Source organism: Zootoca vivipara, chromosome 6 (assembly GCF_963506605.1).
Source record: "Zootoca vivipara chromosome 6, rZooViv1.1, whole genome shotgun sequence".
NCBI classification, from domain to species: Eukaryota; Metazoa; Chordata; class Lepidosauria; order Squamata; family Lacertidae; genus Zootoca; species Zootoca vivipara.
In genome coordinates, this window is record NC_083281.1 from 65,859,370 (window position 1) to 66,003,548 (window position 144,179).

The 144,179-nt window shown below is 41.6% G+C and overlaps 1 protein-coding gene across 1 annotated transcript; it reads right to left on the minus strand.

The window, feature by feature from the left end:
* Positions 1–10,220: 10,220 nt before the first annotated feature.
* Positions 10,221–112,123, minus strand: TOX3 (TOX high mobility group box family member 3). The gene is made up of 7 exons (XM_035120017.2): positions 111,418–112,123; positions 41,231–41,296; positions 34,022–34,279; positions 18,880–19,149; positions 16,733–16,960; positions 15,446–15,526; positions 10,221–12,733 (listed from the first exon to the last, which is right to left on the minus strand). Exons 1-7 carry the CDS (start codon positions 111,517–111,519, stop codon positions 11,987–11,989), a joined length of 1,752 nt encoding a protein of 583 aa, XP_034975908.2. The 5' UTR covers positions 111,520–112,123; the 3' UTR covers positions 10,221–11,986.
* Positions 112,124–144,179: the final 32,056 nt, after the last annotated feature.

Consider the following 144,179-nt stretch of genomic DNA (forward strand, 5'->3'; position numbering starts at 1 on the left):
AATGGTGCTGAGTTGTTTGGAGACCCCTATTTCCATCCCAGCGCTACTATTTCCCCAAATTCCCTGAGACTGATTCTCTGAGATTGGCAATTGCAGCTCCATGAGGGGAATAGGGGTTTCCTAACAACTCTCAGCACCCATAACAAACCACAGCTCCCAGAATTCCTCAAGGGAAGCCATGGCTGTTTAAAGTGCTATCACTGTGCTTTAAATATTTGCCGTGAAAGAGGCCAGGTTCCTCCAAGAGAGGAGAAAGATTTGATTTTAAACGTGCACATCCACTTCAATGTTTGCTACTTTAAAAGGGCAATCCTATGTATGTTTACTCAGATGTGACTCCCACCATGTTCTATGCGCTGAACTGTGTTTAGGATCACAGCCTATGTTCAGCTGCTTTGGTGATTGCTATTTCCCCTGTCTCAGAACTGATCAACAGATCTTCAGCCCTTCATCACGTGTGATAAAACCCAGGATTTATTAAATCCTTTAATGAGTAGACTTGCACCTGCTTCTTCCTCCAAACTGTAGAAACAGACTTCTGTTGGCATTAACCCTTATCACTTGTGACATTTTCCCAAAGATGCATCCTGGCTCTTCAAGAACACAATTACAGGCCATATACACAATTCCTGTCACTTGCGGTTTAGCTTTTCTTTGTTGAAGAGGTTGGTTAAGAGATTTCAGAAGCTCCAAGAAGGGCACTGATTGCTACATTAAGTTAGTTGAAACTGACACATGGGTTAAAAACTAAATTGGACACAATCCCATGGGGAGTTCTCCCATCCAGGCTCCATTAAAATAAATGGGAACTTCAGAACGCCAGTGCTTCTGCACCACCCTCATTCATTTCAATGGCTCTTGGCGTGCTTAACTTGATTGTTTTTCTTGTTTCAATTAAATATTATAGCATGGTAAAATGAGCACTGCTCAGGTGTTGGGTTTATAGCTACATGCCGTCACTGACGAACGGCTATGAGCATCACCTGCCGACCACATCCCAATACCTCCATTCCTAGCATTCCTCTTCTGACATTTAAACCTGCCGCGTGAAGGTTGGAAGAGGGATTCTAAGCATGTTCACCTGACTGTGCTTAGAATCTTCCCTGCAATCACCATATTTTTCAGTGTATAAGACGCCCCCGTGTATAAGACGCCCCCTATTTTGGGGGACTCAAAATTAAGAAAATGCACTATGGACTATCTGTGCATAAGATAACCCCTTATTTTAAACTTCAAAAATTTAGAAAAAAATATAGTGTTAAACACAGAAAAATATGGTATATATTGCTCCAGGTTCTAGATTGTGGGGAGGATTCTAAGAGCATCCTACCTGAAAGTGAGATGAGCGCTGCAACCCCATAGTTCCCTTTGACTGGACTTAACCATCCAGGGGTCCTTTACCTTTTACCCTTTACTGAATGCTCTTTTAAAAAAAAAATCTCACTTCAAAGCTTTGTGCTTTGGGAGTAGAGAGGACAGGGAGACTTTGGTGCGTGACCCTACTACTTTTTTCCCATGTTCTCTGATTGTGAGTACACCCAACACTTGAATAGGGCTGCTATTACAAACATTGGCTTTTGTGAAATACTGTCTATTTGATCTTGGAATCCTTATATAACTTAGGACCAGTATACCTCAACCACCACTTCCTTCTATATGGGGCCTTCCTGAATACTGCGCCAGAAAAGTAACTTTGGTTCACACCCCCATCAGAGGTCAAGTGGGTGATGACTGAAATTAGGACCTATTCAGTGGTGGTGCCCTATCTTTACAAATTCAACCCGGTCTGCATTGAAAAACAAACTTGCCTAATTCGTACTCCCCCCAAACAATATGCAAATTGAAACACAGACATTCTTTGAAATTTACAGTTCTCTGAATTTTGTAACTCAGTTCCCCAGCTAAGTACTGTGTAAAGAGAAATGAATAAACTTAGTGGAAAAGTGTGTATATACTGTAATAGTGAAACTAGTATACAAAAATGCGTTATATTTAAAGAAATTTGTTGTGCAAACATGTATATCGTTCCAAATTTCATACACAAATGTGTATATTAGGAAAAAATTCACACTAAAATGCTGGTAAATTTGTGTGGGAACATTTAAAAAAAAATCACAAATGGATGTGGAAATGTAGGAAATTAAATGTAAAATTGGTGGTAAATGAGAAACCGAGAGGAGCCAAAATGGATTCATCCAGCTGTCCCAACCATCTACCAAGCACTCCCTCAAGTTCCATGGAAGCAAAAAGGGGGACGGGAATGGACTTTTATCTCTTTCAGGGGATTGCAGCTTTGAATGGAAAACCGAGTGGATTTGTATTTCTCTTCCCCCCCCCCATCCCCACCCCCCAGTTTGTGTGTCTCATGAACAGTAGCCATGGACACCACCTCTGCTCAGCCTCATTCTTTTTCAGATTAGGATTCGACTCAGGCTCCTCGCTTGCTGTTTTTAATTTTCATTTTATCATAAGCAGTTTTAAGATTGTTGCCAGTGGTAATTTGCAATTTTTATCAAGACCTCTTCATTATAGCTTCTGACAGGACAGATGCTGTAATTAATCATGCAAGACAACTGGGGATAGTGGTCAAACTGCTCTCCTAGTGCAGGGGGGAGGGAGGGAGGGAGGGAGAAATGTGAATACAACAGAATCCTCGAGATCCTTTGGAACATGAATGCATAATGCATGCTGGCGCGTTGGCAGCAAAGGCACAGACCCTGAAGCAGTAGAGTGGGAAATATTTGTTCTCCCTCCATGATTTGTTAAAATAAGTACAACAAGTGAAAATATGTCAGCATGCTAGTGCTAACAACCACCACCACCACCATCAGTGGTTACAAGGCAGGATGGCTACATTCTACCTCCATTGTTGGAGGCGGTAAGCCTCGGAAGAACAGTTCTTGGGAATCGCAAGAGGGGAGAGCAGTGCCTCAGTCAGATGCTGCCCGAGGGTTTCTGGTGATTATCATGCCTTTACAAGACATATTCACGGGGCTGTTAATGGCTACTAGCAGCCATGGCTACGCTCTGCCTCCACCAGAAACTTACCTTGGGACCCTTGCGCCCTTGGCAAGGAACTGTATCGGCACCCATGCACCCACTCCCCCCAAAATCACTTCACGGCATGCCTGTGTGCCATGGTGCGAGAAGGAAGCTTCTCCCGCGTTTGTTTTTGCTGCAACAGTGGCGTTGTGTTGCCGCACGGATATACGTCATACACTCCATAGTCTGAGAGGTGATATTGTGCCCCCCAACCCAGGCCTGCGCCTCTGGCAGGGGATGCTTTTCCCAACCCCTAGGCCTGCCTCTGGCTTTCCCTGTCATGCCTCTGAATTGCAAGCGGGGAGAGTGCTGTTGTGAGAACAGGATGCTGGACTAGGTGGGTTTTTGACCTCATACAATAGGGTTCCTCTTGTGTTAAAATAATAACAGCATCAGAATCATATTAAGGCTGCAACCTCATGCAAACTAAATTGGGATTGGTAGCAGCTGTTCTGGTGGGGTTGAGTTCTGGGACCATTTTTCCAACACCATCATTGCTGTAGTGTCCCTAGATGGAGCTGGGTTGGGGCAATGTGGTAGCAAGATCAGGACTACATGGCTTCTCCAGTAAAGTCAATCTAGTGCTCCTACCAGTGGTTCCACACAGTCCTGAAATTACTAACTTTCCACCCCAGCCCAGCTGTAGTGATGGTGGCATTGAAAGGGCAGCTATGTGGCTTTTCCCCACCGCACCAAACACTACTGTTTGGGAGGAAGCTATCTTGAACTCAATGGAATATGGAGCCAGGGTGATATTGACCATTGGGTCAATCCAGGTTCTTGTACCCGCACAGCCATGGAAATTGTTTACTGACCTTGGGTTTGTCACCATCTCATAGCCCATATCTACCTCAAAAGGTTGTCAGGCGGATAAACTGCAAATATACTGGTGGATGAGCATCGTCTGGGGATGGGGAGTAGTCATCTGACACACCACTGGCAACTGCCAGGATATTAGGATTGAAACCTGATTCATGACAGACAATGGAATTAGTTCTTCACAAAGCACATAATTTATGGGATGTGCTGTTGCAAGATGTGGGTGACAGCTAATGGTTTCGGTGCTTTTAAAAGAAAGAAAAGACTGTTAGGATGCAATCCTATGCACACTTACCTGGGAGTAGAGATGGATGGAAGGATCTGCTCATTTCAGCTCTCTCCATTTCTCATTTTCCCAGTCTTACAATTCAGTTCTCCACACGTTGCAAAAATTGCAGATGGTTTCTTTTAAAATCCTTATGAAAATCCACCATCGTTTTAGTGCAAAAATGCTCGTGAAAGTTCATCATTTTGGCGCCAATTTCCCCGAACACATTTTTACATACCGTTTTGACTAACGTACACATTTTTGCAAGCAACTTTTTCTAATATAATGCATTTTTGTATGTTGTTTTCACTAATGCCTTCATTTTTTATGCACACTTCTGTAAACATTAGTCCATCTAGCTCATTATTGCCTACATTGACTAGTAGCAAGTCAAAGTTTGAGATGGAGAATCTTTCTCAGACCTACCAGGAGAACCTGGGTCCTTTTGCATGTGATCTGCCTCTGCCACTGAACTATGGCCCTTCGCCTTGTTTGGGAAGTACTTCCCAAAGCCACAGCCACTCTGCATTTTCCCCACTGACAGCAAAATATTATTGAGTCCCTCCAGGTGCAAATCTGGCCTCAAAATTACCCCGTACCCCCAGCTGAGACATTAAGAAAGACTACAAACTCAAAATTGTTACTGAAATAAATTAAATGGTTTATTGAAACAATTAAAATGGCAATCATGATGGATATATGTCACTGAGTACCAGCATGCCTGCTGTGAAACAATGGGAGATGGTTACTACCGTGTTTCCCCTTTTTTAAGACACCGTCTTATAACTTTTTTCCCTCAAAAAAACACACAGTGGCTTATTTTCAGGGGGTGTCTTTTTTTAAAAAAAAAGTGCTGGTACAACTGGGACCCACTGGCTCAGGACGCTCAGTGCTCTCTTCTGCACATTGCTGGGCGCGTTGTTGGCGCTGCCAGTTCCGAGCGCCTGCAGGGTGGGGTGGGGGTGGCAGTGCTTTAAACCCCCAACCCTGTAGAAAGCAATGGAAGTTATGGACCGTAACAATCCTTAAGAGGCGCAGGTCTTTAAAAACCCCTGGTATCACCCTTGAAGCACAGCCTTCCAAAGTCAGGGGGGAAGAGGTCTGTTTAGACAAAGGAAAGGATCGGGGGTGATTCTGCGCCCTGGGACCCACAGAACTACTTTAAAAATCCCAACCTGGGGGGGGGGGTCAAATAGTGAAGCCCCATAGCCCTGTAGCAACAGAAGGCACATTCTGAAGCACCCGAGCTGTTCGGTTCCATAAAAAAATCCAGGAATTGTAAAATTAACAACAATAATGGGGGGGCACTCTATCCAAAGAGTTAAGAAGGAATGGGAAAGTGTTGAGTTATATATGGAAAAATATGGAAAGTTAGTTAAAGATAAAAAATAAATAATTATCGCAAGGGAAAAAATAACATCATAAAGGGTAATAATATTAAATATAAAATAGACAACACAACAGAAAAAGCAAGTATATGACTAAATGAGATCGCACAGGAGTGAGGGAAGTGGGGAGAGAGGGAGGGGGGTAAGGAATGGAAGGAGGCAATGGTTGGAGGAGGGTATAGGGGGATGAATTAAAGGAAAATTAAGACTGAGAAGCGCATGGTTTTTGTTTTTTAAAGATGCAAAGGCTTGCAATCAGCCAAAGTATAGAGCCCAACTTCCAGGAGACTGCGATCTACTTGTGGATTTATAAACTGGAGGTGATCTACCCCCGTTTTATTGGTGTTCAGGTCAGAGTTGTTTTTAGAGAGAGGAAATATCCCATTTTTGAGGTTAAAGTAAAAGTTCCTGACCTTTTTTTTATAATGAGGAAATGCTGCTAAAACTCCGTTCTTCATTCCACGAAGGGGAGAGGGGGCGGGGCCTCGCATTCATGCAGCCGTCGGGAGAGGCAGGGGCTGCAGCCGAGTGCTGCTTCACAAACAAACGGGGGAAAGTGCTTAGAACCCAGAGAATCCAGCTGAAAAACACGAAGCAGCAACAGCAATTGCACACACACCATCCCAAGCCAGCACAGTAACCAAGTCCCAAAAGCAAGAAAGGACTCAGCAAACACTGCTGCGGCCGGCGTTGCTGCTGCTGACTCGGGGAGCTCAGTGATCTCTTCCGCACAGCACCTATCACTATGGCTTATTTTCGGGGTACGGTTTATATTTCTCAAATGCTTAGAAATGCTGCTATGGCTTATTTTATGACTACGCCTTAAAAAGGGGGAAACACGGTAGCTCCATGCCAGTTTATGGACATCACTGAGGCTTTTGATTGGACACTACAGTTCTGGACTAGATAAATCAGGCATCCCCAAACTGCGGCCCTCCAGATGTTTTGGCCTACAACTCCCATGATCCCTGGCTAACAGGACCAGTGGTCAGGGATGATGGGAATTGTAGTCCAAAACATCTGGAGGGCCGAAGTTTGGGGATGCCTGAGATAAATGCAGGAGGGAGGGTTGATCACCATTTAGGCCCCTTCCAACTCTGCAGTTCTATGACTCTAGGGATGTTTGAATGCATCCAGTGGAGGTCTTCTTACATGCTTATGCTGTTAGAGAAGAAGAAGAAGAAGAAGAAGAAGAAGAAGAAGAAGAAGAAGAAGAAGAAGAAGAAGAAGAAGAAGAAGAAGAAGAAGAAGAGGAGGAGGAGGAGGAGGAGGAGGAGGAGGAGGAGGAGGAGGAGGAGGAGGAGGAGGAGGAGGAGGAGGAGGAGGAGGAGGAGGAGGAGGAAGAGAAGAAGAAGAAGAAGAAGAAGAAGAAGAAGAAGAAGAAGAAGAAGAAGAAGAAGAAGGAGGAGGAGGAGGAGGAGGAGGAGGAGGAGGAGGAGGAGGAGGAGGAGGAGGAGGAGGAGGAGGAGGAGGAGGAGGAGGAGGAGGAGGAAAGAAGAAGAAAGAAGTGTCCAAGCTGGTAATCAAAAACTCTTTCCACTAAGCATGCATAGGAGGGTTTTTCGTTCTTGTTTTTAAAGGAATTAATTAATTAACTAACTAACTGAATGTTTCATCCCTGCAATTCGGCCAAAGAATTCATATGCCAGACCAATTTTTTCATGTATGAAAGTGTATTAAGCAACCCCAGCAGGGATAGCCTGTTAGTGTGAGCTGCTGTGAGGCACCATCCCATCTTATTTGTGCATTTTTCTATTCAAGAGCATTTATAAATCGCTTAATATTTCAAAAACCTCTCCCTGGCTTTAGCCACCATGCCTAAGGCAAATATGCCAATTCATGTGCACCTTTGGAGGCTAGGAGAGGCTGGCACTTTAAATGTCCCCCATTGCGTTAACATTTAAGGGTAGCAGAGATCAATAGCATCCCGGCTTACCCCCACCTCCTTCATGGGAAACCTCTTTTCTCAGAGGCTTGAAGCCATTTTGCAATGGGAAACTATATAACTATATAACTATATAACTACAGGGGTTAGAAGCAGGCGAGAGATTTTACATTGGAGCAAGAAAAAGAGGGCAAAGTTGCTGCCACCCTGGACCTCCATTTATTGCTTCATCTTAAGATGATATGGGTGATGAAGGGCACAAGCTTGAGCCCTATGCAAAATCAAGAGACAGACAGGGAGCATTGGGAATTTGCTACAAGTTTCTAGCGTCTTTCAGCAGATGCTGTCGAGGGGGTCAAGAGTGCTTCAGTAAAATTCCATTTCACTTGCAAGGTTAACCCTAAAGGGCAGATCAGCTGGAGATTCCTTCCTTGGAGAAGCATCTCCAGTGCAAAACTTCCCAGAGAGACCAACATATTTTCTTTAAGCTCTTTTTTCTGACTGTAATATGCCTTGACAGTCATTTCTTATATATAAGACAAGTGTTCAACGTGCTAGTGGCCATGAAAAAATATTTAAACCATATCTCCTTCCCTGCACCTCCAAAACAAATTATGAACACAGCGGCATCCTGAATAGATAATTTATCAGGTGCCAAAGAAGCTCTGACACAGGCAGTTATAAGATCATACAAAGAGCCTGCTGAGTCAGGCCAATGGCCCAGCTAGGGCATTATCCTGTGCTCACAGTGGCCAACCAGTGGGAAACCAGTAAGCAGGATGCAAGCACACGAGCATGCTCTCCTTCCGTGGTTTCCAGCAACTGGTATTCAGAAGCATTGCTGCCTCCAATATTAAGGCTGCAGCCGTAATAGTTATTGATAGCCTTGTCTTCCATGCATTTGTCCAGTCCTCTTTGGATGCCATCAAGGTTGGTGGCTATCTCTGCCTCCTGTGGGAACGAGCTCCATAGTTTTACTACGCACTGCAGGAAGGGCTTTCTTTTATCCGTCCCAAATCTTCCAACATGCAGGTTCATTGGATGTCCACAAATTCTAGTGTTATGAGAGTGTCATGATTGATGATTGAAACTTCTATCATGTCACCTCTTACTTTCCTTTTTTCTTAAAAGTTCTGAATGCTGCAACCTTTCAAGGGAAGTTGCTCCACCCCCTAGGTCATTTTGGTTGCCCTCTTCTCAACCTTTCCCAACTCTACAATACCCTTTTTGATATGAGGCAAGCAGAATAGCCACCCAGCGAAGACTGCGGTTCCCGTCTTGATACTCTGCCCCTCTGGAACACATTCCCCAGCTCATGATTTGCGATTGCTGCTCACTCAGTCATCCTCCTGCACCCCCAATTGCCCTTTTTCCTACCTAGCTGTAAGGACCCTGCATTGAAGTGACAGGAGTTGGGACTTCCCTTTTGCTGGTGGCCAAAGGGCTTAATACAGACCATCGCTCCCCAGTGTTTTTGGATTACACCTTCCATTGTCCCCGACCATTGGTCATGTGCTGGCTGATGCTAATAACATTAGAACCCAATAACATCCACAGGACAACCAACTTGAGAAAGGCTGGTGCAGACCATGTTAAATAGACTCTAGTTTTCAATAGCACATCCAACTTCTGGCATATTCAGGTGCTTCTGGCTTCATCCAGATCTTTCCAGATTCCAGGCAAAGCCTGCACTGCTGCAGGGGTGGTTCATTTGAGCTCAGAGAAAGACTGTGGCCGCCATATGATATCAAGTTTGTGTATATCTTAAACTTAAGCTGAACCTGCCATGGTGGAGGTGCACTAACTGAGCTATTCTAGCTAGGACACTGGCAGAACTTACACCCACTCAGCATAAACTGGCATATGCCAAACTCCATTCAGGAGCAGGGCACACACCCTCCAACTCCTGGACTGAAAAATCCGGGATCAGCAGCGGCGAGGCACCTTCATGCGTAGAAGTGACTTCCGGCGCTGCCCGATTTCCAGTGCCCAGACATGGGCAGAGCGACACCGGAAGTCGTTCCAGACATGCGTAGAAGCAACTTCCGGTGCCGCTCTGCCCAATTTTTGAAAATCCGGAGGAATTACGGGATATTTCGCCATTCGGGACAACAGCAGGAAACAGCTTTAAAAACGGGGGTTTCCCGCAAAAAAACGGGAGACTTGGCAGGTATGGCAGGGCAGCTGCTGGCTAAGACAACCCAAAGCTGTTTGAGGGAAAACAAGCCTTTGAAGTAAAGTTTGAACTTTCACCATCCTTTTTGCCAGTGTCAGGTTCTGCTGAGTCGACAGGGATTTTGAACAGATGCAAGTCTGCCCCTGCTGCACACACACACACCCCGAATGCCCCTTTGCAAGATTACCCTACTCTTGGTTCTGCTGGTTTTGGCAGAACCCTGGCTAAGAGACTTACCCCAGTGAATCTCCAGCTGGGCTGCAATGAGGGCCTTCATGGCCCAGGCTCACTCAGCAATCCACCTATTCTAAACTCACTCATCCCAGTGGATCTTGGGATTGGATGACACTGTATTAGCATAGCTGCCAAGTCTCCCGTTTTCCCCAGGAAATCCCCATTTTTCCAGCTGTTCCTAGCTGAAAAAATGGATTTTTTTTCGTTTTTCCCCGGTTTATTCCGGCACGACGGCCATTTTGGAAGTGGGCGGAGCATGCACAGAAGCGACTTTTGATGCTGCTCTGCCCAGTTCCAAAACGACTGCAGTGCGACTTCTGGCGCGGCGGCCATTTTGGAACTGGGCAAAGCAGCATCAAAAGTCACTTCTGAGCATGCTCCGCCCACTTCCAAAATGGCGGCAGCGCTACTTCCAGTCTGCTATTCCTGGCCCGATCCCTTATTTCTCTGACAGCAACTTGGCAGGTATGTATTAGTGAGAGCAGCCTTGGATGCCAGTGTAAATGTTAGGGCTGTGATCCAGTTCTCGACAAATCCCAACTTGAATCAGGCCAATTGTTCTGGGTTAAATCAGGTGCACCCTGAGCAATCTTGAGAGTAGTGGTGGTTTGGCAACCACATTTAATTAGGGTTTTAAACCATAATTAAACATGGGGGGGTGGCAAGGTGAAGGGGGTGGGTGGGAGATGTAGATAGAAACTCTCACCTGGCCTACTTTTAACCCCTTTGCCACCACAAACATTAGGATTTAAAATACTAATTAAACTTAGGGCTAGTTCAGGTCATACTAGGTCAAACCAGGCACCAAACCAGATTTGAGGTGGGCACGTACAGCCCTGCTTAATGTTATGGTATGAGGAGGAGGTGTAGCAGGCAAGCTGGTATTTTGTTCAAAGGGTTAAGGATTAGCTGATTTCAGTTTTGCAAAACACTGGGGGTATGTGGTTGGATTTTTTTCTTCTTTCTTTACTGAAATGTGTTTATTCTATAGCAAGATAAAAGCATTTGTTTTAGATAAGCAAAATACAAACAACTCAATCGCTGCTATTATAACTCATAAAAAAGTATAAAAACAGCATAAAAACACAGTAAGCAATATTGCAGTTAAATCATTCATGTTACCAGTGTTTACATTAAAGCCTCATTTATGAAAACTTTACAACACATGATATGAAAAACTTACAATTTTTAAAGGAAATATTTACACTGATTATTCAGATGTAGCAATTCTTTTAAATAGTCTACTGGTATTACAGCATATATTTTTTAAAAACTCACATTTTTTCCTTCTTACCTATTTTTTTGTAATAACAGTGCATTTAAGTGCATTTCCTTTTCTTAAAAAATACAGTGTATTAAATCTGAAAGTTGTCACCCAAACACAGGATAGAATATTCACATCTTTTTTAAAAAAAACAACAACAACTTGGAATGAACAGAACAGGGTAAGAATATATTTTGTAACAAAGCACTGTAAGTGTTTAGAGAAATTATAGCTTTGATGGTAAAGATGGGCTCTGATATTTAAGAACTTTCACTTGCAGTTCCCCACCCCCTTCCTGGAGACATATTAAAAAGAGAAAAAGGAGCTTTGGCAAAAGTCTATGATTTTTACATTAATCTTTATATATATTTTTATATTTTTATATATATGACAGAGAAAAACACCGTCAACTACTCATGTCATACGAGTGTGATTGCATGGAATCCAATCAACATTTTACAGGTAGTTACAACTGTGCTTTTTAGGACTTCATGAACAAAAAAAAAACCCCCAAAAAACCCAAACTGGTTTGAAGTGCATTCACTAATCAGTTTTAATCTGGAACTGTGAAAAAGGCCAAAACTTTTTCGTTTCACTGCCCAGGCATATCCAAGACTATGTAGTTCACATATTATGGGTAAAGCTGAAAATAAATAAAGAAAACAAGAGAGCACAGCATTTTCTTTAAAAAGATCGGAAAGAGAGGGGGGGAAACAAATATTTATAGTCAGCTAAATGAATATACACAGCTACATTGTAGTTCTTTATTGCCTATCTAATAGACAGCTTAGAGACTCACTCATCTGTTATGCATCCCTGCATAACTACCACCAGCAATGTACAGTTTCCAGCCGTAAACAGTCCCCCTTTGCTTAATTCACAATGCAAAGCAGCTTTGCAACATGTGTCTTCAGAAAATACTGGCCTGTGATAACAGCTGAGTCTGTGTCTGGGTTTGTATTTGGGACTGGTGTTGCTGGGGGGCTGGCGGGGGGCTCCCAATGCTGGGGATCGGGGAGGTGATCTGTGAGGCCACTGGGGAATGTTGCTGAGGTGAAGGCTGAGACTGCTGCTGCTGCTGCAGGTGCTGCATCTGCTGCTGCTGCTGCTGCATCTGCTGGAGCTGGTGCTGCAAGTGATGCTGAATTTGCTGCTGGCTCAGCTGCTGCTGCAGGTGCTGCTGCTGCTGCAGGTGCTGCTGCATGTGGTGCTGGAAATGCTGCTGCTGCATCTGCTGCTGGATCTGCTGATGCATGTGCTGCTGGTGGAGCTGCTGCTGCTGCATCTGCTGCTGCTGCAGCTGCTGTAGCTGCTGCAACTGGTGCTGCTGGCTCTGCAAGGAAGGGCTGAGCTGGGAGGGCGCCGACGCTGACGTGCCCACCATGCTGCTTCCCATGGAGCTGATCAGCGAGGAGGAAACGTTTGTGGGCATGTTGGGCGCAATGGTGACCGAGGCAACTATCTGATTCATAGGCAACCGCATTGCTAGAGGCTTGGGGGCGATCGCCCTGGGGAGCGACTGCTGGAGAGTCTGCGGAGAAGTGGCCGCATGCTGGGAGAGAGGAGCGTTCAGAAGGAGGGACGAGGACAGGTTTGTAGACGCCAGCGTTTGCTGAACAGAACGGATTGTTTGGGCTTCAGCTGACTCCGCAGCAGCCTGCATTTAAGAAAGAGAAGTTCATGACTATTAATACATGGGCCACCTCTTATGTTTTTATATTCATACGTTTATATTTATATTTCTCACATTTGCATTTCTTTCGCACCCAAGGGGCTTGTAATAGCATCCTTGGCGTCTTCCCCTTTTTCTTCCTTTCTCTTTATTAATAATTTTTTTTAAAAAAACTAACACAATTTTAATAACACATCTTAGAGAGGACACAAGGGGTGCCTAAACTAAAACAAAAGGCAAACAAAAAAAACATTAATCCATCAGTAAAACCCAACAGGAAGTAACAAGATTCAAGTCCATTGTGTTCATAGCAGCCAGAAAGTTTTCTATACTGTGGGAAGGTATCTTTTTACTTCAGCTTTGCTTTCCTAAACAGTGCCAGTCTGTCCAAAAAAAAAGCATTTTGTTCCTTTAGCCAGTCACAGATTATTTGTTAATTTTTCCTTCAAAGCAACTCACCAAACCACCTTATAAGGCAACATGGTGCCTTTTAAGTCCTTTCAATAACTGGTCAGGCAGCTCCCCATTTTAGGAACATCAGAAGAGCTCCACTGCATTAGGCCAAAGGTACATCTAGCCCTGGGTTCTGTTCTTACAATGGCCAACCAGAAGCCAACAGGAAGCAGGACATGAGTGCGATAGCACTGTTCCCCCCTCATGTTTTCCAGAAAATAGCATTTGGAGGCATGCTGATGCCAGAGGTATTGCATAGCCATCATGACTAGTAGGAGTATATAGTCTTATCGTCCAAAAAATTGTATAATCCACCTTTTAAAGCCCTCCAAGCTGGAGGCCATCACTACATATTAGGGAACTGCATAATTTAATTATGCACTGTGTGAAGAAGAACATCTTTATTTTCTATTCTGAATCTCTAACCCTTCCAGGTTCCATTTTTATGAGGGAAGGAGATAAAACTTCTATCTACCTTCATGCACCCATATAAACTTACCCAGACCTTGTGAACATGATCAGAGGCCCTTCTTTGTGTAACTCCTCCACAAGAGGTCCAAAAGGTGGTAACACGAGAATGCGCCTTTTCTGCAGTGGCTCCCCATTTGTGGAACGCTCTCTCCAGGGTTGGTTGCCTGGCGCCATCTTTAGATATCTTTAGTACCTCAGAGAAAACTTTCTCTCTGGAACCAGGCCTTTGGCCTTTAACTATCTGTGGCCTTTTAGAAGTGGGTGGGATGTCTTAAATGTAAAACACACACCATTTTAATGCACCTATGTAGGTTTTGTAAGTTGCTTTGGATTACCATGGGCAAGATAAAGAGACTAACCTTGCCGACAAAGGTCCATATAGTTAAAGCTATGGTTTTCCTGGTAGTGATGTATGGAAGTGAGAGCTGGACCATAAAGAAGGCTGATCGCCGAAGAATTGATGCTTTTGAATTATGGTGCTGGAGGAGACTCTTGAGAGTCCCATGGACTACAAGAAGATCAAACCTATCAATTCTGAAGGAAATCAGCCCTGTGTGCTCACTGGAAGGACAGATCGTGAAGCTGAGGCTCCAATACTTTGGCTACCTCATGAGAAGAGAAGACTCCCTGGAAAAGACCCTGATGTTGGGAAAGATTGAGGGCACTAGGAGAAGGGGACGATAGAGGACGAGATGGTTGGACAGTGTTCTCGAAGCTACCAACATGAGTTTGACCAAACTGCAGGAGGCAGTGCAAGACAGGAGTGCCTGGCGTGCTCTGGTCCATGGGGTCACGAAGAGTCGGACACGACTAAACGACTAAACAACAACAACAAAGTAAACAAATAATGCATCATTTAATACACCTTTATCATGCACACCCTTTATCCATATAACCACTGCTAGAGCCTTTTGGGGACATTTGGAGGGGGAGGACTGGATGTTTTTAAGGCATCAAGGAGGAGCCTGTTGCCAAGATTCAACTTCCTTTCAAGTATTAATTGGTTGAGTGGAGGAGCGCTCAAATATCTGAAGACAGCTTAGCTTATCAGGGATATGAAACCCACAAGCAAAACCTCACAGACTCACTCTGCATTGGGTTCTGATTTCTGCAGATACCAAATCACTTCTGCAAAAGAATAAATTGCCAACAGTCTCATACTGCTGTTTATTATAAGAGCTTTCACCAGAGCTTTATTCAATAAATAATGCAGCGTATACAGTACCTTGATATTACACTGCCTCGTAATGGATAGTGCCCAGTTATATATATAGTACTGGAATTTTGCTATTTTCTGGTACGTTGTTATATTTGTTATTATGTTGTTGTTGTTTTGTTATGAAGCTGTTATTTGCAATGGTTGATTTTGAGACCTGTTCCTGTCTTCTTTGATGTAAGTCACTTTGAACATGATTCTTTTTGTGGAAAAGTGGCATACAAATAAAATTATGAATGAATGAATCTGTAAGGTGTCCTGGTTGCACAGAGACCAAAGCAACCTGATTTTTGTAAGTGGAATAATGCAATTGTAGAGTTGGAAGGGCTGTCATCTAATCCAAACCTCTACAACACAGGAATAAAAGATGGATATACCAGGGACTTAGTCTCAGTCCTTCTGCATGCAAAGCAAGTGCCTCTAGATTACTGTCCCTCTCCAAAGATAAGGTTGGTTAAAAAAAAGAACTCTCTGCTTATTTATTTATAAGGTGAAAAGAATCCACACTGAAGACACGGCACTACTGGAAGCATAACTGAAGTCAGAATCGAGCTTACCTTGGAAACCAAACTTGCTCTGTAGGCAGCAAGTGCCTTAAGGTATTCTTTCTTGGCAGCTTCTGTTTTCCTTTTATATACCTGTTAAAAGACATTGCAATTAACACCACCTTCAGTGTTTAAATTTCACACCATAAAGTAGTTGTTGCCCAAAGAGGGATGTTATGGTCTTGTAAAACGAAGAAAGTCAAAAGGGACAATGCCAACTCTGCAACAAAAAGGTTCACAAAAGTATGTGACTCCCATCCCTCCTCTCCTTTAAAACAATGAGCCAAAAATGCTACTGTGTACATTTTCAGCATTAAAATGGGAAGGCGTTGGAGCTGAGATTATTTTTTAAAAAATCTCCTGAACTCATCCTCCTCCCTCCAAAGGTTACCTCTTCCACTTTTGTTTGCATTCACATCACCCATCAGTTACTTCTTTGACTCCATTTATTTGAAGCAGTTTCATAGGCAATTAGAAACGACTATGTGATGATGTCACAGAGCATAAATTAAGCCAACACAGAGTAAGGGAACAGGCCTTGCGCTGAATGGGTTTTGTTTGCTCCCAGTGATGTCATCACAATTACATTTCACAAGCAAGTTCACCTTATTTTCATTGATGTTCTGAACTTGCTTGTGAAATGTTCTCTCTTTTTGAGTTCCATTCAGCCCTCACTGAGATTTTAAGAACATGGACATATGAAGTTCCCTTATACCAGACCACTGGTCCATCTAAGTTCAGTACTGTCTTCACTGACTTGCAGCAGGTCTCCAGGGTTTTAGACAGAAGTCCTAACTGGAGACAGCCAGGATTTAACCTGGGACCATCCACATGCAAGGTTTGTGCTCTGCCTCTGAGCCTTGTCATTAAAGGGGTAAACCCATTACTAAACGCTCTTCCATGCATTAGGGAACAGTGAATGCCTCTTAAGATGGTCCTCGCCTTTTTATGTAAGTACTTACATTCAAGGCAATATTTTGCAGTGCAATGCTCCACCATCCAATAAATCGGGAACTGTTTAGCCGGTCAAAAGTGTTTTTCATTGATTAATTGATCGATCAAGTCAATTAAAATATTGCAACATTACTACTACCACTGCAATCAGAGAATGACAAGGGGCCGATATGAAGCCAGATCCTTAGCTGGGATGATAGGAAGCATAACTGCTCCGACCCGCGATGTTGCATTTCTAATTAATGAAGTCAAAAGGATCAGCCCACTAGTGTTTAATTAGGACTTTGGCATCTTTCAGTGCCTCACCCCTTTCTCCCCCCAAACTCCAAAGGGTCCCTTGGTTACCTGCTTTTGCTCTTCTCCTAGGCTATCCCACATAGACGCTACAATTTTTGAAACCTCTCCAAAGGTAGCATTGGGGTTCTGCCCTTTAATTGCTGCTTGTGTATCCCTGAAGAACAGGGCATAAGCTGACACTGGCTTCTGTGGCTCATTGGGGTCTTTCTTTTTCTTCTTCTTTGGAGTCTTGGGCTTCTTGCCAGAATCTGGGGCAGCTCTCTTTTCTCCTGCAGCCTTGATAAAGAGCAACAAAACCAAAATCAGTGTCCAGCATGGGATATTAATTATAAAAATCAGCTATGCATACACAAAGCTATTTATGCTCTACTTGAAAAAGAAGTATGCCAAAAGACCACAACATAGGGGAAATAAAAGGAAGACCTTTGTGGTAGGCATTTTTTAAAAAACCAGTTCAAAATCATAAGACATAGAATATATTTCTGATCATGAGGGCTAGAAACTTACATTTCTAGTTTATTTTTAAAGTATCCATCAGAGGCATCACATTCACCATATCAGGTGCACGAAGGAGCTCATGCACAATTGGAAATGCAGAAACAGTCTTGTCTATGGACAGCATTATACAAAGTATTTGAGGCCATATTCTAAAGGTTGTTTCTGACAATCATGACACAATGCAACACCAGCTCCCACTTAAACCATATACCAAGCTAGTAGCCCTCGAGCCACTCACTTAGAATGCTCTCAAAGAAGAACCATAGGTCACTGGTTTCCATTTTAAACAAGAGGTGTTTGTTTGTTTGTTTGTTTGTTTGTTGAAGCCTATCAAATGAGCTTCACATTTGTTCATAGCCCACCTACTGGTCCTGCCAAATGAGCCTATTTCCTCCACTAGCTCCTTCACCCTGTGTTGTCCCACAAGCAAGAGTAGCCACCATTAGAGGTTTGCATAGTTCCATATGGAAGCCAATGACCTATCAGATGAGTTACAGAAATAAGATACTCAGTATGAAAGGAGGAGGAAACCACTCGTCATTCTTCTTTCAGCCTTTTTGTTAAGGCTGCTTACTATGGCTTTTGTTCCTTTTTCCGGGTCACAGAACAATTAATAGAGTCATTATTCAATCACGACTGAGCTCCAATGAGTCCCTCTGCAGCTGCCCTGCATAGCCTGTAGGCAGAGTTCTGGTGGAAATGGCATTTGATGGATCCATGCGATTAATTTCAGGCCTTCCACATGCTCAACTCCCATGGTCTTCATCAAGAATTCTGCATACATAACCTGCACAACCAATCTCTTTATTTAGCTTTCTATAACCTGCTCTCTATCCCTCAGGCTCAAGGCTAATAACTGCAAAGTAACAAAACAAATAAATGCAAAACTGCGCTATGTTAGACATAGATATTCCAGCCATCGGGCATCTGCTCTTTGTTTACATCCCAAAATAGGCTGTCATTGTTCAGAGATATTTCTCAGTTGGCTGTCTATCCTTTGCAAACCTATTTAATCTGATATGAAAAGGAATTTGAGAGCACACTCAAGGCTTTCCCAAAGAGGTAAAGGTATTTTTATTGATTTTTTTACTGAAGAATGCTTAGGTTTTTGGTTTTGTAAAATGAAAATTAATTTGCAAGCAGGTATGTCAGTCAGAATTGCTGCATCTAGAAAATGAGGAAGTTGCTATAAAGAACCTTATACCAGCAACTTTTGCTTTTATTTATTTCTCGCTTTTTTCTTCAAGGAGCTCCAGATGCCATATACAATATACATGGTTTTCTCCCCTCCTCATTTAATCTGCACAAGAACCCTGTGAGGCTGGTGAGGCTGAGAGGCAGTGGCTGGCCCAAGCTCACCCAGTGAGCTTCATGGCTGAGCGGGGATTTGAACCCTGCTCTCCCAGTTCCTACAGTGAAGTCCCACAGTCGAACCATTACACCACATTAACACACACCAAAAGCCACAGAATAGCAGCAAGGCAGCATTATGATAAGCCACTAAATAAAGCTACTGGGTGATACTCAACTAAGTTTTATTCAGAGCAGACTCACTGAAATGATTCAACTCTGAATAGAACTACTCTGAACTTAGCTGAATCCCACTCACTCCTTTTTGCCCTTACTGAACTCATCTTAAAAACAAAAACAAAGTTCGGGAGAGAGGGTATCTTTTTACAACACATGATAGAACTTACCCTGTTTGAGTCCTCTGCATCTTCCTCATTTATAGAACTGGATGGAGAAGGCGTTGCCGATTTGCTCGCAGGAGGGGATGGGGAAGTGTGTGGCACATTGGTCCCGCCCAAGTTCAACCCCAGTTGAGCACTGAGCTGGGATTGGTTAATAGTGGTCAGCTGGTTAGGTGACATAATTCCTGAACGAGCAGCATCTGTCATGTGGACAATGGATCTCATAATCAAAGAGTGGTCCTGGCGATACTGAGGCACATCTGTATGACTATGATCCTAGAAAGAAAGAAAAAGGTGGGGAAATGTCATATTAAGCTGCTAGAAATATCAAGTCAATTCCTGTGCATTACTCCAACTCAGCCTGTAACTCAGCCTAAGCATGTACAACGAAATCACTAGGTGTTGTTTTCCTGTTTACTGCTCCACCCACTTCCCTCTCCATCACGTACTGTTTCTCATATCTCCAATCCTAGATTGCATGCCCCTCAGGGAAGGGATCTGTTCTAACTGCACTCTGTAAAACACCATTCACACTCATGGTGTTATATAAATTCAAAATAATAATCAGGATTGGCAGCAAGCGTAGGCATACTAAGGCATCTGCCAGGGGCCCACAGCCCAGCAGAGGGCCCACCAGCATGAGCCCCCTGAAGCTGCTCTTGCTCTTCACAACCACCTCCCAAATTTATGTATTTATAAAAATTTCTACCCCATCCTTCCTCCCCAACGAGCCCAGGGTGGCAAACTATTAGTGGGGAAATAATGAAAACCTCGTAAAAACAATTCCAATGCAAAAGCAGACCAGGGAAGATCAGAACGCAAAAGGCTTGCTGAAGAAGAGGGCATTTAATAGGTGCCATAAAGATGCTGCCTGTCTAATATTCAAGAGGAGGGAATTCCAAAAGGAAAGTGCCACAACACTAAAAGGCTGATTCCTACATTATGGAGACGGACTTCCTGATAAGATGGTGTTTTCTGGAGGCCCTCACCTGCAGAGCAGAGTGATCAGTTGGGTATATAAAAGTTCAGGCAATCTTTCAGGCATCCCGTCCATCAAAACTAGCCCATGGAACTTCCTGTGTCCCAATGTTATAATGCAATAATTCTGATACATGATTACAGTAATCCTTGCTTGCCTTGAGCTCTATTTATATTCCAAGAATGTTTTGCTTCTTGTTTCCCAGTGTTCGATTCACAAACTAAATAAACAAATAAAGCTTGTAATACAAATGTATCTGAACCACACAGGAGTTGAAGTTGCCTAATTCCTTCTGGGTAACTTTCCCTGTGAATTCTTACTGCTGCTTATAATAAAGGAACTCTCACCTAGGATTATTATTGTTGCTATTGTTAAATTGTGTATACTGCCCTTCATCCGAAGACACCCAGGATGGTTCACAACAGAAAAATACAAAATGAGAATACAAGACATGTAATGAAACAAAGACAAGCCAATAACTCCCAGAAACACCTTTAAAAAGCCATAGACTGTTAATCAGCTGAACACCTGGTTGAAGAGAAATGTTTTTGCCTGGCACCTAAAGATGCCTAATGAAGGAGCCAGGTGAGCCTCCCTGGGAGAGCATTCCACAAATAGGAAGCCACTGCAGAAAAGGCCCATTCTCATGTTGCCACCCTCCAATGATTATTGTAGGGTTTGGATTAGTTCATATGGGGAAAGGTGGTACTTGAGGTATTGCAGTCCCCAGCTATTTGGGGGTTCAATAGGTCAAATCCAGCACCCTGACTTTGACTCAGAAACTAATTGGAAGTCAGTGCAGTTGGGCCAGGATTGGTGTAATATGATCAAACCATCTTGCCCCAATGCCAAAACTGGACCTAAACCCTGATTGAAATGGATCTAGAAAATCAGTTTCCTCAAAGAGCATCTGGATTTGGTCTGTGACCATCCACTCAAGAACCTTTCCCAGGAAGGGGAGACTGGCTGGTCTCAGGTTTTCTGAATCCAGGGAGGGTTTCTTGAGGAGCATGCTTCAAGCAGGCAGATACCACCCCTTCTCACAAGGAGGCATTAATCACCTCCCTGGCCCAGCCAGCTGTCCCCTCCCTGCTAGTTTTTGCCAGCCAAGAGGTGCAAGGGTCCAGTCACTCTGACTGATCCAAGCACCTTGTCCACATCCTTGAGCCTTACTAACTGAAATTCATCCAACACAACAGGACCAGACAATGCTCCGGACACCCCTTGAGATTCATCTGCTGTAATAGCAGATTATATTGGGAGGGGTATCTGGAAGTCATTCAGAATCTTTTTAAGGATATCACTTTCCACAAATTAAATCACCCCACCCAAATCCCACAATGCCACCAGTGCCAGTTCTGCACAGTGTCTTACTGCCTTAAGGAAGCGTTTTTTAATGTTAGAAAATAAAAAGACTTGAAGAGAATAATAATTTACTGGGGGGGGGGGTAGGGTGTCATGGCATACAGAGCTATTTCCTGGTGGTTTCTCACCTATAAAAAGCTTCTCTTTTCTCTGCCACAAAAAGAGGTTTCCTTTAGTCCTTATTCAAATAAATCATAATATAAAGACATGGTTTAACAAATGCTTTACTCTAAATCTTGTCATTTTGGTTCAGTCTGAGGCTTTTATTGAAGCTAAGTTCTGCTGACTTAAACAGGCCCAGAAACCAATTTCATAGGCAAGTCTATGAATTCTTAACCATTTCATCTAAGATGAAATGCATGGTACTGCTTTTACCTCCTGTTCATACTTCCCTTCTCTACTTTTTTCTTGCAGTGGGAAGCTTAAGAATGTCCTGAATTCATTACGTTAGAGGTGGGGGGCTTGTGGCCCTCCAGATGTTGTTAGACTCTAAATCCCATCATCTTTAACCACTGGCTCTGCTGGCTGAGACTAATGTAGGTTCCCCATCACTGCATTACACCAAACTTCAGTGCTTGTACACCTGCAGCAATGCATTTGCCCATGGCAACGTGCAAACAAAACCCCAGTACCCTAATAAATAATTACAATAGAGAAAAGTTACAGAGGGCTGCAAAAAGGAGGTTTTTACAGAGGTGGAAATATGAGAACACATAATACAGTATCTTAAATCAGTATTTTGATATAATAATATTTGATATAAAATCTGAACATGATTAACATAATTAGCATAATGCTAGCCCATTCACACATATACAGATAAGGCTTTAACTTACACATTGTTATTCCAAAATTTAATGAACAAACTGTTTTTCATTAAATCTATTCATTTTCTTGAATAAGGTCTAGAAAAATAAATCAATTTAATTACAGTGCCATATCCCTTTTTTTCTTTTTAGCTACTTTGCAGTGCACATCCTGACAGCAACAAATAAGTTAAGTGATAGTTTTAGATCACTGTTTCTACCTCTCTTTTCAGATATTCAAAAGTCATTTTGTTTAGGTCAAGTGGGGTCTTGTATTATGGCACTTCATTGATTTTATCTAAACCTATCATATGTTAAAGTTGTATTTAAGTATTTATTAAATTTGTTGCATTTGCTCCCCAAAGCGTTCAGAGAGGTTTTACACTTGAGTTTGCCACCCTAAGAAAACAAAAACAAAAAATCCTCTCAACATTCCTGTGAGGCAAAATTGGCATGAGGCCACACTGAGGGAGGAACTAGAAGTTTCCGTAAATCATGTCCTCCCTCAAAGAGGGCACGTGTTGCGGTGCGACCTGGCAACCGAACCGTGTGTTGTGGGTGGGTACGATTGGATAGCCACAACACCCTATTGGTAGGTCCCTTGATGCTGGGTTGAATCAGACCAATGGGACACTAGCTAAACGGATCAAGGGACCTATGCACGTGACTCAGAGCTTCCTCTTTTGGTAAGTGCATCGGAACACCCACTCACCTCTCCCTACTTTTAGGGCTTGCGCGCTTGACCTCGCTATGCCGTTGTCATTGGGACAGGGGCACAGCAGGAATTTCCCCCACTTGGCTGATTGGCTGGTGCCAGTTGTGTTTTGCCTGCCAAGTAGCAAATCGTCACAACTTGTAAGGTTGCGGATAGGCTCTGGTTCAGGTGATAGGGATGGGGGAACGCTCTAGCCACCCCTATGTGAAGAGTATTCCATTAAAGGAATCCAGGGACTCAATGGTTTGGTCAACCCTGAGAGGGGTTATGCCCATGCCTGAGTCCAGGGAGACATCTGGGTGGTGGACATGGCATGTCCCTGGCTTTCTGCCATTCCAGGTGTTCACCCTAGGCTGACCTATGATGGTGCCCTGGGTCAGCGCTACCTGCAGTGGTGCAGGGAGCTAGTCGAACCAGAGCCTATGCAACCACTCACCTTCTGTAATCAATAAAGTTGTGGCCTAAATTCTGCCAAAAACCAAACCAAAATTTGAGTCTTTCCTGAATTTAATTATAGGGTGAGGTTTAAAGGTCTAAACAAGCAAAGGCGCCTTCTCATCCTCTTGCAAACCAAGAGAACAAAATGCATAGGATCACAGGACACAGCTTTATACCAAGCCAGACCAACTTGGGTCCCTTCTAACTCAGGAGCTGAATCTCCATACATTCAGCAGATGTGCTACCACTGAGCTACAGCTCTTCACCACGCATGATTCCATACACCTCTAACATGTCTCCTCACCTCACTCGCTTCATACCATCCAACTTTTTCTAGTTATGTGACCTGCACTGTGCTCTTGCTCCCCCAAAAGTGGGAGGGGGTTGCGCGGCCTGTTTGGGGGCACTACATGAGATCATGGTCCCCCTAAAAGCATTTTTTTCGGGGAGAGAGCACAGCAGCCAAAATAGCTGCCACAATATCATGAGAAAAAATGGAATGTCCCATTTTTTACGGGGCACTTGGCAAGTAAGTCACTATCCTTTGGTAAACTAAAAAGCCCAAGTCTTTCCACACACTCCCCTATTTTTTACTTATTAATGGGCTTGGGCTTGGATCTCATGCCTTATGCAACTACACTGCGCCAGCCTTTAGGTGGCAACATAGCAAGTTGTGATTTTACAGCAGATCTAACCCTGCACATTTGGATACAAGCAACCTGGTGTAAATATCTAACATGACGCCAAGAAAAGTAATATAAAATATTTACAAATCATTTATTTGTCTTGTTAAATGTGCAGAGATTTAGTCTCCTGAAAAAGCCTGAAGCCACTGGAAGATTGGTTGTTAACTGCCTAAAACTTATAGTTCTGGAAGTATGGGGGTCATGGGACCCCGTTGCCATAAGTAATTGGAGAATTATGATTCAGGGCTATCATGAAACAATTCTCCATGTTGACACTGAAAAGGCTCCTGAAGCCATTGACTGATTTTGAAACTGGAGAGGTGGAAAAGGACAGGGTGGCAGACTGCCCAGGATCCGGAATATATGAAACTGTCTTATAATGAATCATGATGATTAATTCATCTGTATAGTAGTGTGTGTAGCAATGACTTTCCCCAGTAGCAGATTTCCAGGATTTCAAGCAGATATTTTTTCCCCAGGTGTACCACCTGATATCCTTTTAAGTAGAGATGTATGCATGCAGAGTGTGTCTCTGCCACACAACCACAGATACTGACATTGCACCCAGATTTTTTTTTAAAGAAACATCAGCTCACTTTGTGCCAGAATCTAGTGCACAAACAGTTTGATGCTAGCTAAAATGTATCTACAATTTTGCTTTAGAAACCCACTTTAAACTTTGTCTTCTTACAATCCTGCAAGCATTGATATAAGAAAATCCTGCTCGATCAGGCCAATGGCCCATCTAGTCTGGCATTCTGTTTTTACAGTGCCCAATCATATGCTCGAATGGGAAATCTAAAGGCAGGACAATCCCCCATGTTTAGACTAAAAAACCATGGCTGCAGAAATTATTTGGGACCAGAATAAAATGCAGTTTCTTTGAAACCTGACTTTTTGAACCAGTGTGGGTTGTCTTTAAACAAACTGTTTTGGGGGCCTGGATTAGCAGATTTCTGAGGGTTTTTTTTTACTCTAAAACAGCTGGCAAAATCAAATCAATCAATTTAAAAGTATTGCTTAAGATGATAGGTAAATCACAGTATAAAATAAAAAAAACAAGAGAGGCCTATATACTACAACAAATGTGGCAAGAAATGAAACATTAAGAATTAAGCATAAATCAATAAAATGCACCTTAATTAAAACTTGGTAATTGATCTTTCAAATGGAGTAAATCACCAAGTTCAGCACAGACCATTATTTACCTAGATTTAAATTCCTTTCATACCATTTTCTAATTTTATTTTGGCCACGAAACATGCAGAAGTAAAACAGATACAATTGACAGAAGCAAGTTTCCCCAGTAGTATATTTTATATTTGCCTTCTAAAATTTGGTTTGTGCCTTGACTGCTTCAATTAAAAAAAGATGGCTACTTAGTTTTGTCATATACTTGTTAAAAAGCAAGAATTCTATGTTCTGGCAAAATCTAATAATAGAACACTGCTCTGTTCAATTGGACTATCACCAAAAGAAACAACAATCCCCAAATAAAAGGAAAAAAACCATTGCCATAAAGACACATGTGAATCGATAGCCAAGAAAAGAAATGCCTCTCTAGGCACAATACATGCATCTTAGTGTTCTGAGAACGTTTCAACTCTCATGTGGTTCTGCAGAAGGAAACCAGCAATTGCTTTCCTTTGACCCTTTCAAGTGCACCTCTGAGTGGGGCAAACCAATATTTGGCCCTGAATAAAATTGCCTACAAGGTTCTGACCTCTCCAAATGTCAGAAAGATATTTTGGGAATGGGCTCACTGTGTGTGCAAATCTATGGGTCAATGCTTCCCCGCCCCCCATTTTTTCATGTTCTACAATACTGAAGATTCGAATTACTGCATAATACACAGGTGACAGAAATGAGAGTAACCTAAAGGAACAGGAACTGTTGGAAAGGCTTCCTGATTTCACAATGATTATTCCACAGCTTTCATTTTTTTTGCTAACCTTTTACCTGGTTAAACTTCCACTTGCCGTTCTGCAAGAAGAACAGCACCCTGCTGCCAGTGACAACTAACTTAGAAGCACAGGGAGGTTCGCCTGGTGCCATTTTTGTAGTCTTTTTGGTGCCAGGTGAAGGCTTTGTTATTCACTCGCCTTTTAACGTGGGGCATCTGATCTTTAAATCTGTTTTTAATGGGGGCGAGGGGTGTACAGAAAGTTCTGTTTTGCCACCTTTATATAGGTCTCCCACTTTTAAATAGGTTTGTGCTTCAGTTTTTATTTCAGTTGGGTTTATTTACTTATTGCAAACTGCTCAGAGAACTTTTACATTATGGGGCAGCACAGAAGTGCCATAAATCAAATCAAATGAATAACAGGCTGCTATTTTTATTATTAAGAACCAGAGCAATTGAGCAAGGACAGTATGCACACTGTCCAGAAAATCCCTGCAGCAAGGCCAACTGAAAGCATCTTGGCAGACACGCTTCTTTTGTATCCACCGGTGCACTCAAAAGAGGCAAGTCTAATTATCCTATCAATGTGATGGCATCCAGAGTTAACTCTGATAGGACACCACCCTTATCTTCAGTCTAGAGATATGCCAAATATCAATTTTGCTCTGATGGCATTGGTTACCAAAGACTGATGGTTACCAAATACATGGTATGCAAAATAGAGAGAAAATATGTAGGTGTTGCTACTATAGATATATGGTTTTATGATGTATTGTTGAATTCATCTGTCAAAAATGGTGGCAGAGATGTATATTCCTTTTGTGGCATGTTGTATGTCCAATAAAAGTATTCCTGGACAACCAGCTTGATAAGTTCCACAAAAGTATGTGGCTCACTGTTCTCAGAAGAACTGTGCACATGACATTTTCTGAAGCTTTTCTTAAGATCATTCTAATCCAGTGACTAAAAACTACATCTCATTTTTGTTTGTTGGCTGTGGGTAAGGGTGGGAAAGAAAAGTGTGACAGTTGACAGTGGCACCAGGTGAGAATTGAGTATTTTGTTAGAACAAAAATAATCACCAATAGATTTCATATGTGCAATGTTTAAAAAACTTTTGTTGTAAAAAAAATGATACTGACTTTTTTTTTAAAAAAAATGCATTATTTATGTTATCACATTTTTATTATGACTTTCCCTGAAGTACCTCAGGACAATGCGCATAGCTCTCACACTTTCATTCTCATAGCCATTCTCCATAATCTATTGAACTTCATAGCTAAGTGAGGATTTTAATTAGAATCTCTCTGTTCACCTGTAATTCCCAGCAACTGGTATTCAGAGATGTACTACCTCCAACAAAGGAAGTTGAACTCAGCCTTCATGGTCAGTAGATGTTGATAGTCTTTTCCTTCATCTAGGTTGGAGGCCATCACCACTGCCTCCTTTAGAAGTGAGTTCCATAGTTTTAAGTATGTACCATGTGAGAAAGTACTCTTATTTTATCTGCCCTAAACCTTCCATCATACAGCTTCACTGTATGTTCATGAGAAAGGGAGAACTTATCTCTACCCACTTTCTCCATGCCATGCATTAGTTTTAAAAACAAAAACAAAAACAAAATCCTTCCAGTAGCACCTTAGAGACCAACTAAGTTTGTCATAGGTATGAGCTATCGTGTGCATGCACACTTCTTCAGATACCTTCTTTCTATACTTTTGTGTGTACATGCACACGAAAGCTCATACCTATGACAAACTTAGTTGGTCTCTAAGGTCCATATAGTTAAAGCTATGGTTTTCCCAGTAGTGAAGTATGGAAGTGAGAGCTGGACCATGAAGAAGGCTGATCGCCGAAGAATTGATGCTTTTGAATTATGGTGCTGGAGGAGACTCTTGAGAGTCCCATGGACAGCAAGAAGATCAAACCTATCCATTGAAGGAAATCAGCCCTGAGTACTCACTGGAAGGACAGATCGTGAAGCTGAGGTTCCAATACTTTGGCAAGCTCATGAGAAGAGAAGACTCCCTGGAAAATACCCTGATGTTGGGAAAGATTGAGGGCACTAGGAGAAGGGGACGACAGAGGACGAGATGGTTGGACAGTGTTCTCGAAGCTACGAACATGAGTTTGACCAAACTGTGGGAGGCAGTGGAAGACAGGAGTGCCTATCGTGGGGTCACGAAGAGTCGGACACGACTAAACGACTAAACAACAACAACGACAACACAGGTGCTACTGGAAGGACTTTTTTAAATTTTTGTTTTGACTACGTCAGACCAACACGGCTACCTACCTGTAATTAGTTTTTAAAACATCTATTGTGTCACTTCTTTCTCTAAACAACAAAACTAAACTGATTGGTGTCTGATGATAAAATGCCACACTGAGTTGTTAAGTGCCTCCTCAGGTGAGAAACCACCATCCTTATAAATGAACAAATGATTGAATTCAGTAATTAGTTGGGTTTCCCCCCCCCCTTAATGATGACAATAAACATGTTCTTAACAACAAGAAAGGCTGCTTTTAATAAAGAGTTGGGAGGGCGGGGTATAAATAAAAATTTATTATTATTATTATTATTATTAATGAACCATGAAATAACTGTTTTATTTGTAATATAGTAAACAATACTGCTGTAACTCTGTTGTAATCACAGCCCCTCGCTTTTCCCCTATTCATATCAAGATCGTAATGTGGATATTAAAAATAAACTGTGGGAAGTTTCCTTGTAAATAAAATTAGAATGAATAAAAATGCACATTTTATGAAGGAAAATAACATGAAACCATGCCTATCTGCCAGATTTGACATAACATATTGGTAATTTTCAATTCATTGCTTTACTGAAAGGCTAAATCAAGAATCTAGATTATAAATGTCTACATTTAAATTGCCTTTCAAATAAAATTAAAAATATTTCCTTCATATGTTCATATCTATGTGAAATAATAAAGGTTCTTTACAGCAGCGTAATCCTATGCATTCCTACTCAGCGGCAACTCCTACTGGATTTAATGGGACTTACTCCAAGGTAAGAGTGTACAGTGATATGGGGTGTAAATATTCCAATACAGTGGTACCTTGAGTTACAAAGTCATCAGGTTACAAACGCTTCAGGTTACCAACTCCACTAACCTGGAAGAGTTACCTTGAGTTGAGAACTTTGCCCCAGAATGAGAATGGAAATCGTGTGCTGGCGGCGCAGCGGCAACAGGAGGCCCCATTAGTGAAAGTACGCCTCTAGTTAAGAACAGTTTCAGGTTAAGAACGGACCTCCGGAAAGAATTAAGTTCGTAACTAGAGGTACCACTGTACGTCATTTCATCATGTAATAGATTCCATTTCATAAGTTATATTAGACAAGTTTTGCAGTTTCAAAGTTTTATGTTTGTTGGCTGAATACAAATAAAAATTGCATACAAAATTCAATGCGTCTCTAGAGCATCAAAATTTTCCCAATGCAAACTGAAAATTTCCCAGTGCAAACTGCCATTTGCTAATTAGCCTAATTTGCATGAGAACGTTTGCAGAAAATGTTCCAAATGTTGTTATTCTTTCCTGAAAAACCCACATCATTGCATGTATATAAGATTTCAGTTGCTGAAATCCTATCCACATCTGCATGAGAATAAGCCTCGTTGAACTCAGTGGGACTGATGCCTGGGCATGGACTGCATTGTAAGTGACTGCTGCTAGCAATCCTTTAATCTTATATACTATTTATGTTAGCAATTTTTGTCCCATGGCACTGTGGTAAATATGTCAACCAGGATCCAGAAAATCAAAAAACAATGAGCTCCAGGGAGCATCAGATTTGTTTTCTTCAGTCGCTCAATGCACATGGCCAAGAATAGAGTAAACCCATTGGAATGAATGGTCTTATTAGTCATGCCCATTAATTTCAGTGGAAATGCATTAGATGCAACCCATCATTAGGAATTTTATTTAAGAATCTTTATGCATTCAGCATTGATTCCAGGGAGGTTTGCATGTTAAAACAATACAAATTAGTAAGCTGTACCATTAAGGATGGAAACTGCAGAGTTCCCAAATTTGTTTAAGATACGGTACCAAAGAGTCTGGGAGAATTTAGAACAAAATCAAAACATTTACTGGAAACTTTCACTGAAGGGTCAACAACAACAACAACAACAACAACAAAGACAGACAGACAGACAGACAGACAGACAGACAGACAGACAGACAGACAGACAGAAATGTAGGCACTAGGTAAGCTTTTGTGGGGGTAGAAGGTCAACATTGTGCCACAGGTGAAAAAGTCCTCTACTGGGTCACCATCCATCTCATCTCTGATGAAGGAGAACATCAATAGATGACAGCAGTGTCCTAGCAGGTACTTTGTGATAGGATGTAAGAGAGAGTTGTTCAAAGTAGTGGGAACAGGAACTAAAAATTCCCAGTGCACAATTACAGTCATGTGTTCAAGAATTAAAAAAAAAGGTGTGGGTGGAATCAAATCTAATCTAAACATTTTGAACACAAAGTGAAGTTCTGCTATACATTTTTGTGGCAGAATAATGATTATCACACTTTCATATAGGAACTTCTTTACACAGAGATATACCCAAAAAAATGATGCACTTACAGTTAACTCTATTTTTGTAGAGTTAACCAGAGGAATTTTTTTAAGGCGGTGAAAAATAAATGCAGGCTGAAAAGAGACAATTATTTTACCGTCTGTTTCTTAGATATCAGAAAGGGAATTTCGAAATTCATCAAAGCTAACCTTCTGTTATGTACAACAGGCTAAGCTGAAAAGAATGTTAACAAGTTCAATTTTCATTCAATCAGCACCACTGCTCTCTGAAATGTTTCATTGCAGGAAAGAAATAAAAAATAATCTATATGGTAATTATTAGGATGAATCCCCCAGTAACTTTCAGCAACATGAAAGGTCAGTTCTATTCAAGATATTTTATCAGTCCCTTGCACATACTCCTGTCCTGTCATTTTAAATCTGAACAGCATTTTATTTTCCCATTTACAGCTACCTGCAGAATTAAGTACTTAAGCCAAATAAGGAAGAAAAAAAAGGAGGAGAAAATGTTGAATGCTGGCAAAGGCTATAATAGCATGGAGATAAATCGTTCAGCTGCTCTCTCTCAAGCCTCTAGGGCTACAGATTTTTCTTCTCCTGATGCACTGTGGGTATTCAAAACTTGTTCAACATGATTTCATTTCATTTCAGGCAGTGCCTGAGAAAACTAAATTACAGAATCAATCATACAGAAGGTCAGAGTGAGACTTCATTACAAGTATTGCATGCTTGCATGAATATCTTTCATTTATGACTGACCCAATATGTCACAATAGCTGTCTAGTAAAAATAATCCACTTTCTGAAATTGATGTACTACTGATGTCAGTGCTACTCAGCAGGCTGGGTAGATTATAGAGAGATGTTTAAAGGGGAGAGGGGGGAAAAGAGAAAAGAATAAAAAGGAACCCTATAGAGCACAGGCAACAGCGCTCTGGAATTGCCACCCTTTGTAGATTAAAATAATTTCTCAGGTGATCATCTAAACAGTCAACTGTGCTTTAGTCTGTAATGACTTTTGATAGCATATAGCAATTGATTTCCATCTATTTATGTGTAGGTCTATATATTCTCCCACATCTTGTTAAGTCCCAGTTGTTTTTCTGAACTCAAGCAAGAACTCGTTCATTCCCTGCCAGTAATTCATTTATGAAAGTTGATTTTGTTGGTATTAGCATATTATTAAAATGCAAATGCTAATCACGGTGCATTTCTTTTATCTTTCGTTTTCTGTTGTGCTTCCTCATTTGGGGGGAGGGGGAGCGGGGGAAATCCCAATGTAATAGCATACATTTAAACTAAGATAAATGTCCCTTTGTATCCTGTCAATAATAATGAAGCTAATCAGCAACATGACAAATTGTCACTTTTTCTATAAACAAAAGCCATAACAGGCTGGGTAGGAAATGCAGGACAATACATCAGGAGGTCTTTTTTTGTTTTACTGGTAGGAAGAATTGTTAATCCATCAATACATTCATTTTTAATAACCGCTGGGCTACATATACTTTGGTAATAAAACAGCTTGCTTGCACTTAAAATGGATTGCTGGATATAGCAATCCTAAGTCAGAAATGGAATGGAAAGTATTATTTTATTATTCCAGCAGTCTTCCTGCAGCAAATCTAAGAGAAGACTGCGAAAGTACTGTTATGTAGCTGGCCAACTCCGCACCCTGAGGGAAACATCGGAGAACCTTGACATAACCTATTTCTACCCATGCCTCTGGCGATTTTGCATTCAAGTTTATAGGTGAACATGTCAGGTACTGCTCAGAACAAAGCCAGAGACACACTGTATTAATCATAGCTCTGCCCAAGTACATTTCATTTCTTCTGTTTGTGCTTGAAAATTTCATGACATTTTCTTCAAGGTGAAATTCTACTGGACATTTCAACAGGGTCAATCTATAAATCCAATTAAAATAGCTATCATTTGCAGTGAAGCTGTCTAACACAGTAATGTTTCCAAAAGTGGCTGGGATTTCATTTGGCATCTTAAAAAGGGGGGGGGAGGGCTATGCTATTCTAATGGTTTCAGTTTGGAAAAAGTATTACTTGCCTCTATAGACATCTAGGTCTTGTCTATCATTACCGATTAGCAACTTCTCAACAATGCAGTTAAGATTTGACAAGCTGAATGCTGCTTCATGCAGGCATTGTTCAAGAGTGTAGATGAATATCATAATTATTTTATGGCTCCATATTTAGTTCTTTTAGATACAGTAAGCCCAATTGACCATGAAATGAAATTTCATAGTTAAAATGCCTCTTTTACGTTTTTTTTATTGTGGTAATAAAAAAAAAGTTATGGCTCTAAAGAAAGGTAATTCACGAAATATACAATCTAAAGATGGATTCTATTATTAATAAATATTTATCAGTTTAATAAAGTGCACATATTCAATAAATGATGAGAGACATTTACCACCACATCTATGGAATTTAGATTAGATGTTCAGAATGGAGCAGACTGAAAGAGGGAACAGAATGAAATGGGGGAGAATTTAGAAGGGCTTTTCAAGTCACCACCCACCCACCACAACACCTCAAGCTTTTGCTGCCTCAAAATATGTAGGACTACATTCAATGCTAGTCCTACTCAGAGTAGACCCATTGAAGTTAATGGTCAAAAGTAACTTAGGCCCAATAATTACTGAGTAAAACTGACACAGCCCTTAAGCTTCACATAGCTCTTTACATTTACGGTATGTATGTATGTATGTATGTATGTATGGTATTTCTATTACAGTTGTTACTAGGGACACAATAAGTATTTAGCACGGAGTGTTTACAAAGCCTTCCGCTCCATAGAAAAAAGCTATGAGGATAAGAAATTAACTATCAGGGTGTACCTTACAGTAATGCTATTACACCTATTAAGATGTGAAGCAGGTGTAATCTCTGCAAATGAAGATTACATCATAAAACTAAATATACACATTACTGTGCCTTGCAAATGGGTTGAACACAAATTCAGCTGCATTGCTAAAACAGTCCTGGTTTGCACATTACACTAAGTAAAGCTAAACCGTGGCTTACTATGAATGTGCAGGCTCCCAGAGAGGAGACTGTGGCCACCAATCCCCTCCCCAATTCCTCCTGTTGCTGCACTACTCAGGACTAAACTATTGTTTGGCTTCATGTGTCATCTGAATTTGGGCTCACTGTTTTCCTTGCTCCAGATTCATGCTCTGCCACCAGCTCATGACCCTGAATCTGCAGTCTGCAACTTTCTCCTTTCCTCTACCGCCAGGAGCTTTCCGAGCAATAAAATGAGTCGGAGATGGGGAACTTGTGACCCTCCAGATGTTGTTGAACTCCCAACCCCCAATATCCCTGACCACTGGCCCTGCTGGCTGGAATAGGTGAGGGCTGGAGTCCAACAAGATCTGAAGGGCCAAAGGATCTCACCATCCCTGAAATAAACAAATGCACATTATGGCGCCCACTGAATAATTTATGGAAATATCCTGCCACAAGACACTAGTGATATCGACTGTGCGTCACTACAACAAAAGACAACAAATAAGGATGCAGTATTGAGTGCAAGGAGTACTGTCTTTTAGCAGCTGGATGTTGTTTTCATGTGCTTGCCAGATAAGTTACTGTTCGGCTCAGTACACAACACTGCAATACTATGCAGCAGTAAGAGAAGTTATGCAGTCAAATGGAAAGGAAAGGAAAAAATCCGTACCATATGTAACCCATTGCTTTGGATGATACCATCTTGTTCCACAAGATTTCGAGATATTGTAATGGAAGGAAGATCCAAGCTCTGCGGTGGAAACTGTGGCGTGAACTCATTCCCTTGTGCAGCCAACTGATCACTTAGACCTTGAAATGGCAACAGTATATCTGCCATCCCTAAGTTGGTGGGATCCAGTTCAGGTGGTGGAGTAATTGGTGGGATCTCAAACTCTTCATCTCCAAGACTTGGAGTGTGGAATGTTTGCTAAACGAAGAAAAAGAAGAAAGAACAGCAACTTCACTGCAATGAAACACTGCTAAATAAATGACTGCAGCGTGTGTAATAAAAGGAAGTTGTTTACACCCTGTAAGATTTAGCTCATGAGCAAACATTTTTATTTTACTTTATTTTGTAAATCACAAGTGTAGCAATATTCACATATGCCCAGCTTTTATTGATCCTTCAGATTAAAGATTTAAGTCTCATTATCATATGGCTTTAATGGTGTATCAGTATTAACTGTTTTTTAATGCACCCTTAATTAGCAACATCTGTCTTTGTTGTTGGTGTGAGCATCAGCTACATTGGGTTGTGGTTTTGGGGTTGCTTATTTTTTGGCTGTATAACAAATTGCCAGTTTATTGATATGTTAGTAAAACAGCACAAACAGCCTAACCATTATTCTGATACATCAAATAAAACGCTGGCAACTTTGGTAGTACACACACAACATTAATCTGGTAGTGAATACTTCAAAATTCTTTTATAACCCATAAATGTGAAATATTAGAATCCTGCTTTTAAGCTCCCTCCATAAGAGGAATAGGAGTATGACAGAGCCTTTGATATGAAGGTGGTTGTGAGAGACTTGGACTTTTGGGGGAAATGGCTTATAAATGGAGGAATTTTGGTTTGAATCAGAGCAAAGACTTGGGGGGGGGGTTAGGTTTCTTCTGAAAAACTTTATGAAACTTTTATTTCTAATTTTCTTCAAGGTATCTACACATACTTTTAACCCCTTTAGGGAAAAAAATCAAGGTCATTTGATTCTAAAATGCTGCTTGTATCTGGCACAGAAATGCACACTTTTTGCTATCGCTTCCCTGGGAAACAATGACTAAATTATTCTGGGATACAGCCCTTTCTAGATTAAAAGTGAGGGCATGTTTACATTCAAAAGTGTGTCTATTCATGGGTGCTTATAATACCTTCACCCCTTTAATGGAGAAGGGTAGCAGGATCATGCCCACTAGGCATGTCTCCCTCTACATCAATACACGGCTATGCCCCTGGTGGCATGTAGCTGTATAAGGGTCTTCCACTTTAATGAGACCCCTGGCCAATCAAGCTGTCTGTGTGCAGTCGTAGCAGTCCTGTGCATGTGTGCAGACCCATTCACCCTAATGCCAAATGTGCAGTGACATGGGGTGCGTAAGCATGGAGGCACTCGCTAGTGGGTGCAATTTTGTTACTCCATCACACATTCATTGAGCATGTGTGGATCTTCTGAACATGCCTTGTATTTCCATCATATTCCTGACTTTCTCCCTAATGCATCCTCCTTGCAACTGTTCTCTCCACCTTCCAGCTTCTTACATTCCCTTTGCCCAGTTAGCTGGGGTTTGTGAACAGACCTGCGCTCTCTGAGAAATTGTAATGGTTCTGGATGTGTGCTTGTTTCAGAGGCTGAAGACTAAATTCACTTGTGTGTCTGTCTGAAATTCTAAGGGTTTGCTTGTGTGTGTGTGTGTGTGTGGAGGGGGGTACTTTTAAATATATTTTGGCTTAAGGACAGTGGCGGAGCTTCATGCTCCAGCACTGGGGGGCAGAGAGCAGGTGGGGATGGGGCTGGCATGCATCCCGGGGGCAGGGCACATTGCCCTGAGGGGCGTGGCATGCGTCCTGGGGGCGCGGCGCACCACGATGGCACCCTGCCGGGATTGCACTGCCGGGGGTGGTGCGCTCTCCCCGCATTCTCCTTCCTCCACCAGTGCTTAAGGGTTTTCATTTTACTTCAAATAAAATTTAAAAGATCCTTGGCACCATGTCAGACACTGGCTTGGGTGCTCCTGGGACCATCAACCACCTTGTATTTATATGTAACTTGAACCCGGATAACCTGGGAATTTCACTGCCACCATCCCAATGTTTGTGGGGGACAATCTGTGGTGAGCTGATGTATACTGGGAAGCTCTTACTTCCTCACTTGGGGTGAATTCACTGCAGAGAGACCAGGAAACCAATGGTACATGTGCCTCTCTCGCTCAAAGAGACAGTCAGTGATAGAAATGTCCAAAATGGTGGCTTAGTTTTTTAAGATACCCTGTTCACCTCCAAATGTTGCTGGACTAGAACTCCCAGCACCTCTAGCCATGGGCCACGTTGTTTGGGTCTGATGGGAAATAAAGTCCAACAACAACCCACAGTTTCCCCACTCTTGTTTTAACCCCTTTGGTGGCACAATAGCCTGGGAATTGCTAATCTGGTCACATGTTCATAAGCAATTACCAGCTGCTCGGGATCAACAGCAGGAGAAAGGTATCGCCTTCATGCTTGTACATTTGTCAGAAATATCTGGTTGGCCACTGGGAGATGCAGAACACCAGAGTATATGGCTCTCATCTATAAGGGTTCTTCTCATGATATTCTTAAGACATAATTAACCTATGGAACAATAACCTCAATTTAAAGACCACTTGATCATCTCCATGTGTTCTGTGGGTTTTCAGTACATGCCATGGCTACTGAGGCAGTCTGCAAGGTGCAGCTGCTGTATGGCAACAGAGAGGGGAGAGGAATTCCTACTATTCCAGTGCTGGGAGACATGCCACAGTCAAAGCTACAGTAGTGCATGGTTGCTGAGTGGATAGTTGCCTCTAGTGGCATCAGCAGCCTGTGATCATGCCAATGCAACTGTCAAGTGGAACTATGTGATTTCACAGAGTGGCCTGTGACACTGCTCACTCCACTACTGCAGAAAGGTAAAGCTGGGAATTCTGTCCCCACAGCCATAGTGGCCACTCCTGGCTTGGGGGAAGAGTAATAGCTTTGCAAATAGAAGGTCTCAGGTTCAATCCCTGGCATCTTCTGCTAGGGCTTGGAAAGACCCCCTCCCTGTCTGAAACCCTAGCAGTACTTAATAATATGAGCTAATGGTCTGATTCCTTCATGCAGTTGGTATAGTCCTGTGTCCCTGTGCCTATGAACCACCTTGCCAGCTTCCACTGCTTCTGCCCACTGTCCTATCTCATAAACACTAACAAGCTACTGGGGAAATAAGCAGAAGACTCCAAACTTCAAAAAAGTAATTTGTATGGCAGACAGTGTGTTGCTTTCAAGCACACAGGGGTGGGTGGATCTGTCAATTTAAGGTTTTCTCCATTTCTCATATATCCAATCTTACATTCAGTTCTCCACATTTCCATATCCAGTTTGTATTAAAAAAAGTTACCATGAACATCCACCAGCATTTTAAGTGCACATTTCTTCCAACATACAGATTTTTTTCAAAGCCATTTCCCCTAATATAATGCATTTTTGTGTGTTATTTTCATATTCTCAGCCCTGTACAGTGAGGTTTTTAATGTTTGAGGTTTTTTGTGTGTTTTAATACTTTGTTGGAAGCTACCCAAAGTGGCTGGGGTAACCCAGTCAGATGAGTGGCATATTATTATTATTATTATTATTAATTATTATTATTATTATTATTATTATTATTATTATTATTATTACTACTACTACTACTATATGTGCATTACTTGGGCATTGCAAAATTCAGAGAAATCCACATTTTGAAGGATGGCTGTGTATCGGTTTGCATATCGCTTCCGAATTAGGTCGGTTTGCCTTTAAAAGTGAACCAAATCAGATTTCTTCCCCAACCCTGCAAGTGTGCAATACTACTTTGAGATTTGTCAGCCTACACTGGCTTAATTCTTTACTGCAAAAGTGGAGGCTTGGGGTGCAGGAGAAGGGACCCTTCCTTTAATGCATTATTTACATTGTCTGAAAGAATGACTTAATGCCAGTTAATTTAAAAATGATATGTTCAGTGAAAGATCTCATTAAGTGCTGGAAATTGTCATCCTTCAAACTGTTAATGATGATATAAATTAATAACCGCTTGAGAGAAAATGGAAACTGAAACACACACACACACACACACAGACAAAGAAAGGGGGGTGGAACCTTCGCTTGCATATAAAACCTGTCAGCTGTCATTATTGGTCTCACACCAGAAATGATGAGGCAACACAGAGCTACAGTCTGCAGGAGTAATACTGACAGAGTCTTAAGAGACTTAAGCAGTCTTTCCTCAGTGCACAGTGAGCAACATGTACAAAGATTGCAACTTAATTCTGGTTCTGAAAGCTTTCTCTTACATTAGGGATGCATTTACTGATGCCTCGTAGGAAGAGGGGGCATCTTCATAGTGGGGAGGTGTGAAGTTCACCAACACAAAAGGATGGATTGGCCATGGAAGGCGGATGGCTAATGAACATAACCCTATGGCTACATTTGCCGTTACGTTTGGCACTAATGTGGTCTAGTAACAGATGCAATGGTAATTTGCGAGTCATTTGCTACCCCATTACTGCTTAATGAAATCTAACATATCACATTAACAATATGGATAAACACTCATTCCTGATATGTGGCATTTGGCTGTTTTCATTACTGCAGTAATTAACACTTGAAATATTATTTCAATAAATATTTAAGGTGCTTCAGGAATTAATGGTGGGGGGGAAGCCTGGGTCACTGCCATCACGACACAGAAGCAAGTTGCAACAAAAAAGGTGACATGTCAATTTCTCATCTTAGAGATGGTCTTGTAATGCTAATTCCACAATGACTGCTGCATGCATGGCATTATATTAAAAGAAGCAGCACCAGCACGGATTTTCAGATTTGAGATGTCCACACTCAAAATACTGATGTTCACTTAAAAGTAAAAGCTGCGTAATTGAATTTGCTTATAGGGCAGTAATTGCAGAGTTATCCTCATGCTGCAGTGCAAATATTAACACTCAATCTTATTCCACTCCTTCAGTGTAATTAAACCAATAGTATAAGCTTTAAGCATGACATGGAGGAGGCAGCTGGATTAATTTCGAGAAGGGAACATTCCATGTTAAAAAAGAGAGAGAAATAAATCCATAATGCTTCCAGACATGTACAACCAAACTATACAATATTACAGCATTTTCTCAAAAAAGATATTTATCACGTTAGTAATATCTTCTTACAAGCATGTGGGGTGGGGAGCAGTATCTTGTAAACTAGTAATGATTTATTTAGGTTTTTTAAAAAAATAAGAATTCAAAACATCAAACTGTATCTCATGCCATGATTGCTGAAGTAATGTATGGATAAGTGGGTCAAATGAATGCAATCTAAATGGGGGGAAACCTCATAGTGAAGTAGTCTTATTCCAAATCACAGGGACTATTCACATTGTAAGAAGTGCCTGAATGGCATGTAATTTGATGGTGAAGAAAGGTACCATTATGTCCAGAACAGTATAATGTTTTTAAGGGGTCATGTTACCAATCACAATTTTAAGAGCTATTAACTTTTCATACATTTCTCTCTTAGATTTCTTTAGGAGAGCTAGGGCTTGGGTGGGGGGGATAACTCCACCAACCCTCAACAAAAACTGTGTGTGTGGTTAAATGCCATCTGCACTGAAATGTTCAAAACATTTGTTCCTTTTGATAAAAATGCAAATCTGGAGAGCTGTTGTATCAACATATAACAGCCAATGTCTGACACGGTGAATTATCACAGCTGGAATTAAATTGTCTTTGAACAGCTGCTGGCAGTAGAGCTTTCATCAATGTTTGATTCAAATGGAGGAATGAAATTCTACAGAATGAAACATCATGTTGTCATTACAGATGGGGGTTTGTGTTCATTATCACAACTAACGCTGGAGCTGGTGCCAAGCAATCCTCTCTTATCTAGGCAGTCTTGTTGGAAGGAGAAAGAGAGAGAAAGAGGCAGAAGGCAGCCATTGTTTTAAAAAGCTGCTCATAAAAATACTATTTGGAATATAACCACAGCTACTGTAGAATTGCCCCCACCAATATTTTTTTCTCCTTATACCCTCACTCCCCACTGGGGAGAATGCTGTTTTGGACTCAAAATGGTCAACCCACTCCACATTTTATTAATCTCAAGACTTTTTTTGCCCACGGTGTTGACCTCAAGCAGGATTCAGTTGCTGCCTACTACTTGCTGTCACCTTCATTCTCTACCATGTGCAATCTCTATATTTCTGTAACTAAGAAAAGGAGAAGGAGGGGCAGGCACACCCATGGGGGTAATGGCTGCATATGATTTTGTCCTGATTGCAAAGGCATTTGCTTTGGCCAAAAACAGTACAGGATGGAACTGATCTCACTACCACTGCACTGACATCCTTTAACTGGCTGTCAGGGGGGAGAGGAGAGAGAGAGAGAGAGAGAGAGAGAGAGAGAGAGAGAGAGAGAGAGAGAGAGAGAGAGAGAGAGGAGAGAAGAACTACAAGAACAAAGTGGTTGGCATCCCTTTCTGCTTACTACCCCACTCCCACCTCTCGCCCTCCCAGGCTAGAGGCCAAATTCATCACCTCTATGACCTAGTCAGGCCCCATCAATTCAGATCTATGGTTTCTTCTTAAGCCTGCTGTTGAACACTTTCCACTGAAAGACTCTTCCTCATTTCCCCAGGAAACAAATGATGCCACCAACTGTGCTGCTTTCCTTTTGTTTTCGTAATAGTGTTAAGAACCCAAATTAAAAATAAAATGTTTGTATCCATGACCATAATTAGCGCATTAGCTTCTAATGACTGCTACTCTGTTTGCTTTAAAGATGTACACCTACTGTGCCTTTCATTTGTTTCCTTCTGGTTACATTTTTAGGGGGAGGGAGGCGTTGTTTTCCCACGTATGTATGTGTATATATATAGAGAGAGAGAGAGCAGATTTGCTTCTATTGACATGCTATGTAAGTAACAGTCTAACAGACAAGTAAATTGACTGGTAATGGAGAGCTGTCAGGTTATTTTCTCTCTCATTAAAGTCTGTATTTTGCGCTCCATAAAACAGAAAACCCAAAAATCAGCACTTTGCCCGTCATCCACTGAAAAGTCTGTAAAAATTATCAAAGCAAATGTCAGGGTTTGAGCATTAGGTGGGAAACGGGGGAGAGAGAGAAATTCAACGCCTACCTCGTTTGCAGTGAGAAATGCATTGTTGGCCTCGGCCATGTTCATGTAGTTATTGTTGTTGCCGAACTGAAAAAAAGAGAAAGAGACGCCTACATTTTAACAACATATACCACAACGAAAACAGTCAAGTTCTGAATAAATAGAAGACTTTAAACACAAAGGACATTATGACTTAATTTGCAATACCCTAACAATATCAGACAACCCCCATTCACTCCAAAAAACAAATGTTACAAGGACAATTGAAAATGTAAGCTGGGTGATTTATAAAATTACATTGCCATACTCTGGGCCCTTCTTATGTTTCCAAGCAAGTACCATGTGCCATTGAGGTTCACTGGAGCTCCATGTAGAAAACTGGTTCTTAGAATGACTGGCACACAAACATAGAGTTCATTGGACCTCCACAGGAGTTATGGTAGCCACATATGCATCACCAAAAGAGAGGAAAGGAAATTATGTGGATATTGATAAATTTTGCACGTGCTGATAATGAGTATGAGTATATATGCCAATTTAAAAATAATCCCTACAATTTAAAGAGAAATACAGTGCATCCCACTATAATGCCAATCTGCCCAGATGCTAACTGTTGATGGTCCACTTCAGGGCCCCTCCTGCTCTCCCTTTGTGGTGGTTATCTTTAAATCAGACTTTGAATAGGCATCTCTTCAAATAGAGGACACCTCCAAATAGAGGGCTGTCTTCTGTGAAATAGGGCTTATGGTTACCCTACAGAGAGGGAATACAGAGACATGGGAACTTGTATCAATCCAGAGCAGATCATTGAGTCAATACAAAATTGGTTGACACTGGCTCAACAGAGTTTCAGATGGGAATATTTGCCACCACAGATGCATGGTGACTGCGGCCAGTGCAGGGAAGACTGAGGAAATCTGCACAGGAGATTGTTTTTGGGCTGAATCAGGCCACAATTTTATTGATTACCGGTAAGAGTAGGCATTGAACATATACCCAGCATCAGGCAGCCTGCATGCTGGCTGACAGGAACCCAGTGGGTTGACCCTGTGTTGGGGAGTCGCACCCAACATGGATCAGGTGCCACAATCCCCCACAGGCCTGCCATTGGGAGAAGTGCTTTGGCCCATTGGTCCCCCCCCCCATATGGACTCCTGGACAGAGTCACCCATTCCTAGACCCCTTTAATGGGATACCCACATGACTAAACATCCAGCCCAATGCCTTATCCACTAAAGTTGTGACAGTTGCTAAGAGGTAGGTGAAAACCTGCAAGCCAGCCAATCTGCTTGCAGGAGAAAATTCCTCTCTGGCCCCAAATATGGTGACCGATTAACCACAGCAAGGTCCTTACACCAACTTGCCCGCTCCCCCACTGAGCGGGCCCCAACAGTATGGATGGGTGGGAGGTAAATCCCACATTGAATAGCCAAGAGGGTGGGCTGCTCCACATTGCCCTCCTAAATACACAGGGATGGACAGATCACAGCCCTCCATGCCCATGCCTGGCCATGAAGAACAAAGGCAATCATTCCTGGATCCAGTTCAACCGTTCAGCCAACGCTGCCCCCCACCAAGCCCAAGTGAGTGGATATTCTCAACCCTATTGGAAGAAGAGGCAGACTGAAAACTTGGGACTTCCAGCAGAACTCTGCCTCTGAGCTACAACCCCGAGTCCTTGGGGAGAGCCTAGGCTAATTATTGTGCAAGCTATTCATATGGCCAGGCCACAAATACTGTGGTCTGTCTTTCTTTTGAAATGAAATCTGTAAAGTTGTGCTGGCAGTACATAAGAACTGCCTTGCAAGATCTTGCCAAAGTTAATCTAGTCCATTGTGCAGCCTAATAATAATAATAATAATGGTGGCTGAGATATTTTCATTCCCTACTTCTGCAGTCACATTCGGAGTGGGGTACAAAAACAGAGCTAAATATCTATATCCCATAATACAAAATGTCTATACATACAATAAAACAATAATGTAAGTTAAAATAAACAATCCCACTCCATATATAATAAAACAGCTTTGAAAAAGAGGCAGCAATATGATCAATCAACCTTGCTGAAACAAATGGGGTTTCAATTTCTGTCTTAAGCTACATGAAACTCACTTGGAAAGGCATTCCAGAACCACTGTGCCACTACTGAAAAGACCCTGGTCTCTTGTTCTGTCAAATCCCACAAAATGGCAGAAAGGACCTCTGAAGCTGATTTTAGGACATGGGCAGGTAGTTATGGGAGTGCGGTGGTAACTGCAACTGACAGACCCACATACTACCCTTTCTGGCTGTTTGCTTATTGATAGAGACGGTAGAAGAGATGTTTGTTATGTCATTTGTTAGCTGGGATAAGCCAGTTTGGCATAGTGGTCAAAGTGCCTAAGCATGGACCTCCCCCAACCCTAGTCAATACCCTAACGATGACCACTTCCATCTTTTGGAAGACTTACCAGCTAAGAAACAGCAACATATTAACATGCAATCTCCACTCAGCCATGCCACTCACAGACTTTTGGAAGATAGTGTGGTAGTAAAGTGGTTAGAGTATCAGAGTAGGGTTTGGGAGAGCTAGGCTCAATATGCTACTAAGCCATGAAGCTCACTGGGTAATCATGGACCTATCACTTTCTTTCTTTCTTTCTTTCTTTCTTTCTTTCTCTCTCTCTCTCTCTCTCTCTCTCTCTCAACCTGACCCACCTCATATGGATGTGGGGATAACATAGTTGGAGAGAAAACCATATATGCTACCCTGAGTTCCTTATGCTACCCTGAGTTCCTTCAATGAACAGCAGGATAAAAATGTACTAAACTATCAGACAAAACTCCTTAGAAAAACTTCTGTATCACTTGAAACCATGTAACACATTCGTGTACTTCACCATGTGATTATTCAACAGATATGAATTCACTGAAAGGCGGTGTTTGGAACGATACACAAATTCTGCCTCCAAGTTTCTCGGGTGCTAAGATCAGCAGAGGGGTGCTTCTTGATAGTTCCTCCCCCATCAGAGGTTCGGGGAGTGGTGGCCCACGAGAAGGCATTCTCTGAGGTGGTCCCTAAGTTGTGGTACTCCCTCCTCACAGATGTGTGCCTCTCACCTTCATTACACAGCTTCTAGTAAATGCTGAAGAAGCACATTTTTACCCTTGCTTTTGACACTGGATGTGAATTATTTTTAGGACACACATTATTTTTGTACAGTGGTACCTCGGTTTATGAACACAATTGGTTCCAGAAGTCTGTTCATAAACTGAAGCATTCATAAACTGAAGCAAACTTTCCCATTGAAAGTAATGGAAAGTGAATTAATCCATTCCAGACGGTCCGCGGAGTAAGCGTTCATAAACTGAAGCAAACTTTCCCATTGAAAGTAATGGAAAGTGGATTAATCCGTTCCAGACGGGTCCGCGGAGTACTTAAACTGAAGCGTTCATAAACTGAAGCATGGGTGTAATTGGTTCCAGAAGTCTGTTCATAAACTGAAGCGTTCATAAACTGAAGCAAACTTTCCCATTGAAAGTAATGGAAAATGAATTAATCCGTTCCAGATGGGTCCGTGGCGTTCATAAACCGAAAATTCATAAACCGAGGTGTTCATAAACCGAGGTTCCACTGTACTTGCAAGCTATTTTAAACAGTTCTTAATATTATGCTTTAATGTTTTAACCTGCCCAGGGACCTTAGGGTGAAGGGTGAGTAATTAATTATAATTATAATTTGGACATGCAAGCCATTCCTTGATTCTGTAACCAGTGACAAAGTGACAAAAATGCAGACTGGTCCTTTGAAAACTAGGGATCAAGTGCCCTGGGATTATCACTTTCCTTTCTGTGGAGGGGCTATACCTCTCTTAGAGGTAGCTACAGGCAGTTGCCTCTATACTCTAGAAGTGCCTCTTCTTCTACTCCTGCCCTCTCTCTATCCTGACAAATGTAATCACTGCAAATCACGAAAAGTCTCCCTTCCGTAGCTCATAGGACTGAATGATAGGAGAGGAGAAACACACTCTGCCTCATTTGAGAAATGCATTGTGCAGGAAAGCTCAAGTTTCCAGTTCGGAGCCAAATTGCAAAGTATAAAAATCTTGGACATATATGGATGTATCTTTATATTTGTTCCGAAAGCCATATTGGCATTTCACAAGCTTTGGTTTTCAGGAATAGAACCCACTAGCAGGTGATTCTCTCGCCAGCTAGAACAATAAGCCAGGAAGATTCAAGCAAAGCCAAATAAACTATCATTCCAATTTCAGAAGAAGACGGGATAAGCTTTACTTGGCATTAATTGTTGACGGAGGCTTAAAAAAAATAGGAGTTTAATATTAATATTTTAGGAATCATTAAAATAACTTGTTGATTGTTATCACTAGATGAAGAACTGCTCCTTTATACCAACTGAGATCAGTGGTCCATCTTGCTAAGTGTGGTTTACAAAGATGGGTGTCAGCAATTCAGAGGTTCAGCCAGTCTTCCACGGCCCTGCCTGGAGATGCTGGGGATGGAACCCAGGGCCTTGTGCAGGCAAGCTTTCATCACCAAGTAGTCAAAAGACTATGTCAGGAGTCCATCCTCTCTTGGTTGTGTGACTCAAACATATGCTTTGCTTTGGTGAATCTTGTTTAACAAATTTAGCCAGAGGGCAACCATGTTAAGATGTTTTTCAAACACTTTTTTTTTTTGCAACAACAACAACCACAAAATCTCCCAAAGGAATTTGCAAGCAGCTGCTTACTCCTTCACAGACTTTACTAAGTTGTGAACAGCGAAGATGATTCACAGCACTACAAAGTGCTGTGCATGTTAGCTCATTATCACTGCCCTACAACCACCACCATATACTGGAGGATAGTGCACGCTGCAGCAGGGTACCTTTTTCAGACCCAGGGCCGCATTTCCTTCTGTGCCACCTTCTAAGTGATGGGTGGAGAAACAAATGCAAATTTGACCTCTGTAGAGTGTTATGGATGCCAGGGAGGGCATTAGGTTTGGGGCCTCTTGAGTGCCTGTAGTTTGCATGCCTATACAGCAGGGGTCAGCAACCTTTTTCAGCCGTGGGCCAGTCCACCATCCTTCAGACCCTGTGGTGGGCCAGACTATATATACTGTATATATATATTTGGGGAGGGGGTGAACGAATTTCTATGCCCCACAAATAACCCAGAGATACATTTTAAATAAAAGCACACATTCTACTCATGTAAAAGCACGCTCATTCCTGGACCATCTGCGGGCTGGATTGAGAAGGTGATTGGGCCGCATCCGGCCCCCGGGCCTTAGGTTGCCTATGCCTGCTATACAGCAATTTCAAACAGCCACCAGAAGACCAATTTTTACGTGAATTGCTCTTGAGATCTTAGATAGTGTCTACCTGGGAGCACTGGAAATCTCCTGACATATGTTTCAGGTGTTTCTTCATGTTTGTTTTTTAAAGATACATGTTAAGTACAGTCAGGAGAAAGCTGCAAGGCAGCACATACTTCTCTGTGTTACTCAAGGCAGAATCATAATCCTTTTTGGTATCACAAAGTGCTTTCCCCACGAAGACTCTTCTGTCATGGGAAAGCCCAAACCCAACACTTGCAAAGCCTTTAAAACTGGATTGGCTGATCTCAAATTCCCTTGTATATCCACTGCAAAATGGCATCAGTCTTGCAGTAGGTGTAGTATTTGCAAGATTACAAATGATCCAGAGACTGGATTAGAAGAAACAAACTTTACTTAGCAGCATGCTGCTACCAAACTATATACAAAACTACAACTAGTCAGATCTTGGCATCCTCCCCCTGCTGTTCTCATCCAGAACCCATTTCCCTCCAGTACAAACATTAGTACCTGCTCACATTATACTGGGCGTGGTAATTGTATGAACTCACCCAAAACACCTTCCACCTCGATGCCAAAGTAGCAAAACACTGAAAATATCAGTTCTCTTGAACTCTGGAAATCTCAGCTGGTGTAAATTGCAACAGTTTTTTAACACAGAGAGACCTCTCTGAAGTAAATGAATGCTACAGTGATTCTATGTTTGTAGCAACTCAAATTTATTGCAAGTGCATAAATCACAAGTAGTCCAAAATACAAGATTGGGAACTGGAAATACATAATATTCTGTGGTTTTATTTATGTTTTTAACGTAAACTGTACCTGCTTTAAGTATGTGTTTTTGGGGACCTGTCCTGGAGCCATTTGATAAATAAACATAGCCTATGAAAATCCCTGAAGGCCAGAGAGGTCTGTACCTGAGGTTCCCCATATCAGAGTTAACCAATGGCATTCAAACAGTGTATTTAATTACTCTTATTAGATGCACAGTGATGAATCCTATTAGTTCTACAAACAAATACTATTGGTGATTTATAATTAATTATCCCAGTGGGATTTTTGTTGGTTATATGTGGCCTCTTTCTACAGAAAATTAAGCCTACCATAGTTAGACAGATCTTCATCTAGACCAGGGTAGAGAACTTTTGGCTCTGCAGATGCTGCTGAAATACAACTCCCCAGCAAAGATGGCCAGTGAGATGTATAGTTCAGCAACATCTAGAGGGCCAAAGGGTGTCTGCACCTAATCTACAGAATAATCTGCTCTGACCCCTTTACCCAAGACCCCTAGGGTCTTGGGTAAAGGCCTTTTCCAATACTGCTAACTGGTATCCTTTTAAGTGAGTTGTTGCAAATTAAACCTGATATCTTCCTGTACACAAAGTATGTGCTTTACTACTGAGATACAGCCTATGTAATTATTTTTGTAAGAAACTCTCTCATTCTACTGGCACAAAGAAAGAAAAACAAAAGAAGAACTAAGTTCTGAGCCAAACCTTTAGCAGCGGCTAGATAGACTATCTATCTAGGCTAGTACTGTCAACTCAGGTTGGCAGCAGCTCTCCAGGGCCTCAGAGGGAGGAGTCTTTTCTAACCTTTTCTGGAGGTGCTGGGGTTTGGATTTGGGACATAGCTGCCAAGTTTTCCCTTTTCTCACGAGGAAGCCTATTCAGCATAAGGGAAAATCCCTTAAAAAAAGGGATAACTTGGCAGCTATGATTTGGGACCTTTTGCAAGGCACACATATGCTGTCACATTACCTCCCATTTATGCTCCACTGATTCAGTGCTTCCCCTAGGATCATGCAGACTGTGTCTCTGGGATCTGATGCTCACATGGAAGACCCAGCTCACACTGTTGGGTTAAGGGAAAGTATTGCACTGCCTCTCTACCACAATAATAGTGCCTACCCAAAAGAAATCATAGCCTTCCCTGATGGATCATCATCATACTAATGATTTTTAGTAGAAATAATTGATTTCCTCTCTATGGTTTTATCTGCTGATATATCTGTATATCTCCATTGTTATCTTGTATATTTAGAGCAGGGGTGGGGAATCTCAAACCCATGGGTCAAACGCGGCCCCCTGGGCCTCTTTTTCTGGCCCTAGGAACACTCCCTTTCTCTAGGCCACAGTCCCTCTCCCAAAGCCACACCTTTCCCCAGCCTTGTTCCATGCCTCGTGTTTTTGCCTGTCCATAATGTATCATTGAAAAGTGTTAATATCACCCTCATTTTACAGTCTATAACTCCTTATTGTGAAAAAAAAAATCTATATTGAATGTGGTCTATACGTTTGACTAAATAAATAAACTAACCAGGGAAGACTAAAACCAGCACTTGTTGAAAAGGTCCATTGTGTCTCAGGTTACATCTACAAAGAATTATATTTAACTATATAATACACACACACACACACACACACACACAGTATAAATATGTCATTGATGCATTTCGTTTTTCAAAGCACCCACTTCACACATTCACAGTAATTTATTCCATCCCCCAAATCAAGATTTCATGGTGACTTTTTGCACACAGTCTTATTACTCATTACTCATTCAGGTGCTGCAAAAAGTGACACGATAGACTTTTGCGTGTCACTGAACCGAGAACAAACTAGGATTTACATGGAAAACACTAATGGTTCTTAAAAGAGCTGTTCTCTCAAATACTGCTTTATTTATAAACACACACACTCTAAAATGAATGAAAGAAAAGATAGATGAATAATAATAATAAAAAGCATCAGCACAGCCTGTACATGAGCTAAAATCCCAGAGAAATGCAGTAAAGTGCAGAATGTAGTACTGGCAACAGAGTCCAGCTTCCCAAGAACTATTGGGAAGTGTGGTGGAGTCTCCTTCTTTGGGGGTCTTTAAGCAGAGGCTTGACAGGCATATGTCAAGAATGCTTTGATGGTGTTTCCTGCTTGGCAGGGGGTTGGAATGGATGGCCCTTGTGGTCTCTTCCAACTCTATGATTCTATGATTCTATGATCCATTCAAGACTGGATTACTGCAATGTGCTCTGCATGGACCTTCCCTTGCGCTTGACATGAAAGCCACAGTTAGTGCTGAATGCTGCAGCACAATTACTGACAGGAATGAGATATTGTCAGCATATAACACCTTCACTCAGAGATCTGCACGCGTTGCTGACTTGATACCAGGCCAAGGTCAAAGTGTGACTACTGTATTAGTATATAAAGCCCTTACAGACAAGGCCACTTTATCTGCAAGATTGCCCTACTCCATATATGCCCACTCAACCACTTCAACCTTGGGAACTGGCACTCTTACAACAGATGCCACATATTACTTGTTCCACATTGGTAAGAACCCAACAAATTAGTGTGGCAGAATCTACACTTTGGAACTGTCTGCCTAAGGATATCATGCAGGCCCTTTACTGTACTCTTTTTAGTGCCTGGTAAAAACACTTTCCCCTAGATAGGCCTACCCAGGTATGTAGAATGTTGGTGCTTGTTTTGATCTGGTTTTAGTTTTGCTGATTTTTTTGAAGATTTCGTATCATTGTTTTTAACTGTTTTCACTGATAATTGTATTGTTTTATTCTCTTTGTAAAGTCACCTATTGATTTTTTTTTTAACAATCAAGCAGTGTATAAATTTTATGAAATAAATGATAACTAAAAAAACCATCCAAGTGCACTGCAGAACTATGAAATAGCACAGGAGAGCCTAACCACATGATTCAGGGCATCTGGAGAGCCAGGTGCCAACGGACTCCAATTCCCATCAGCCTCAGCCATTATGGCCAATGGTCAGGGATGATGGGACTGTAGTGGAGGGCAACAGGTTCTCCACACCTGCCTTAGTGGAGAATAACATTGTCCCAAAGGAAACTTACAGTCTGAACAGAAAGAGCATGCTGCCAATGTCTAGGGAGGTGGGTCATGCAGAAGGCCACATGGAATTAGACCAAGGGTCCATGCAGCTTTCAAACTGCATGTTTCCCACCCCAGATCTAGACAATAAATAATAATAAAAACCAGAGTGGAATAAGGACTGGGTAAGAAATCATTCTCTGAACTGTTAGCACATGAATGTAATTACTGTAGAGTCTACGGCTAATCAGCTGTGAATTGTATCCATTAATTAGTATCGGCCCTGGAGAAATGAAGGGAGGGAATCAGTAACAATGTTAACACTGAAAAGCTCTGCTGCCCTGCCGAAATGTGGGTCTCTTAGCATCTGAAGTCGAGCAGGTAGCTCCGAGTGGTACTCACCTGAAGCAGGAATTACAAAGTGCTTCTTGCATATCTTTTGTATCTATACAAGGTTTACTATTAATGGCTTTTAATTTAAAGAACTCTTGGTGATCAGCTGGGAGCAGCTATAAATCATGCTAAGTAGAACAAAAGGTTCCCATGTTTTGCTCCTAGTAAAATATTTGATTTGCAAGAGACAGGTCAAAAAGCTTAGCACAAAATGGTTCTTACACTGCAACCCACTATTTGCTGCTTTTGTTTGTACAACTCCCTTTTCATTTTAGTGGATTGAACACAGGGGAAGAACTCAATGAATTACAATTGTATTTCCCTAACCCATACCCCACTCTCAAGTTTTGGCCATCATTTAGCCAGATGATTGAACAAATAATTCGGAGCACATGGGATGGAAGACCAAGAATTGCATGTCACTGACCAGAATCACAGTCTTTAACATAGAGCCAGTGCAGTGGTTAGAGTGCCAGACCTGGGAGAGTTCAAATCCCCACTTGGCCCATGCATCTCACTAGGTAACTCTCAGCCTAACCTACCTCAGAGGGTGGCTGTGGGGATTACATGAGGAGAGGGAAAACCATGTACACCACCTTGAGCTTCTTGGAGAATAAAGGTGCAATATAAATGCAATGAATAAAATAAATAAACAAACAAACATAGGCTAAACAAATTGCCAATTGTTCATCAGGGCATTGCTTTGAACAGAAGAAAGCTAATGATCACTCAACGGTAATCTACTGCAAGAATTAAAAGCAGTCAAAATCAGTAAATTATTTAAAAGGCTATGGTCAGTTCTGGAAGGAAGGTGACGTAAGTGTCACAGTCAGCACCTTTGCTGTAAGAAAAATGGAAGCGGAGTGGCTTTGAAGGAAGAAGGAGCAGGGGAAAATGTAGTTAAGAATGAGGCCTTTTGCTAATTAAACAATTGATGGCCTTTTAAACTGTGGAGAGGGTATTGTTTTTGTTTGTTGCTATATTATGTATTTTTGTGTTTTATTTTGTAAAATATAAATATGTGATCCTCAGATGAAGGGCGGGATAGAAATTTTATTAACAAAAGTGTGATGATTAGGCCAGACTCAGATTTTTTCTGCCTGAAAATGAATAGGATAGTTATAGGTCTGCCTGAAATGAAATGGGGTGGCACCCCACCCTACCCTGAGCAATGGGGACCATGATCCGCAAAGCAAACTGCTAATTTCAGTCCATTACAAAGCTGTAAAGTTCTTTAGAACCAGGTGAATCACAGAATTTCAACTCCCCACCCAACCACTTCCAAGATTCAGATCCTAATGAGCCATTTATTATTATTATTATTATTATTATTATTATTATTATTATTATTATTAAAAAATAATAATACTTTAATTCTTATACCCCACCCATCTGACTGGGTTGCCCCAGCCACTCTGTTCTATTCAACAGAGGAGATAGGAGTCATGAACCCAGCCATTAACCATCAAATAACTCTTCCATATTTTCACAGCTAGGTTTGTAAGCAACATCTACAACTGGGGTGGGGAACCTTTTTAGCCTAAGAGCCACATTCTATTCTGGGCAAATTTCAGTGCTGGGTGGGGCCGGAGGCAAGAGTGGGAGGAACAACGAAATGCAAACTTGTTCCTTGACCTTTGTATGATAGGCTAGTTTCCACACACACTCAAAACACCCCTCTCTATCTACCGTTCAAACCAGTGATGTATTTACTGTATTGGAGTTCAAGGACAAATTGCAGCCAGGCAAAAAAACGTAAAATGTGAAGCAAGGCCAGCCAGGGGTGTGGCCCAGAGAGAGGGAGCGTGGTCTAGGGAGAATCCCAAAGGCCAAATGGAGAGGCCTTTGGAGGGCTGCATTTGGGCCATAGGCCTGAAGTTTCTCACACCTGATAAACAACATTCTTCAATAGGTTCCTAATATTTGTAATGCACTCGCAAGCTTAATCAACATATCCTGTTGCCCTTCCTTTCTCAGAGCCAGTTTTCACTTTCAGGGAGCCTGGTTGGCATCTTCAAGGGAGATTTGGAGAGCTGGCAGAATAGAATAGAATAGAATAGAATAGAATAGAATAGAATAGAATAGAATAATTTATTGGCCAAGTATCAACCATACTTGGAATTTTGCTTCGACTACATTGGAATGTAAGAAAAACTACCTCATACAAACACTATTCCCCTCACAATACAACAGCACAGTGAAAAAACCACATACCACCAACTGACCTCCCTTTCGCCCACAACTACAGATTCAACAATTTGATGGCACAAGGATAAGTGGGAGCTCTTGCCTCCACATTTACAATCATCCATTTGTGTGTGTGTGTGTGGTTTTTCTCTCATCTTTCACCATGAAGACCTGTTTCCGCTGATTATCACATTAGAATAGCCTTCTATCAGCAATGCAAGCCATCCTCAATGGTAATAGCCACTTATTGCTCAATGGCTGATGCACAGTAGTGCTGTAAACCTGAAGCTTCTTTCAGCTGTAAGAAGCCTAATGTACACAAGGATTCCCTACACTCATAGCCTTCCTTACTCACCCACTCCAGCAAAGGAGAAAGCTCCACACAACCTGCTTTCATAAATGTAAAGCTGCTGGCTCACTTAAGTGAATAAGTGAGAAAATTATGGATGTGTGTCACATGGAGCTGTGCACTGGAGTATGGGAATGTCGTTCAGTGCTATATATAATGCAGATATTTCCTACTATTTGTGCCGTTAGGTGTCAAACCCACAACTGGCTCATTACTTAAGTATAACTTCCTTTGAAAAGGACAATAGGCGGCAAGGGGTTATTTTGTTAATCTGTCTGGCCCAGGCAGCATTAGCTGCAATATCACAACTGAGAGATGCAACGTAACAAAAAAAGGGGGAGGGGGGACAGCACCAGCCATAACTATTGCATCTGATTATAAATATCCAAATAGGTATTTCAAGGATTAAGGCTGGTGGCTCCCGCCATACTGGTTTCAACAAGGCTTAAGCACTTTGCAAGGGATTGTGGATGATTAAATTGACAAAGATGCTAATGGAGTATTACATGTTAGCAAGTTAATTTTTTAAAAAAACAACAACACCCACATGCAACCCTAATAGCAAGTTTTTATTATCTTTATCTTCTTATTAAGTTATTTATGTAGGATCATATATTGTTATTATGTTGTGACCCATCTAGCAACAATTGGGTGAAAGGTGGGGTGTAAACACTGGGGGGGGGGAAGGGCCCTAATATGAGACATTTCATATACTTTCTTTTAAGCAACAAGCAATCATTATTCATCCATTCATCCCACCCACCCACCCTTCTCTGCTTAACAGTTCTTAGATTGTAGAGCTATGAATAGGGACTGGTTATTTGTATAAATATGTATATTCCTGATGTATCAATTGTGTAAAATTGCAGTCAGGATTAATTGTATCCATAGAATTATTGAGGTGGGGAAAACTAGAATTTGGTTCTTTTTTAAAAAAAACAAAAACAAAATTGGTATACAGTATTTCATATTATTCCAAAAAAATACCTTCTTCGAAAGCATTCACGCTCATAATATGTTTCTGTCTCCATTTTGTTAAACTCAAGTCATAAGAGGTTGAGCTATCCTTATGGGTAAAGGAAACATAATGATCCCAAAAGATGTAATTAAAGACCAGAACTAAATTACTTTACAGGTTTAACTACTGTATCTTAATAACTCCACTAGATAACATCTTTTTCAGCATTTGAGTGGGTTTCATTACGTTGCTGGATGTCTGATAAGGGCATGAATTAAGGATGAGTATTAGGGCTTTTTTATTTTTGTTTGTTAGCTCACCATGTTCATAGCTTCTCTGATTGAATGAAATGCCAAATTAAATTAATGGAGATGGTTAAGTCTAGTTTGCTGGTGGGAAGCCGCATGGAAAGTGGGACAGCCTAGACAATAAACTGTCTGTAATTAGAAGATGAGAAGCCGAATGCTGCTTCAATAAGATTATCCCAAACAACTACAACATACACTAACATTTTCTTGCCTACAATAACAAAAAAAGGCAAGCAAATCAAATGGAAAGTTTGCTTCAGCTGAGCATCTTAGTCATTGCAGTAGGTTTAGATAAAATATATTTTGTGCATTGTACAGCTTCCACTAGTCTTCACAATACAGTGGCCCAGTTCCCATGTGATGCTAAGCCAAACCATGGCTAAGCATGAATGAGCAAGTGTGTGGATAATCACAGCAAAAATGGCAGTCACTTCACTCTTTCACATGCTGCCATGCTACCTGGAGCCAGGGCCAGCCCAAGATATTTTGGCACATGAGGCGAAACCACACCTGCTAGAGTCATATTCCAGGAATAGTGTGTAAAGCCAAAATCACACATCAAAACTCATGGGGGGTTCAATGGCAGGTGGGGTTGAAAAAAACAGATTTCCCAGACGTCCGCTCCTGTTTTGTCCCCCTTTAAGTAGCCAAGTGCGTAAAGCTGAATGCACGCAAGTTAAATGTGTGTAAGTTGTGTTACCTGCATATATAATGGAAAGTCATTCATTAGAGCAAATGGGGCATGGCCCCACCAACCCCAGTCTACCCCCAGTTAGTCCACATCTCCATGGGGTGGCACTGGCTGTCAGCTTCCTTTATCTTTGTCTCACTGTCGCCATTGCAAAAGGTAGCAGGGAGGAGGATGGAGTCACAACTAGAATTTGTTGGCTCCACCTGTAATTAGCACTGGCTCCCTTGCTTTCCATCCAACCAGTCCTAATAAATACCAATCAGCAATGAATATATGCCACAGGTATGGATGGCTAATGAGCTTAGCTGAGAGTTTCAAGATATGGGAGAGATGGGTATATTTACAAGTCCTTTTGGCCATTAATCATTGTCTTTACCAAATGTGGTGTCCTACATTCTAAGGAAATGGGGATAGTCACTTTCAGCATTTTGCAGAAGCTTGCAGCTAGTCTTAAACTTCAGAGGCCTAAACCAGGGCTGAGAAGCCTTTAAAGATCAAATCCCCTCAGCAGGGGAATAAACCTGTGACCCTCCATATATTGTGGGGGGAGCCATAACTCAGTTAGCATTGGTCAATGTTCAGGGATGATGGGAGCTGGAGTCCAGCAACATTTGGAGGGCCCGGGTTACCTAGCCCTGAAATAAATAAAATAAGTGTATGTACCATTGTATTTATGAATGGAATCTTTAATTTCACAGTATTTCTCACAGATGTGATCATAAAAGAAGAAGTTGAAACATATAGGGTTGTATCCAATGCCAGCCCGACTGAGAGTAGGCCCAATGAAATTAATAACCAACTTAGGTCCCTTAATTTCAATAGGTCTACTCTGAATGAATCTTAGTTGGACACAACCCATAGTACTTAGTATGGAAGCAGAATATGTGGGTCTGGTGTTTACACTGACTTGGGCCTGTAGTAGGCTGTACCCTGTTCAGATCTTATATTGATGAGGCTACATCTCTCAGAGTGTAAGAAGAAAGTTGGCATGAAGGTGGGAGAGAAAGTGAAAGAATGAAGGAAGCATGGAATGTTGAAAGTTTTGACTTCGGCAATGCTGATTTTCCTGTAAAGCAAGTTTCTTATGGTTTCTTATAAACTGGGTTGTGACAACTTTCTGATCACCATAAAAAAGCTTTTAGTGCCATATGTAAGCAGAATGTGAACCCTATTGATCAATTCAGAATATATTCTGGTTGATGGGGATGTTCTCCAATGCAGTTGCTTTGTCTTAATAAACAGTCTTAAACAAAGCTTTACTCTAATCATAGTGTAAAGGCTTTATTTTCTTCAGCATTAGGTACTGCCATAATATTGTTTACTTGCCTAAAACCTGAGGGGGCTCTTGAAAAAAACACCCTCTGGTGAATCTCACCATACAGAGGGGCCCTGTTGTGAAGTCTGTTGGGTTTACCTGGTGGTACAGATGAAGGGCAACAGCCATGTTGCTCTACTAAGTGCTGGCATTTGAATTTCCCACAATACCCTGGAGCACCCTTACAGATGGGGTGCTCTGGGGAAAGTTAATTGATTCTCGAAAAGGTGTAATTGGGCAGTCAGTTGTTTGCTTTTTTTAAAAAAACCTAGGCAGCAGTGTTTGAAGATAGCTGTCTGAGCTATCTTATACCTCCCCACCCCTTTTTATTCACATGGACTGATTCCCATACTGATTTGCATACAGAAAAGTACCATACACTATCCAGGCCAGCATAAAAACAACCCTTCTGGCAGTGGTGCCCTCAACAGTATAGGTATGTATGAAGTGGCTCTTGTTAATTTCTTGTTAACTTCATTATTCCTGGACTAGTACTATTGATGCCACTGGAGGGAAGTTGGTTTGGAGGGGCACAGGTGCATAGTATGCCCCCCCAGTAACAAAGAAACATGAGAGATTGCCTTACACTCAGTCCACTGATCTATCTAGGCCAGGCATCCCCAAACTGCGGCCCTCCAGATGTTTTGGCCTACAACTCCCATGATCCCTAGCTAACAGGACCAGTGGTTGAGGAAGATGGGAATTGTAGTCCAAAACATCTGGAGGGCCGAAGTTTGGGGATGCCTGATCTAGGCTCAGGTCACATTCACATCATACATTTAAAGAAGTATCATACCACCTGAAAGAGTTATGGCTCCCCCCCAAAAAAAAAATTCCTGGGAGCTGTGGTTTGTTCAGGGTGCTGAGAGTTTTCAGGAGACCTCTGTTCTCCTCACAAAGCTACAATTCCCACAGTTCCCTTGAAAGACTGAGAGTTTGAGTATGGGAAGGGGAGCACTAGAAATTGGAAGTCCAAGGAAAGTGTTAGTGGTGGGTCCAGCCATCCTACTACCTGCCTGGGGACACCAAATGCTCACTCTGGCATTGCCAATCCTCTCTGAGCAATATGTTTTAAAGCTTCTTTTCAATTCAAGAATGTAGTGTATTTTTAAAAAAAAAAAAATCAGGGCAATGTCCTTTTAATGTGAACATTTACACATTCTCCCATTGCCTTCATTGCTCCTCTAATAAATGTATGAACTTCAGGTCCGTAATAGCTTTTAAAATATTACATGCATGCGCACACACACACACTTATAAAATAGACAAGACAGATATACTGTAAAGGGACTGAATCTCGTTTCTAAACATAATGACAGCATTTTATTCTAAGAATCCCAAGGAATGGTTTTCTACCACAGTATCTGAGATTACTGTAATATTTTCACACTTGAATTTCAAGGAATATATGATTATACTGCAATTGGACTATAAGTAGCTTTTCTTAGACTCTTATATCAAATTTCACTCACTTAAGCAAAAAATGTGAATTCTAATCTGAAATGTTATTTGGCTCAACTGCACAGTTTCAAATTATACTGAGTTATAAATGTAAAAAAAAATATAGGAAGTTTGAAGCAGATGTAGGTATTTTATTCATAATGAAAGATTAGTCAAGACATTTTTAGGCTAAACACAGCAGATGAATGTACTTACAAGTGTCTTAGTTCTTCTATACCTCTCTTCTAGGAGAGGATAAATTCTGCAGAGGCCTTTAAGACTGTAACTGCTAGTCATATAATGAACATTTCACAGGAAGATAAAATGAGGATACTCTTTGGGGGTAGATGATCTTCAAGGAGGAAGATGAGGAGAAGCAGAAACAGAAACATCAGGAGGAGGTGATGGCAGAGCCTTTAAGATGTGAAAACACACCATGCCTGGCATACCCCACACTCAGGGCAAGAGATAAGATGGCTTCTGTGGCACTCAGTGTATATCCAGCCATCTAGGGAGGGGGTGGAACGCCTGTTCCTCCCAGTGATTTAGCTTGCTCAACGACATATAAAAATTCAAAGTGTCATGATGGTTTTGGCATTTGTCCATGCACTGGAAAATTCAAGATTGGATTTGCACTCTGTGCAAGGTTGCAATGCACTCTATGTGGAGCTATGCTGGAGGCTGTTCCAGATTCTGCAGCTGGTGCAGAAAGGGGTGGCTATGCTGCTTGTGTGGACAAATGGCTGCCAGTATATAACACTTTGCTTGGGGTATTTGCACTGGCTTTCAACCTGCTAATGGGCCAATGTCAAGATCATAGAATCTATCAATACTAACATAGAAGGCGCTGCATAGCTCAGGACCAGGTTATCCATTATATAACTAGGTAGGTCACTGCAGTCTGCAGGAGAGCTTCTCCTTCAAGTCCCAAATATATCTGAAGCCAACTCCACAATAACTGAGCAGGGCTTTAAGTGTGGCTGCCCCAGTTCTGTGGAACAGTATCCCTGTCAAGATGCAACAGGTGCCCACTATCCACACCAATTGTTTTTAAAGGAAGGGTTGGTGGAATGAGGAAAAACAGGAAATAAACAGTGCATATATAAATTTTGGAATTTGCTACCAAAGTATGCGGTGATAGCCACCAACATAACAAGATTTTCTGCAGGGGTGCAATATGCAACAACTCCTATGATATGAAGCAGGGGTCAGCAACCTTTTTCAGCCATGGGCCGGTCCACCATCTGTCAGACGATGTGGTGGGTCGGACTATATTTTGGGGGGGATGAACAAATTTCTATGCCCCACAAATAACCAGAGATGCATTTTAAATAAAAGCACACATTCTGCTCATGTAAAAACACGCTGATTCCCAAACCGTCCGCGAGCCGGATTGAGAAGGCAATTGGGCCACATCCGGCCCACGGGCCTTAGGTTGCCTACCCCTGATATGAAGCTTTGGGCAGGGATCAAGATTTGCTAAACTTGTGGTGACAGCAGAAAATTCAGTGGAAGGATGGCCCAGAGGGATTATATCGAGGGACAGCCCAGAGAATTTCAGCCATTGTGAAATTCCCCCCCCAAAAAAAAAATCAGAAAAAAACTAAATTCCCCAAAACTAAATATTGCATGTGAGGTGCTGGGTTGTAAAATGGCATCATGAATTGACCATCATGGACAACTAACGGGATGCCTGAAACACAACAGGAAAACTAGAAGGACAAGCTACATGATATCCTATATTCCAACTTTTATGTTTGTTCTTACTTTCAGTGTTTATTAACTACTGTCTCACCAAGAATCTCATTTTACCCTATACATCTCTCCTCCCTACTAATGCCAGGTTTGGGTGAAGACAAGCTGTCTATAGCCATGTACCTTGGAAATCCAAGTCATATCAATAACATTAAGAGCCATTTTTCTACACCGATCCCCTTATCCTTAGCGTCCCACTGTGAGCATTTTTCTCCCAAGCCCAGCTTGTAACAACAAAAACAGTAATTCAGATTCTGTTAACAGACTTATTTCTGTCAAGTTCTCAGCACTGGTATTTTACAGCAACATTTGGGAGCTTGGAGAATTCCAAAGCTCTGAGAGGAGCTGACCCCCTAGTAAATCTGAAGGCTAATTTCATATTCCTAAAAATCCTAGATATAAATAACCAAGGCTCAGGAGAAGTAACCAAAGCTCAGTGGTAGAACATCTGCCTCGCATGCAGAAGGACCCAGGTTCAATCACAGGAATCTCCAAGTAGGACTTATAAAATCTCTTGCCTGAAACCCCAGGGAGCCATTACCAGGCAGAGTAAACAATACTGAACCTAGGTGGACCAACAGAATACGTATAAGGCAATCTCCTACCCGGTATGTTTCTATGTGACCTGGGGTGGGGGGAGGGTCTATTATGCATCTAGTGCTTCTTCAATACAGCATCCAAACCAACTTCCCTTCAGTAAGTTGCATCAACAGTAGCAGTTCAGGAATCTTGAAACTAGCAACAGCCCATTCATACATATCTTCAGAGTGGTACCTTGCCTCTAACTGTACCAATATGGGAATAAGATAGGTAAAGGTAAGGTAAAGGACCCCTGGGCGGTTAAGTCCAGTCAAAGGCAACTATGAGGTGTGGCACTCATCTCGCTTCTGGCCAAGGGAGTTGGCGTTTGCCCACAGACAGCTTTCCTGGTCATGTGGCCAGCATGAATAAACCGCTTCTGGCACGACGGAACACTGTGACGGAAGCCAGAGCACAAGGAAACACTGTTTACCTTCGCACCACAGCGGTACCTATTTATCTACTTGCATTGGTTTGCTTTTGAACAGCTAGGTTGGCAGAAGCTGGGACAGAGCAATGGGAGCTCACACTGTCGTGTGGATTTGAACCACCAACCTTCCAATCAGCAAGCCCAAGAGGCTCAGTGGTTTAGTCCTCAGCGACTCCCGCTCCCTTATGGGAATAATCAAGTATAGAAAGTCACTCCCCATCCTTTGATGATATCTCTCAGTAGTTTCATCTATGTGTTAAATAGCATAGGTGTCAAAACCAAACCCTGCAGAACCTCAAAGGCCAAGAGGTTCAATCCAATTTCCTCAGCACCTCCTTCTGAGACCTACCTACAGTACAAGGAAGTATCAGAGCCATGCAAAGCAATTCTCCTGACCACCAGCAGCAGCCAGTGGTCCGAAAAGTGCAAAAAAATCCAGCAGAACTAAAAGGGATACCCTTTCCTCATTAGGCCCCAGAGAAGATCTACTAGGACTCAGACAGCCAAGGCCATTCCATTCCCAAACCAGGCCTAAATCCAGATTGAAATGGGTCCAGATTACCAGTTACAAGAAGGAGTTGTGCTGGAAGTTCATAGGCTGTACCACAACCAGCAGCAACAACACTCTCTTCTTTTGTTGTTTAGAGTTTGTTTTTAGTAGAAGAATACAGCAGGTTAGAAAAGAAGAAGAGGTACAGATATATCTCGTATATAAAGGGTTGGTGTCTTGTTGCAATTTGAAGCTAAAATTGGGTCTTTGGACTGATAAAGACTTTAGGGAGAATGATGTCCAAACTATTTTCTATTTTGACTTCAGAGTCAGACCAAATGAAAGCAGAGCTGGTGAAACAGTAGTAACTAGTAGAAGGCGGATCAGGAGATATGGAGAGCTGAAGAAAGGGAAACAGAGAGGCACCTGGCACACTGAATGGTATTCGACAAAGTTTTACTCAGAGCAGAACCACCGAAATTAGTAGACCTAACTTAGTCAATGTGCATTAATTTCAGAGGATCAACACTGAGTAAAACCTAGTTGACTTCCACCCATTAGGTCACATCCAATGTTAATTCTGCTCAGAGTACACCCCTTGAAACTAATGGACATTGCCAACATAAGTTCATCAATTTCAATGAGTCTACTCTGAGTAGGACTGGCATTGGATACACCCCATTGTCACTAGGGTAGATGGGTCCTGAAGACAGGACAATTTCCCACAGTGTAGGAAGTATTCAGTAAGCTAAATCTTTGCTATAAGTTCATAGCAAGGAATGTTGCTGATAGTGTCAGTGATAAACCTTATGGCTTCCAGACTGAGAATGTTTCAAGAGCCTGTGGCAGTATATCACATAATCAGTAACATCCTTGCCAACCAGCGTGTGTGTGTGTGTGTGTGTGTGTGTCTGTGTGTCTGTGTGTCTGTGTGTCTGTGTGTCTGTGTGTCTGTGTGTCTGTGTGTCTGTGTGTCTGTGTATCCTGCCAGACAGATCTTAAAATGGAGTACTTCAAGTGATCCTGTCAGTGGCAGGATTAGCTTCTAACAAGCAGAATTATATATGTACGAGTTCTAAGTTTTTAAGAACAGCATCTGGCTTATATCAAGTTGACACTTTAAGATAAGATACAGCAGTATAACAGGTTATACTTGCAATAATAATTTATGATTGGCATATCGTTTATCTTAACTACTGTTTGGCATCATTCCAGAGGAGGGTGCAGTGCACTATAAACTGTTATGAAAGATGTCTTTGTATCGTTCAATATTTACACAGTGTGTGCTTTATTTTGTAAATGTGAAAGCCGTCAGAAATGGAAAGCAGTGTAAGCTGTTCAACTATGAAAGATCTGCACCACTATCCCTGACCAAAAAAAGAAAAAAGGGGGAAAAAATGTTTTAATAGAGGCAGGTGACAATTTTGTTCAGAAATGTTCACACCATGGCTAAATAAGCTCTCGGGGTTAAGAGAGAGAGACGGAAAGAAAAGAAAGAATGAAAGAAAAACGGATTGCTTTTGTGCAGCTGCTCAAACAGATTTCTATCTCAGCTAGATTTGCATATTTCTGAATATTCTCTTTCAGACCCCGACATTTTTGTGAGCAAAATCAATTTTCTGTGGGACAAAAAGTGAGATTTGGTCTAATGATTTTAAGCTTTTAAATAAACATGAACTGCAGTGGCATGAGGAGGTTCCCTCTCCTTTCAAGAAAAGCCCCTCGTTGTTTGAAAATAAAAGATCTCCTTGCTTCCATGGATATCAATTGTCAGTGACACATTTTTAACATGCAAAGGAGAAAAAAGGAAACAATGAACAAGGCAAAGGCAGCACAACCAAAAAAAGACCAGAGTCCCAATTATGTAGCCACAAACACAGATGGATACTAAATTTAATTATAGAGAAACATGATGTGCCAAACCCAATATTTATAGACACAAAGTATGAGAAACAACCAACTATGATGTCTAACACAGCTATCACTATCGCTTTAGTTCTGCATGCAACAACAAAAATATGTTTATGGTCCGGGGAGTGGGGGGGTGGACCTCTCCCTACACCCAAATAGGTTCAGGGGGGAAACGTTTTCAGTAAAACCTTTAATACCAAATACAATGCAAGTTTTCCCCCTCAAACCTTTTGCAGCCTCTGCTAATAGTTACTGTTTGCACAACTGTAAGTAAGTACATTACCATCCAGTTCTTCAATCTATACAAATTTAAGAAACATGCATTGCCAAGGAATGACTCATCTATCAGTCTATTATATGCTACAGGACTGACTGTATTAAACAAATCACTCTCCCTACTGTTGAGGAATACAAGCTATACACAGAGCAGAGGTTATTGTCTAATTTAAATCTTGGCTTGCTTCCCAGTGCTGTACAAGACTCCAATTTGTGGAAACGCTGCTCTCTGCTACTGCCAGAAAGCCTGCAGAAAATGGTATTGGTTGCCTTCCAGAAATATGTCTGCAAAATGCCAATCAACAAGTCACAAAAGATTAACAGTAGGACTGTACCGAATTAATTTAAATTATAGAAACATATGGCTACAATGTTTGCATTGCACTTTAAAAACACCTGCTTAAAACAGAGGGAAAGAGAGGGAGAAGGTTGCCTTAGCTATATAATATAACATTTATATCCATTGTTGAATTTTCCTCCAAAATCTCTAGGGTGGAGGAGAGAATTGCCTAGCAAATTGCTAACCTGCATACATCGAGCCAGAAACCGCCATTTTGAAAAACTGCAAGAATGGAATGCCCTTATCTTTGAGGGGGGAAATGAAGAAAATCAACTCATTCATGATTAGTTTGGTTTCTTTCCACCAAATAAGATGAACATGCTTAATTTGCATAATTGGGATACTGGGGCGGGGGGGGGGGGATAAAAGAAAAAATTATTTATGCTTGAATGGGCAAATCCCAAATTGTGTGCATTTTAAATGAGTAGGCTCTTTCTTATTCTCCTCCTAATCTCTGAGTTTTGACTTTCTTCCCTGGAAGATTATTAAATGAATGTTCTCTCACTGCCCTTTCTGCACAGAAACATGATATATGGGAGAGGTTCATTGAAAGTATTCACAGATAAAAATTTACACACTAGCAGTAATATACGTTATATTTCCTTCATGCTGACCATTATTTTCACAGGAACCTAATATATATATGATCATGTCATGAAACATGGGGGTGGAGGGGAGTCAGTGACAAGCTTAGCAACACTGGGCATTAGTATATGTCGTATTTCAACCCACCCACCCCCCAAAAAAGAGGAGGAAGCTGTTTCAAGTTTCTCTCCAGTGCTTTTCTATTATTGCCTAGCTAATGGAAATACATCAAGCAAATGTTCTACAAGAGCCATATATATTAAAGTTGACCTATCCATCTAGGAAGAAAGAGAACAATGCTGTTCACTTTTAGCCCAAATATGACACTGATAAATGGCGCCTGGGGGTTCCATCACACAATTTCGCCAACCTGGGCTGTTCGCCCAACATATGACTCTTATACGGGCAATTTTCTTCATTCATCTTCATTAGGCAGTCACTTCACCCGCTTCTGAACATCCCTGTCAAACATGAACATTTTCCTTTATTTATTTTGTAAAGTTGAGGAATCTTTTTAAAGGACTTTAAAAACCTTGATTTATTTTTTCTTTTCTTTTTTTGAGGGGTGGGGTGTTTACCTATTGCAGTTAACATAATGTTGCTCTGGTGTGCCCTTTCAGTAGATCCACTGAAATCGATGGACATGCCTAACTTAGGGTAATTAGTTTCAATGGATCTACTCAGAGTATAGCTTATTTGGATACCACCCATTATTGTGACTTCATTCCATGTGTTTTTTATTTATATTGAAAGCTAGCTCGGGTGCTCATGAAGCCAAAAATGATATAAATAATGAAATAAAGACTGTAATTCTGCAGAAGAATTATCACATTTTTCCTCATAATTTACAAACACACACACACACACACAGAGAGAGAGAGAGAGCGCAACTACTGGTAGATAAAGCATATAAACCAGAGACATTGGGGGTCTGTAGCAGAAAACCCAAATGCCCCAACACACACACACACACACACACACACACACACACACACACACACGTAGTGGTAATATATTTTTATTTATTCATTTGCTGTTGTTATTATTTATGTAGCACAATGCTTTAGACAGTATAATAGATCAGGTCCCTGGCCCCAAGGCACTTAGAATCTAACATTTGACACAAAAGAGACAACAGAAGAAGGCAAAGAAAAAGAAAAGAAACCAGAAGTACATTTCTTTGCTACATCTGTGTCAGGTTATTGAACCTATTTGCTATATATGTGTTGTCTCCAGCTAACCCGTGCTTTAAGTAGACCACTGAAATGAATAGCCCTAAGTTAGTAATGTGCATTATTTTCAATGAGTCTTCTCTAAGTATGACTTATGCTGGTTACAACCCAGTATTTTATTTTATTTTTTAAATCAAGGCCAGGTCTGCAACATGCATTTAAAGCACTACTATCCTGCTTCAAACAGTGATGGCTTCCACCACACACCACACCACACCACACCACACACAAAGCATACTGGAACCGTACTTTGTTAAGACTGCTGAAAGTTGTTAGGAGATCTCTGTTTTCCTCACAGACCTACAATTCCCAGAGTTCCCAGGGAAGTGAGATTGACAGTTAACCCACTTTGAGAACCGTAGCTCCCTGAGGGGAATAAGGGCTGTCAGCACCCATCAGGAAGGAACTACAGTTCCCTGGATTCCTTGGGAGGAAGCAGTGACTGTTTAAAGCTGTATAGCAGTGAAGTAGTGAGTGGATATGGCCTTTGGCTATCTTATCTCCATTTAATTAAATGAGACTTACTTTTGATCATGCCATAAATAAGTGGAACATGGCTGCCCTTCAGGGGTACATGAAATCTGCCACCTGTGGGTGGCTTTTCACAATCTCTGATCAAAACTAATGTTCAGGGCTAGGGCAGATTACAGTCTTCTTCCTGAGCCCATCCATCCCGTTCTTGGCCCTGAAAAAGGCAACTACACACTCAAATTAGTATGTACATGGCAAAATGAAAATGCCTTCTATTTTCCTTATTCAATCACTGTTTCTAGTGAGCTGGAACCAGCAGGTTTAGCATTCTTAATCGAATACAATGAGAGTTTCATTACATTAGGAGATTTATGTTACATCCCCATTATTTCCCTTTTTCAATGCCCCAGTAATAATGGTGGGCAATTTGATTATTCTGTATTAACTAAAATGAATACCAATTCACTATATAAAATAGCTATTATGTTTGAGGAGAAGGGGGAGCAGAGCCTGAGCACTACAAAAGAGAATTCATATGTAACCCCAAGAATTTTATTTAATATATTTATAGACCACTTAATACTATTTCCTAAACAGTTTACAGATAGATACCGGTAGATAGAAATATGATGATGATGATGATAGATAGATGATAGAATTGTAAAGAATAAAATTCCTCTTAAAGAAGAAATGGGGGAAAGCAGTAGCACATTTTGAAAGCAACTTAATATTTAGAGATCCCTTCCCTGATCACTCACTCTCTTGCGAAGGCAAATCATATACAAATATACAATGCTCACAAATATACAATACACACCATGTGTAGAAACCATCTTACAAAGCATGCAATTCCCAGTACTCTTCCAGCACCATGCAATCCAGTCTACTCCTACACTCTCCTTCATTGGAGTTTTTAAAGCAGAGGTTGAGCGACCATCTGTCATGGGTGCTTTAGCTGAGATTCCTGCATTGTAGGGGGTTGGACTAGATGACCCTCAAGAATCCCTTCCAACCCTACAATTCTATGATTCTGTAAACAGAATCACCAGTAAACAGAATCACCAGTAAACAGAATCACCAGTAAACAGAAAGGCACCATTCACCCAATCACTCCAAAATCTCTCCCTCAGTTGGCAAATTATTGTCCCCTATCACTCTTTTCACCCTACCAGTGATGGACCAAAAGAACCCCAACTATCACAACTTAGTGATTGCCCGTGGGAAATATAGTCATACCTCAGGTTAAGTACGCTTCAGGTTGAGTACTTTCAGGTTAAGTACTCCGCGCCCCCGGGTTCCACCGCGCGTACATGCGCAGAAGCAATCTGTATGCTTCACGCATGAGCAGAAGCACTCTATCAGCGCTTCGTGTACGCGCGCTATCGCCACTTGGGTTAAGTACTTTTTGGGGTGTGACTGGCACCCCGGAACCAATTAAGTACTTAACCCGAGGTACCACCGTAAATGTTAATTTTATTCATCTACAATACTGTCTTATTTATTTTATAGTACAGTACATTGATTATTGCCTTCATTTTATGGATCAATGGTCTCGTTAGACAGTAAAATTCGTGTTAAATTGCTGTTTTCGGGGGTGTTTTTCATCGTCTGGACCGGATTAATCCACTTTCCATTACTTTCAATGGGAAAGTTCACTTCAGGTTAAGTACGCTTCAGGTTAAGTACGGACTTCCGGAAGCAATTAAGTACTTAACCCAAGGTACCACTGTATGGGGTGGGGGGAATCACTGAAAAAGAACACCTTGATACCAAAGAATTGTTTCCTTATATGTTGGCTGATAGATCAAAAATGTTCAAGCAACATACAATTAATGCATAACAATATTGTTGTTGTTGTTTAGTCGTTTAGTCGTGTCCGACTCTTCGTGACCCCATGGACCATAGCACGCCAGGCACTCCTGTCTTGCGCTGCCTCCCGCAGTTTGGTCAAACTCATGTCCGTAGCTTCGAGAACACTGTCCAACCATCTCATCCTCTGTCGTCCCCTTCTCCTTGTGCCCTCAATCTTTCCCAACATCAGGGTCTTTTCCAGGGAGTCTTCTCTTCTCATGAGGTGGCCAAAGTATTGGAGCCTCAGCTTCACAATCTGTCCTTCCAGTACTGTGTACTTTTGAAATGCTGAACAACAGGTCTTCTGGAAAGTACTAAGGGTCTCTATATTTTTGAACCTCAGAGGAATGGCATTTCCTCACAAAGTCACTCAATCTACTCTTGTTGCTCAAATTAGAATAAGAATGGGTACCAAGAAGAAACCATCCTCAATTAATCATGATGGTACAAAGGGAGAAACTAATCATCTGATAGTTATCTTCAGTCTTGGGCCATTTGTTGTCTCATGCCTACGTCCACCTTTATTGGCAACACAATATATTTGGAATACATTTGCTTTCAAAATTCACATGATTCCATCACTCCTACTTTTAAAGAAATACTGCAAATCAAAGCCACTGCCAATTATCATAGACAATACCAAGCCAGATGCAGCAGTAGTCTTACTAGTATGAAGTGGCTATCTTCCTAAGTTTACACATGCAGCCCTTGTGACTCCCATTTCCCTTCCATAACTTTGTTTATTTACAGTGTCCTTCCACAAACAGCTTCTTCATAGAGACTCTATCACTTTTAATGTAGTATTGTTTATCTCAGAACTCCGAGGCAAGGTTATCACAGAAGGTTAATGGATTTATGTTGGGAGAAGCCATGATTAGAATAGGGTTACCTGCAAGGACCTGCAGTCCACATTATGCAGTGGAAAACATAACAGCCTGATTGTTATCAGCTATCAGAATGGATAGTAGGAGTCTTATATACTCAGCACACCCAATTCAGGCATGTTTGGTATACAGTACTGTGGTAGTGTTTCACATGTGAAAGCTCTGGATAAAAAGCTCACTGTTAGTATCCACCTCCCTAAACAAACAATGTTCCTATTCTTTGGAAGTACTGTAACAGAAAAGTTAATAGATGTTGCAGAAGTCCCAAAAATATTTGTTTCTGAAGGCCATTCATATGAGGCTCTGGGGTATTCAGAACATTGCATGATTTTCAGAACATTGCATGCTATTTTTCATCTCATGTGTCATATGCTTTTGTATTGCCTGGGTCAACTATGCCGCATAATATACTCTGTACCAATTGCAAACTCCTTTCAGGAGTGGGGCTCCCCAGCTGAGTGAAAAAAAGCCTTTTAAAAAGACCACCCTTTCTGCCAGTGTAACTTCTGCTTAGTACCTGGGTCATGTGTCCCAGCTGAAAGGAGTTTGGAATAGGGGTAAGTCTCTTTTTGCCCTGTCCTCACAACACCCCTTTTAGGGACTTATCCTGGCCTTGACTGAACCAGCTTTGGCTGAGCTGGGATGGAGGGCTTAAACCAGTTTATCTCTGGCTGAACCAGTAGGGGGGACTTCAGCTACTATCACTACGTCTTATTTTCGGGGTATGGCTTATATTGCGCAAAGGCTTAGAAATCCTGCTACAGCTTATTTTATGGGTATATCCTATTTTCGGGTAAACAGGGTAGCATGACCCAAGCTCAGTTCAAGATCCACCTGCTCGAGACCCCCTCATTATGGCAGATCTTAAGTTTGGATTGTTCCCTACATTGCTTTATAAAATAGTGACACAGCAGGATAAAAATGCAACCAGATAAAAACAATTAAATGCCAGATAAAAATAAAGAACGTGCAATGCAAATTTCATTAATACTCAGCCATTAGGGACAAATCCTAGCTCACCCTGTTAAAAAATGATCACCACAATAGAGTCCAACTTAACTAGTAAATGTCTGGGTAATTAAAAAAAAGTCTTATCCCAGCACCATCTAGTTAGCATTTCTATTTTAATATTCTAATCCATAAGGAGCAGAATCATCACCTTCTGCAGCAGGCATGGGAAATGTTTTTTTTTCCCTCCCTGTCCAAATACCTTCTTTTTACTATATCAGTACTAACATCTGTTGGTGATATAAACAGTCGCTGTCATAATCTTCTAGTGTAGGGTCATGTTTGGCCTAGTGCTTTGGACACACAAAGATGGCCAAGCAGGGTTCCAATAATAGCCAATGCAGAGAGAAAAATATAGAAGGATCTGGGGAATGTACCCACACAATATTCTCTGGTTTGTCTTATATGGCTGGAGTGGTTGCCCCTATCCACTCAGTAATAAGTCCAGCCTGACAGTGCATCAGGATGGGGCGTAGCTCAGTGGTACAACATCTGTTTTGCATACAGAAGGCCCCGGGTTCAATCCCCAGCATCTCCAGGTAAGGATGGGAGAGAACCCAGCTTGAAGCCTTGGAGCAAGATGGACCAATGGTCTGACTCAGTGTAAGGCAGCTCCCTGTGTTCCTATGTTCCATAAATCTGGGCATTAAAACTTTTAGTATTGTCTCTCTCTTTTTTTTTTTTTTTTTTTTTTTAAGGTAAATAATCTTTATTAATATTAAAATCTATACAGAAAAAGAAATATACATTTCATTTGCACCATAATCAATAAAAAAAAACAACTTCCAAAACTTTAACACATCACTTTCCTTTAAATTTTCTCTACTACTTGCGTTACTCTCCCCTAAAACAAAACATTAAATTTAGATTCCCTTCTTATCAAAATTCCCACTCAAATTCCTTGTGGTCAGCTAGTCGAAACAGATCGCCAACTCTGTTTTAATATCTTGTTTCTTAAAATATTCCTCTACATATTCCCATTTCTTTTTGGAACTTTGCTTCGATTTATTCCTAATTGCCGCTGTCATTCTATCAAGATTCATAAACTCAATTAATTTTAATTGCCACTCTTGAATTGTGGGTATCTCTTCTCTTTTCCATTTTTGCCCAATCAGTAATCTTGCCGCTGCGCAAGAATAAAGAAAAATATCTATCCTGTCCTTTGGGAGGTTTTCAGGTACCAGACTCAATAAAAAATATTCTGGACTCTTTTTAAAGGTGGTCTTTAACATTTTTTTCAACTCTTCATAAACTTTCCCCCAAAATTCCTTAATCTTGACACACCCCCACCAGCAATGCATATAATTTCCCCCTTTTTTTTGACATTTCCAACAATTTATTTCTTCATTTTTATATATTTTAGACAACCTATCTGGTGTTAGGTGCCACCTGTAAACCATTTTAAACATATTTTCTTTTATTCTAGCACAAGCCGTAAACTTCATTGTAACTTTCCATAATTTATCCCATTGGGCCATATAAATTGGCCTTCCTAGGTCCTGGGCCCATTTAACCATAACACATTTAATTGCTTCATCCTTCAATTCCCATTCCAAAAGGAATTTGTAAATCTTCGATAATGGTTTAACTGTATTCCCCAATACCAACTCCTGTAATTTAGATTCCTCTTTCCCGAAGCCAATTTTTTGATGTTCTTTAAATAAACTTTGTAATTGCATATATTGTAGCCAGCTCGTACAGCTTGATTTGACTTGATCGTAGGGCTTTAACACTAATTGTTCTCCATCTTTCTCTATTAGGTCTTTATACGTTAACCATCTCCCATTTTTGCTTCTGCCTCCCATTGATGTCATCTCCAAGGGGGAGATCCACCAGGGTATTTTAGGTTCTAATAAATCCTTGAATTCTCGCCAAACTTTGAGGATTGATTTTTTAATTACATGATCTGGGAATTGTTTAAATTTCTTTGTGTCGTCCTGCAAAAGATATGTGTGCCACCCCGTAACATTCCTAAAACCTTCTACTTCTAGAACTTCTTCGTCCTCTAGTACCAACCAATCTCTAAGCCAGCAAAAACATGCAGATGCATAGTAGATCCTCAAGTCCGGGACCCCCCATCCTCCCCTTTCTTTAACATCGGTGAGCAATCTATACTGAATCCTTGCCTTTTTCCCTAGCCAAATGAAATCGCTCAGATCCCTTCTCCAATTATCAAATACCTCCTTTTTTCCCACTATAGGCAACATTTGGAATAGGAATAAAATCCTAGGCAATATTACCATTTTGATCGTAGCTATTCTACTTGATAGTGATAAATTTAAGTCTTTCCATCTTTCCATCTCTTTTTTAATATCCCTCCAGACTTTCCCATAATTATTTTCAAAAAGCTCTATATTATTTGCACTAATCTCAATTCCCAAATATTTAACTTTTTTAACTATTTCCCAATCCACTGATATCCCTAAATTTTCAATTCCTTCCTTTCTTATATTTTTGACTAATATTTTAGTTTTCTTCCCATTAATTTTCAATCCCGATACGTCTTCAAATCTTTTTAAAACCTTTTTTAAAATCATAATTGATTCTTTTGGATCCTCTGTCATCACTATCATATCGTCGGCGAAGGCATAAATTTTATATATTATCTTTTTAACTTTGATTCCTCTAATTTCCCTGTTTTCTTTAATATCCTCCAATAAAAACTCAATAGACAATATAAATAATAAGGGGGATAGGGGACACCCCTGCCTCGTTCCCTTTTTTATCTCGAACTCCTCCATTACCTCCCCATTTAAGATTAATTTTGCGAATTGACTATCATAGATCGAATTGATTACCTCCAAAAAATTCCCCTTAATTCCCATTTTAGCTAACGATTCCTTCATAAATTTCCACGATAAAGAATCAAAGGCTTTTTCTATGTCAAGGAAAACAAAGGCTGCCCCCTTGCCCGGCGACCAATCCAAATATTCTACCAAATCTAAGAGGATCCTCACATTCCTGGCCATTTTCCTACCCGGCAAGAATCCTTGTTGATTTTGTTCTATAATCCTGTTCAAAATTCCTTTTAATCTACTCGCAAGGATCTCAGCAAATAATTTATAATCTACATTGAGGAGCGAAATGGGTCTAAAATTTCCGACTTGTTTAAATTCTTCCTCATCCTTCGGGATCAAAGTAATAAAGGCCTCTTGCCAAGATCTTGGTATTGGCCCTCCTTCCATAATTCTATTAACTAAATTCTGATATACCCCTCCGAGCTCTTCCTTGAATATTTTATAATGCTGGCTGGGCAGGCCGTCCGTCCCCGGGGACTTACCCACTTTTGCTTTTTTAATGGCATCATGGATTTCTTGCAGAGACACTGGCTTGTTTAATAAGTCTATTTCTTCTTTCATAATTATTTTCTCTTTTTTCTTTGAAAAATAATCCTCTAGCTTCTTTTCATTAATATTCCCCTTCTCATATAATTTTTTATAATACTGTATAAGGCGTTTCTGAATATCTTCGATTCTTGTCAATTTTTCACCTTTATCTATTATCCCCGTAATCAATCTTCCCTTTTGCATTTTCCTTAATTTCCATGCCAATAATTTCCCTGTCTTCCCTCCCCATTCAAATGTTTTTTGCTTACTCCATCTTATTTTATTTTCAATTTCTTCCCCCACTAATACTGAAAGCTCTCTTTGTAAGATTTTCATTCTCATCACTAGGGCCTCATTCCTTGGGTTACATGCCAATTCTCTTTCATTCTCCTTAATTTGTCTCTTAATTTCTTCCAAATTTTTCTCTCTTTCCCTTCTAACTTTATTTTTTTGTTGAATATATAGGCCTCGAACAAAGGCCTTACCTGCGTCCCACGTAGTCCTTAAATCTACCTCCTCTGATATATTGTTCTTAAAAAATTCCTTTAATAATTCCCTCATTTTTTTAACAAATGTCTCATCATTCAGGATTCTTTCGTCCATTCTCCATCTATTAAACTTCCTATTCTTCCCCTTTATTTTCATCATAATTGGGTTATGGTCTGTAATTGATTTAATCATTATTTCACTTTTAACTACTCTTTGTAATATAGCAGGAGTGGACCATATCATGTCAATTCTAGAAGCTGATTTTCTTGCGTTAGAATAATACGTAAATTTTGTCTCACTTGGGTTATCTCTCCTCCAAACGTCTTCTAATTCGTAATTTTGTATCATATTAAAGAAAACCTCTGGTAGCCTCCCTCTATCTTTTTTACCCGTCCTTGTTCTATCTAATTCAGTTTGTATTACTCCATTAAAGTCTCCTAATAGAATTATTCCTTCATCTCCTATATGTTCTCCCATCTTCCTTCCCAATGTTTTAAAAAATTCCTTTTTACAGCCATTTGGCGCATAAATATTCACCACTATTATGTTCCCCTCTGGTAAGTACAAACGCACACCTACCATCCTTCCTTCATTATCCTGAAATAATTTTTCTGCTTTGATATTTTGTTTAACATAAATTACCACCCCACTTTTCTTTTTCCTATTTAATGATGTAAATTCTGTTCCCAATCTCTCATTAATTAATATTCTTTCATGCTTTTGGGAAATGTGGGTTTCTTGTAAACCAATAATATTCCAAGAACCCTTCTTTAATATACGCTCAATTTTATTCCTTTTACACTTATTATTTAAACCATTAATATTCCACGAAATTATATTGAAATCCATTACTTTATTAATTAAATTGATTTAAAATTTCCTAATCTAAATTCTTCAAAAATAAGAGGAAGAACAAAGAACCGCTTTTTGCCAAGGAAGGGTTGATAGAGTTGTGTCCGTACTCTTTTCTATATGGAAAATACAAAGGTTGGGGGAAAAGGAAAAGAAAAGAGGAGGAAAATATCGTTAAATCCCAAATACAAAATCAAGCTTTTAAGGCACTTTGTTCCCAAGCTTTCAACCATTCAGTTGACCCGAATTGTCTCCGTCACCCTCCCCCTCTTTGAGTAACTCTTTCCTGTTTCTATTGCAGAACCTCTCAGCCTCTTCAGCTGTTCTAAATGTTTTCCTCCTACCCTTAAAAGTAAAGGTGATTCCTTCAGGGTACTCCCAAACAAACCAAATTTTTTGCTTAAGCAAGATCTCTGTTACATTCTTATAAGCCTGCCTCTTAAGTCTAAGTCTTCTTGGAATTTCTTTAAAAATGGCTACAGTTTTTCCCTCAATTATCAAGCTCTCTTGTTTTTTCTTTTGTAGAATCTTATCTTTCAAAAGCAAAGAACTCAGAAATAGCATACAGTCTCCTGGGCCTTTGATATTTTTGGCTCTGTCCACTCGAATTCTATAAATCTTTTCCACATCAAGCAGTAGATCTTCCTCCTTTACGTGCAGCCAATCTGCCAAACCTTTGATTATTTTCTCTTCTATCTGTTCGTTGGCTGTCTCTGGCACGCCTCTCATCCTCAAAATCAGTTCCTTCTGCTTCATTTCAGTTAGAGCAATTTGATCGGCTAGTTCCTCTTGCATTTTCCTCAATTTCTTTATTTCTTCCTCTTCTTTCTCCTTCGCTGATCTCATCTCCTTATTTTCCGTTGCTATTTTCTTTATTATATCGTCTTGTTTGTTCATTCTCACATTCAAGTCCTTTACTGCTTTATCCAATTCTTTATTTCTGTCATAAAGTTCTTTCATCTGGCCAGACAGGTTTTCGATCAATTTAGAATTTCCTTCGATCTTAGATTCAACTGATGTCATTTTGGATTCAACAGATGCGATCTTAAATTCAACAGAGTCCAATTTCTCATTCAAGGATTTATTCATCCCTGTAATTAATTCTTTCAAGTCTGCCAAGGCATCATTTTCCCCTGGTGTTGATATAGATTGCCTTCTCTGCTGCATTCCTGCCATTGCTGTCGTGTTTCCTTGCTGCTCTTTATATTTCCTTAAAGGCATTCTCTGTCGTTATTTAGCTGTTACACAATCTTTCTGTGTTGTGACAGAGACCTGTTCCTCTCTCAGTTTGGGAGCTCCCTTCCCCACCTTTAGCCACACATCTTTTTATATTGGGTCGGATTTATCAAACTGGGGAGATGGGACCCGGGCTGGGGGGGATAGAGGGGGATAGAGCCTTTGCGGGGTCTTTAAAAAACACAATTCCTCTCTTATGTCTGGCTGTTAGTTAGCAGTCAGTCAGTTTGTAAATCTATAGCCTCCAGACCTTCCCAGATCTGTCGCTAGGTTACTATCCACAGCCGTCTCTTTGATCTTCTTAGTTGTGCTAGCAGTCACGTCTCCTTTCCCTCCTCTCCCCTCCTCCTCTCCCCGTCTTTCCTTCTAAGCCGGAAAAGAACCCTTCAGCGTGGCTTGGCATGAGTCCAAATCTCCATTTTAAAGCAAAGTTTGTGAGTCCATAACTCTGGGGTTCGCTCTTCTCCCTCTTTTTTAACTCAGTTATTCAGCAATTACAATGTAGCCCCCAATGTTACAGTCCACGATCTTTTCTTCTCAAGCCTCTCTCCTTCCCCCACAGGGCTGTCAGCCGCAAGACTGTAGCAATATGTTAAAAAGTTTCTCCGACTTTAATCCCCGCCCGTGAATTGTCAAACCCTCTCAGTTATTTTGTGAACTCACGGAGCGGTGTTTCTTTTGTCTTCTTTGTCGAAGAGATCTGGTGCTTCCTAGGCGAGTCTTTGGGGCGCCGCGAACAACGGACACTTGTAGCTATGCAGCCGCTGTTAACGTCGTAGCGTGTGGCTCCTCTCAGCAGCTTTCACCCGTTTAAGGTGCCGCTGCCAAGTTCCGCCGCAATTCACGCCGCTTTTCTTTCCTCCGCAAGGGACCCGTACCCTTGCTTTCTATATAGAGGGGGATTCCAGGCGCCTACCCCCTCAAATAGTTGTTTGTCCGCCGTTTTTGCTCCTGCGATCGCGGAGCTCTTTCTTCCCGACCCGCTCTCTAGGGCACCGCCACCGGAAGTCCCAGTATTGTCTCTCTTTTTTATCAACTTTATTACATTTTCAAAATTTACAAAAAAAAAGAATACTTAATCCTCCACTACATATTCTAAGATGAAAATAGATGTTACAAAATACATAATCAGAATAACATTGAGGAATAAAAAATATTAAAAATAAAACATTTAGTATTTTCTTTCTAACGCTAGACTGATTGTTGTCTAAAAAAAATTGCAATTATTTTAAAGCTTGCGTGTTTTTTTTATTTTTTGCCTTTCCTTTGCTATTGCTATTGCAGAGGGCCTTCTCGGTAGTGGCGCCCGCCCTGTGGAACGCCCTCCCATCAGAGGTCAAAGAGAAAAACAGCTACCATATTTTTAGAAGACATCTGAAGGCAGCCCTGTTTAGAGAGGCTTTGAATGTTTAATCAATTATTTTATTTTATTTTTCTGTTGGAAGCTGCCCAGAGCGGCTGGGGAAACCCAGCCAGATGGGCGGGGTATTATTATTATTATCATTATTATTATTATTATTATTATTACTATTATTATTATTGATTCTTCATTCACAGCAAAAACCAAGCTTGCTTTGATGTAACAAGATTTGCTCATTTTCTCCCATTGTTTCCCATGCTCCTCCCTCCACCACCCATCTAAATTTATACTATAAACTCCTCAGGGCAGAGACCTATCTTTTGCTGACGTTGCTTTCTAAATCATCATGTACACTGCTTGAACTATACAGTGGTACCTCTACTTACGAATTTAATGCGTTCTGAATGCACATTTGTAAGTCGGAAAAAAATGTAAGTCGAATCCCATAGGAATGCATTGGGAGAAAAAAATCGTAAGTAGAAAAAATCCTATCTAAACCGCATCCAAGATGGCGGACGGAGCTCCATTCGTAAGTAGAAACATTCGCAAGTAGAGTTATTCGTAAGTAGAGGTACCACTGTATAAATATTAATGTAAGAGGCTAACATTCTATCCCCCCAAACCCTGCTACAATATATGCAGGTACATGTGGTATGTGAATGTAGAACAGGGGCATTAACATCATCATTGGTTTGTAATTTCTGCTCATTCCTTATCTACATAGCTTCACTACAAAATGGAACAATGTGCATAAAGAAATCCACTCCCCACCCCCAACACACACACACACACACACACACACACCAAAAAACCACAAGAAATTATTTAATAGAACAAGGCACTTCTTGGCATAGCTGCCAAGTTTTCCCTTTTCTCGCGAGGAAGCCTATTCAGCATAAGGGAAAATCCCTTAAAAAAGGGGATAACTTGGCAGCTATGCTTCTTGGCATTTCACTGCAAAAAAAATTAAAAAAATTAAAAATAGCCCATTTGCAGAGTGTAATATATTTAGCCTTCCATTTCAATGATTTCAAGAAACAGTTAACCTTAGACAACTGTGCAGAAACCTTTTAATTAGCATGTTATCTTTGGTGCAATTAATACCTTGTCACTCATATGTTATCTTCAAATTAAAAAGTTTTACTAGCTAATTAACCAACCAGCTCTAAAAGAGCATCAAGAGAAATCAAGAAGAATATAGTTACTGGTATTATCATTGATGCTGTTGTATGGAGTGGGAAGACTTTGGGCTCGTCCGATCTGCTTTGCCTTTTGTTACAAGCACCCTATGCTATTTCAGAAACTGTGAATTAGGTAGGTTCAGCCAAATGCAGTATGTGCAACCCAAACCAAATTTCTCCCCTAAGCCTAAACTGGACAAAATATGTCTGCTTCAGACCCTAAAGGCACATTATTAGTCAGGGGACACAGTTTTGGTTTTGCAAGAAGCAAGAGGAGCCCGTGACAAAGGGCCCATGACACAGGAAGCCAAACTTCAGGTTTTTCTGGGACCACATGGATTCTGGGAGAGGAGGTCACAGGCACTTTATTCCTCCTTGGTATTTTTTATTCTTGCTCCTTGGCTACAGCTCATGGTTAGGAAGGAGAGAGGAGGAATCTAAAAACCCAGGCATTTGATGGTTGAAACATACTGTTCCTGGAAACCTTGAGATTATTAGCTGTGAGAATATGTGACTGTTTTAAAATGTTTTGATGTTACTCTTCATTTTATTGTTTTGCTGCTTTGCCGTTTGATACCCAGGGGGCAATAGCAGGATAGAAATTTATTAAATGACAATAAATAAATTGAATCTGAACAAACAGAACTGTTATTTCCAGGTTTAGAAAAAGTTGGGATCTAAAAAAACATAGTTTGAGTTAGATTTATGATCCTGTCTCATTCAGAAATTGGTTACCATAGTTCACAAGTTCAGACATAACAGGAAACTATGGTTAACAGAAGACTTCCAGGCAGGACTTTTTCCTGCTGGAACTCACCAGAACTCGGTTCTGGCACCTCTCAGGTGGGTGCCATTGCCATTATGTGCCATTGCCATTATAAGGGAGGGAGGGAGGTGTCTGTGGTGATTTCCAGCACCTCTTTTTCTAGAAAAATAGCACTGCTTCCATGGTTAATTGTGGGGTGCCAAAAAGGATGCAAGAAGGGACATTGTGCCTATGCACAACATTCATTCGTGTTACAGCTTATTATGTCAGTATATGATTGTCCACACCAAAAAATTATCTTCCTCCATTGCGAGAGCCAGCTCTCTCTACTGTTACATTGGGTAGCAACTGCCATTACGGCTTCACACTAACAAAAAAATGTAAAGGGATGAGAGTAACTGCAGTGCTTTTAATTAGCAAGCAGAAGATGACTGGAACTGGTTCTGCAACCACTTACTGGACAGGGATGAGGTCTGAGCTGTGCTGTGGGGAAAGCATGCTTAAAATTTCCCACCTGTTGTACCAGACTGAGGCCACAAGCCAGAAAATCCATTTACCTACCATTCAAAGCCAGCCTGCAGTATGCCCTGAAAAAGCAGTTAGGTTTGATTCACGTTCACAAACACTATATTTGTACTACACTGTGTATTTTAGAATTTAAAAAGCCTAAGTCTTAGTTTAAAATTGTACATTCTAGTACATTATCACCTCTGCAGTTGTAAAAGGATGATATTTATTAAGTGATGCAGTATTCTTGTTCCGCCTTAAGTAACTGCAGGTGAACTGCATCTTTTCTCCTTTTATACTTAACCTCTCACATATTTACTTGATTCTTAATAATTACTACTCTTTGGACAAAAAGGCTTTCTCTCTCTTTTTTACAGAGTACTGCACTCTTACAAGCTGCCCACTCAGAGCATTTTTCACAGATCTCTGCCAGAACTGCATAAATTTGATCCTTTTTAAATTTAATAAGGATCAGAATATATCACAAAGCACAAATACACATGGGAGAAATAGTTATTTTGCATAGTTATTAAGTGCCCATTCAGAGACAGGCAGTACAACTGAATATACACTTACAGTACTTGGAAATAAATCTCACTGAATTCAATGGGGCTTACTTTAGAGTAGAGATGTATAGCATTAAACTGTGGATGTGCAAAACTAGAACACTAGGCCAGAATTAAACAAGGGGAGAAAGACTAGTTGCATGGTAATTATTGGGTTATCAATGGCCAATTAATTATCTATTGAAACCCTTTAGTAGGCAGAGTGAGCAGTGTTTGGCTAGTGAATTTAGGTTAGTGGGTAAACTGTTGCAATCAAAAATACAGAGATACTTGTAGGTAAGGTAAAGGTAAAGGTACCCCTGACCCTTAGGTCCAGTCGTGACCGACTCTGGGGTTGCGCGCTCATCTCGCATTATTGGCCGAGGGAGCCGGCGTATAGCTTCCAGGTCATGTGGCCAGCATGACAAAGCCGCTTCTGGCAAACCAGAGCAGCACATGGAAACGCCGTTTACCTTCCCGCTGTAGCGGTTCCTATTTATCTACTTGCATTTTGACGTGCTTTCGAACTGCTAGGTTGGCAGGAGCTGGAACCAAGCAACGGGAGCTCACCCCGTCACAGGGATTCGAACAGCCGACCTTCTGATCAGCAAGCCCTAGGCTCAGTGGTTTAACCACAGCGCCACCTGGGTCCTTGTAGGTTCTTACTTGTAGGTAAGAAAATACTAAAGTTGAAGGAAAATGTATTGTAGTTGTATTGTAGGGAATACATAATGTGGATTGAAAAGTTTCTAGTTCTAGTCTAACCAACTAATCTAGAGAAGAACAAGGCTGTCATGCTTGCTCCTTTGTTATCTCAGAGGATAGTTAAAGATGGCCACTAATCAGTGGGAGGAGAAGGAGAAAATTGTAAGCAGGATGCAACCTAAAAAGTACCAGTCTGAACAACAAGGAAATAGAGAAGTATGTTGATAGGTTAAAGGTACAGGGATAGTCTGGGAATGTGGATGCCCCTCCCTTAACTGATGCAAACCCCTTTTCTGCAACTTGAGTTGCACCCCCACTTCCAGCAATCATGAACTTTGGAATTAGCATTTGACAAACATTGTTAACCATAACGATGCATTAAAATAGAAACATGGCAATGATTCTTTAGGTATCTTTTTTATCTGGGTAGCAAGAAAACAGGCAAAGCTAAAGTAGGCATTGCAAAGAACTATCACTTACTGCTGCAAAACACATCTGAACACAACTTCATTTATGAGCCACTGTAACATGCAAACTACAGGAACCCAATATGCTAACTCTGAACCACAGCATCCCCATCACATAACAATAAGTATCAATACACAACATCTAGTAACTTCTGTCAGGCCCCAAACTGCACTTCTAAACACACTTACTGGGGAGTACCGTAAGTCACATTCTAATAGAAGAATGTCCTCTGTAAAGCAGGATTCATGACCCCTCTAATCAATGCTAAGGTAGAGTCATGTTGTACAAGTGCCTTCTGGGTCACACAACTGCTAGCTCTATTTCTCAAATACATACATGTGTCATATTCAAATGAAATAAGAAACAAAGAGCTTTGAAATGTATCTGTTACTCTGGCACTCAGAGCAGACTCACTGAAATTAATTGGCTGCTGCTAGTCATGTACATTCATTTCAATGGAACTACTCTGACTTCCTCCTTGTTCCTGATGTAGATCTTCACTCACCCCCTTTTCCCTGGTCAGGGAAGAGGAGGATGTCATTTCGTGGTGTCCCTTGGGTGCCAAAATGTCTCCTGGCCCTGTACAGTGCCTCTGACAGGGGAAGTAAAGCACAGCCATTGTGGCTAGGAGCCATTGAAAGCTTTATCACTAAGCACAGTAGCTACAAGGAAAGGATAACTCTTCTAATGCATCATAGGAGTCTTAAAATTGAATGTACTGTATAGGAGAGCCACTTTCTAAATCATAACAGATGCATGCAGTCATGGCAGCAGTCTTTCCCATCACTTTAGCCATGAAGATTGTCATAGAATCATAGAACGATAGAGTTGGAAGGGGCTACAAATGTCATCTGGTCCAATCCCCTGCAATGCAGGAATGTTTTGCCCAACATGGGGCTTGAACCCATGACCCCAAGATTATGAGTCTGATGCTCTACTGACTGAGCCACACACTTTTGCCCTGTATAATCTAAAAGTACCTGTTCCAAAACCAAAGGTAAATATTGCCCACTAGTCATCATCATGGAATCGATCTATCTATCATTCAATCAATCAATCAATCAATCTATTGTATTAACAACCTGGCTTTAAAATTCATTGCAAGACTTAAGTTGCTTGCTTTTCTGAGTTTGTCTGGCAACTCTGTTATTTCAACACACTACCTTGTGCTTATTAAGAGAACACTCAGCTATATTATTATTTTCTCACTTCATGAAATTTTCAAAATAGGGGGGGGGAATGAGGGGGAAGTCCTTAGATCCCTATTTTGTAAACCAGAATGCCATTTATATTCAAGCCTGTATTTTAATATACCATCAATATTTAACTACTTCATGAAATGAAGTGTGACTTTTATAGTGAAAATGTCAGTCTTTGCAGTTCATTAAATTCATTTAAAGCATAGATGTCTGATTTTTTCTCTCTTCCTCCTAGAGAAATAAAGGACTATTAACTGAGACATAAATTTTAAATTTAGTGTGTAGGTTTTTTCTTCATCCTCAAAATTAACATTCAAGATTTCACTGTGGGTTTTGCAAATTTAAACTCCTGTGTTTTCTCCCCATTATCCCTAAGCTTAGAATATGCCAGTCATATAACATATGCAACTGTTTATCACAGTTGGATGTGACCAGTAGGAAGCCGCAAAGGATATTAAGATGTCATATGCTATTATGAATCTGCAGAATTCCACATGTAGTATTAAAAGCGCATTATTTTGAACTGAAGCATCTGGAGAAATAAACCATACATGAGTTGAAATGTAATAACTCACAAATTCCAACAGGGGTTTTGTGATTGGCATACCTCTGTTCCATTTAAAAAAGAAATACCAGTAGTTAAGGACTCTTTGGCAGAAAGGAGGAACTACCGTAATAGCTTTTAACTTCAGAGAAGAGGATTATGAGTCTCCTTTTTATTTTACAAGCTTATTTATCATTTCCCCATTTTACAACAAAAAATAAAAATGATGGCTATCTTTTACCTCCACTGTCTGGGGGAATACGCCTCTGAATACCAGTTGCTGGGAATCACAGGCGGGGAAATTGCTGTTGCACTCATGCCCTGCTGTTGTGCTTCCCACAGGCATCTGGTCAGCCACTGTAAGCACAGGATGCTGGACTAGATGGGCCACGAGTTACTGCATCTCTTTGCAGTTTTCACTCAGGTATACATGCAAAAACTATGTCAGAAGAAAAATGACATCCACATCCACACACACACACCCTTTAAACCAGGCATCCCCAAACTTGGGCCCTCCAGATGTTTTGGACTACAATTCCCATCTTCCCTGACCACTGGTCCTGTTAGCTAGGGATCATGGGAGTTGTAGGCCAAAACATATGGAGGGCCGCAGTTTGGGGGTGTCTGCTTTAAACAAACTTCCACTTACTTACTACAATGCATCATAAAGGTAAAGTAAAAGGGACCCCTGACCATTAGGTCCAGTCGTGACTGACTCTGGGGTTGCGACACTCATCTCGCATTATTGGCCGAGGGAGCCAGTGTACAGCTTCCAGGTCATGTGGCCAGCATAACAAAGCCGCTTCTGGGGAACCAGAGCAGCACACGGAAACGCCATTTACCTTCCCGCTGTAGCGGTACCTATTTATCTACTTGCACTTTGACGTGCTTTCGAACTGCTAGGTGGGCAGGAGCTGGGACCGAGCAACGGGAGCTCACCCCATCGCGGGTATTCGAACCATCGACCTTCTGATCAGCAAGCCCTAGGCTCTGTGGTTTAACCCACAGCGCCACCCGCGTCCCTTACAATGCATCATACTGGGGCAAAATTCAGGAAACCTGCCAATACTAACTTCAAAAATTAAAATATGATTGCTACAAGGCATCTGAATATTCATAAAAGTCATGGCCAGATATGAATACAGCAGAAAAAAAATAAGAAGCCTCTTTTTCTCCCCACCTCTGTGCCAAAAATTGGAATTCCCCAAGCATTCTTAAAGTGTGTTCACAAGGGCACCTAGCCACAGGTTTCCTCCTGGAGAGTTCATAACATACTAGCAGTTATTTGTTGTTAACACTTAGCAATAATTCACTGATATTTTCTTTTGAATGCCTAAAAGTAAAGTGGTCTGTTACCCCTGAATAATTTTCTTGTCCTCTTTTGCACCTGGTGGCCTTATCTGAAAGACAGTGCAGAGAGTTCTGAGTTACAGTGTGATGAACTTTATCCCACCACCACAAAGTTTGCATCTAAATTTTCAAACAGGGATAACTGACTCTATATTAACGTCATCAGTGAAGTATTTTCTGCACTGACATTTCAGTGGAGATTAGCACACTTGCTGTTGATCATGTTTCCCCTTGTATTGAAGAGCCTGACTTAGAAAAAGCAACTCTATCCAGGTCTGCCCAGAGGATAAAAGCAATTACACTCTACCCCACAATTGCCTGTACAGATGAAGTTCAAGCATTCCAAGGGAAATACCAGTGAAAATACTGTTGGACATACACCATATATTCATTCATATATATATGAGAATATGAGATTTCAACACATTTAAGGTTGCATACACACTACAGTATATATTTACAGCTCCCAGCAACCCTTAACAAACTACACTGCCTATAATTCTTTGAGGGAAAAGGATGTGCTTTGAATTTCCTTTAAAGGTAAAATGTGTATGCAGCCCACATCATACCTAGACTAGATTAAAATTGATAAAGATGACTAACTTAAATCCAAAAAAATTCCTTCAGTAGCACCTTAAAGACCAACTAAGTTTTTATTTTGGTATGAGCTTTCGTGTGCATGCACACTTCTTCAGATACCTCCAGATAAATCCAGTTTGCTTGCCCAGTCCAACACATTGCATGACTGAGATGTGGAAGATGTGGCAAGTAGAAGATGAGAAACAGCTACGGTACATCAAACACCATCATAAGTATGTCATATTTGCCCTTTCCCCCCTTTTTCTAAAAAGCCTAATCCACCAGCCACAAAGGTCTGCTCCACAAAACATTATCTAGAGTAGAATAAATTGTTTAAGATGTGTTTGTTTTCAATCCCTATCTGGGTTATGAAGCACAATGGTTGATGACATTAATTATTAATTATTAAGGTAGCTAGGCTTGTAAAATCACCACAGCCAATCCAGAATAAATTTCTGTCTAAAATAAGGCAAAACCCCCACCCAGCACATACAAGGCACATTTACTAGACAGCAAGTCCCACTGAATTTAGCAGGACTCCCTTCTCTGTAGACACTCTCATATCACATTGGCTTGATACGATTTAAATAATTTGTTTCAGACTGAAAATAATTCACATTAAGAACACATGCATTAACCGCTACATTAAAAAAGGGAGGAGAGGCTTTTTTACAGACATAAATAGTACTTATAGTAACTTTATTGCACCTTTAGGGTCAGCAACCTTCCATCATCTTACAAGAAGCAACAACTATGGGATGCCGATCCTTAAGATTTGCTCTAATGGTTACAATGTTCATATAACCTTACATTTTCTACCAGTATAACTACCGGTGTGCACATCATGTGTCAGTGCAGCAAGTCTTAGAACTGAGCTGTTACTCATGCCAGCTTCTATTAAGACTGCAGTCCTACTCCTAATATAGGAGTGTATGGTGAGACCTCTGAGTCTCTGTGACCTCATGCACTCTGAGTTGCATGGGAATGAACAGCACATCCATGCAATTCAATGCAAATATATGGGTTAGCATAATTTGCAAATGATGGCTTTAGGAATCAGTCTCAGGCACACTTAATTTGGACTAAATATTGTATCATGCTGGGCAACCCGGAAGCTCCAGCTGGTGCAAAATGCAATGGCTAGACAGTTGATTGGGAGAGATTACCTCCAGCACTTAACATTGGTGCTTAAGAACATCTACTGGGTGTGTATATGTTACTGGGCCAGGCTTAGTTTTCTTGTAATAACAACTTGAGTCTAGGATATTATGGACAGCCTGAGATCTTTTGGGGAGTGTCTGTTAACTTTTCAGATGCACAGCTTGTAACTACCAGAAGCAATGCAGTCAGTATGGTGGACCCAACTCTGTGGACATCCATCCTGACTGTGATTAGGCAGGTCCTCTCTCCCTGATGAACCCCAGGTACTTGGCAATGCACATTTACTGCACATTTAAAGCACATGGCCTCCTATAAAGAATCCTAGGAATTGTAGCTCTGCGATGGGTAAACTATAGTTCCCATAATTCTTTGGGTGAATCTGTGTGTTGTGACATGCGTTCCTATTTCATCTGTCATTTTAAGGTAGCTTCTGTTTCTATGGTGAATTTTATTTGTTCTTATTCTTTGCATTTATTTTATTACTTTATGTACACCCCTTAGAAATTTTGCATATTAAGGGGTGTATAAACAATACCTGAAATTTAATAAAACAGAATAAAATAAAGTAACATCTGCTGGAGATGCAAGTTACATCATGAGGATTGCATACATATATTTTGACTAGGCAAGTTTATTCAGGAATACTGGGCATCAATATCAGGTAGTTACTGTATATGAAAAGAATCTTCCTTGGAAGATACTTATGTGTACATTCCTAAACTGAAAGTTCCATGCCACTTGCTATACTACAAAGGATTTTTATCAGCATAAAGGCATTCTGTCTCCTTGATGAACACTTTCTTCTCTATGAGTCCTGCCCCTTGTTTCATTATGAGTGTACCCACCAACCAGTCATTCACCCCAGCTTGTTTTTGACCTAGTGGTGGTTATAGGAACACAGCTAGCTGCCTTTACACTGAATGAGATCTTCAGTCCATCTAGCACAGTACTGTCTACACTGGCTGGCAGTGGCGTGCCAAGGATTCAGACTAGAATCTTTTGCAGCCCTGGCTGCAGGTGCTGGGTACTGAACCTGAGATGTTTTTGCATGCAAAGCAGGTGCTCTGCTACTTTGCTACTCCTATCCCCCTAAATTTCCCTCTACAAATACTGGTGTACTGCGTTCAGGGCTTCAAAAATGATAGACTGAGACTGCAGAACAATGAAGAATAAAAAGCAGTAGTGTGGCAATTATTTATGACTATACAAACAACTCAAGATATTTGTTGTGCAAATATCTTCCGTGAGCAGGACCAGCCAAGCTATTATTCTGAAACAAGACTTTTCAGTGCCAAAGTTTATAGAAAGAATATTGCCAAAGCCATGAGTCAAATAAAAGTAACAATCTGTCCCACTATACTCCAACTAGGTAAACTTCAAAGCAATACACGATTAAAATTTACTTTAAGGAAAACACATTGTCCTTGGCAACAGGTAATTGCCACATGCAGTCTGGAAAGTACAATCCCAGGAATCCTTCACAATGACATTGGTGGGTGGGCGGGTGTAAATTGAATTCAAGATATTAATCTTGTGAAATCATCTGCAGTACATGCTGGGGAAAGAGGAAACTTTCCAATAACAGCAGTGCAGATACCAACCTCTGAATGATGCAGTGAGAGACCCAAATGGTCTGTTTTCATGACCAAACTAGAATTGTAATATATGGATTCAGGAAATCCATTTGTGGCCACTACTTGGAGACTGCTGGAGAAAATTTCACTCAAGGGCCACATTCTAATCTTTGTGCCCCTCAACTCAAACACTATTTCCACAAGTAAATGAAGAACAACCTTTCTTAGAGCATCCCCATCAGGGATCCATCCAAAGTCATACTGACAATGGATACCGGGCCTGCAGTACTTCATTGGGTACCCAGAGCCAGTCATTTAAACACGCACTGAGTTTCAACAATGGGGAAGAAACAGCACGAGTTAAACACCAGCAAAACTAATCAGCTATTTTTATCAGCGCACCATTGGAAGGCATCAGTGGCAGTGATGTTATTTAGTAATGGTCTCCTTTGGAAGGATGGGTGGGATATGAATTCAGTTTTTAAAAATTAATAATAGGAATGTACAATATTGCAGTGTGGAGTGCTGCTGATTAGGATTCCAGCCAGCTAGGAAGCCGTGCCATCTTTCAGGGCATTCCATTCCCCATTCCTCACTTTTCAATGTTTCCCCTTGTCCATTAAGTCTGCATTCCATGGCCACTGAGCGTGCTCATGGGGCTATTGGTGGGGGTCCCCCCTTTAGGGTGTTTTTAAAACATTTTGTTTCCCCCCAAGTTTTCCCAAACCTCTTCTTCTTGTATGAGGACGATGTCATTTTGGCTACAGAAGCACCAGCACTCAAAAGCCTGAAGTTGGCAATTCCCTATCCCCTCCTGGAGTTTCAGGAAATGCATTCAGAAGCATAACTGCCTCTTATCCTCCATGAATTGGTTTAATCCTCTTTTAAAGCCATCCAAGTTGTTGGCCCTCACTACCTCCTGTGGGAGCAAGTTCCATAGTTTAACTATTCACTGCATGAAGCATACTTCCTTTTATCTCTCCTGAATCTTCCAACATTCAGCTTCATTGGATGGGGCATGAGTTCTAGTGTTATGAGAGGGAGAAAAACTTTACTTTTGTCCACCTTCGCCATGCCATGCATGTAATGTCACCTCTTAACTTGCCTTTTCTCTTATCTAAGAAGTCCCATATGCTGCAAACGTTCCTCACATAGGTCTCACTCCATTCCCTTGATCATTCTGGTTCCAATTCTACAACTTTCTTTTTAAGGTCAGGCAACCAGAAGTGTACACAGCATTTCAAATGCAGGTACATGTGTTTGTGTGTTTATGTTTCACACACACTATATATGCTGCATATGAACTTTTGCAAGTTTTACTCTGGCTCTCTGAGTAAATAAAAGAAAGCTTTGACTTGGTTCTAAACTTGCACGCCTCACTACCACAAACAGAAATGATGCAAGTAGTAAATTTGTTAACCAAAAAATAAATAAATCTTAATGTACTGACTGCTCTACCAAACAATGTTATAAGAATAGCAACAAAATAATTGTTCTGCATTTCACATATTCTAGCTTTATATTTCCCTGGATAAGGATTGTTTTTGTGTGGGAAAATTGTGCAAAGAAAATAACAAGTTAAGAAAGCCCAACACAATTTATTTATACTTCTCAAGTTCTCTTTAAAGTATTTCTGTTTCGGGAAGATGCCAAACCAACAGCTGATTCAAAACAACCGCCTTTGATGTGGTGAAGTCACAGAATTGACACTTTCCTGAAATTCTGGCATGACGGAGCATTTGAAGACTCCATTCCTAGCCCAGTGATCCCAAACAACATTGCAAAGGTACGCAAAATATCAGGAGAACCTCTGACTGCCAGTTTGCTGAGGACAAGTAGTGGAGTGCTGCTTCTTCATGCCCAACTGATCTATCTGGCCGGCCACTGATGGAAGCCCTGTGGGACACAGCGCAGTGGAAAAGAATCTGCTTTGCATGCAGAAGGTCCCATGTTCAATCCCTCCCATCTCCAAGCAGGTCTGGGGGAAACCTCCTTTCTCAAACACTAGAGAGTCTTTACAGACAATAGTAAAGTTAGATAGATGAACCAGTGGTCTGATTTAGTATAAGAACAAGACAGCTCCATAGCCCAGTCTAGCCAGGCTCTTATGTTTATTCTCCTCCAGATCTGCCCCTCTAAAACAATTTTTTCATCCTTGCTACAATCCTTATGCCTGGAGCTCCTTCTTAAAACACCAAGATACCACCTTGCTGTTATCTTTTTTAATGCCAGATCAAAATAAACTTCAAGGGGTCAAACCTATATTCTATTGGAGTTACACTTTAAAGTACAATCTACACCAGGGATGAAAAACCTGGTTCCTTCCAGATGTTGCTTAACTCCAATGCCCATCAGTCCCAGCCTGCAGAGTCAATGGTCAGGGATAATGGGAGTTGTAGTCCAACAACATCTGGAAGGCCACAGGTTCTCCACTCCCAATCTATACAGGTGGCATGATATAATGATACCCTGCTAACATTCAGAGTTACAATAGAAGCTACAGTTTCTGAATTTTAAAAAGTAACAAATAGAAATTGGGTGGCCACCTACATGTCTCCCCCAAAAGGGAAATGCATTACCAAAAATAATAGAAGACAAAGTGCACAGATCTGCATAATATTTGCATATGCTAATTTATATACAAATATATAAATAACAGGTTTTATTCAACATTGCTGCTCCACTCACACAACAGAACTTCTTCATTGTTTCCTTCCCCCTGGGGCCATACATGAATTCTTAAAAATCTGCACCAGAGGGTCAGAGGTAAATTTTGGAGATGCACAGGGTTTTAACGTTTGAGGGTTAAAAACATACAAAAACTCTGCTGGATCTAGTCCATTATCCTGGCCTCACAGTAGCCAGCCAGAAAGCTACAAACAGGACCCAAGCTCTAGAGCATTTTCCCCTCCTGTGGTTTCCAGCAAATGGTTTGCAGAAGCATTACTGCCTCGGACCATGGAAGCAGAGCATAGCCATCATGGCTAGTAGCCTTGATAGACTCATACAGCACTGGATACAACCAAGTCACTGTAATTTAAATGGAAGTCTATATCACCAAAGTGAGGAAGGTCAGGTGCCCACTCAGTCTGCTTTCCAGGTGCTGTTAAAGAGCAAATTCAAGGCCCCTGCAGGTGTCCTTTCTAGTGGTTATCTTTAAACCTGACCTAGACCGGACGGCCATTTAATGTCTGGTAAACCTTAAATGTCCTGGGTGCAGGGATGCGAACTGAAAGAAGTTGACTTCATTTGGGGGCAGGGTGAGACGAAGCGAGTAAGGATGAGTCTGCCTACAACTTCATTTTTCATTTGTTGCCATGAGAATCCATTAATTTCCCAAATTTAGCATGCACACAGTACATGATAAGCAAGCAAAATTGCTATTTTAAGTAGTATTTGCAAAGGTACACACTGTACCACAAACACATATCATTTTAGAGACGCAGGCATACTTGCAACTGGTGCATAGTTGTTAAATACTCATCTTGTCCAACCATTCTTAAAAGCAAAACGATCTAAATCCTCAAAGCATTCTGCTATCACAGCCCCATTTAAATGAACAGAATCTTTGCCAGAAAAACATGATTTGAGGTTCCAGCTGCAAGGCAAGAGAAAGCTTCTAATTACATGCAACAATGCAAAAGAAAAATAGTCATTCTCATGTTGTGGTAAGAAACCATAACCACAAAGGATCTCAGAAGAATCCATCTATGAAACTAGAATCTTGTTCACATTGCACGGTTGTAGTTTTTTGTTAAACCATGTAAAACTTTCTGAAAAGGAGTTTTGTGTTGTCCAACGTACTTAAACACCTTAATGAAATTAATACTAGCTTCAAAAATATTGTCAGTGGGAGACCACCTTTATTAATAAACACACCATTAGCACATATATAGCCCCATGAATAAACTCGATTAAAGGGATTTTAAAGCCATTTCAAATGAAGCTATTTATAGTAATTACTATACAATACAGTAATCTAAAAAGAGCTTAGTCATGAACAATCTAGTTTTCAAAATAAGCAGAATTGCAAGTCCCTTGAACTTGGGTTGTTCTTTTTCTGTATGCTATTGATACTGAAGACAAGGAGGGAGGGGAGAGAGATATATAAAAACAAGATTTGCTTTCACTGTACAGTATGCCTAATTCATCCAAACCTCACAGCTGGTATACTTTGTTTCATTTACTGAACTAAGTCCACAATCGAGTAGAATTCCTCTCATGTGAACATCTATTATTTGCAGAGTACTCTGTTCAGCAGGGTGGGAGGCAGAAGCAATGCTTCTGAACACCAGTCACTGGAAACTGCAGGGGGGGGGAGAGAGAATGCTATTGTGCTCAGGTCCTGCTTCTGGGTTTCCCACAGGCATCTGGTCGGCCACTGTGAAAAGAGGATGGTATTCCAGAAAACAAAGAACCACTGGCCAAAAGGCCCAGTAACTTGGTTTTCCCAACCACGGGAAAGTAGGAAGTGGGAAAGTGGCTACTTGCTGTAGTTATTGTGAGGTTCAGTTTAATCTTGAATTTATCGAAACATGGACCTTAGTTGCTGTGAATCTTGACTGTATTTTGACACAACACCCCTCCTACCAACCTGGTGTTGCAAGGAGTGTAGTGTTGTTGTTTAGTCGTTTAGTCGTGTCCGACTCTTCGTGACCCCATGGACCCCAAGGAGTGTAGTATTGCCAGTCTAAGATCAACGGATGAAAGACATATAGTAGCGTAAGTGGTTTAGAAACTCATAAAGCTTTGCATAAACCCTTTGCATGCTTTAGGGTTGGCAGTAGGGAAAAGCAGAGCAGTTGTGCCTTTAACGTTCGTAAGGCAGAAAGAAATGCAAGAGGTTAAGTCTTCCCTAGTATGGAAATCATGGGAAAGGCTGCTTCTGTTGATATTGTGTCTGCTAGACCTCTTACGACTTTATTTAAAGGATTCTGTAAACCATGCAATATATCAGAAATATTAAGTGGTTTACAAATAAGTAGCTCTTTCTTACGTGACACTGCTGGTTTATTTTCAGGACCCCACACTCACCCCACAAGTGGAGATACAACTCTGCATATTGTATGAAGTCTATGCATATATTACACAAATTTGTGTCCTCTTTTGCAAGTGGAGTAGAGGGCTCAATCCACATATAGTGTACTGGGCCCAGATAATATTTAAGAAAAAAACACATAGGCACCCCTGGATTGAATTTTCATGTCACCTGAAATCCCACCAAACTCAGTTGTTGTTTTTATTGAGGCCATCACAAATACAGCTGGGAACTACTGAGTACTGCTATAGCATGATGCATAATCTCAACCTTTGTGACTCAAAGGTTACCCAGTGAGCTTTAAGCCTGAATGGGGATTTGAATCTTGGTCTCCTAGGTCCTAGTCCAGCACTCTAACCAGTACATCAAACTGGTTTTTCTAAATATACCAGCAAGTTTATTATAGAATAAAATATAATTTAAAAAAAACAGTGTAAGCCTATACCTGCCTTAAAAAGGTAAAGGACCCCTGACAGTGAAGTCCAGTCGCGAACGACTCTGGGGTTGTGGCGCTCATCTCACTTTACTGGCCGAGGGAGCCAACGTTTGTCCACAGACAGTTTTTCCGGGTCATGTGGCCAGCATGACTAAGCCGCTTCTGGTGAAACCGGAGCAGCGCACGGAAACACCGTTTACTTTCCCACTGGAGTGGTACCTATTTATCTACTTGCACTTTGGCATGCTTTCGAACTGCTAGGTGGGCAGGAGCTGGGACCGAGCAACAGGAGCCCACCCCGTCATGGGGATTCGAACCGCCGACCTTCTGATCGGCAACTCAAAAGTAAATTCCATTGAGGCAAGTGTTTGCAAGATTGGGTTCCCCCATGAAGGTTCATTTATTTAAAAAAAAAGTTTTTAGCCTTCCTAGAAGTTTGCAGCCTTCCAGTTACTGAAAAGATAATGAAAAATGTGGTTGAACTGTGTGCCCCGGGCAATATTTCCTACTCTGCAGCCTGATCCTTTTTTGCAAATAGGTGATTCTTTCCCGTAATTGCCATGTTGAATGAATGACTCTGTTAATTGGTTAAGCCGTAGGCCTTAACATCAAAAGATACAAATAGCACATAACAGATTGTCAACGATATCAAAGTAACAGAAGCTGACTCAATTATACATACAAGATCATTCTGACAGCAACATTAGATTTTAATAACAATTAGCCATAATCCTAACAACTGCAGTAAGCAGCGTAGCCTTATGAGTAATTGCCAATTCCCTACTGCTGACTAAATAATTTGCTTCTGTGTGGCAAGCAACAATAATTCTGTCTTTAAAGGGGGCTAAGAGTACTCATCAGGTAAAGAGGGAAGAGCGAGAGGTAACTCTTCCACAAAATCGTTTCTATGTGGGTGGGTGGGTGTATTTAATGAGCATCACTAGGAATAGGGAATAATGCTGACAGGGTCCAGAAGTCCTAATAATTCTTTACTGAGCAAACTTAACAAAAACTGCGTATTATGATAAGAAAGGAACAGAGAGGTTGTTTTGTTTCCCTCAATTCTGGCCTTGTATACAGCAGGGACATACAACTAAACATACGCCGGTGGGGAGGGGATCCCTCAGAATAATAGGTTGATAATAGGCCTGAGGGCAGGTTGATATGGGAAATGGTAGTCTACCAACCATGAAGGGCTTTTCAAGGTCAGAGCTTTCTCTACAGTGGCACAAAGATCTGCCTACTACTGGGTGGTGAAGTTTACTTCACTGAACATAAGAAGAGCCTGCTGGGTCAGGCCAATGGTCCATCTAGTCTAGCATCCTGTTCTCACAGTAGCCACCCAGTGGCAATCAATCCACAAGAGGGGTAGTGTTTTACACAACTTCTAGAGATATGTGAATTTCCCGATGAAGCCCAAGTCATAGTTTTGTTTTTAATTCCGCCATGAATTGAAATCTTTTGTTTTTAAAGGGAGATGGCAAAGCAGTTCTAGTTTGTACTAGTGAACTCTTTCTATTACTTTCTTTCATATTGTTGTTGGTGCTTTTTTTCTTAAAGAAAATTGCAGGGAAATCATTTTCAACAGCAGGGTGCATTGGTTTCTGCTACATTAATTGCTTTCTTAAAAACAGCTTCTCTGCATTCATTCAATGCAAAGGAAGTTGCTTAACTTGATAAAAGGGAGGAGAAAAACATGGTACACAGCACAATTTAAGTACCATCACACCATTATGCAGCACAAGGGTTACTATAAATCCTTGAGTTGCTGCCATGGGCATATATTTTCATCCCTTTGCATTTCATTGTTTTTTCTTACAGAACCTTCACAACCAGGAAGCCAAAAACAAACTCTTAGTTGCTACCATTGGCATATCATTTCCTTTTTCGTTTAATTGTATAAAAAAAAAATGGAATGCATTGAATAAGGGCAGTAGCAGTATTCAATGCTAGTCCCACTTAAATTAGACCCATTTACGGTAAGTTAATAGAGATGACTAATAAGTTCATGAACTTCAGTGGATTTACAGTAGAACCTTGACTTACCACCACCCCCTACTCATGAACATTCTGACTTGCGACCGTGGCAAACCCGGAAGTAAATACCAGGTTTGCCGCAATTCGCGCATGCGCAGAAGCAGCTGCCGCCATCTGAACATGCACAGAACGGCGTTGCTGCCAAATGTGCACATGCAGAAAGGTGTTTCTCCCAGCGAACTCATGAACAGACCTCCGGAACGGATTCCGTACGTGAGTTGAGTTTCCACTGTACTCTGAATAGGACTCAAGGTGACTACAATCTAAGATTCCTGAGGACTCATAAACTAGATGTATGCACAATGCTCATGGTTCTCCAGCACCCAGCCCATCTTCCAAATATGATCTCAGGCAGACACAATTGTGTTGTGGACCACTCACTCATCTTCACAGTGTTGTGGCAGACTGAACTACTGTAATTCCTCCCAACAATGACCTTGAACCGGAACTGCCAGTCTCCCCTGGGAGCTCTCCCAGGTACTGAAGAACTCACTCTACTATCCAGTGTTGGACAACTGTTGCCCAACCACAGTCTCTCATCTGAAAGACAACTCCAGAACATTTTTCTTTGGCCGGGGGGGGGGGGAGGCAGTTCTGCAACACATTCTTGACACGATAATAATGCATTAGTTGTGGATTTATTCTGCTTTATTAGTTGTCCTGTGATGGCTGCCCTAATGCTACTACATTATTGAGAACTGGAGGGGCTATACCAAAAATGAACCGGAATATCTGTGCCATAAAAGTTAATGGGATTTCAGCAGGAAGTTATGAGCCATGCACTGATTGGAAAGGAAGCTGCGTGGACACCAAAACTTTTGCAGGTGCAAACAGTAATGAAAGCAGTCATGTGTGACTGCCCCTATAGTGGCATGAGCACAAATCATCAAAAATGCACAATGGAAAGGATCTCTGGAGAAGCCCCTAACAAGCTTCCCAAGCTTGTTAGAACTGAACAAACTATCCCTCCATTTCTGCCACCTTCTTCCATCCCAACCAGGGTTCAAAATTAGTAAGATGCCAGGCGCATTTTGCACCCAGATATTCTCTATTTACAAGCACCTCAAGAAGTCTGGGTGCCATTTATTTGTGCCTGGCTGACTCTCCAGGATTACTGAAATGTATGTGCTTCGAAGCCTCAAAGTATACATTAAGGATAGACAATAGGTTAAGGAGTTTAACAATAAGGAGTAGAGTATTTTGAAAACTGAAGTATGGTACCAATATTTTTATTGTAAACACCAAATTAAACATGTATTAACAATTTCTGCTAAAAATGTGTCACTTATGTGAATTGCATATTAATTCATTCTTATCAAAATAATAAATAAAAAGTGGTGCCGACCCACCCCACCCCACCCTGAGGCAACTAGACATTCTGTTTTGGCACCCACAACCCAGGTCCCAGAAGCCATTTGGCTCCTAGCTTTTCTATCCCAGTTTCTAACATTGGTCCCCACTAGCTATAACTGATGTCAACTTTCCCTTTTCTTCATTTTTATTTTATTTAAGGTATTTATATACCACTTAATCATTGGCATTTTAAGTGGCATGTTTAAAATTACAAAACATAAAAAGCATCCAAAAACAATAAAAATTCATCTTAAAACCAAACCCTACCTTAGCATGCCTGCTGAAATAATGAAGTCTTTGTCATGCACCTGAAGTTCAGCAAGAAAGGCGCTTTTCTAATCTCAGTTGGGAGAGACTTGTACAGCCTGGGGCCCACAACACTGAATGCACAGCATCTTGTAGTTACAAGCCATGTATCTGAGCCATAGGGGACCACCAGCAAATACTCTGGTGATCTCAGTGATCAGGCAGTGGTAAGAAATCAGACAGTTATTAAAATACCCTGGCTCGCAGTTGGACCTTATAAGAACATCAAAGCAGGTGAATTATTGCCTCTATTTCAACCACATCTCTGTGGGCTGAATCACCCCAAACTGGAGTTCATAAAGGCCAAGTACAACAAATAATGCACTTGCATAGTTTTTAAGATGTTAATGTGGCACTCAATCACCTGTTTTTCCAAGGCTATCAGCCATCTTTATCCTAGAAACTAGGACAATTTGTTGTGATCCACAAAACCTCAGTGTTCGCTTTCTGTTTGATAAAATAGAATTGAGTTCTCCCTGGCTGCCGAGCTATCCTTTGAAACATGATTGCTACAGGCAAACTAAGTATGTTATATGTTCACGATCTCATTTCAGAGGTATTTATTCAATGATTTAAATACTGCTTAATCACCTATTAGCTCTAGGCAGTTCATATAGGTAGGCAAGTATCCTGTGGACAACCACAAGTGGACAGTCAATGGCCTTTTATTTATTTTTCTGTCTTCAGTATATGATATAACTGTGAGCTCATGGGGGACAGCTCATTATCAATTTAATGCATGACCCATCAAAATTTATGTAGGATTAACTGCAGCAATGCAAGCTTTAAGAGACATTCTCCTTTGTCAGGGTTGCTTTTATGATGGGTACTCAGCGTTCCTGTTTTACAGTTACCTTGACCAAGTCCTTTATATGAGATTGTCACAGATTCATTTAAGTCCTACTCACTAAGTAGTGAGACAGTGAACCACAATCTTCAGTAATGAGGGCTAACACCCTGCGCCATGGCTCATAGCTTCCAACCGGGCAATTTCTGGAGCTCTCCCCACTTCAAAATTCACTGTCATTCTTCCTTATGCAACTTCAATATGAAGTCCACTTTAAATTCTTCTTTATGACATATATTAAGATATCCTGTTTGCATCCAGCCATGCACACAAGAACTGAAGTGATTCAGTGCCAATGCCAAATAGACCTGTCCAGGCATTGATATGTGCCTCAGACATTCTGCTCATGTAAGCCCCACCTGTAAAGTCAATTTGGTTGGTGGACATGAAAGGCAGGACCTTTTCTGGGACTCCTCCTCCTCCTCCTCCTCCTTGGGGATGCCTGGCCTCACTGTTTTTTCTTAATCTCTTATTTTTAACTGCCTTTTCTTAAACAAGTTATTTTGAGGAAGGGCCATTGCTCAGTAGAAGAGCATCTGCTTTGAATGCAGAAGGTCCCAGTTTCGATACTTGGCATTTCCAGGTAGGGCTGAGAATTTACCCTATTGGAAATCCTGAAGAGCTGCTGCCAAGCAATGTAGACAATAATGAGAAAGATGGCCCAATAGTCTGGTTCTGTTTAAGGCAGCCTCCTATGTTACAGAGAGCTATTTTACAGAATATAGTTCTGTTAGCTGCTATATTGTCTCTGTCTCAACTGGCCTTTTTAATAACTGTTAAGATTGCTGCCTCTGTCAGTTCTGATTATTTTTAGACTGTTTTTATGACACCATGAACGACCCCTGGTGGGGTTTGCTCCAAAAGGCAGCATATAATTTTAATTTTTTTTATTAAAAAAGCTAAAATGAAAGTTTCCCACTGGTGAAACATTCCAACCACACCATCCACATCAGCATGCAAGTAACTAGCATTGCAATTCTAACTATATCTACTTAATTCAATGGGGCTTACTTGCAAGTAGGTGGAATTAGGATTGCAGCCATAATGCTTGCCACCTGGAGCAATTTAAATAGGTTTGCATGTGGCATCCATAATAATGTGAAGCTGCTTTCAGGTAGTTCTGGTGGGTGATCAGTCAAAATAACCAAATACATGAAATCAGCTATCCTGCTGCAACCACAGTGCTGACAACAAGTCAGAAGAAAAAGCCCCTCTGGCCAAATGCAGGGGATACACACACAATCATACAAGCTTTAGGCAGAAGTGTCTGCCTGGAGGTGCTAGAATAAGATGAGCAGTTCTCAAGGAAGAAGAAAAAAAGGAGCAAGCATTAGAAAGCCCCCCAAGCAAAAGCAACACAAAGAAAAGGAAGAGCTGATAAATGAGTGGGAAGAGCAGAACCTGGAAGAACTAAAAACCTTTTGGGGGTGTGTCTCTGCTTCTATCAAGGTAAAGGTACTCCTGACCATTAGATCCAGTCGCGGACAACTCTGGGGTTGCGGTGCTCATCTCACTTTATAGGCCAAGGGAGCCAGCGTTTGTCCGCAGACAGCTTCCGGGTCATGTGGCCAGCATGACTAAGCCGCTTCTGGCGAACCAGAGCAGCACATGGAAATGCTGTTTACCTTCCCGCCGGAGCGGTACCTATTTATCTACTTGCACTTGACGTGCTTTCGAATTGCTAGGTGGGCAGGAGCTGGGACCAAACAACGGGAGCTCACCCCGTTGCAGGGATTCGAACCGCCAACCTTCCGATTGGCAAGTCCTAGACTCTGTGGTTTAGACCACAGCGCCACCCGCGTCCCCTGCTTCTATCAAATGTGGGCACTATTTTATCTTCAAACAGATGAATGTTTTCAACAGAAAATGGAAGAACATACATTGTCTCCAAAAAGGCAGTGTACACACCATACAGTTAAAGCACATGGCTTCCCCCAAAGAATTATGGGAGGTGTAGCTCTACAATTCCTAACACCCTTAGCAAACAGTACATCTCCCAAGATTCTTTGGAGGAAACTATGTGTTTAAAATGTTTGGTGTGTATTCAGCCAGAAAACTTCCCCTTCCAAGGCATAGCATACAGGCACCCAACAAGGTGGGAGAATTTAGTGCAGCAATAAGATAAAAACACATTACTTAATATTTTAAGTGCACATGCTAGCAGCATGCAAGCTGGGGCTGTTTAACAGACTGTTTAGAACTTTGGTGGCTGCTAAATACTTTCAGTAAAAGGCATGTAATTGACTCAATAACTAAGAGGGGGAGAAGGGTTGTTTATTTAAAAAGCTACTGAACTAAAGCCAATGCCCAAAATTAGTTCCCCATCAGCAAAACCATAAAAGGGCTCAAGATAGAGGCAGAATGTCGAACAGCTGGTATACTTCAATGTAGTGCAATTTATTTTTATTTTTGCAACAGTTTCATGTGGTAATTCCCCATCAACCCCCCCAAAAAATGATACTTAACAGTTAGAGGGCAAAATGTTCCTTGCACAAGCTCACTACATCATTCTGCAAATTAAAGGTAAGTTTAAACTGCATGCAAGTATTAGAATCAAGTTGCACCATCAGCCAATCCATGGTTTACAGTACACTCACCAAAGAGATGCTGCCAGGAAAACCATCTCAGCCAAGTGTGCAGAATGACTTCATGCCCCTATCACACATCTAATCCAGGAATGAGGATCATGTGGTTCTGTAGGTATTGTTTGACTCCAGTTTACATCAGCCCCAACCAGCATGAGCAATGACCAGGCATGATGAGGCTTGCAGTCCAACAACATCTGGAAGGCTATGGGTTCTCCATCCCTGGTCTAAGCAAACTCCAACATTATGCCTGGAGTGAGGTTTACCAGCCACTAGAAAGCCATATTTTGTAACATTTCCATGGCAGGTAGAAAAGGTATAGTGGCCTACTATTTACAGCTCAACAGCAAGTGTTTCTTTGCCACCTGCAGTTATGCACACAACCAGTTTTGACAAGGTTCAAATTTGATAGAGAGATCCGTAGTTGCTTTTCTAGCCCAGGTGACCAGAATTGCGAAATATCCCAGTATATCAGATGCCATAAGTAGTAAGCATCACCTGCCAACACACATCCTAAAAATGATCTAAAACTATTCAGTCAATTTGTACCAACATGGTGACATTTAAATATCACACTTCTCATGAAGGTAATACTTGAGTAGTTTAACCAACGTTGCTCATAGGTCTTATTAATACAGTACTTCCAAGTTCCAACAAATCCTACTTCATAATGAGCTTCCTAGCTCAAGGCTACCCTTTTCTCTACAGAGAAATAAACAGAGGGGGGCATGACAGTTGTCCTGGGCAAGCTCCACTATGATATTATAGAAGAAATACCATTTGTTGTCCAATGACACAACCATGGACCACTTTTGTTTTCAGCATTCTACAAAAAGCACAAATTGCCTCTTGTCCCGATCCTCAATTACGGCTAAATGACTGCAGCTGGTATTTGATCCAGGAAAGATGCAAATGGAGAGATCCCACCATCCATAGCTGTCCTGTCAGTAGGGCGTCTTGCTGACATCACAGTGTGGCTCCCACCAAAACCTGCTGAGGTACAACCTCACGGGCTCCTGGTAGGCTGATCGCAGCCACCTTAAAGTGGCACACAAATGTTTTAAGAAGATATTGAACCCTCTTCAGAATTCTAGTTACAGGTAGGTAGCCGTGTTGGTCTGAGTCGAAGCAAAATAAAAAAATTCCTTCAGTAGCACCTTAAAGACCAACTAAGTTTATATTTTGGTATGAGCTTTCGTGTGCATGCACACGCACACGAAAGCTCATACCAAAATATAAACTTAGTTGGTCTTTAAGGTGCTACTGAAGGAATTTTTTTATTTTTCCTCTTCAGAATGTCTTTCATGGCTTCTGCATGTGTGTAGCAAGCAATGTAGCATCTTTGTTATCTCTGAACCATTGTCAGGCAATGCTTCACTCATCTATATATAGTTTGTTCATGATGTTTTCCTCCAGTTCTTCTTCCATGTCTTACTTTGAATCATCATCTGCATTGGCTACCAGTGTTAGAAACTGAGATATGAGAGCCAGGGCCTAAATGGCACATTAAACCTAGGTTATGGGCACAACAACAGAACGTCTAGGCACTTTTTTATATATATAACAAGAACACAAAGCTGAAAATGAATGAACTGCAGCTAAAATATTATGTTCATTTTTCACATGGTCTCTAGTCCTTCGCCTGCCCACCCCCTTAATATTCTGAAGAGGGTTTCTTCTCTAGTCGTCAGAGAGTAGCTGGAAGTGGGGAGGCAGAAAAAGGTCCTCCTTTCCTTCAACTCTGCAGTTTTAATCTGAAATTTTAGGCACAGTACTGCCAATTAGTAATAATCATCATCAAATTAGTAATAATCATCCTCACCATCCACTTCCTTCTACTCTTTTGGAATGTATGCTTGTCACCAGCTATTTTATCTAAGTTTGTAGTCCTGCTAAGAGGCTCCATTTTAGGGACGATGATGCACTTCCTACGACACCACTGCCTTTTGCCACTATACCCTTGATCACTTTCATGCAGAGGTACAAGGTCCCCAAGTGTCTACATTATGCCATACTCTCTCCTTTGCTTTATGTTCTTTCAGAGGCATCGACCCCTGCTCTGCACAGTAAAATAGTCACAATTAAAGTATACAAACGTCAACTCAATAAAACCAAGAATAAATGTAACCAATCCAGCAGTTATAAAATCCAACACAGACAGACAGGTTAAGTGCTATTGAAAACAAAGTATTTTGATTTAATTTGATATTTGTATTCTGTTTTCCCAACAACAAATGTTGAGCTCAAAGTAGCTCACACTAATCACAATAGCATTTTTAACTAAAAAAACCCACCACCAGCAACTATTGCAATCATTATACTATCAAATACAATAGCATATAAATAAAGCACACAACAGCAACAAATTCATCAAAACAATTAATACAATTCAATAAACGGATATTCAAAATGGTGGTAACCCCTTCCATGGAAGTGATAATCAGTATAAGGTCTCAGACTAGTAGAAATTTGTGTTTTCATTAATGGTTGACATGATATTTGTCAATTATTTACTAGAAGAATAGAATAGATGAACAGCTGCAGAAGGCTCTCTCCCTGACACTTGCACTGGACATATCAGTCTATACCGTGTTTCTCCAAAAATAAGACACTGTCTTATATTTATTTTTCCTCAAGAAGACACACTATGGCTTATTTTCAGGGGATGTCTTATTTTTATTATGCATCCAGCCTCGCCTCTTCCTTGGCACCCTCCAGAACTGCACCTATCACTATGTCTTATTTTCGGGGTATGGCATATATTGCGCAAATGCTTAGAAATCCTGTTACGGCTTATTTTATGGGTAGGCCTATGTCTTATTTTGGGGAAAACATAACCGGTAGCTGCATCAGTCTAGCAGAACAAACTGAGTTCACTGGTGATTAATAACAGCTCAGCTTCATAATGTCTTGATAACACTCCCTTTGGAGGTGCACTTGGAAAGGGAGTGCAAAAATGTAGGGAGGAATATCTTTATGCACACAGAATCTTAGGCTTGTGTGTAATGTAGCACTAAGTTAAAGTCCTATAGTGTCCTACCTGTCTGGCTGGCAAACTGTTTTGCACAAGTTGAATGTTGCTAGTAGCTTTTGCTGTAGAATAGATTGTGCAATCTGTTGAATAATGATTCTAGGTAGCCGTGTTGGTCTGACGCAGTCGAAATGAATAAAAATCACCCATCTCCTACTACCCTTCTGGGAAAAAACCCACCCTCCCACTATATATAAGGGTCTAGTGACTTCTGTTCAGTGTATCTGAAGATGTGTGCATGCACACGAAAGCTTATACCCAGAGCAAACTTAGTTGGTCTCTAAGGTGCTACTGGACAATTTTTTATTTATTTTATTTCTGTTGAATAATGAGTTTCTGCTAGAGCAACTGTTGTATTGGATTATGTTGTACAACATGGAAACTTGAACATCTGCTAGTGCAAAGGTCCTTGCGCCAGCAGACAGAGAACATTAGATACATCTTTATAATTCCCCCACCAGTTATGAGCACAAGTTAAAATAACCATCCCATGGCACTGGACTCTAACTGATGTGTATGAGATTTGTGGGGATGACTGGCATTCACTGTTCCTCTGCTACCCCGTCATCCCAATCTTACTTGGGAAGAAGAGTCATTGCTTTGTTTTAAGGCTTCCCTTTCCAAGGTTTTTAAGAGGGCAGTGGCTTAGAGACATCCTGCTTCATTCCACTTTGGGTGCCAGTGTTTGCAGTAATGTCTCAAATTCTCATATTCAGAAGCAAAATGAATGCATGTCACCTGGGGACGGATAGTTTGTTTCAACTTCAGGGAGACCAAAGCATAGGTTTTCATCAAAGGACCCAACTTGCAGAAGCTGGAGAAACATTGTGCTAGCTACGGTACTAATGAATGTAATTTGAGTCTGGAACTAACGTGATGCAATGAATACTCATCAGAGCACTCATAAGACCAGGTAACAAACCCGAAAGCCAATTCATATCAGCTTCACGAGAGCAAACAGTATCCAGTAGATCAAAATGTTGAACACCACACAAAGGAAGTACAGCTGCCAACAAGCAATCTGAAAAATGTCCCCTTTTATGTAGGACATCTAGTTAGTCTTTAAAAACAAGACAGGAAATGACAATTATTTGGTTGGTGTAGAGACTTCTCCGTACAAACATATTTGATGCAGTTCACAAAACGTCCAAGCTTAAAACAATAAAAAGCACACCGCAGAAAATAGAAATCGTAACATCATCAGAATGAACCAATCTCTAACATATTGTCAGAATAAAAAGGAAGCTGCGTACACTAACAAATCTAACCTCACAATACTTCCTATGCTCCTGCACCAAGTCAGCACCATGTCAGAACAAGTCAAGAAGAATCAACCTCAAACCATTTGGAAATACGAATGACTTGCTGGCTTTACTGTGCACTCGGTCTAATACTTTGCCATAGTGTTGGCTCAAACTCTTGGTGGTTTCACTACCATAGGCCAGGCTTCTTCAAACTTGGCCCTCCAGATGTTCTTGGCCTACAACTCCCATGATCCCTAGCTAGCCGAACCAGTGGTCAGGGATGATGGGAATTGTAGTCTCAAAACATATGGAAGGCCGAGTTTGAGGAAGCCTGCTATATTGCATGACCAAACACTATTACATTAAACATGGCCAGTTGAGGATATGGGTGTGAAAGCCACAAAGCTTGCTGCTGTAATATGATGTCCTGTTACACAGGAGCCACTAGACTCCTATCAAGTTGCCATTTGTACACATCTGAAACAAGATGTTTGTCCAGGCAGTATGTGTGATCTGATAGCTAATTCCTCTATTAAAGGCAAACCTTTAGAGGTCCATACAGTAACAGTCACAGGCACTGGCATTCCTCTCAGTGTGTTTAGGTAGCTTCCTGTCGATTTCACGAAATCAACCACCAACAGCTGATGCTCCTCCTACGTGGTAACCAACACCTAGTTACCAAGTGTGCAGCAGTATGTCATGGTCCCACATGGCTTGTTTGCATCGTTAAGTAGTTGCGACATTTTCCCTGGGGTAGATTAGCTTAAGCCAGAATTGTTGCCACCTCTCTTCATGTTAGAATACAGGGAGCTTGTGCTTACCTCCTTAGCTATTTTGACAGCAGACTTATTTATGAAGAAAAGCAAAAAATCAACAACACCCACATAAATACTAACAAAGCAAAAATACCAGCTCAGAGCTACAACTCCTAGAGTTCTCTGGGCAAATGGATAGATTGTTAAACCACTCTGTATTTTGTAGCTTTGGGAGCAGAATAGGGGTCTCCTAACAACTTTCTGTGCCCTCAACAAGCTACAGTTCTCAGAATCCTTTGTGGGAAGTCATGCCTGTTTAAAGTGGTATGATACTGATTTAAATGTGGATCACAGAGAAAGCCTAAGTAGTGATGGGGGCAGCTTAACTTCTAGGAAAACCTATCCACCATTACTGATTGTTTCACTGAAGAACTTCTGATGAGCATCTAGGGAATCCACCAAGTTCTCCAGAACACAGTTTGATAAAACACCAATTTAAAGCTATCTTTCCAAAAGTGGTAGAAAATGATACACAGTTCATTTTACTGGAAAAATAAGGAAGAACTTAACAAAAGTCTCCTGAAAAGTTCAGTGAAGATATAGATTCATCACACACTCTTCAAAGTTGCCCCAGATAAAGATGCAGTAACGTTCAACCTTTGACCTCAACACACTCATATTATCTCCCTTTACCACACTTTCGGCAGGACTAAAAATTCTGAGAAATGACAAACTAGTCTAGTCTATATGAAAATTGAGTGCACGCTATTCAAGGTAAATGCACTGCATAGATCTTCTACAGAAAAATTAGTCTAATAGTCTCAAGAGTCTATCATTACAAAGATGATGATGCTTTTCAGATGAAATGCGCACAAAGCTGCATTTTAGTCTTATTGCTTCCCCTCTCCCCCCCCCCCCCCGCCCCACTGGCCAAAAGGATTCATGGAAATCACGCCCCACTTTCAGTTCTATCCTAGTTGTTACTGTAGGAAGAGTAGAACCGTTACAAGGCTACAAGCCATACTGCAACCCAACCCCCAGGAAACAATGGCACATGGATAGCAACTGTTGCTCTCCATCTTAGACGGAGTGAAAGTTTAGGCAGGCTGCATAGGCAGGAAAGTGGGAAAAATTAAATGGTTCTTCCTGGTTACAGAGCGTAAGCAGGTAAAGGGTCACCACAGTGTAGCTATATAGCCAAGCCTCGCACTGCAAGCTATACAAGCATCCATTGGCCATCTGCTCCTTCTTTTATCTGTACCATCTATTTACCCAACTGTGGTGTTTGCATTGAATGTTTTAGATAACTGCAGCTGCAGAAACTCATTTGCTGTGCCTTGTCTTGTGAAACATCATCTGTATTATTGCTCTCGCTCTCCCCACCTCCCCCAAAAATGTCTATTTATGAAAGCAGTGTGCCACAGCCCACAGCAATTTAGCTTATGCCACATACAGTACAGTGTTTTTCCAGATCAACCCAGTTGTTTGAGAGTGTGTGAGAGGGGGGTAGCAAATACATAATGTCCCCAAAAGGACATCAACATACTCATGGTGGCATCGCATGGTGGCATATCAGCCTGTCAGCTACTATCCCTCAACTGATCATCAGTTGTAGTGTGGGAGAGATACACTTAGAACCCACTGCCACCTGCTTCTCTCCCCCTACGTACCATCATTCATGTGTTTTATAGATTTATACGCCACCCTTCAATATGATTGTTCCAAAGCAAGCTTTAACAGAGAAGTTTTAACAACACATGGCACGATAATATAATGCAGGTGGAAACATTCTCAAAAGCTCAACAGAGTTTGTGTGCCAGGGAAGAGGGCATACTTCAGAGGTAGCATGCAAGCCAAAGTCAGAAGCTTAGCCCCTGGCATCTCTAGTTAGAAAAGTGGTTGGGAAACTTGTGACCAGATGTCCAGATGTTATTGGACTCCAGTTCCCATCAACCACACCCAGCATGGTCAGGGGTGATGGGAATTGTAGTCCAGCCATATCCAGAGGGCCACAGGTTTCACACTTCTGAGTTAGAAGGATCAAGTAGCAAGTAATGTGGGGGGAAAAACATCTGCCTCAGACCCAGAAGAGCCATTGCTAGTTAAGAGTGAAATATACTGGTTTGAACAAACAAAAATTCTGGTCTGGTGTAAGGCAGGTTCCTGTGCTTCCCTCTGCTCCTTGCTGTATGTTTTTCCATGGGAGGGAGAAGAAAAAAAAATCTGTCCTACTAGATTGGTGCAACAGTATTTATTTGGCTATAAACCAGATGAAGCACCAATCCTGATGAGATTTGACTGGTTTGGGAATGGACCTGCAAATGCAAACTTCTCAAACCCGTAACTCTGGAACAACCCCATCAACTTCACCTTATCATCAAACAGGACTGAATTTACACGTTACAATGTCTTAATATGGTACACTAGAAATGTAGCAAGGATGAGGCAAGGAGAAAGCCACTCAATCCCTAGTAGTCCATATACTGTACAACCCAAATACCATTAACATCTTAACTATAGACACATACAATAATGCCTTGCACAATTGCCTAGCCTCAGACCATTCACTCTAAATAAGGAATTTAAGCCATACCCCCAAAATAAGCCATAGTGATAGGCAGTTTAACTTTGTAGGTTAAACCAGGTATCCCCAAACTGCGGCCCTCCAGATGTTTTTGGTCTACAACTCCCATGATCCCTAGCTAGCAGGACCAGTGGTCAGGGATGGTAGGAATTGTAGTCTCAAAACATCTGGAGGGAAGCCTGCTCTGACCCATTCTAGACACACACAAATGATGTATTTTGTGTTATTGCCCATTGCATTCATATGTAGAACCATATGTAGAAGATTGTCCTCCCTACTACGTTGCCAGTCAATATTGCTGGCCTGTTCTTAAGCTATGCAATGACCACAGCAGGAGTGCCAACTTGAACAAAATATTGAGGGGGGGGGCATTCAGGTAAGTCCTGTCCTGCATAATTGATCACATGCTGTGGCACACGTACACCATTTGAATGGCAATGCCTGTCAGCTGGGGGGCAGCCCCCCAAAAAATGTTTTCTTGGGTGGGCCAAAGAGACATTGGCCCCTAGGAGTTGGTTCCTATGGACCACACTGATTTTTAATGCAACTACTAACATTGCTGCAACATTGCTACAAATAGTGGATACACATCTTAAGAACATCAGCTAATAGCTACGTATGTAAAAATACACTAATGCAAAGGCATTTTCGATGACAAAGCAACCAGGAGCAGCTTGGATGAGCTCAGCAAAAGAAAGAAGCAAGGTTTATCTGAACAAGTCATCAACCACCTAACCATCTGTGGTTTAAAACTACATTTAAAACTCATTCTGTATATGAATCAGAATGAGATTTGCAACCACTGCCTTCAAACTGTTTACCCTAGAGTAAACCCATAGGTTAGCAGACTTACTTTTAAAAAGTGCAATAAAATTATTGTCTTAACATCCTGATCCTAAACACATTTTGTTACAAAGCTTATTGATTTCAATGATCTTTATTTCAAAGTGTGTTTAGGATCACAGCCCAACTAATATCCATCCTCCACCTTAATTGCAAGTTGGTAATACAAGTGTTGTTTTTTTAACAGGGGCAGGAAAAGTGCAACAGAGTTAATAGCTTCCTACCAGTTTAGTGTTTTTTTTGTTTGGTTTGGTTTGGTTTGGTTTGGTTTGGTTTGGTTTTGAGGAGATTGGTGTTCTAAGAAATGGTATCCAACAGCAGTTTCACACTTTCCTTCCTAGTGATGCTAAAGATACAATATAACATTATTTAAAAGGTATCTACAATTGGTCCATTTCTGCAGATTTCTAATTTTGGAGCCATTCACATGTTGTAGAGGCACATAGCAAACAAAGAAGAATGTACACATTGTCTTTTCATTATCACCAAGGATAAATAGCCAAACAAAAAATATGGCTGGTATATAGTTTAGTTCAAAAATGTTCATGAATTAATACAAAGTGCAGCAAACATTTAGCCATTCTCTAAATGATGGTGACTTTATACATTTGGCTGCCCTAACAAGTGACTTTGCAGAGTTATTCAGAGCATATTGAAAACTCTTAAAAAATCAAAGCCCCTAATTGGTGTTAAGAGTCCCTCCTCTCTCTCTCTTTTTCCTTTTTCATACTATCAAGGCAGCAGCGTGCTCATATTCTCAGTGGTGTATGTCCCAAGAGCAAGCTCAGGCATGCATTCTCCAGGAGCAGCTTAACAAAACCTTGGTGAAAAGGAATTGGTATGCTTCGGCTACATGGAACAAGGCAAACACCAGTTCCGCTTCCATCAAACATGACCACCATGCCTGACCAAGCACATTTGAAAACAGAGCCTTCTTAAAAGAAGAGCTTGCTTTGGTGACATGCTTTTCTCAAGAAACCTCCTAGTAAGAAACTTTTGATAACCTCAGATATTGTTTTGAAAATTCCGTCTTCCCACCACTGACCAATTCCTTTTTCTCATGCATTGCCTAGGTAATCATCATTACATTCTTCATTCAGTTAACCATTTGCACAGTATCTCAACAGGCAGTATCTCACAAGGGGCCCCAGAGGCTGGGCAAATGCAGCATGGTGGAGGAGGAGGAGAGAGACAGCTAGCCGTGAAAGGGATCTTTATATACATGTATGAAGGCCCCGTGCTAATAGCTATTGACACAGCCTAATGCAAACAGTGAAGTCCCTTTCAGAATAGCATGAGTCACCATGTCTCTCTTTAAGTTTGCATTTCCCTGTTCCTTCCTGGTTGTTGGCAAAAAACAGACTAGCTGTGGTTGAAACATTTTTATTATTATTACAGTATTTGTAAAATGCATTTAGGGTGGGGAGTGTCCTTCTGCTGACTGCTGCTGCTGCTGCTACATCTGCCTTCTCATGTATAAACTGCCACAAGAAAGATGTAAATAAGCCATGGAGCTAAGTCACCAACAGCTTCTATCTGGCAGACAAACAAGTCAAATGAAACAATTCGCTTGCTTTGTAATGTTAGCAGGCAAGGAATCATGCGTCCACTGAACCAATTCCCACTTGGAATGACCTTTGGCACCCAGATCCTAAACAGATTTTTTTCTGGGATGTGTATCCCACGGATTTCAATAAAACTCCACACAAGCATGCTTTGTCAGAACTAATGCCTTAGTTAATGTCTTAACTGTGGCGGAATGTGAAGAAAGTGGGACCCAAATGACTTGGGGGGGGGGGGAGTGGGCAGCAATGCACAATCTCTGATCAGCATTACATTTTATCATACTCTAAATACCAAGAAAAGAAATAGATCTGACTTTTTTTAAAAAAATTAAGATGTTTTTTTAAAAATAAATACAACCCAACAAACAGAAAGAAAGAAAGAAAGAAAGAAAAGAAAAGAAGAAAAGAAAAGAAAAGAAAAGAAAGACAGACAATAGTGGCAGCTGCTCCCTGGCTGCAATTCCCAAAGTACTTCTTAGAGCCTCAGCAAAAACTGCCCATTGTTCCAGGGATTCCAAGTAAAGCAGAAAGCAGCATCTTTGCAAACTGCACAAGCCCATTTTTGCCCGGATACACCATGCACACACTTTCCCTTCATCAGCAATTTCCCCCACGGCCAATGAAACAGTAGCTATTCCACAAGCCCTACATTTGTATTTGTGTGTGTGTGTGTGTGTGCTTTATTTCAAAAGAATTGTGAGGAAATGATAAGGGATTATCCCTCCAAAGTTGGGGAGGGGGAGTAGTAGCAACAGCAGCAACAACAACAACAACAACAACAACAACAACAACAACAACAACAACAGGAGCCAGAGATGGCTTTTTGTACAGGCCATGGAAAGGAGCAGCGAGGCGGGTAGCGTTGGAGAGAACACTTGAGAAAGTTTTGATTAAAAAATTGCTGCCCCATTTAACAGCAGGGAAAGAAAGTTTCAGTAGTTGCAGTGCCCTTTCCCCCTCGTTCCACCTTCCCTCCCCCCCAAAAAAACTAAAACAAAAATATACTACCGCAAAACAGAGCACTACCAGGCACAATATTATGAGGAAAACTAGAGAGGCACACCAGAAACAAAGGTATAAAACAAGAAAAGTGGGGAGGAATTAGAGAAGTAGTCACCTTGTTGTAGTTGTAGTAACCCAAACACTGGGCAAAGTCCAGATTGGAAGGGTCTCCAGGAAGGGAGCTTCCAGATGCAGCAGGATAAAATCTTACATCCATGTTGAAGGGATAGGGGGGGGGGGTTGTTTGGGGCAGGGGGGTGGGAAAGGAAGGGGGTGTTGGATGGAAGAAGAATTAAAGAAAGGAGGTCCGTGTGGTCCAAAAAGGGGTGAAGTTCTGAGAGGCTCTCAATAGATCCACCTTCCAAATAAAATAAAAAATTAAAAAGTGCCCGGGTTTGGAGGGAAGAACGTTGCTCAAGTTGTTTGGGAATCTGCAAGAAGTGGAAAGAGGCGAAGCTTCCTGGAGGACAAGGAGGGAGGGGAGAGGAGGGAGAAAGAGGGGGGGGCAAAAACAAACAAGGGATGGGATGATAGAGACGGGGGAGGGGAGGGGGCAGAGCGGCAGGTGAGCCGAAGGCGGGGAAGGAGAGGCACAGGTGAGGCGAAGGTGAGGGGAGAGCAAGAAGGGGGAGCCTCTCGCGCCTCTGGAGAAGTGGGGCGAAAGCTTTCTCTCAGTCCTTTCTCTCTCTCCCCCCCACCCCCTTCCAATGGCAAGCCCCCGGGTTTCGCCTCTCTCTCTCTCTCTGCCTCCAGAACCAGCTGCACCACACAAAGAAGCCACGCGCCCGGCTCTGAGGAGAGAAAGAAGCAGAAGCAGCGACTCTCTCGGCTTCTCTCTCTCTCTCGGCCCCCTCCTCCCGCCTGCCTCAGGAGAGGGGGGAACGGCGACCGGGCGCGCGGGCGGGCGGGCGCGCGCTCCGCCGCCGAGGCAGCCGGCGCAAGGGTCTCTCTCCCCCTGTGTGTCTCTTTCTTTTCCCTTCCCCTCTTCTGGAAGCGACTGTTTTGTGTGTGGAGAGAGAGAGAAAGGGCAGAGGAACTCGTGAGGGGAGAAAGAAGGCGGCAAAGAAAAGGAGCCCCGGCGGCAGGCAGCTTCGCTGTCTCCAAGCACACACACGCCCCAAAAGTGCTCCAAAAGCGGGGCGACGGTAGCGGCTGCTCTTGGCACCGCCCAACTTGAATGAGGCCGAAGGGGGGACTTGGTGGTGGGGTCGCCGAGTTCTTCGCCGCCGCTTCGCTTTCTGGCAGTACTGCCCCCCCCTAATTTTTTTATAGCTTTCTCGTTCCCTTCAGCAGCACACCGCCGAGGAGGGTTGCCTCGCGCGCGCGTCCAAAGGGGCCGGGACCCGCTCGCTTCTCTCTCCCCACCCACCCCCGACCCCCGCGCGCTCCTTGGCCGGCCAGCCGGCCGCCAGGTTGAGGGAGAGAGAGAAAACCGAAGCGCACGTGCACAAAGGAGGGGAGCCGCGGAGGGGGGCGGGAAACAAGTGCACATGTGAATGGGGACCGTTGGTCTATTATGCACCGCAGTCAGAACTTTCGGCAGTGCTTTGCTGCGGGGTTGGGGTTCACTCCTCTGAGCTTGCCAGGGGAGGGGAAATGAAGAGAGTGTAATACACGTGTATGTCTGAAGCAGCTTTTCTGTTGGTAGAGAGGAAGAGGGTAGGCTGGCTCTCAGGCAGGCATCTGAAGGGAAGCCTTTGTAACCCCTTGAACGTGGGAGCTGGGTAGAGCATCCCAAAGCCAGCTTTTACTTGGTGTTGCCTCCAATCTAACGCTCCTCCATCCATTTCACTCGCGGTCTTTTGTTGCTTTAACAAATTTGTCCTTTAACAAATAAAGGAAAGTGGTAGGTGGGAGCAGGAGTGTTGAGCATCTAACCTCCGCAGGTTCGTTTTATACATGTGCTCTGTGTACCTGGAGTGCTTCCCCACCCCCCAGAAACCCAGCATGGAGAAAATGTGATAGACAGCTGGATATATGGGGCTCTTTCAAACATCATAACAAATGTATTCAGGTGATACACACATAATCCTGCTCCCCACTGTTATATATGAATACACTCGATGATGAAACAAGTAATGTGCATTTTTAAAATTTATTTATTGCATTTATCCTGCCTTTTTCTCCAAGGAGTTCAAGGTGGTACACAAGGTCCTTCTCCCCCTCCTCATTTAATCGCCACAACAACCCTGTGAGGTATCCATGCCCCAGTGGGGGATTTGAACCCAGGTCCTAATCTGACTCTTAACTTCTCTCTGTGGTGTTCATCCATACATTGAAATCTCCATAGGTGCTGCAGCCAACAACTGCTGGGTGTGCATGAACATGCACGAAACAAGAAGCATTCTCAATGAATTCTCAAAATAACATGAATCTTCCATGCAGGATGGTGCTCTATACTGGGAGAGGCCATTGGGTCATCTAGCTCAACCCTGGAACAGCAGGAGATGCCCTACCTGGAGATGCCAGTGATTGAACATAGGACTGTACAGAGTCAGATCATTGGTCCATCTTGCTCATCATTGTCTACATAAGAACATAAGATGAGCTTGCTGGAACAGCCCAGAGGCCCACCTAGTCCAGTATCCTGCTATCACAGATACCAGTACTTGTGGAAAGCTAGACATGAGCACACAGCACTCTGCCCACCTGTGGTTCCTGAAAACTGGTAACTACCCAGACTAGCAGAAGCTCTTCAGGGTTTCCAACTTTCCTAGCCTTACCTGGAGACACCAAGAATTGAACCTGGGACTGCCACGCTATGGTCCCAAACCATACATTTACTTGTGTAATCATTTTTAAGTTAATCAGATCCCTCCTCAGCCTTACATTCATTTCAACAAGAAAAGTTTGGCAGAACCATATCTAGTGCAGCTATTTTGTGGAAGCACATCAGTGCATTTCCATTTTAAAAGGACCATTTTCATACATCCAGGTCCACCCTTCCACACACATTTAGCATCACACAAAAGCTTAACAACAGCATTTCTTTTTCAGTGGCCAACTATAGAACAATGGGGGTAATGAGGGCACTTCCTCATTGACCAGACAAATACTGTATTTGGTATTTCAAACATTTCAAGTGCTCTGGTTTTCCTAGAAGATAACAACAGAATTTTCAGGGCGGAAAGGAAGTTAAGAAAATAAAGCCCACTGAAAAAAACGATATTCAGTAACCTTGTGGAACACATATCATTCTCACTAGTAAAAACCTAACAGCATGCTTCTGCTAGACTCTGTTGTGTGTTCTTTCCAGAAAGCAGAATTTACATGTCCTAAATCACAACTATCCATAACTAAAGTACAAGCATATGAGTTCAGTGGTAGTTAACTTCCAGGTTAACTGTGTATAGAACTGCAGCCCAAAACTGGCCCTGTAACTAGGAAGAAACATTTGTCATAGTGTCAGCAGTGCTGAGGCCAGGCAGCATTGGATACTTTTCATAGTATTATACACATCAGTGGTATTGATGCTGCAGTGTCCATTCATCCTTTGGCTTAGCACTCCTGCCCCCATGGAGTGGGGGATGGTAGCTCCCAATCCCAATAGGAGAGTTTGGGGACTGGGAAAGAATGACTGACCTGAATGAGGAAGGCGTGACTTTCAATAAGATTACTGATATGGAGAAAAAAGGATAGAAATATTGCACATGAGGAAGATATGTGTTCCTGACAATAAAAGTCACTACTGGGTCATTTCTATGGTGGATTTTTGTTTCTCTGTTCTTTGGCAGGGAGTGTAAAAGTTATTCACACAGAAGTTTTCTTTTCACACTTTAACATTTTGATCAGGTTAATAAATAAATCAGTAACTGGCCTGAGAATTTCTTGCAAAAAAATAAATAAATTGCCTGATCTCAATGGCACTCCTATTTGAACATCTAACCAGATAAAATGTTTTCCTTGTTCTCTTAGCCATTCAGATAAATATGTGTTTAGTAATGTGTAAATGTAGGCAATGAATTTCATGGGCATTTGATTGTACCTTGTAAGAAGAGGTATCAGTATCTGGAAACTCTGTTTGGTCTCCTGTGGTTGGTCACTGTGAGAACAGGATGCTGGATTAGATGGACCACTGGCCTAATTCAGCAGGCTCTTCTGATGTGCTTGTGTAAGTACAGAATAAAGTGTCTGATAGGGTTCAGCTGAAAATGCTAACAGTTTTTAAGAAAACCTTTATGGTAAACACCCCCCCCTTTTTTTCCCCAAGAAGAGAGAGCTGCAAAAGAGAACAAATTTATTCACTTATTCAGAGGGAGGGCAGCGCTGAACTGAAAAGGCCTCACTCTAAATTGGCTTTGTGGCATTATTGCCTTTATGCTGCCTTTCCGTAGTTAAAACAATGTTTAAGGTAGCTTACAACATGAAAATATTTGCATAATTAGGTACAAAAGTATAACAAGATGTGAGGTACTGTAATCATAAACAGTAAATGAAACTATCTCAATAAGTATACAATAAAATTAAGCAATCCCCGCATAATTCATAATAAGGCCTGACAATAGCGATGCAAGAATACAATACCAATAACAGCAAAAACTGAGCATCTTCAAAATTAAATCTTGACCCCATTAAAAACTTATATAGGGATATGGGAATACTTTGTGACCTAAGCTGATCAGCTACATTGCATAATGCCATTATCACACTGACTTCATGATTTCCTCAATTGGCTAGATAATTATTACAAGGCTATCTGTTTTGATAATCCTAAAATAATAATAAAAAATTAAAAGCACCAGAGTGGGAACTGACTAAGGAATAGCTGGGTTTGGTAAACATTTCAACCCTTTCACTCCCAAAATCAAAGCAAGCAAATGTTCCATTCACCCCTAGTTCTGGAATGAAGTTAGCATCCTGTGGCTAAAACTAAATGTTTTGGCAGATGCAGAGTTGATGCAAACAGCATAATTTGTACTTCTTGAACCAATCAAACTGAAACACAACATCCTTTTAAATCTGCACTTCTCTGAATTTTGTGGTGAAGATCTCCCGTCAATCAATATGTACCAAACGGCTAACGGCATATATTAGCGGATAGTTCGCATACAAATGCATACATTAGTGAAGATAGTGTGCAAAAATGCATTTTATCATGGAGAATTGCTTGTGAAAATATGCATACAGTATTAGTAAAAATTGAATAAAAAAATGTGTAGATCGGGAGAAATTCACACTAAATTGTGGGTGAAATTTCATGAAGATTTCTTTTAAAATTTGCTGCAGAAATGTGAAGAAATTGAATTTAAAATTGGGAAAATGAGGAATTGAATAAAACTGAAATTGACACATACATCCATCCTTAGATGTGAGTTCTACACCCCTGCCACGGTAACTTGCTCCAGCCTTAGAATTCCAGTGTACTTCTCCCTTTTTAAAAGAAAGAAAGAAAAGAAAGGAGTTTTTTTGTACTTAATGCTACAGAGATAAGTTATTGTCCTACTTCTGAGAAAGCTCATTTAGGAATTGGCTGTAAAATAATACTCCAAACTAATGCCCTCACTAATGCGTTCCCCTTCCTTTAAGATGTAACAATGCTAAATTTTACAAAACACCAGCAAAGCATTCAACAATGGGGGGGGGAGCCTCGTCCTTTCTGCTCCCCATTTACATGGATCTGTGTTTGCCTTGAATGTGAATACTCCTTGCTTTGTAAGCAGGTGCATAGTCTGTTTAGGAGTTAAACCTCAAACTCATCACTGCTGCTTGACTAGAGTGGGACGGGACTTCTTTTCTGGAACCGTTTTCAAGTCTTCCCTCTCCTGCTTCCCAGCATTTCAGCCACCTGTTTAGCGAGTTCATACTCCAAAGGAGATCTATGCAATTAGAAACAAGGAAATGAAAATAAATGACCTTGTTTGTTATTTGTAACAAAGGGGCTCTGCAAAATTAATCCAGCAAAGCTTGACCTTATGACCTGAATGAAAGAGGGGGAAAACCAACCCATTCCTTTGTGGCGACCTCACAATACTCCAGCCGCAAAGCATTATTGAGTAGCTCTGCCTCTTTATGATGGATATTGGAGGAGTATATTCAAAATATTAAATGTTTGACGAGCGAGATTGGAGAATTTGCATGAAAAAGGCATGTCTAAGCAAAGTCAAGTGAGCTGTGATGGAGGTGATTTTGAGACCTAGGAAACGAAGGTAACCCCTGTACATACACACAGTTCTCTTTATTAATTTATTGCAGTTAGACTTAATACACTTCTTGGTATGCATCTGACTATGCATTTTATTGGGTCATACTGTATATTTTAATATATGGAGGATAACAATCTAATCTATTAAAAAAAAGCAGGATCACAGTCTAATCCATAATTATGCATGTGAATGTTTTGTTTCCCATTATTTTCAGAATGTGTGACTGTTCCATTTCTCAAGTGAAGCACTTAAGTTTTCCGGACTCCATTGTGCTACCTTCCATGGCGTTGCTCCATATTTCCTCCTCTTCTATATATTTCCCAGGTCCCCTTTAGGTCACGATCCTTTGTTCTTTATTGCAGAGTAGCTCAACCAGCCTTGTAACATTTATCTTCTCAATTCCCTTCAGTGTTCTCTCCAACCCCGAGACGCGCCCTCTTAATTTCCACTTTTCTAAAGAACACAGACCTGGTTTCTGTAACCTTCATAAATAAGCAAGATCTTTTTGCCCCAGCCACCGCTAGCTGGACCTTTCATTGCACCTTTCCTGTTTGTACTAGATCTTCTCCATAATAAGGTAACCAAAACCTCATGACGGTCTTGTGTGCACTGACAGAATAAAGTCATGTTGTGCTGAAACCTTCCTATTTGGTGCTTCTGTGTTCAGGAGTGTTTGGTTTATTATCTCATTAAGAACAACACTAATGGTTTTACCCTGTATCCTCAGCCATCCCCAGCCTCCCCTCATCTCTTTGTTTTAACCACCACTGGTGGTTTAGCTTTGAAGGACCTGTTTTATTTTTCTTTGATTTAGCTCTAAGCAGGACTTTCCTGCTGTTGCTCAATTTTCTCTGTGATTAATGTTTACTGTAGCTTCTCCATTGCTGAAGTCGAGATTACAGGCCTACAGTGTTTCGAATATGCCTCCTGTCTATTCTTAAATAGAGGCTATTGCCAATGCAGCCATATGATTGTTCTTTGCAGAGGGGGTTAAGTACAGCTATCATATCAGAATCCATATTGAATGCTAAAAAGCTATTAATACTAGATATTAAGTAGGACATCTGCAGTCTACCAAAAATGTCCTAGACATTCATCACCTGGGTAAGGAAAGGAATATCCGGATTCCGCCATCCCCATTTTATATACTAACAGCAAGTTTGGTGCAGAACACATTGTCTGAAGAAGTGTGCATGCACACGAAAGCTCATACCTATGACAAACTTAGTTGGTCTCTAAGGTGCTACTGGAAGGATTTTTAACATTATCTTTTAGGCACCTAAGTCAGTACCAGTGTGATGCAGATACGATTGGGAGTGCTGAAGACAACAGAGGTCTCTGAATTTTTCCCAGCATAGGAACACAGTATGTTGCCTTACACTGAGTCAGGTCATTGGTCCACCTGGCTCATTATTGACAGCAGTTATTCAGGGCTTCAGACAGGATTCTTTCCAAGTTCTGCCTGGAGATACTACTGGTAGGGATCGAACCTGGGACCTTCTGCATTAAAGGCAGGTGATTCGCCACTGAGCTATAAGGAACATGCTTTGCCACTGAGCTACACAATCTAATATGGTGTTCACAGCTGCCTCAGATTTGCTTGCTGGTAGGAAACACCCCCATTTTCCCAGCTGGGGTCAGGACATTTTGATCCATGGGTGCCACACCTTAACCCAGACCTGGAATGCAGGTTCACAGGCTGAGGAGCCAGGATGGAGTCAGCAGCTCGACAACTTTCCAGTGCTGTATTTTTGTATTTTCCAACAGAATCCCCCCCCCATTTTATAAGTGAATTAGTAACAATTAATGTTGGTAATTGCAAATACAGTATTTAGGCGAACTTGGCTGTTTCAAAGTTTTTAAGTTTGTTAACTGAACAAAAACAAAATAAGCATGCTAAATTAGATATTTCTCTAGGGCATCAGCAAATTTGCATTTTAAGTGTGTGTTTCAATGTGGGGGGGGGGGTCACTGCTTGTTTTTATACTTGCAAGCTGCTTTGGTCAACTCCTTTGTGGAGGAGGAAAGCAGGTTATAATTTGTTGATAGATAGATAGATGAAGAAGAAGAGTTTGGATTTGATATCCCGCTTTATCACTACCCGAAGGAGTCTCAAAGCGGCAAACAATCTCCTTTCCCCTCCTCCCCCACAACAAACATCCTGTGAGGTGGGTGGGGCTGAGAGACTTCAAAGAAGTGTGACTAGCCCAAGGTCACCCAGCAGCTGCATGTGGAGGAGCGGAGACACGAACCCGGTTCCCCAGATTACGAGTCTACCGCTCTTAACCACTACACCACACTGGCTCGATGAATGAATGAATGAATGAATGCTTGGTCAATAGATTAGTTGTCCAGCACATACAGCACATTAAATATATGGATCCCGGTGCTAGAACCCCCTATTTCAAAACCTTATTTGTTCTATCATCATCATCATCATCATCATCATCATCACATCTCATCTTTTATTCATCTCATCACATATTTTCCTCCAAGGAACTCAAGGTTTGCATACATGGCTCTTACCCTTCCCATGTTATCCTTAAAACAACAACTATGTGAGGTAGAACATAAGAAGAGTCCTGCTGGTCAGCTCAAAGGCCCACCTAGTCCAGCATCCTCATCTCACAGCCAACCTGATGCCTGTGGGAAACCCACTAGCAGGACCCAAACACAAGGGAACTCCCTGTTCCCTGCTAGTGGCTTCCAGAAACTAGTATTCAAAATTATTACTGTCTCTGACAGTGAAGGCAGAACAACAGCCATCAGGGCTAGTAGCTGTTGACAACTTTCTCCTCTGTGAATTTGTCCAATTCTTTTGGCTCTTTTACAGCCATCCAAGTTGGTGGCCATCACGGCTTCCCGTGGGAGTGAGTTCCGCGGTTTAACTGTGCATTTCACAGAAAGAGAAGTGAGAGGCGGTGTCTCAGCCAAGCTCATCTATTGAGCTTCATGCCTGAACATAGATTTGATCCTTGCTTAAACCATTCCACTAAAAAGCATCTAGCTGAAGCTGCAAGGATCCCATTTTATTTTCTTTTTTCTTAGACTGGGAACCTGTCTATTAGTCGACAGGCCTTAAACACAGTTTGCTATGAAAACAAAACGGCGATGGCAACCCATATTTGCCAACTAGCTTCCATTGGTGCCTGCTCCACATTTATGTGCCAACGGGCGGCTTTCTTTCAGCAAGGCTTTGTATATTAGTGAGGTCTGAGGCTGGTGGGGCTGTGCCCCATTTGCCCTTAAAGACCAGCCTCCACAGCAGGTGCCCACCTGCTGAGAAGGTAGGGTAGTGGCTCTACCTTACCTGGTGAGCCACTTCTAGCAGCAAGGGTTTTATATTACTGCAGTTCCAAGCACTTGGGCTATGGAGCAACCTCCCCAATGGCAGTCTGAATTCTTCCGTCCAGCCTTCCACAGAGAACCTAGTTTAAATGCGTGTTTGAGTTTTGATGAAACCTTGCTCCTGCTGTGTTGAATGTGGTGAGATTCTTTTTCCTGTTTCATACAGGTTATTTATTTATTGTCCCACGTTATCCTTCCAGGAAGCCAGTCAAGCATTGGAGCGGTGGGATCAAAACATTTTAAACAAATGTACCAGTACCCTGATACAGGTAGGTACACCTGTGTTGGTTCCAGCCCTCATTCATTCCAACAGGGGATTCATTCATACAGTTGCACAATGAACAGCACAGATTAGGCACACGACATAATTTCCATTATGTTAATGTTGCTTTAAAATATATTGTGCAGAGTGCCGCAACAATCAAATTATCAATTATAATGTCTACTCCGAGTAGAAAAGTGTTGCGAAACAGAGGGCTGATTATGGCTCCGGTACTTTCAATCTGCATACTCATTGTTTAGTACAGGGAAAACAAATTATCTTGTGTTGGCCTCAGTTCAAATTTAATTAAACGAGTGCAAAGCAATTATAATAAAGTACAATGGTGTAGTAATGAAAGGAAAATAACTCATTAACCTATTAATCTTTATTTATGTTCCTCTCAAATAAGTATGTAATTTCTTTATCACTGCATCCCATAAGAAATTGCAGCCTTTCCCACCGCTCCTGGGATCTGCCTGCGCTAAAGATCATCGTTCAACTCCATGCTTACTATTTATATACATTTGCTTTTCGTGTCTTGTGTTATTTTCCCCTCTCTTCCTTACCCTTCTCCCTTTAGGAGGTGCATTTTCAACCTGTTTCCAACATATCTCTGTGATGTCGATTACAGACCTGCTCGCTGAGTTCTCCCCCCACTTTTTCATTGTTTCCTTTTTCTTCTTCTTCTCTGCCTGACACTTGTCAGTTCCAAAAGGTAAACTGCATTCTCAGTATTGGTATGCCTCGGTCGTTGCATAAGTGGAGAAAGCATTCCCCAAACATCTGCTATGTAAGATAGTGTTACATTAAGACATAGGATGAAAGCATATTATTTTTAAGAGGACTTGACACAGCTATCACTTTCTAATCTTTCTAAACTGAAGGGGGATGACAACAAAACACCATCTTTCTCAAGTAGGCTGTTTAAGATTCTCAGAGCAAGTTCCTTGGAATTGCTTGATTTCTGTTCAGAGCCAGGGTGCGGGTGGGAAATAAAAAAAAACAGGTTTTAATTTTTGAGAAGGGCAAAGCACAGCAAATGGCATTTCTACAGCATCTTCCATTTGTCAATAAGCACAAATTTTTGTTTGTTTTGCTTCTGTTTTCTATTGGTATCTAGTGAATCAATTTCACTTTTGAACCAGGGTGTGGGTGGTCATACTTGGGAGACAGGCGTGGACCAGGTTGGGGGCAGAGGAGGGGGCCAGTTGTTCGCTAAACCGAAGTCCCTGCAGTAAGCTGCAGGAGGGAGAGAGAAAGATGGACCAGAGATGGAACCAGGTTTTGCACTTAAGAACGTAAAATGAGCCCTGCCGCAAAGGCAGCAACCTTCCAGGGGCCACATGGATGAGGTGGTGGGCGAGGCCAGAGGCAAAAGTGGGTGGAACAACACATGTAAATTTTACCTTTGTACATTATGCTAGTTTCTGCACATGCTCACAATCTCCTCTATCCTTCATCCAGCTAGCAAAAGGCATGATTCAGAGTTTGACAACATCTTCAAAAACACTCAAGGGAAGTGCAGAGCAGGGCCACTTAGGGTCATGCCCTGGGGAGAATGGGCATGGCTGGGGAGGAGTGTGGGGTGGGGAAAGTCCTATGGGTCAGATATAGAGGTTTCAAGGGTTGCAGTTGGGGTGGCATAGTGGTTAAAGTCAGGGCCATCGTAAGCATACCTGGCGCCCTGGCGCCGTGATGCGACGGATCCCTCCGATGCCCCCGCCCCGCCCCGCCCCGTTTCCCAGCGCGGTGGGCGGGCGGGCACAGCGCGGCTGCCACCTGGAGGGCCAGAGCCCTGCGCAACCCAGCCTGGCTGTAGGGCTGGCCCTGGGCCAGGGGGCGCTGCCCGCCCCCTGTTGCAACGCCCCTGCGTGTGGCAGAGGCGGCCCCAGGCCCACGCGCCTCCGCAGAGTGGCCTGAAGCCACTGAACAGCTGAGAGGCGCGCCTGGTGGCCTGGCGCTCTGGCGCCCTGCGCCACCGGACCCGGGCCTAGAGACGGCCCTGGTTAAAGTGCTGGATTAGGACCTGGGAGACCAGGGTTCAAATCCCTGCTCAGCCATGAAGCCAGTCACTGTCTCTTAGCCTAACCTACCTTACAGGATTGTTGTGAGGGTAAAACACCACCTTGAGTTCTTTGGATAAATGGTGGAATATAAATGTAATAATAAATAAGTTTGGGGCCTTATTCATTATTTACATGCTTCTTGATTGCAATAAAACCTCTAAGCAGATTACAAAAAAGTAAAACATTAACATTACAAATAAAAGACAGGTAAAGAAAGGCATTTTAAAAGCATTCAAAAGATAACTAAAATCAACAGGAAGCAAAGAGGCTCTGAAAAACGTACAGGGAAAGGCCCTACCTGGTGTCAAGACGTAGGGAGTTCCAAAGTGTAAATGCTGCACTGCTAAAAGATTGGTTTCTTACAAGCATGAAATGAGCATCATGTGGCACATGTAATGATGAAGTGGCTGAGTGGGCATATTAAGGGTAAGGCAATCCTGCAGGTAAAGTAGTCTCAAGCTATTAAGGGCTTTTTACGTGTATAGTAACTCATTGAACTTGGCCTTTTTGCCATCCATCCAGGTGAAAAGGACAAGGACAGATTCTGGGCTTCAAGTACAGTGCCAAGAACTAGACAAAGTGCTTCGGGGGTGGGGGTGGGGGAGGTCTGACCAAAGCAGAGTAGTGCCATTATTTCTCACAATATGATTGTTGTACTAAACCTTCACTGCCCACAATCCCCCATTTGTATTACGGATATCTCATCTCCTCCCCCCCCCCTGCATTAGCAGTCATCAGGTATGAACATAAATAGCACCATAGAGGCCCAAAGGCAATTTAAGCCACACATGTGAAAATGGTTTAAGGTACTACCGTATCTAAATAGGCTGACATATACAGTGGAACTCATCTCATATTTGGGCAACTACAGCAATTAAGCTTGGGTACTGACCTCTATGTAACAAGGAAGCATATGTTGGGAGCATCTCTCAAGCTTCATCTCCCCCTGCCCTACACTTACAGTATCTTTCATTTAAAATGAAAACAAAGGCAAGATCTCGGCCTCCCAGCAATACGGTAAAATGGATCTGAAGTTAACTTATAAAACAAAGGGGAAGTGTTTGTGCATAAAATTCTATCCTAAAATACTTTGTATGGTATCCAACTAACCCTGCAATGCTAACCCCACTTACCTGAGAGTAAGCCTCCACTGAAAACAATAAGACTTACTTCTGAGTAGGGATGAAAGAAATCTGCTCCTAATCTTAAATTCAGTTCTCCACATTTCTGCAATCATTGGCATTCTTTTTAATCCTCGTGAAAACTTGTCAGCATATTAGTGCAAATTTCTCAAAATAAACATATTTTGACTAATACATTTTTGCAAGCACTTCCCCCTAATATAATGCAAACATATATGCTTCTATGCATGCTTCCCCTAGTAGATGCATTTTCCCTCTACTATATGCATTTCTGTCCATGTTATTTGGCGGGAGAACTGCATTGCAAAATTCGGAGGAGTGTGGATTTCGAAGGACGGCTGCATTTCAGGTTGTGCATAGTTTTGGAGAGTGTGGATGTGGCAGGTTCACCTTTAAGTCTGTACTGAATCAAATCTCCCCCTCATCCTTACTTCCGAGCATGCATTGTTAGGACTGTGCTATAAGGTCAAATCCACACTATATATTTAAAACACAAGGCATCTCCCAAAGAATACTGGGGCCTGTTGACCCCTCACAGAGCTATACTGTAGTTCCAGCACCCTTAATGAACTACAGCTCCCAGGATTCTTTGGAGGAAGCCACATGCTTTAAATGTGCTTAAAGTCATACTAATAGTAGACACATTAAACTCAGTCTTTGCATTAGTCATGGCCATTAATTCCAGTGGGCCTCCTCTCCTTATGACTAAGCCAGAAATGGCCCTTTGTTTCCTTTCCACTGTTCTCTGCTTCCAAGTTTTTCTTTGTATCATGTATTAGTACTGAACAGTTTCTAAATCTCTACATTGCTCTGAATGCCAGTGGACAGAAAAGTACCCTATGAATTTTCATAGAAATCAAGGGACATAGCTGTCTAAATCATACCTAAAATAGATCCACTGAAATCAGTGGAAACAACTAATGGAAGCCCATTATTTTCAATAGGTCTACTCTTAATATGACTTAGCCAGACACAACCCTCTTTTATTTTAAAATTCCTAGGCCGCTTTTCTGCCTGTTGACCTTCAAAGCAGCTTAGAGATTTGTTGTTGTTTAGTCGTTTAGTCGTGTCTGACTCTTCGTGACCCCATGGACCAAAGCACGCCAGGCACTCCTGTCTTCTACTGCCTCCCGCAGTTTGGTCAAACTCATGTTTGTAGCTTCAAGAACACTGTCCAGCCATCTCATCCTCTATCGTCCCCTTCTCCTTGTGCCCTCCATCTTTCCCAACATCAGGGTCTTTTCCAGGGAGTCTTCTTTTCTCATGAGGTGGCCAAAGTATTGGAGCCTCAGCTTCAGGATCTGTCCTTCCAGGGAGCACTCAGGGCTGATTTCCTTCAGAATGGGTAAGTTTGATCTTCTTGCAGTCCATGGGACTCTCAAGAGTCTCCTCCAGCACCATAATTCAAAAGCATCAATTCTTCGACGATCAGCCTTCTTTATGGCCCAGCTCTCACTTCCATACATCACTACTGGGAAAACCATAGCTTTAACTATACGGACCTTTGTTGGCAAGGTGATGTCTCTGCTTTTTAAGATGTTGTCTAGGTTTGTCATTGCTTTTCTCCCAAGAAGCAAGCGTCTTTTAATTTCATGACTGCTGTCAAATAATTATAAAAAAATGCATCATGAACCAGAGCCAAGAAAAGAGCCAGTCAACGCCAAATGCCTGAGAAAATAAAAAAATATTTATCAGCATGCCAGAAAGCCAATACAGTGGTACCTCGAGTTGCAGACCCAATCCATTCCGGGGTGCCGATCGCACCCCAAAAAGTCCGCAACCCGAGCGACACTTTAGCGCATGCGCGAAAGCCCAATAGAGCACTTCTGCACATGCATGAAGTGTGCAGAATGCTTCTGCACATGCACGCTCGGTGAAACCCAGAAGTAAACACTTCTGGGTCCACCACATTCACAACATGAAAAAACGCAACCTGCAGCGGATGCAACACGAGGTATGGCTGTAGTTTATATTTAGTACATGACATTCTATGTATTTGAAATAAAGAAAAATAAGAAATAACAGATTCTCTCCAAGAGAACCATCACCATTTGTTACCATCCCATCCCCCCCCTCTCCAGAAGTGCAGGTTCGTTGCTCATATGTGGGGAGAAGTGTGCCACTGCTTCACACCTTTTGCTCCCAAGCAAGTTTCTTTCTGTTGCTGAGAGCAGCGTTATTGGGGAATGTAACTGCAGCCCTTTTTCTTAGTGGCCCCCAGTCAATCACCTCTTTTGTATGCCTTTTGCATTCTCCCTCTCTTCCTTCACACTTACTGCTCAGTTACTGCTATTTCAGCATTTCACTCTTCGTGCAGGGCTAACACTACATCATTCGAACAAAGCCCGACCGATTGGGTCAGACCCCAGAAACGGCAGGAGTATGGTACCCTCTGCCCACCTGCTAATCAGACGTGAGGCAAGCCACCAGACATAAAGTTGGTGGTGATTATTACTGTTGTTAAATATTCATTCTGTAGTAGGAGGTCTTCCTTCTGTTAGCATTTCAGTGAGCTTTCAGAGATCATGTTCCTGCCGTAAGGAATATGATATTTTTGGTTACTAGTGAGTTTTGGATCTGAGTTAGTTCAACTCCTGGTTCATTTTAAACAGTTCAGCTAGAGAACGAAGAATGGTCAGGATCTAAAACAGCTCCTTAATGTGAGCCTAGAGTAAGAATAGGGGAGAAATTTGATTCAGTTCACAATTATAGATTAAATTGCCCTAATTCACACTTTCTGAAACAATGCACAAACCAAAAAGCAGCCAGCCTCTGAAATTTGCCCTTATCCTAATGTTGCATTGTAGTTATGTAGACAAGTAGTATGTACAAATTTATATGCATTCGGGGGGAAAGTGTTGTAAAAATGCATAAGAGTGTGTGTGTGTGTGTGTGTGTTAGAGAGAGAGAGAGAGAACCTGACATACAAATGCAATATACTCCAATTAACTGACTGTCTGATTAACCTGCAAACAAGATCTAGCAATAGCAATATCTAGGTAGAGGTAATAGTGATCAGATATTAGGTCCTGTGTAACTGGAACCACACAAGCATGATGCAGAAACTATCTATCTATCTATCTATCTATCTATCTATCTATCTATCTATCTATCTATCTATGGAAATGCTGAGAACTACAACCCCCAGGATTCTGTGTGGTGATGCAGAGGGGAGTGCCACCCACAAGAGTTAAACTGCAGTCAGAATTTGCTACTGCTGCCTTCAGAGGGAGCTGTCCAATTGCTGCTTGTGATAAACTTATCTTAAAAAGTAATAATACGCGGTGAAGATGGATCAATCCCTAATGGGCTGTTTCTAGTGTTGTTGTGTTGCCCCATTAAGTTCTTTTAACAAACATGCACATAGCAAACAAATAAATTGTCTAAAATTTAAAAAGGCATTCAAACCTAATTGTTTGCTATACTTATTTCTTCAATCATGTTTGTGTGTGTTCCGCCCCCCGCCCCCCCCCCCTTTGGCTGTGGCAAAGTACTCAAGAGGGTCAAGGTGGTATAAATACAGTATGTGGATTTCCCTCCCACCCCCAGAAAAATAGTCACAACAACCACCCCCCTGTAAGGAAGAGAAAGATAAAAGAGAGTGCCTGGCCCAAAGTCACACAGTGAGGCTCTGGTGTGTGTGTGTGTGTGTGTGTGTGTGTGTGTGTGTGTGTGTGTGTGTGTAATAAAGGTATTTTATTTTAAAGGGGTTGGTATTTATATTAGAATAATTCAGGTAACATGAAGAGGTGGGGAGCCTGGAATGTTGGCAGTGAGTGGTGATTAGATGAGCGTTTGAAAGGGAGTTAAAATGTTGGGAGCAAGACAGAGGCTAGCTAGTTCAGTTCAACGGAGAGTGTGTTGGGAGCAGATGTCCGATGGTGTGAGAACTGCTGTTGGGTGTGAAGCAGGGGTGGTTAGCTTAGTAGTGCAAGAACAAGCTTATAGTACTCATTGTTGTCGTTGAAAATCACGTAACAAGTAAGATAAAGATAATTCAGCCCCAGTCTTCACAGCTGAGATGGCAAGGCTGGGCTAGGTTAGGCTGTCAAGAACAGCTGATTGAACAGTTGTCTGCCTCGCAAGCTGCCTTCACATTCCACTCTCTCGGTGGTGTCACTTACTACATTGCTCAAAGAGATGGCACCACCACAGGACATATGCCCTCTCTCCGTTCCATAAATGGCTGGTACCCCCCTGGGCTTTGACAACTTCCCCTCGCATGAGTGTGTGCCATTTCCAGGGCAGACATCTGCACAGATATCTCCATGGCAGCCTAAGGGGATGAGGCGGCCATTCCCATCACCACTCTGAGACATCAGCATCTGTGAATTATATCACCTGACCTTGCCATAATAGACCATCCCAGCATAATTGTCATAAGTGATACGTTGATTGCTGTGCGGCACTTAGCGTTTCCAGATGCTTTTGCTGTCGTCATTCATTTCATTGTATCCCTTCTCGTGGAGCTGTGACAACACAAATGCAAAGGGACAAGGTCAGATCAATCGTACAGTAACATATGTGATGTATCTGTCACATGCAGCCATCCACAGAGCATGGCGAGGTTCACCTTATGCGGGGAGTCTGGAGGTGGAGATAACACATCTGGGGAGTCTGTATGGCTCACAGGGGATGGGACATAGCTCAGGGGTAAGGCAGCTGCTTTGCATGAAGAAGGTCCCCGGTTCAAGCCTTGGCATGACCAGGTAGGGCTAGGAATGTCTCCTGCCTGAAAACCTGGATGCCACTGCCAGGCAGTGTTGGCCAAACTGAGCTAGATGAACTCATAGCGTAAGGCAGATTCCTATATTTCTGTGGTTGTTAATAAGTGGTAGCCATAAGGGCCCATAGGCTCTAGGGAGTCCAGCAAACCCAGAAATCTCTTTAATTTTTATTTGAAAGGGGTTAAAGTTATTAAAATAAAAATTAAAAGACTCCTGCTTATTGGGAGAAAAGTGATGACAAACCTAGACAGCATTTTAAAAAGCAGAGACATCACCTTGCTGACAAAGGTCCGTATAGTTAAAGCTATGGTTTTCCCGGTAGTGATGTATCGAAGTGAGAGCTGGACCATAAAGAAGGCTGATCGCCAAAGAATTGTTGCTTTTGAATTATGGTGCTGGAGGAGACTCTTGAGACTGCAAGAAGATCAAACCTATCCATTCTTAAGGAGATCAGCCCTGAGTGCTCACTGGAAGGAAAGATCCTGAAGCTGAGGCCTTGTTAGTTGTGGTGCCCCATTGGTGAATACTGTATGCTTCCCAATGAGGTTTGCCCACTCCGGATTTACTTTGAATTGTACAGTACTGAGTTTTGTTTACTTTGTTACCTTTTTAGCACAGGCAAACCCCTCTTCCTTTTCCCTAGCCCTTTAAAGGTTTTGTTTCCTAGAAGATCAAACCTATCCATTCTGAAGGAAATCAGCTCCGAGTGCTCACTGGAAGGACAGATCCTGAAGCTGAGGCTCCAATACTTTGGCCACCTCATGAGAAGAAAAGACTCCCTGCAAAAGACCCTGGTGCTGGGAAAGATTGAGGGCACAAGGAGAAGGGGATGACAGAGGACGAGATGGTTGGACAGTGTTCTCGAAGCCGCTAACATGAATTTGACCAAACTGTGGGAGGCAGTGGAAGACAGGAGTGCCTGCCGTGCTATGGTCCATGGGGGTCACGAAGAGTTGGACATGACTAAATGACTAAACAACAACAACAACAAAGTTATTTACGTTGAAATAAATGGTTGTGCTATTCTAATATAACTTTGGCATCATCTGCGCTATACATTTAAAGCAGTACCATACAAGTTTAAGCAGCCATGGCTTCCCCCAAGGACTTCTGGGAGCTGTAGTTCATTAACAGAGCTGATAATTTTGATGAGACTCCCCTCACAGACCTACAATTCCCAAAGTTCTCTAGGAAGAGAGATGGTGCACTGAAGCAAGAGAAGGTATAATATGTGTGGCTTAAGCTATAAGAGTCGGAGGGGAGTTTTTGATGATGGAACACAGTAGTCCAGAGGGTGGTGGACTTTCCTTCACTAGAGTTTTTTAAGCAGAAGCTGTATAGCCCCTTACCAGGAATGCTGTGGAAGTGCATTTCCTGCATCTAGTTCACATTTTCCAAAACATAGCTTTCCTTTGAAATCTGCGCTTCTCCAAATTTTGCAGTGTAGTTATCCAGCCAAGCAATGTGTACAAAAATGCACACATACCATGGTGAGATGTGCAGAAAAATGCATGTGGTAGTGAAAAGGGCATTCAAAGTTGCATTCCATCAGGGGAAATTGCTCTGCGAAAATATGTATATTAGGCAGAATCGCATAGTAACATATGAATATTGGGAGAAATCTGCCCCAAAATTCTGAAGTAGATAAATTGCGAACTGATGTGGACATATGGAGAAATGGAATAAAGACTGAAAAGCCGAGAGTAAGAAATTGACAGGTTCGCCTATCCCTAATGTCATAGCCTGTACAGTAAGCAGGAGACTATGTAAATGACTCACTGTATATTTAAGAGTTGAAGCAGATCAGGAATAATCTCTGATCTTAGAGAGGGAAGGTCCATAAAAATGAGAGAGCATTAACATCTCTTTTTATGTGCTTATCCGTTACAGGTCATATAATCCTTCTCTTGCATTACATGGCGGCCAGTTCAGATAAATTAACCAGAACTATGCCAGTCTTTATCTGAAGTGTTAACCATTAATTTGCAAAATCAATCCCCAGAGGAGACCAGGGGCATTAGGTTGATGGCCTCAGCAGAACACAGGCCATGGATTTTGCATGCCTTGGAACTCAAAAAAGCAAAATACATAACTAATTGCCATATAGATAACTGCTGAATTAAGCAAATGCAAGAATTATACAAAAGTCGGGGTGAAATGTACTGCATTTGCAAATTAGTTTGTCACTTGATCGTGAGTCCCAGATGTTTCACACCCGGGGAGTATTTCTTAAGCAACAATAAGCAGATTTACATACTTAGCCAATATGTTTATTTAAAGAGAATTCCCAAAACCAAAACAACAAGCAGATTTATTATTTGGCACTAGCTCCAAAGATGCAGAACTAGTAAAGACAACATTGGGGGTGGGGAGGAGAGAATCTTTTTGACATGACATGTATTTATAATGGGGAGGCGAACTGGGGTTCTTTCTCAACCTAACTGCAGGCACATCCACATTCCACCCCCTGCCCTGAAATCCTCAATGCAGATTTGTTCTAGCCTTTTCAGAACTGATCACATAGCTTCTAGATAAGCTAAAACAGGTAAGCAGAGCATCAGAAATGAGAAACTCCACCCCTTTATACTTTGTGTATAAAATGGCTGGACTTTAGGGGATGCAAGGCAGAGGGTAGCCTGTGAACGATCAGCAAGCGCTAGCCAGGAAGCCTCTTCAACATCAAGTCAGGTGGCAATGGAAGAATATAGGGAGCTATTTTATTCTGGGGGTGGGAGCAGAGCTGAGTGGCAGAGCAACTGCTTTGCAAATGAAAGACCCTAGGCTCAATCCCTGTTGTCTCCAAATAGGGGGCAGAAAGACCCTGGAGAACCACTGCCAGTCAGTGTTGGCAATATTGAGCTCCATGGACTAATGGTCTGACACAGGCAGCATTCACACAGTTTATTCCATTGCTCCAATGTTTCCCTAGCTGTTAGTTTCCGCATTATACCTGAGCTATCGCACAACCTAAAAGCCACTTCTGGAAAAGGAACATAATAAAGTGCTGTGGTTAAACCTCTGAGCCTAGGGCTTGCTGATCCGAAGGTCGGCGGTTCGAATCCCTGTGACGGGGTAAGCTCCCATTGCTTGGTCCCAGCTCCTGCCAACCTAGCAGTTCGAAAGCACGTCAAAATGCAAGTAGATAAATAGGAAGGTAAACAGCGGGAAGGTAAACGGCGTTTCCATGTGCTGCTCTGGTTTGCCAGAAGCGGCTTTGTCATGCTGGCCACATGACCCGGAAGCTGTACGCCGGCTCCCTCGGCCAATAATGCGAGATGAGCGTGCAACCCCAGAGTCGGTCACGACTGGACCTAATGGTCAGGGGTCCCTTTACCTTTAGCACTCATTTCCATGTTACTTGCTTCTAGGAAAAATAAATCCATTTGCAGCCCTATTAACCCTGAAAATTACCAGCATACACTTCTTTTGTGCTGTTGAGTGGGGGAATCATGGGGGAACAGAAACACACATGTGCAGAAAGGGTGGGGGAGGGGCCACATTGTCCAAATACGTTTGTTGTTGTGTCTCATCATGCCCACTGGTGATGAGTGAAATTCAGCACGGCATGCCGGTGTATCAGTCAAAAAGCCACAGTTGTATAACACAACAAATTCCGCTGTGTGACAGGAGCATTAGAAAATAGGACAGCATTATAATCAGGAAAACTAACGCAATATTTTCCCCATCTGTCTGAATGCGCCCATAATATATGGCAGCTCCCTATGTACCTAATTCGGATGATACATCCATCTAGCTCAATATTTCCAACGCCAATGGGCTGAATCTTCTGGAGATGGTGAGGATTGAACCTGGGAGCATTTGTATGTGAAGTGTGTGCTCTACCATGGAGCAATAAGTCTCTATATAGCCCCCTGCAGAAGCACTCAGCTCCAGCTCGCTCACTGTTCTGAGCTGGGTCTGCCATGCTGTGCGATGTCTTCTCCCCGCATCCTTGCTGAATGCGGACACCTAATTAGCAATACCAAGTAAGGGGGGAGGTTAGGAAATAACCAGAGCAGTCCTTCACAGCGCTAAAGTAACAGAAGGCAGATCAACAAAACAAGAATCTCGTTTGCGTTGATGCTCTTTCCAGTGCCTGATTGGCATGCCGCTCTCTTTGATGATTGACATGCTGAAGTGCCAGCTGCTCATTTGTTTGGCCGCTTGGCTCCCTGTTAAACATGGACTGGTGGGAGGGGGGAGTCATTTACACATTTTTTGTCTTTGAATTACTGTTTCTTCTGTACAACTGACAATATGGAAGTGGCACCACATCCTGCAGAATGTCATAGGGCAAGGCCCCTGAAATTTTCTCCTGTTGCCCCTGTACTCTGCAATAATTTCCCATCTGCCATAGGTGAAGCAGCAGCCATCAGTTGCTTTACACATCTTGCAAAGATTTCCATTTCTGTCCAGGCATCTGTGAAAACATTAGAACCTAAGGCAAGCTTGCTGGATCAGGTCAATGGCCCAACTTGTTCAGCATCCTGTTCTCACAGAGACCAAACAGAAACCTACAAGCAGGACATGGGCCACATTTAAGGACTTTGATAGTACAGTCATACCTCGGGTTACAGACACTTCAGGTTGTGCGTTTTCGGGTTCAGCACCACGCCGAACCCGAAAGTACCAGAACAGGTTACTTCTGGAAACAAAATAAAAAAATTCCTTCCAGCAGCACCTTAAAGACCAACTAATTTTTTTATTTTGGTATGAGCTTTCGTGTGCATGCACACTTCTTCAGATACACACCCAGGTTACTTCTGCGTTTTGGCACTCACACATGTGCAGAAACAGTATCCGTGTGGGAGGCACGTTCGCAACCTGCAGCATTCGCCACCTGCAGCGCCACATCTGCGCACGCGGGGGGTCACAATTCGGCATGCGCAGAAGCCCCAAATTGTGACCCCCGCGTGCGCAGATGTGGCGCTGCAGGTTGCGAATGCTGCAGGTTGTGAACGTGCCTCCCACACGGATCACGTTCACAACCCGAGCATCCACTGTACAGTCATACCTCAGGTTACAGACACTTCAGGTTGCGTCTTTTCAGCTTGCATCCCGCGCCGAACCCGGAAGTACCTGAACGGGTTACTTCTGGGTTCCGGCACTCATGCATGCGCAGAAGCGCCGAATCGTGACCCGCGCATGCGCAGACGTGGGTTGCAAACACTGCGGGTTGCGAACGTGCCTCCCGCACAGATTATGTTCACAACCCGAACGTCCACTGTACTTTTAATAGTCATAACTTCCCCCAAAGAATTCTGGAAATTCCAAAAATGGCTTTTCCCAGTGCTTTTTTTTAAAGAAAGAAAGAAGAAAGAAAGAAGAAAGAAAGAAAGAAAGAGAAAAGGTGCTCAAAGGTGAAAACATCACCATGAAGATGTTTCAGTAAGTGCCACACTTTTAGCATTTGGAAGTGGGAGAAAGGTACCGGTACTGTGTACTGTGTACCATTGAGTACCCCCAGAAAAAAGCACTGGGTTTTTCTTAACAAACTGCAGCTCCCAGAATTCTTTTGCGGAAGCCATGACTGTTTAAAGTGGTATCCTAATGCTTGAAACATATTATGCTATGGAAATGACTCACTTCTGCACTATGATAGCACTATGATATATTCAAACAAGGAACATAGTTGTTCAATCCAATCATTTGTAAAATTAGCAGAACAGAATGAATCATATTTATAGATTCTCATGTCCTCAAATACAATTACCTGGAAGTAAGCCCAGCTGATTTTACTGGAACTCACTATGAAGAAAGTGTGATTAAGATTGAGGGCTCAGATGATCCCTAAAGTTTGTTGCCTCTCAACCACTGACTAACCTACCTTGCAGGGTTGTGGTACACATTCAATGGGGATGGAGTGGAGAATCTTGAGCACCTTGGAGGAAAAGCGGGGTGTAAATACAATGCATAACTTACTTATTTTAAAGTAAATGCCAGATCATTTCCCCTGCCTGCTGCTTTCGCTTTACATTATCCCATAATGAGACTGAAAGACAGGGATAAAAACGACTTTCAAGTTCTACACCTCATAATACGATGCCTAACACTTCCAGTGAACTGCTGCATTTTATATTCTGCTCAGACAAGCAATATCAGCCTTGAAAATTCAAAACACTGCCTTTTCCCCAAACCCCAAAACCTTTCATAATCTACAGCCATGACGGACGGAAGCAGATTTTGTTATATAAAAAAAACCCACACTCTAATGCAAGATGACTTAAGGAATATGCTCCGTGACAAATTTACAGTAGTACAAGTTAGTTCCCCTGTATGGATTCTGATAAGATAAAACTTGTTTGCACAGCATTGATCCCGTGTCCCAAATGGAGCCTGTATAAAATGGGCTCATTCCCTTGCTCTTAATGTGAAAGGAATAATAAAGCTGACCATGAGGCTTTGGAAGACCCCAGCCATTGTGTTGATCTAGTGTCCATGACTTCTGTCCTCCCATTCAAGGACGCTTCACTTCAGCTGAAGGGAAGCCTCTGCATGTATCCCTCTTATACACACAGGAAGCTGCAATCTTCCAGTAGTGTAGTAGCAAATTCAGAAGTTCAAAGTCCTTTCATGATAGACACAGGCACTCCCTCTGACAGCCACACCCCTGATCTTGTAAATATACAGTAATAATCATTAGGGAGCATTGAAATGACCAGTGTACATCTCCATGTGGTGCCTTTCAGCTCGATGAACTATTTCCTGTGCATGTAGATGGGCAAATGATGTGGAGTGATCCAATATTCTTTGGGAGTGGTTTAAGTTCTGTTTTCCTTGAAGTTTCACAACAACAACACAACAACAACAACAACAACAACAACAACAACTTTTTATTTATACCCCGCCCATCTGGCTGGGTTTCCCCAGCCACTCTGGGCGGCTTCCAACAAGACATTAAAATACAATAATCTATTAAACATTAAAAGCTTCCCTAAACAGGGAAACATAACAGAACTTGCACACCATTCTCTTGAAAATGAAGCACCTTGTCTTTTCAGCGTTCCTAAAAGTTTCCCTTTAGAGCAGGCATCCCCAAACTGCAGCCCTCCAGATGTTTTGGCCTACAATTCCCATGATCCCTAGCTAACAGGACCAGTGGTCAGGGAAGTATTTGATATTGGATTGAATACACATTGTGTGGTGTGATCCCTTCATTCCCTGCTTTTCTGCAAATTTCAAATCCAGTGAGGAAAACCACTTATTTCCCACTCAAGAGGGACAGCTTGTAGCAGAGGAAATACCTGTAAGCGGGTCTTCTGATGAGTGCCATTGTTCTCCATGGAAGACCATCTCATGACCAGGCATGGCGCCATATTGACAGATGGCTTATGGGTAGGAAGCCAAAATCTAATGGCCTGTGAGCTTTGAGGATGTGTGTTTTATTTATATTTAAATTTCTATCAGTCACACCATTCTCAAAGTGACTTACGAGAGAGAGAAAAATAATGGGAAGCAGCATTTTAAAAACTACCAATCTTACCCAGGCAAATAATAATAATAATAAATCAAATTTCAATACTGTAGCAGAATACAATAAAATCAACAACTCTCAAACTCAACAAGAAGTGGTGAACCAACTAGCATGTTTCACACTCAGGAGCATGAAAATATTTTGCTTTTTAATCTTTTATTTATTTAAAATAAAACTAATGTATACGAAACACTCCAAGTCAGCAAAATGCTGTCAATAAATTCAGCCTGATACAATGTCACACTTTATGCAGCTTGGGTTTTTAAAAGAGAAGAACCTCAAAAAAATTAAATTAAAGAAAGTGGGGGAATCTAACAAACAAGACTGTTAACATGCTAAGTAGGTTCGAGTTCAAGTTCAAATTTAAAATCATTATGAATATGTAGTAAGTATAGGATTTATTTATTTTTGCAAACAAACCAAATTACTGCCTTGGTTATGTTCAAAATCTGTTTAATGAGAAATGATTATGGGGTGTTGTATCTTCATATATAGGATGAGGCTGGCATAATTCCAATGGAACATCAGAAGAGCCCATCCAGTCCAGCATCTTATTCTCACATTAGCCAACAGGATGCCTTTGGGAAGGCGTTAAGCAGGACCTAAAGACAACAGCACTCGAGTCACTGGTGATTCCCAGCAACAGATATTCAGGATATAGTGCCTCTGACTGTGGAGGCAGAACATAGCTATCATGGCTAGTAGTCACTGATTTGCTTATCCTGCCTGAATTTATCTAATCAAAGCCATCCAAGCTGATGCCCATCACTACTACCTGTGGGAGCAAATTCCATGTTTTATGCACCCTGTAGAGAATTTTTTTCTCTTGTCTTGTTGTTCCTGAATTCCAGCGTCATGGGAGAAGGAGAAAAACTTTTCTCTGCCCACTTTCTCTTGTTGTTGTTGTTGTTTAGTCATTTAGTTGTGTCCGACTCTTCCTGACCCCATGGACCAGAGCACGCCAGGCACTCCTGTCTTCCACTGCCTCCCGCAGTTTGGTCAGACTCATGTTCGTAGCTTCGAGAACACTGTCCAACCATCTCATCCTCTGTCGTCCCCTTCTCCTAGTGCCCTCAATCTTTCCCAACATCAGGCTCTTTTCCAGGGAGTCTTCTCTTCTCATGAGGTGGCCAAAGTATTGGAGCCTCAGCTTCAGGATCTGTCCTTCCAATGAGCACTCAGGGCTGATTTCCTTCATAGTGGATAAGTTTGATCTTCTTGCAGTCCATGGGACTCTCAAGAGTTTCCTCCAGCACCATAATTCAAAAGCATCAATCCTTCGGCGATCAGCCTTCTTTATGGTCCAGCTCTCACTTCCATACATCACTACTGGGAAAACCATAGCTTTAGTTATACGGACCTTTGTTGGCAAGGTGATGTCTCTGCTTTTTAAGAAGGTTGTCTAGGTTTGTCATTGCTTTTCTCCCAAGAAGCAGGCATCTTTTAATTTCGTGACTGCTGTCACCATCTGCAGTGATCAAGAAGCCCAAAAAAGTAAAACCTCTCACTGCCTCCATTTCTTCCCCTTCTATTTGCCAGGAGGTGATGGGACCAGTGGCCATGATCTTGGTTTTTTTGATGTTGAGCTTCAGACCATATTTTGTGCTCTCCTCTTTCACCCTCATTAAAAAGGTTCTTTAATTCCTCCTCACTTTCTGCCATCTGCATATCTGAGGTTGTTGATATTTCTTCCGGCAATCTTAATTCTGGTTTGGGATTCATCTACACCATGCATATTCCCCCCCCCCACACACACACCTCTATTGTGTCTCCTCTTATTCACCTTTTCTCTAAACTTAGAAAGGCCCCAATGTTGTAATCCTTCCTCACAGGGATTTACACTGGCAGCTAGGAAATGTTCTGAAATGTTTCAGCGGCAAAGACATGCCATGTTCAACAAAAAAGCAAACAAAAAATGCAGGTATTGGTTGCTTGCTATACCATGGAATGAGACGCCAAGTTCCTGACATGATAAATATTTTATAACTGATGTTAACCATTTGTATTTGGCAGTTCGATGCATGTCTTTCCTTCAACGTGACTGAGCCATATTGGCAGACCCCATTAAATGAAGCAATGTCACATTGCACTTTCAATATCGAGCTCACCTACAAGGAGCTGGGGTTGAATTTGAAACAATTTCTCTTGGGGAAAATCTGATCACCGATGCCATAGCTACTCCCTGCTACCTCCACCCGGATGTGCAAGTCTGTTTGTTTTAGTTTCTCCCTGAGTCTCATTTTTTTACCCCAGTCTTAAGTTCCGTTCACCACAATTCCGCATCAGTTCCCTAATTTTCTTTTAAAAGTCTTCATGAAAATTCATGACTATTGTAGTGCAAATTTCCCCAATATACACATTTCTATACACAGTTTTCCTAACATACACATTTTTGCAAAGTCATTTACGTATTCATTCATTTATTGAATTTATAACCCCACTTCCCCAAGGAGCATAGGACAACAAACAGATGTACAATTTAAGAGCAAAGCAATAGCATTCTAAAACAGATCAAAACATTCTAAAAACAATTCCAAAAAAGTCTAAAAGAAGTCATACATAAAGACATCTGTAAGCAGGTCCAGCTAAATACATTCTAAAAGCATTTGCAATTAAAAGCATACTTCCTTAACACATTTCTGTATGTGACTTGTGTGATGGATCCCCCACCTCACTGCTTTAACCTCAGAGGCTCTCCCTGTGCTTCTCCACAAACAGGAGAAAAAAACCTCCAGAGTCCAAATTGGACTTGTCTCCAGAGTACCTTAGGCTCTGCGTTCGAAACCTATTGCCACCAGTGGGGTCTCCCTCCCTGGGATCCCTACTGCTACAGTGTGCCTCTCCCTTAGGCAACTGTGTGGCTCCTTCGGCTTCGCTAACCAGCCCTTTGTATGACAGAAGAAACAGCAAACAGTTTCCTCTTCCCCAGGAAAGCTTTGTTCTCCCCTCTTTGTCACACCTCTGAAGGTACTGAGACACTGCCGAGTCAGTGAACGTTTAAGCACATTTAACTTTATTATTTAACTTATAAACATGAGTTTCTTTGGTTCTGAAAAGCACATATCTTCTTTTTTATTTAACACAGTTTTCTTCATACAGCTCCTGCATCCCTCTTTAACACTCTACTCTCTACCAACTCCCTAACTCCCAACTGTCAACTGCCAACCACCTAACTGACCAAACCGCTCCTCTCTCCTTTTAAACTGGGAACAGTCCCGCCCCCATCAGAATGTTATGTCAGTCAGGCTGGAGGTGGATTAACTCTTTTCCAGCCAGGTAGGAATAAATATTTCAAAACTGTGTCAATCCGTTACAACTTGCAGCACCAGTAACATGCATGTAAATACAAATACTTGGCTTGAGAATTTCATCACAACATTCAGAGAAGTGCAAATTTTGAATAATGCTTGTGAAATTTATCAAATGCCAACAAAATGAACAAGTGTCTAAATTCAAGGCCCACTGGAAGCTTGATGCCCTGGACCAAACAGCCCTCCTGAGTTTGCCTGATCCTGTTTGGCCCATAGGATTGAAGTTCCCTATTCTTGACTTACTCCATTTTCTACATCTACCAGTGAGTTCAGCCATAACCAAATACATATCCAGCACTTGTGGACTCTGGCTCCCCTGATCTCGCCTGCAACTCTTTTGGTTTTGTGTGAGTTGCAACAAGCAACACAAACACCGAGAAAGGACTCTATTCCCAGTTAAAGATCTGAGAGAGAAAATTGCTGTGTTCCTTTCTTTTTCGTCGTCTCCCCCCCCCCTCTTTTTTTTGCTTCATGCTGGAGCAGTTTGCTGCTTTCTTTAATACTCAGGGAAGAGTAAGTAGTAATCAATAGTGATATCTGCTTGAATCTCAGTACCTTGATGAAAGTGCTTTTGAAACACAGCACAGAGTCTGATTCTGCTATTATTTAGTGCCAGGAGTTATTACTTTTGCACCAGCACCACATCTAATTTATATACGCAATTGTTAGCTGGAATCTATTAAAGTTTATTAGGACCATTTTGGAATACAGTAGTATCTAAGCCCTTCTCTTGTTAGAATTTTCCAGCTGGTATAGGCAGCAAATCCAAAATGGACTGGCATCTGCAATTCAGCTGCAGTTTTCTAAATAACCCAGGAAAAAGAGATGCAAAAAATAGGTGCTGTTTGGTACCGGTAAGTGATGCTAAAACATCCCTTGCTATCTGTTTTTTCTCCAGCATTATTATTATTATTAGTGCTTATTAGTGCATATAAGTTGCTTCTTCTTTTTCTACAAAAGGTCACTCAAAGCATCTTACAATATAATACAAAAATTAAAAACCAATATATGAAAGAAAAACAAAAGTTAAACGCATTCATTTATTTAAAAGGTGGTCTAACACATCCCACCCACCAAAGGAGGCCACAATATCAAGAACTCTCCAAGTTAAAGGCCAAAAGCAAGCCTGACTGAATAAAAACATTCAGTGATGTGGCACCAGGCATGCCACCTTGAATAGAGCATTTCACAGGCAGGGAGCCACCACCAAAAAGGCCTGTTCTCATTTTGCTACCCTCTGGACCTCCCTCAGAGAGGGCACATGGAGAAGGATCACAGTTGATGAACTCAGAGTCTGGGCTGGTTCATACAAGGAGTGGTGACCCTTGAGGCATTGGGGTCCTGAGACACGTGGGAGACACGTAGCCGGCAGCATGGCTAATGGTTAGGGATGATGGGAGTTGCAGTCCAGCAACATCTGGAGGCCTGCAGGTTCCCCATCCCTGATCAAAATGGAAAATAAAAATGATATGCACACATATCATCTTTGCTTTCTACTTTGGCAAAGGAAATGATAACTCACCAAATGTTTGGTGGTATTCAGCTAAGTTGTGCTTAGACTAGACTCACAGTAAACCCTGGATGAGTACCACCCTTTGTTACAATAGTCACCAGAAGAAAGTATCATTATTATTATTTAAACCTTACTGCATTATTCCAAATAATATGTAGCGGAATTAGCATAAAACATATTTGCAATGAATGTGTGTGCTCGTGTGTGTGTGTGTGTGTGTGTGTGTGTGTGTGTGTAATTCCTGTGTCTCATTAGGTTTTGAGTTTCAAAATCCATTCCAAGTGTTGTAAAGTGTGCTGCATTGTAGATTAATGCACTGAATACATTTCCACCGAGCTTGATGTGTTTCATAAAAGGTCCATTTCAAAAGTGTGCTGTATTATAGGTGAACAGTTGCAGTAAATAATCTTGTTACAGAAACCTAAGCAATTTTTACAAGGCGTATTTCTGGCTGACTGAACAATTTATTCTCCAGATGTCACATTGTATTTTTCCAATATAAGATGAAACAGGGTTTTGTTTTGTGTTTTTTTATTTAAAAAAATGAGAAAAGAAAAAGAAAAAGAAAACCATTTTGTTTAGAGAGACAGGAACAAAAAGGGCTTCCTTAAAGAGGTAATGCATTTATAAAACTAGTGTGTATTTTCAAATGGACCCACCCAATCCAGTGCATTTTGAAATTTAATTCAAACCAACAGTAAAGAGACGGATTACTACTTTACCTGAAAGAGACCCACATTATTTCTTGCTCCTCACTCTGAAACACACACACACACACACACACACACACACACACACAATGTTCACACACCCTACATTCCGCAGTGTCCATGTGCTTCTCTCCATGTGCTTAGTCTGCTGAAATACATTCAGCTTATCCTCCCTAACAACAATGGTGTGTACCAGCAACTTACTCATTCAGAGAAAGCAGCTTGTGTGCCTAGCATAAAGGGAACCTATGGAGGCAGGAGGGTTGATTTCATAACCCAACCAAGAGCCAGTGTGGTGTAGCAGTTAAGAGTGTTGGACTAGGATCCAGGAGATCAGGGTTCAAATCCCCACCTGTCATGGACTGGCTAGATGCAGAGGAATGGTGGGAGGCACCAGCTGGGGAAACCCCCCCCCCAAGGGAAGAAGGCTCAGAGCCGGGGGAGGACAATGATGAGAGGGAGAAGAGGGAGCACACTGGAGGAGGAGGTGTCAAAAGCTGAAGAGGTAACAGGGTTTAGTGAGCAGGAAGAGACTGGGGCAGAGATCAGTCAAGAAACAGAGGCAGGAGAAAAGGGGGCACAGGAGACAGAGATGAGGCAGGCTGCTGAAGAAGCCTGGGAATCTCCCTCTCCTGCTGTGAGTCTGTGACCAGCTCCCCTCCTGCTTGGTCTCCCAGAACATGAAGAGGAATGAAGAGGCAAAGAGAGACAAGACAAAGGAGCCTCTGGTTGCTGGGAAAGGAGTTGCACCTGCAAAACATTTACATCAGTACATTAAAGCTTGTTATTTTTTGCTGGCCAGGGGTTTCTCGAGTGTGTTCCAGGGAATATTTTTACCCATTAAAATTTTTGTAATGATGGGTAAACTTGCCCACTACTATGCATCTTCTTCTGAAATGAGCAGCCTCAGGGTGACTGATGCCATGCTCTAGCTACCAAGTTCAGTATATCTCAGTGTCTCATTTCCACCCCCACTCAACTTAGGTTCTTCACATTTCCACATCACTTGATGAATTTTTCTTTGAGGAGTCTCCATAAAAATTCATCAGCATGGTAGTGCAAATCTGTCCTAATAAACACATTTTTTATGCAATATTCTGCCTAATATACACATTTCTGCAAAGACGTTTTCCCTGCTACAGTGCATTTCTGTATGCTGTTTTCATTGATATATGCATTTGTACATACATTTTGCCCTAGTTATGCACATTGCTGTACACATTACTTGGCTGGAGAACAGCATCACAACATTTAGAGAATATGCATCTATTATCGAAGAACTATATTGCAAAATTCAGAGAAGTGAGAGTAAAAGGATAATTCATTCTGATCCACATGTTAGTGACTCAGCTCAGTTAAAAATATGAACCAAACAAAATTCTCAAGCATCCTTAGTCTCCTATTGCTGCCCCAGAATACTTTGTAATGTACTGAGGTCAAATGGAAGGTCTTCCTATACAGTAAAGTCCTACGTGGTCCTTGCTGTCCTTCCACTGGCAGGCAGAGGAAGACTTTCTTGTTCCAAAAAGCTTTTGGGAATTGACTGCTTTGAGTTAACGGCTGGTTCCCTTTTTATTATAATTATTGGTACGTTTTAAATAGACGTTACATGTGTATCTAGTTTTAATTCTCCCAATATTTAATTGCCTTTTAATAATGGATTTTAAAAAATGTTTTCAGCAGTTCTTGGTTTTATCTGTAAGCCACCTTGAGGCTTGTCAGGAAAAAAGGTGGGCTATAAATAAATTATTATTAATATTACTACTATCACCACCAACAACAACAACAATTCCTCAATGGACCATTCAACATGGAAAGGTTGTCTTAGGGAGCAATCCAAGCCAAAGATCTGCAGGGATGAACAGAGTTTGGAATAGGTGGGTGTCTGACTGAGGCTGAACTCAGCAGAAACAACACTAGCTGAAGATCCTCATCCCAACACAGCTGGAGGTCCAAGGCCAGGGTCAGTCCATCTAGCTCAGTCACATCTTACGTTCATTTAACTTGCACAGTTTCAACCATATGCAGTTGAAAGCAGGCACGTTGAAATTGAGCAAGTCAAATCCAAGGAAGGCAGAGAGCTTAAAAGCTCTTCTTGCACCCAGTCCACTCAGGGTTACCTGGCACAAAAAAAGGTTTTTAAGCAACGCACTTTGCTTGGGGAGCATGTCAGTTCTGGGA

Coding starts and splice junctions, on each gene's coding strand:
- TOX3 (XM_035120017.2), bottom strand. CDS start 111,519: ATGGATGTAAGATTTTATCCTGCTGCATCTGGAAGCTCCCTTCCTGGA. Junction 34,280..41,230: donor CATTTCTCACTGCAAACGAG/GTAGGCGTTGAA, acceptor TTCTTCGTTTAG/CAAACATTCCACACTCCAAG. Junction 19,150..34,021: donor AAAGCAATGGGTTACATATG/GTACGGATTTTT, acceptor CTTTCTTTCTAG/GATCATAGTCATACAGATGT.